Here is a 121,896-nt window from a genome sequence, read left to right as displayed (position 1 = left end):
ACACATATTTTAATTTTCAAAATGATTATTGGTCAATCTCAGGTAACTAGTTTATTTATTTTTTAACATGGTTTCTTAGGCCTAGTCCATACGGACATGGGTATTTTATAACCGGAGTTTTTTCTCCAAAAAATCCCGTCCACACATGCTCGGATTAAAAGAAATCTCTGTTCTCATAAAAAACCAAAAACACGCCATCAAGCGCTGTCAAGAGCATGCCACACCAGCAGGCGGTGATATAACCCAAATTGAGTCTACACGACAACACTGCATCCGGCGTTTCTTAAAATCCTCACATAGACCTGGCTAATACATGAAATACAGCTGCATTAAATGTGTGCTAATTGCATGAAGACACCGAGCAAATTCTAGTGAAATAAACCGATAACATCAAAGAAATAATATAGGTAACAGAACTGAACATTAAGATTGACATTCAATCATAGCACCAATATCATAAAATATAAAGAAAAGAAAAGAAAAGAAAAGAAGAAAAGTGACTTTTGATCTTCACATGGCCTTCAGAAGATCCAGATGATGTCACTTTCTGTCTATGTGATTTGTGAAATATTCTCATAGATTTTCAGAGGGAGAACGTGTTGGGTAACAGGACTGAGTGAAATCCTAGGGACATGACTAAAATGTGCATTTTATCTAAAATATTATTACTTTTTCCAATGGGAAAAAATATAAAAAAGCAAAGATGAGATATGGACCCGCAAAAAAATTGATATTTGAAGAATTCTATGCTTCATATTAAAGTATAGAGATAGAGATGGCAGGGACGGATAACTTTTTTTTTTTCTTTGTAGTTTTTATTAATGTTTTAAATTATATAGTTTAAATTTGGTGTTAGATTAACATGCAGGACACTTTGCTTAATAATAAAATCTATTTTAGAGTTGCATTTTCTATACACAATGTCCTGGGGACAGAAATGGCACCGATATGGAGGAATGGCCCAAATATCATTTGCTAGACGCTATTAGAAAAAATGGTCCTAATATGTACCATTAGGTACAGATATGTATACAATTTGTACAAATTTACCTTTAAAGTTCCTAATATGTAACTCTGATGTACTAATATGGATTATTTGGGTGCAAAGCTATACTTTTTGAAAGGATATCGCCACAGTGACAGCTGGGGTTATATATTTTAACCATGTCTTTTTGACAGTGAAGCAAAAAATCCTTACTAGTATCCATGTAACACATTTCCTCTGTAACCCAATGAAACCACTCACATCAGGGTTCGAATCCCTTGTATAGACGGTTTCAGCAGTAACAACATAAAGAAACGGCTTTCGTGGAACAAATGTAACTTCCGTTAATAATCAATAACAACAAAGTCCTTTTAGAGTAGTTTATTCCTGATAACAAGCAAAATAAACAAACACGTAGATTACCTTAGTTCAAAAAAAGCATATTAAAAACTACACTTAAGCCCTATTCGGACGGGATTAGTTTTACAGGGGGACCTCTGAGAAAATCGTGCTTCTCAGAGGTCCTCTGTGTTTTTAATCCCGTCGGAATCAGTCATGTCTGTGTTTTTCTCTGATGACCTCCGTAAAAATTCAAGAGCAATTTTTTATTCGTCGAACTTATGGCGCTTTTCCATTGCATAGTACCCCACGGTTTAGTTAAGTTAGGGTCGGGTCAGCTCACCTCACTTTGGCGTGGTTAGCTTTTCGATCGAGTTTAGTATCACTTCGGAGTGGGAGGGATTATAGGCGTGTCGTTATATCTGCGCTGCCTACTGCTGTGACATTATACAAGTGAGAGTTCGTTGTACATTTCCATACATTTATTTATTTAAATAAAATTTAAATTGGCCACCACATATGTTTGCACATCACGTTTATCAAGAAAAAGTATTGGGTACTACGTACTGGACCCAGTGGAAAAGCTCCCAAAAGTAAGCTGACCCGACCCAAACTAAACCAAACCGTGGAGTACTATGCAATGGAAAAGCGCCATTAGAGGTCCTCTGAGAAATTCAATCCCATCCGGATGCAAATGTCTTTGTTTGCCCGCAATATCTTTTGAAAACACAATTTTTGTTGTGTTTTGGCTTAGTAAGGTCTTACTAATGTGCGTATATTTTCACATTTATTCAGGATTTTTTTTTACATTCGGCGAAATAAAATAATTACATCAAGACGAGCTGAATACCAAACACTGTTAAGACTGGCCACTGTAATATCAGTATAAGGCAAACTCAACCATATTTTGTTTAATTCCGGAATGGTAATGTTAATTAATAAAGATAATAAATTGCAATAAATTGTTATTAATCATTATTTCTTCATTTCTTTGGGTTTATTATAAGCAGCCAGTTATATAAAACACGTAGGCTACTTTAGTAGGATTTGTAGATGTTATTTTGATGTTAAATTATATATGGTGTACAATGTTAAAATTAAATGAATAAATGACATGTTCTGTAATAATTTTACATTTAAAGCAAAATATTAAACATTACAAACACGCGTATCCAGAGCATGTGATCTTCTGCAATGTCCAAACTAGGGCCGGGACTTTAACGCGTTAATTAAGATTAATTAATTACACAAAAAATAACGCATTAAAAATTTTTAACGCATTTTAATCGCACTTATTTTTGCACCGCGGAACATTTCTCATTGGATGAGTTTCGGCGGACCGATTATACTGGAACACCAACTAGCGTTCATGACTTCAGACAACAACAAACCACAGTGAACATGAACGAAGAAGCTGATGAGATCGCTTTGGTTGGCCCCGTGGATGGGAAATTTTTTTATAAAAACGAACGGATGGAAGCGTCGATAAGAGCATGGTTGTGTTTAAGCTATAATGCAACAAGGAATTCACATATCACCCGCAGCACATCGAGCCATCTCAATGCAAAACATATAGCAGCTAGCGTGGACGTTAGCCCGACTCCGGGTAAAACGACTTGGTTGAACAAAAATAAACAATATTTTGTTGCTTAAGCTTATGTATTCAGTCATTATTCATGGTATACTAAAAATCCATGTGAAAAAATAACTTCTCAGGTCAAATATTTATATGTAATTAATTTCGATTAATTAATCACAAAGCCTCTAATTAATTAGATTAATTTTTTTAATCGAGTCCCGGCCCTAGTCCAAACGCATGAAACAAACACTCCCAACTCTGGAATAGCCTGAGAATTTTAAACCCGTCCGAATCGGTACATAAAAATCACAGACGTTGTGCGGGACGTCGTTTGGAAAACTAATCCATTCCGAATAGTGCTTTAGCTAATGTTACTGTGTAAAATGTGGACTAATATATAATGTATACAATCTTAACTTTAGATCGGCTGCCAAACCTCCCATTAAAAGCGGTAATCCATGATCGCTGTCTTCCCTCGTCTTTAGGAAACCAAAACATTTGTTATTTTCAACGTGATACTTGTTAGCCACTAGTCAGACCATTAAACAAACAGAAACAGGAAGTTAAGTTCTACTCAGACGCGTAATCGTGTCACCGCACGTGTGTCCGATGAAACAGTCTATAGACCGTTTCATCGGGCGCACGTGCGGTGACGCGATAAGCGTCTGGTCCGAGCTTTACTTCCGGTTTCTGTTTGTTTAATGGTCTGATTAGTTGCTGAAACTAAACTCTTAAACAAATACCTCGTTAAAAATAACAAATGTTTTGCGTTCCTATGTAATCTACATGTTGTTTATTTTGCTTGTTATAAACTACTTTAAAAGGACTTTGTTGTTATTTATTCTTCGCAGAGTTTACCGTAAGTTACGTGATCACCACGAAAGCCGCTTGTTTATGTTGTTACTGCTGAAACAGTCTATATGCGCTGCAAGTCGCTTCGGATAAAATCTTCTTCAAAATTTAGACTGTCTGCAAAAAAAGGTGAGGAAGGCACAAAACATCTGCCTCTTCAGTCATTTGAGGTTTCATGATGTTTCTGGACAAGCCTAAAAATAGAAATTAATCATCTTGTCATTGCAGTGTCAAGACCAAACCTCTGGGAGAACAGAGAAGGTACCTCACTAATTCAATTCGTTGCCCATGTCAAAGTAGATCTCAGTCAAAACATATACATCCAGTGTTAAACAATTCCCCATCTTTCCCATGACCTTGGATAGAGGACATCCCATAAACACACACATGAACAAGGTGCACCTACAACACTTTATCAACTAAAAATACTATTAACAGCTGCTATCCCATAATGCACCGGGCTGGAATTAAACCTGCGTTATCAAGCTGATCTCTTCCTGTCCATTCATCCTTTCACCAAAGCCATTCACAGTTTCTTTCCCTAAAGCCTGAAGTGATTGCTCCGGTATTGACCATACCTGACACAGGGCGAATCATCAGGGGAAGGTTAGATGCCCATTGCTGCTTCTACATGTGTACTTTCAAGGGCAAGCAACAATAGGTGTCCATCAGCAAACCAGCAAGCTGGGACATAGTGACGTGACGTTTCCCATCAGTGTGAAGCAGGGCTGCTTACATGCAGTGGGCTAATTACAAAGCACAGACCCCTGAGACACCGACAAACACAATACATGATTTACCGCAATCTACCGCATTTCAACAAGTGCTGTGAAATTCCTATTGATGTGTTGAACATATTGGATTGCGTACTGGATGACAAACACCAACAAGCAATTTGTTAACAAACGAATCGTGTCGCATTCACGTCACGTCACCAGGCACGGCCCTATCTCTGCAGAAGATCGTAAACTCGTTCACATTCACAGATGTCACATAATGTGTTTCTTACGTGCACTGAATAGCAGGGTTTCGGTGACCCTGGTATCACATTTGTTTGACTTTGATGTGAACGACATCAGCCGTCGATGACTGTGTGTGCATTCGAAATGATGGTGGCAAGGGATGGCACTAAGGAGCACATGAAAACTGCTTAAAGTCACATGAATGAAGACAGGAGAGACATCTAAAAATACTTAGGCATAATGAGAACTCAATGTAATCATAAAACAGCTATTATTAGTTTGCATAGGAACACAAAAATAGATCAAGGCAATCATGGTAAAAGGACATCACACAACCACGCAAAAAAAGGTCATAATTTGATAGCCCTCATTTGGTTGATCTTCTCTTTTTTCGTGAAATACTAAAAGTGAGAAACGTTAGTGACTCAGTCCCCATTTACATTATTTATAAGATTAGTCTTTCATCTTTAAAATTACTTCCGGGTGGCATAGAAGAAATAAAGGTTTACCCGGCCTTTACTCTTCAATGAGGGCTTTTTTCCACAGCTAGAAACAAATAACCGGCCAGAATCTCTTTAGGCCTCTGACAGCTTATGTAAAAAGGGTGAAGGCAGATAAATGAAAATCAAAAACAATGTCAACCGAAACTGCAATGCAGTGAAGCAGTAAGTTGAGGATCAACATCTATTACAGAAAAATTTCTTTGGCTTCACACAGCATTACATAATATGACTATAACCAGTGTTCGAATTATGTCAAAGCTTATGGGGGGGTCCCCTAGCTAAGCCCCACCCCCTGGCCAAGCCCCACCCCCTTATCATAGGGTCGCTGTGATTTCACAAAGTAAGATGTGATCGTCCAGTAATCATCTGATCCCAGTTTTAATCAAAGAAACCCCAAATTACCCTTAACTCAAACTCTAAAACATTTTTTACCCTTCAAATTAGTGTGAAACACTGGCAAGGGCAGAAATTTTACACAGAATAGGGGTGAAATAGGGTGGACCTCATTTTTAAATTACATAATTTTACTATACAGTATAGTAGTGGTTAAATGGATTACATTGCGTTTTTTGAGTCATAGATCGAATACTTTTCAGATCAGCAAAACTGGGGGTGGGAAAATAACATAAGAACAAAATAAGAAATTATGAGCATAAAAAATAGAACAGAACAAAGTTACAAATAAAGTAAGATATATTTAGGTACATAAATAGAATCAAATGAATAATAACACTGTCTTCTTCATCGAATAATTAATCTGTTTTTAGATACAGAAGTGATTTTCCTTTGTTTTCTGTTGTTTAATTAATATAAATGACAGAAACACAAGCAGAAAAGAACTGCTACTTTCAGACCAACACAAACATCTGATTTCTTTCTGAACTGATTGCACTTACTTTAAAACATAACTGAATGTTTTTATGAGAATAGGTGCCACGACTGTGGTAGTTCCAAATAATTTTGTGTTTGCATGCTTTAGGAATCGCGCGTCTCCGTGCGTCCGCTTATGAGTGTAGTTTTGCGTCCATTTAAGTATGTGTGCGCGACGCGTCCTTGTCTTTGCGCACATAAAACAGCCCACTTTAACATCTTCCGCTCAAATTGTTTAAAATCGCTTGCATGTTAACATTTGCAAGGTTTAAAAAAACACATGCAAAAGATACTTTCTATAAATATAGTTATTTATTTCTGAATGATGCGTATTTGAGCGATAAACAGGGCCAGACGAAATATGCAGACTTTTTTTGCTTTATCTCTGGAAATGTTTTGGAAAAATCTGCAGAATTCTGCAAAATGATTTTAAATGTTTTAAAAATTATATTAGATCATTTAAGCTATAAATATTACAAAATTGCATCTAACATAATTACTTTTTAAAGGCTTAAAATGAAAATGAATACACCAAAGCAATGAGTCCTCTGAATTAAACCGGACCAACATGAAGCAGATAACGTGCTTGTCAAGATAGAATTATAGTTTGTATATAAAATGACATGTATTGTTTATTTTGTTATATAATATAGCAGCATAAAAAAGCTTGTATTAATACGTTCTCATTATGAATTAAGCACGTATGAAGATAATTTCATCATTTTCACAACGCAATGTAAACTTCATATTTAACATAACAAGAGAATTCATCTTGTAAACGGATTTGAAATGATGATGTGCTGCTGAGTCTGCTTAACTTAGTGATAAGTTTTATTTCATCTGAAATATCAAATGGTTCGTGTTCTCTATCATTAAAAACAATCACAGCAAACACGCACAGGGTTTATGTACTTGTAAATGCCGCTCACAAACGCGCGTATGTGTGCTTGTCGTCAATGAGGGTTGGTCACAAACACGCTCAAGTGGAATTTATGTGCCCTGGTGTTAAGTATTAAAGAGACTATCATTTATTATCATTTAAGCGTGATTTCTTCTGCTTCCCCAATAAAATATTTTGTGTGACTGGGTGGACCAGCCGTCAGACTGAGAGGATAGATTTGCCACTGTTTGTCTGTCAATTCCTCCAGAAAACAGCATGAGGCGCACTTGCGAGTTTATTTATTTCAGACAGAAGTAATTTGAAATAGTTTATTGCGAAATTGGGACATATAAAGACAGTTTCGCTTTGTGACACGCAACATGAGAATTTTAAATTCATGTAGTATTTTAATTTTAATAAAAACCAGGGGACCCCCCTAATTTATATTTTTGTGCTTTATGGGGGGTCCCTTAAGGCTTATAGGAGGTCCGGGACCCCCCCAGACCCCCTTCAATTCGAACACTGACTATAACAATACAAGAAAAAAACTATTAAAGAACACAACCACAAAATTTAATAATAGTAATCATAATTTTGCAGGTCTGAATTTATAATAAATAAACTGGAGTGGAACATTTTGAGGTTTGTGTTATGTACACCAAAATGGAGTCACTACGCCCCCTGCTGGTTGACTTAAAAAATACCACTTTGGTCATAGTTAAACTATTACACCTAACTTTTATGGGTTTATATAAATGTATAGGTTTATGAATGGCGTTGCTTTCATCAACACCTCAGTTTTAATTACGAAAAGAAATTAAAACGGTAATTGTTAACGTTTGGGATTTAGCAAATGTTTAAGAACTGTTTCAAGAAATAATATATATAATTTAAAACAAAAGTTTACGGTGAAATTTGTCTAGATATGTGAATATTATTCAAGCAATTTACATTTCAACCCGCCATCTTGGTCCTCACTTAAAATTGAAGTTTATAATCTCCTCGTCTGTTCACCCAATTTAGAAAAGCGTGATAAAGGCTGACATTATTTACTCACCCTGGTCGTTCAAACTTATGTTGCATGACTTATGTCCAATGTATAAAGTCTGCTGAAGCCATACGATGTGTTTGTTTAAGCAACAAACTCACTTATAACTTTCCCACTGTGCTGTTCTGAAAACTAATGAAAACCGAGTCAGTGAGGTGAGCGCGCGGGAATCGTATCCGTTAGAATCGTTTGTCTCTAAACGGTTCCTTTAAATGAATCGCAGCAGTTCTCGTTATTAAAGCCTACTTGATGAGATTATTAAAAGTATAAATTTATTAAAATTCGGTCTGTTATATATACATACAGATATAAACATTTAGGAGACACTTTTATACAAAGCAACTTATGGGAAAACATCATATCCAAAAATGTGAGACGTACTAAGATATAGTTTCAGCAATTGTTAAAAAAAGAACACCTAAAAAAGTAAAAATAAAAACACATTGTTTTTAAAAATTAATAGTCAGTGAGAATTCAGTTTTTGTCAAGTGTTCATTAAAATATCTGGGTTTTAGCGGTTTCTTGAATATTAAAATGGCCGACCAATTATAGCTGTTCAGTAGCCTACTCCTTCACTGGGTTGTAAAAAACATTAAATTAACCTACAGTATACAGAGAAAACTAAAACAAACAAACAAAACAAAAACAAAAAAAACATTTTAACGGTAGTCAAATTTTTTGACAAAAACTATGAAATTAAAGTGAATTTGTGCATAAAAAAGCAAAAAAATCTGCCAATGTGGTAAGATTCTTTTTTCTTTTTCTTAAACTGTTTTTTCAAGAAAAAATATCTTACCACATTAACCAATTTTTTGTTGTTGCATGTTTTAAGCACAAATTCAATAATTTTTTTGTTTAAAAACAAAATTTCTTAGGTCATTTTGCTGATCAAGACAATGCATCTTGATTTAAGAATTGTTAGGTATTTCTTACTTAAAACAAGACAAAAATACTAAAAAGGTATATATTTTTTGCAGTGTATAATGAGAATTGCATTGTTTTTATTTAGAGATGCAGTGATAGATCGGCCTATAATCGGCATTGCTGAATAAGCACCATTACCCCCACTATCGGACATCAGTCAAAATAGAGTTAAAAGCAAAACTATTAATATCAGTAAATGTCATTCTAAGTAACTGAATATTGGTATTAGCACAGAAATTTTGTATTTTATGCATCCCTAGTTTTAATATAAAATGTAAGCTTATTTTGTTGGGAGGTTATCTGGAAGATGGGAACTAGATGATCACTAAAAACAATGGAAACAATCATTGTCTGTATTGTTTTGTTCAGGAGGTTACAAAATCTTGTAAAAAAAAATTCCACCTTCCAAGAAAAAAACACCACAAACAACTTCAACGTTCAGACCCTTTATTGAAATTCAAATGTAATATTTCTTCTTTACAGAAAAAAAGAGTGCTTGTTGAAACCCTGAATTGGTTATTTCTGAAACATAGCATCTAAAACAACACTTAAGATTAAGAGACATGTGTATTGCTTAATGGCTGCTGTGAGATTTAACGAAAAGTCGATTAAAAAAAACTTCCAAAAGAAACATTTCATAATAAGAGCCCAGATCTACACGCCCATGTAACCACTTAATGCAGACTTTTAAGCAACATATAGGAAAAACAAGATTATTTGTTGAATTATTTAGTAGTTCAACTACAAAACAAATTTATAATAACATTATTCACTCATAGAAAAAGCTTTATCTTTCAGCAGATCACTAAAAATTAGCAAAAGATGTTTCCTTAAGATCTCATGCAGGCCTTATAAAATGATACAGTACTGGATTCAATGAAACCTAAACTCACGTGTGTCGCTTTCAGCAAACGGTTGAGAAAGAACGGACATGAAATCTGGACATTGAAAGGTTTGCAGAAATCGTAAAGGTTTTTTGGTAACTATATATGCGTGTACAGCAAATAAATAGAACCTAACATGCATGCTTTCTTAAGAAAATAAAAAGATTTCCATATGAATGTGGTCTATGAAGCTTTATCATGGGGAATTTTAGAAGGTCCGGCTGTCGTGTAGCAGTCTGAGTGCATCTTCTGGACTTCTTTAAGGAAATTTCTACTGTACAAAAGTAAGGCCACGTGTCTTCGCCCTTAAGAACTGTTTTCACTTTTAGCTTGTTTGGCAGCTGGCGCTTCATTGTCTTGCCCGTTAGACTCAAGCGGCCTCTTCTTTGGACTGGCTTGTTCTGTTGAAGAAAAACAATTTTCAGTTTTTTTAATCTATGAAGTAATACAACAACTGTTCATGTGAATTAAACTCCCATTCACCTTCATCTGCCTCATCATCACTCTCAAACTTGGTCTTCTTTCCCTGGAACTGTGTCTGTTCTCTTCCTCCTCGGTCTCTGCGGCCTCCTCTCCCTCTTCCACGACCCCTGTGACCTCCTACAGTCAAACAAATGAATTTAAATATCGGATTGCCCGAGTTTAAAGTCAAACCCGTGTCTTGTTTTGGGTTGGGTTTGTTACCTCTTCCTCCTTTGCGTTTGTTCATGGTATCCTGCTGATCTTCAATGATCTTCTTCAACGTCTCCATTTCTGTGTCTCCCTCAAGCACTTCCCAATGAACGACTTGATCTTTAACCTTGAGATCCTCGCCTCCCTGAGCCTCGCGGGCTTTTTCCAAAGCTTCTTTGGCGTTTGAGTGGAATAGGATTGTGCCCTGAGGAAATTATATATATATATATATATATATATATATATATATATATATATATATATATATATATATATATATATATATATATATATATATATATATATATATATATAAAAAAATGAGTTCGGCACACATGCGATCTGCGGATTAATTCGCTAATTTATATAGAGAAAGCTTATCATTTGCACGCGTTTCTAATCTTGCAAAAGTTTACATTTTAAGTGATTTTAAACAATTTAAGACTTTAAACTTTTTAACCCAATCACGCATGAAGATCTAAAAACAATGCAATATGAGCACAATTCCCAACAAACATTCATCCTCAGAGTATCAGAAAACATGTTTTTAAATGTGTTTAATTGTTTGAAAGAGCTGTCGAAAGCTTGGAGGTGATGACGATGTTGAGAGACCATGGTGTAGTTTGCTTGTAGCCTTAAGTTTAATGGGATCTGAACTAAGTTTTGTGATCCGTTAACCGCTGGATGTACTAGACAAAATATAATGGACATTTCAGAGAATTGATTATGATAAACATTAACTCTTTCTTCGCCAGCTTTTATAAAAATATAACGTTTCCAGCCAGCACCAGCATTTTTCATGATTTTCACAAAAGTTAGCGCCAACCTAGTGAATAATAGCGGAAACATGGATTGCCGTAAAAACTTGTGAATGCTTAGTCTGAAAATTATGTAATTCAAAGAGTGATAAATGGAGGCGGTCTAAGTTCTCACCTCTTTAGCTCCTCTGGTGAAATCAATCCATTTAATCTGAGCATGATCTGAGAAGACCTTGTGAAAATCTTCTCTTGATGTTTGATCCAATTCACCAGAAAACTTTAGCAGACAGCCTCTCTGGTCATTTAGGGATTTCTGAGTAAACACAAGAGCAATGTTTTACAGACACCAGCACACCGGTCTTACACGGTGCTTTAATTTTGTATAACATTTACCAGCTCTTCCTCCTCGGCTTGCTTCTGCTTGACCTCCTTATCACTGAAATGTACATTTTAAACCGTTATAACAGCTATAACATCATTCTGTGCATTTTTTTGTGGAATTAATATTTTGTGTCATCTCACGTTTTGGCTTTGGCCTTCGCCTCCACACGGTTCTGCTTCCGCTCGGCCATCTTTTTAGAAAAGTAGTCCTCTCTACAAACAGATTCATACAGTACATTCACATCCTTTCAGTTATAAAATAGAAACATAATTAATGAAAATATTATAACAAGTAACAATTTAAAAATGATACAGGAACACGCCATGCACAGAGCTAAAAGAAAAATGGTTCATTTTATTCAAGTATTATGTAATGCACCTACTTCATCATAACAATCATCTCATTTCCTTTGAATTCTTTCACATCAGCGCGCTCAACAAAAGCCTTGGCAGCATCTTCAGATTCCAGAACCGCAAAAATTGAGCCCTAGAAGCAAAAATGGCAGCTTAACTAAAAGAGCAAATCATGACACGTGTAATGGGAATACTATACATGAGTATTAAAGAAGTAACCAGTCGAACTAGCATAGTGATTTATGCTACGATTATTAAAAATAAAACATCAGCAGTACTGTTAAAAGTCAAAGCCCAACAGTGCAAAGTTTTCAAAGATTTCTATGAATTTCAGTACTGCAATGTAGTCAATGCAATGCATGTGCGACATTTTCATGCATGCAATATTTTAATATTCACTTTATTCTTTTACTTGAACAAAAATTGTAAAATCTCTTACTTTAAAAGTCTTTTGTGGTCCTTTTCTCATGTGGATGTTCTCAACTGCTCCTTTATCAGAAAGCCACTCTTTTACCTCATCCAGCGAAATGTCGAGGGGAAAACCTTTCTGTTGGATTAAAACAATATATGTGCTTAAACAACAGTAATAAAACAACGGTATCCTCAAGTACAATCTAAGGTGCAACCACAGTGTATAAAAAAAATAAAGTATGTAAAGTTTTACAAAGATAATAGTATAAAAAATTGTATGAAAGGGTCAACAACAAAACAAGCTCCTAAATCTTCTAAAAAATTCTTTTAAAAATGGATATTATGCATATTTTTGAGTCGGGATTCAATGCATTTAAAAAGTTTTGTGTGTTGAACAACATTTTGGTACATTTTCATGATTTTGTTCACAATATTTTGATAAATGTCAGGTGGTACAACCGATCATTGTGTATTTGCCAGATAAGTTTTATATATGCTCCTTGTGTCTTGCTGGTTTTGTTTGTTTATTTGATAGTTGCATTCAAAATTACAATCCTGCAAAAGTTTACATTTTAAAACAATGTTACCATAAAACTAATATATCCACAAACTTTACATTCAGCCATAAAGACCACCTGGAATTCACTTCTTAAAAAGGCCCATGATTGCGGTTGTACTACTTTGACATCCGAAAGTGTGTCTGCACTATAGATGTTTTCTTTGGACGCATGTGCGCTGACGCGATACACGTCTGAATCCGAACTTTACTTCCGGTTTCGTGTTTTAATGGTGTGACTAGTTGCTAAACTGATCTCTTGAACAAATGCCTCGTCGAAAATAACAAATGTTTTGGTTTCCTGGGTAATCTGTGTGTTGTTTTTTTGCTTGTTATATAAATAAACTACGTTTAAAGAACTTTGTTGTTATTTATTCTTAGCGGAGTTTACTGGAAGTTACGTGCGGACCACGACAGCCGCTTGTTTATGTTTTTAACTGCTGAAACCGTGTATATGTTGGAGTACCACTACACCATCAGCTCTGTTGCCAAGTTTTAGATACCAAAAGAAACATTCATATTTATCAAAAAATAATCTAAATAGGGTTTATAGAATAAAGTGACACGGCATAAATGTATTAAGTTATTCTTATAGTACACAATATCCCCAGACAAAAAAATGTGCATGTCATGTCATTGACCCATAATCTGTTTTACTTTACGTCACTGTTCTTATTCACTCACCATGTAGATGGATTTGTGTTTGAGAGCGTCTCTGTATTCCTCATTGTTCTCTGGAAGAGGTTTGTTGGGATTTCGTCTTATTTTGGTTTTGTCCTCGCTGATCTCCATAAGACCGGTTTGAGATTTCTGTAGCGACTCGACAATGACGGCCACGTCTGATGTGAGACTTTTCAGCCTGGGAAAACAAATGTAATGTCAAACAAAACCAAACGCGAATCTGGTGCTTAAAAAGATTTTTAAAAATGTAAAGATGCCAATTTATAATATAAAAATGCCATTAGCAGAGTTAAAATTCACCAAAAGTGGACATTTGGTACTTTTTATCAGAGTATGTCATCAATATTCATGTTAACCTGGGAATCGACCCACAACCGTTGCACTGCGAACACAATGTTCGACCAACTGAGCTACAGGAAGATGATTTCTCTTGTAATTACCTATTAAATTTGAGCATGGTCTCTATAGTGACCCAGCCATCGTCTACCTGTAGCTGCTCCTTTAGAAACTTGTCCCGAGGAAGATTGTGGTCACCGAAATAGTACTGAAAACACAGAAACATGTGTGTCATTTTAAGGAATGAAGTAACTGAAGGAAAAACAATGCATGGCGTTCATAGTCTCACCTCAATCTGTTCTGCCACCTTCTTCTCCAGAGGAGACGCTTCCTGAGTGTCTGCCATCTTTCTTAAAATCACAAACACCAGAAATATTAGTAAAGGGATTTTCAACACATCAGCGTGTAGTAGTTTTATTAATAAATGTAAACTGGTAGTTTAAAATAATATGACATTTCACATATGTGAAAGTCAGGGGTTAGATGTTAGATGTTTTTGTTTCAAAGTCCATTTGCTTTCTTTCTGCCCTGCCTTAAAATTATGTCCATGATCCTAACTAAAACTGATATATTATAAAATCTTCATAACATGGATTCAGTTACACTTCAATTATTTTCAAAATGCCAAAGAATGCATTGATGAAGGTATATGGTATTGATTAAGTGCAAAAAATAACCAGAAACGGTTTTACATGTCCATACAACCCTAGGATTTGTCCCAGAATAAAATGGTCTATTATTACCTTATTTAAAAGGGTCATGAATAGGGCTGTCACAATGATTAAATAATCGTCTCATTGCAATTGTTTGACCTCATCGCGATGATTTCAGATCACCGCGATGATTGCACATCTCTCTAAAAAACACAAGGGGGAGCTGCAGCGCCTGTATAAATGAGCCTGTATCAGATTACTTTTAAATATATGTTATGGGTCATTAATATTCATTGCCAGATAAACCTTGCAAAAGATTTAATTTAAATAATCACAACAATTTGCGAAAATTATTTCATAAACAAAAAAATGTACGAGAATTTAATATCAAAGCAATAAAACAGGCAAATTAATCGTCATAATCGCCACAATTTATTAATCAATTAACCATCAGCCAAATTTCATAATCGTGACAGCCCTAGTCATGAATAATAATTTTGAGCTCCGTTCTGATTGGTTGCTTCTCAGAGCAGCTCCTTCAGTAGCTCTGTGTGTATGTGTGTAAACAGACCCTATGTTTGAGCCTATATCAGACGAAGATACAGAATTTGAGGAACAATCAATTATTCAGAAATTGTTAATGGACGTTTCTGAGTGGTTTGTTTGTGTGTGCTTTTTTCAGTATGGACCTGCAAAACGTAACTGTAACGTCAATAGTAAATCTTCAGCCTAAACGCTAACATATAGCATGCATTTATATAATGGTCACACTTTCATTGTGCTCTGCAATTTAATTTAATTCATCAATTACAATTATTATGTTGGTCATAGCTGGTTTACTGTTTGAAGCTAGCATATTACAATATTTAAATCTGACAGGTCTGGATCCCAATATGACAACCAATCAAGTGTGACAACATGGCCCGTAAGTCTCAGTACTGAACGTACGTGAACTTCTGATATTTAAAATATGACATTATTGTCTTGAAACCCTACAATAAGGTTTAGCAATCTGTGGTGTTCCTATTCATGCAAAACAGGGGATGCCGAAACCACGTGCGTGTACCACAGAGCTAACGCACGCTGATTTATATTGAAATATATATAACGCTTACGTTTGAAATTACTCCAGTGTTTATAAACAATTAGTATAACTTTGTTATAGTGCATATGTTCAAATTATAAGTATTTCAGGTCTTTCTAAAGCAGATGCGCCACGCGCGCCACATGTTAGATTAAACAAACAATAAACGCGTTCACGCGCCCATCTCTGCTTTTCAGTCGGGTCTACACAGAAGCCCTATCAAAACTGTAAAAATCTGAAACAAAGCAGTTTTCAAAAACGCAATACTCACTTTGGTTTCTGGTGTGTCTAATCACAGTGAAATGCGGCTGATTCACACTGGCTGAACCTTTCCCGTGAATCAACGTGCAGCGACGCTTTGTTAGGACGTCACGCCGAGAGAATTATGGGTAGTGTAGTTTTTAAATAATCAGACGTCTGAAAATTATGGGTAGTGTAGTTTTTTAATGATCAGATATCTACACAGTCATATCCCGGTTATTTTATCTCAGTTTGTGCTACCGCAAATTACCGTGTTTAAAGTTGAACCCCACCATATAAACCAGTATTCAAAGAAATGCATCCAAAACTGTTATTTCTAGACTAAAGTCACTGTTTTCCTGTCACTTTTATCTCTCTATACATTAAACACTCACACTGTGTTGAAGGCCTCAGCATCCAGTGTTCATGCATCTAAACACCTAAGACAATACAATACACCGTCCCATGTTGTCTGATAGAGAATCTATATGAATCTACAAAAATATGTTCATCCACAGCATTAAAATCCTGGCCTGTTCTGTCTTCTGTGTTAAACTATTAAGCCAATTTTACATTTCATACTACATGGGAGGGTTTGAAACCTCTGTTACAGTCAGGTTGCAGTAATACAACATGTAAAAAAAATGACATTTATTGTTAATTAATATTTATTATTAGTATATTTGATTGAACTGCTTTACTCTTAAAATTTAAATAAAGGTGTTTCACAATGCCATTGAAGAACTATTTTTGGCTGAATGGTTCCATAAGGAACCTTTAAAATCCGAAGAACCTTTTTGGTTCAAGTTTTGGACTAAAAAGGTATGAAATAAATGGCTTTTTGAGGAACCAAAAATCAATGGCTTCGCTGTGAACCTTTTTAGCACCTCAGCAGACAAACATTTAACCAAATGTTACATTTCCATTATGTTAATTTTATTTTTAATGACAAACCTGAATGGATTACATTTTGTTGTTTCATTATTCAAAGTTCACTCAAATCCCTGAGATAACATATAATATATACATATGCAAGCAAATACGGGATTAGCTCATGCCCAGATTAAGCAATTTCATGTGTTGGACAAAGGGGCGTTTAATTGGGGCAGGTTCCCGAACAGGGTTTAGATTAATCTAGGAGTAGGCCTTAGTTATATTAGGACATTTTTTAAGTTTTTGCAAACATACCTAACAAAAAACAACAGTGGTGACAAAACAATGGCACTGATATATGTTAGGATTAGGAAATGTCAGAGCAAGATGTTTTTAAATTAAGGTAGCTCAAACATGCATTTTAGTCTGGGACTAGGATAAGGCCTGTCTGGGAAACCACCCCTTAATCTGTAAAATGAGTCAAAGGAGGTCCAATGACAGATAACTCATTTAATAACCATCCCCATATTCACTTGTTTAACAAATCCTATAATACTTTCATTATTGAATAAAGGCTCTTAATTCTTGTAGGATCTCATTGCCACTTTCCCATGGCATAATTTTGGCCCTCGGTGTTGCTGAACCCTCTGATCTTCTCTTGCATAACAGTTTTTCTAGTGTATATCCTTTCCTAGGCATTGCAATATCCCCTTCATTCAAATCATTAATCGGACAAAAGTCATTCCCTCCGTCCCCTACATAGCAAATCCTCTCGTAGTGCACACCAGCTTTCGCTTGGCTTTCTTTAAAATCGCTGAGCACTTTCCTCTTGCACAGGTTTACCGGGCACTGCTGGCAGTCGTGCGCGTGAAAGCAGCGCACGCTCATGTACCCACGCGCGTCAATGCTCGCGGGGTTGCTGAAGACGTCATCTATAGCTGACTGCACCCCTGACGCGTGCAAAATCCAGTCTATGAAAATGGTGTTAGCATCAGAGACTATGATACAGTCTATGTCTTTCTTGTTATCGGATATGAATGTCAACAGCTCGATCATGCCCTCCGTATACGGGATGCTCTCCATGACCGCGCGCATGTGGTCCGGCTGCACGGACTGGTCTCCGATGTAGGTCAGGACTCGACCCATATACTCGGTCCAACGGCCTTTTTGGTACGACTGCTTCAACCAGTCTGGTAAACGCTGGTCGGGAGTGGACCGGATCACCCATGTGTCGCTGTTCTCATCCACGATAGTGTGATCGAAGTCGAACGCGACCAAAGTCTTCATCCTGAACGGCAAATACAAGCGAGAAATGCGATCAAATGCACGATATATATGACTTCAAAATTAAAAGTTTCATTCAACCTTTCTTTCTCATTCAGCAGTGAATTACATTTTGTAGGTGTTAACATACAAACAAATAAAAAAATACAATTTTGTACTGACCTGAAGACGACAACTTGGCTTAATGATTCGGTAATATATTCCGTAATAGACACTCGCTGGCTACACAAAGCACGATTAAGTCACACCCCCAGAAATAAAGGCGTTTATTCGATAGGCTGTAGCTTACGTCAGTCATAATCCTTACGGTATTTCGAAACTCTGATTGGCTACTCAAATACGTATGTATTTCGCTTTCCTTTTCCAGTAAGTCATTCATTTTAAACTAAGAAATTCCGTTTCAGTGTCTGGTAGATGCAGATATGTTATCCATATGTTCATCTACTTGAATTTTAAGTTGACAGAACCTATTTTGCTTAGTTATATTTTCTAATAATTGAAAATATTGACTCGTTACAGTCAAAATAAGGCGCGCACTCGTCATTACTGTTTGCCAAAGCATTGAAAAACTAAGTTTTAATTCTAAAGTCTAAGAAATACCACACAAATAATGTTAAAATTATTTTTATTTTCACATTAGACATATTTTCCCCATAACAATATAAACATTTTGTATTGGATTTCTAATGTTTTGCTATTTATCCAAATTCTTAATAAATATATTATGCACGCTCAACACAACTAACGTTGGAGCATTTAAACAAGCTTCAGGATAAGGCACCCAAACTTTTGACTAGTAAAGTTAGTGCATATTTAAAGCAACACCAAAGAGTTTTTTTTACCTTAAAATAACGCTTCCAAAACAGTTTCAGTCGTTCATCCACTCTAAACAGGGTGAACAGCACTTTCACATTCGCTTTGCAGCCCTCTATCGGCCAAAACCGCACTAAAGAAGTTTCCAAACGTCGGGTAGTGGTCCTGTAGTCCGAGTGAATACTACAAAAACTTGCTTTACGGCAGACCTACAATCCAATCAGAGCCAGCTATGCCTCAGTATTTATGACAGTGGGTAATGGACAATTACGCTTCTAACCTGTAGGGGGAGCAAAGAGCCAAAACTCTTTGGTGTTGCTTTAAAAACGGTGTTTTATTTACAATTCTGCGTATACACAGCATGTTAACATATTAGGGCACATTCTGTTTACAGTCGGGTTTTTTTTCATCAGAAGGAATGCTTTTTTGACTAAAGTTGCATTATGATGTATTTTTTGCTTTAATATTTAAGAAATGAGGAACTCGAAGGCTAGTGCCATATCATGTAATAGTCACGGCTGAAGGAGTTGCATTGACCCTGCTTTGTGCTGTGACTTATTTCACGTTATACCACGGGCCTGTTGAATGCTTTATTCTGATTGGCTGAGAACTGTTCCATGGGTGTTGATTATTTTTCTATAAACCACACACCTTACCTTAAAATGTCTTAAAAATAGGCATCAGACAGAGCAATGTTTTTGGTAACCATGGAATAATTGACCCTGGTCCTTTAAAATATTATTTAAAAATAATGCACATCCTTGGTGTAATGGCGCTTTGCGTCATGCCGCATATAACCACCTTGGGTGTGCATAGTTTCTAATAATTAATCGGCGCATTGTCAATTATTCCTTACATACACCACAGCCTTTCATAGTTACCTTATTGCTTACGTATAAAAGCTAATGTTACTTTTATAATGCAGATAATAGACATTTCAATTAACACTACATTTGACAGCTGGGCTCATAGGTTCAGTATCATTTTTATTTCTCAAATTCAACAGAACCTACATTACGTTCTCTTTACAAACACAAAGCCCTTACAAAACTCCAAGGTATGCAAACACGTCCCCAACAAACCCCCTTTAAAACAAAATCAAATTTCAGAAGAAATAAAATTAATATTTAAGCAACCGTTTTCACTAATGAACCTTTAACTTGGCTAAACATTTATGCTGAGAAATTGTGAAGGAAAATAAAAGACTCCAGCTAGCAGATAAAAGCAGGACAAACAGTAAAACGAATGAGGAATTTGCAGTCTGTATCAAGGCGTTAAAAAAAATACTTCAGGCATTTAGGCCTGAGGGGGATGTCCAGTTTGCAGAATGACTAAAATTTGTCAGCTGTCTCTTTTAGTTTCGCATGCAGACTCAATCACTGTCGCTGTCACTAGAGCCAGAGTCCTTTTTCTTTGTGTCTTTCCTTGGGCTTTTAGATTTGTCCTTCACTCTCTCTTTTGATTTCGGGCTAGGTCTGTCTTTTGATTTCGGGCTCTCGCTCCGTTTTCGCTTCTTCTGTTTATCTCCGTCGCTTTCAGAATCGCTGCTTCCACTGTGGCTCTTCCTTCTCTTTCTGTTAGCGCTCTGTCGATCGTCTCGTTCCCTGCTCCGCTGTTTCTGAGAGGAACGTTCTTTGGAGCTCCTGTCTCGACCTCTGGTCTCTTTGCTCTTTGACTCATCGGCGCTCTTCCTCTTGTTTTTGTCTTCTGCATCTCTCCCTCGATCCCGAGCCCTATCTCGCTCTCTGCTCCGTGACCTGCGAGTCGATCGTCCATCTCGACTACCGCTGCGCCGTCTGTCACGCCCTCGGTCGCGAGACTGCCCGCGTTGTCCTCGTCCCCTCGATCGGGACCTCCGCGTGGCATTGCGAACCCGTTCTTTGCTTCTCGATCTATCGCGACGCTGCTCACCGTTATCCTTCTTTTCAACCTCTTTTGACTTCTCCTTTTCACTTCTTTCAGGATGTTGTTTGGATGCTTCCTTGCTTCTGTCTTCTCGTTCCCCCTCTTTCCTTCGTTCTTTCGTGTCTTTTTCTTTCTTGTCTTTGCTGCTGGAGCGTCCTCGTTTGTCATCGGCTTTATCGCGCTTGTCTTCCTTCTCTCTCTTCTTGTCTTTACTCTTGCTTCGGCTGCGAGCTTTCTTCTTCTCTGCGTCAGCGTCGCTCTTCTTCCGTGCTTCCCGGTCCCTGCTCTTTGAGCGATGTCTGTCCCGCTTTCTCTCTCTTCCTCTGGAAGCACTGCGTGATTTATCACGCTTTCCCGCTTTCTTTTCTTTTTCAGAGTTCTTTTTTGATTCTTCCTGTCCAACGATTTTATTCTCTCTAGTTGGCTCAGTGGCTTCTGTCTTTCCCTCGGACATGTCCCCTCTGTAATGGGAAACAATTCAAATTTAGTTATTACACCGGTCTGGCGAGTACATATCGAAGTTCTGCATTACATAAATCTTGGATATAACATAAAACTGGCCATACTTGTCTCCTTTGATCCATCGTTCCTGGGTGGCACCTGTGTTGGGTTTTGCTTTGTGTGTCCTTTGCATTTCTTGTCTCCAGTGTGGAGGCGTCTCGCTGCGTCGAAACCGATCCCACGAACGTGAACGAGACCGAGAAGGCGTCCGATAACGCTACAGATCAGATTGATATAAGGTCAGAAACACAACATACATGTTTAAACTGAAACGGTACAAAAGCTATGCAGCTTTTTTACTTCAAACCAAACAGCATTTGTTAATTTCTTACCCTGGGTCCTCGTCCCTTAATTCTCCGCCCTGACCTGGTCATAACCAGTCTTGTGCGATTTGGCCGCGAGTTCGTCGTGGGTCTGGAATATAATTTACAAGGTTGTGAGCTAGTAAAAAAAATAAAATGCAACCATCCATACTGCACCACCCGGGTCTTTGGGTATAACCCCACCCACCTGTCTCTCTCCCGCTCTCTCTCTCTTGGCCGCTCTCTCCCAGAGTCCTCCTTGCGCGGTTCTTTTCCCGGTTCCTCTTCTTTGGCCGGCTGGGGGCTTCGCCTTAGCAGAAAGCGGTTTTCAGGAATGGGCGGGACTTCCTCTGGGCGGACAGTTGACACAGGTTCAGCATCAGCCTGTTCCTCATCAGACCTGCACAGATTTAACTTATTTAAACAACATGTAGGGGTGGTTTCCCGGACTAGCTTACAAGCCTTAGTTTAATTATGAAATATAACTAGTTTTAACAAACATGCCTTACTAAAAACATTACTTGTGTGCATTTTGAGGCAGTCTTTTTATTTCTTTGCATGTTTCTGACAATTTCTTTATCCCTAAACGTTACCCACCCAGTACTCCTTTCTGTTGAGAAAGTGATTGAGACTCTATCAACCTTTTTATGCAAACTTTAAATATATTATCTTAGATTAACATCTTACTATAAATGTGTAAACGGAGTCTATGTGTCAAACACATACCCTTTCTTCTCTTTTTTAGGCTTCTGTTCTTTCTTTTTCTTGTGTTCTTTCTTGTGTTTCTTCCGCTTTTTCTTTTCCTCCTTTTCCGACTCCTTTGAATCTGAGGAGCTATCCGAGGAATCGTCGCTCTCGCTGGAAGACTGATGCTTCTTTTTCTCCTTCTTTGCTGGAAGACAAAAACAGTGACATAATCAATACTTTTAATCTTTAATCAATTGGCCCGAATACATGTCATTCTCTAGCTTTCTGCATTAGATAACATATAACATACAGTATCTGAAAGTTGAATAAATAAGTTTTTCAATGATGTGTTGTTTTTAGGGTAGGACAATATATTAAAGTATCAAAATATTAAGAAAATTGCCTTTAAAGTTGTCCAAATGGAGTACTTAGCAACACATTACTATGATAAATATTTTTTATATTTACAGTAGGAAATTTACAAATATCTTCATGGAACACGATCGTTACTTAATATCCTAGTGATTTTTGGCATAAAATAACAATCGATGATTTTGACCCATACAATACATTGTTGCCTTCTGCTACAAATATACGATTGCTACTTAACACTAGTTTTGGGGTGCAGGGTTTAAATTTATGCAAGCAGTAAACTTTTAAACATAAAAAAAAAATATGCATGGTCACCTTTAGTCTTTGGAACAAGCTCCCCACAATTGAGCACTTTGACCTCGGCGTAGGGTCGGCTGTTGGGATCCGTCTTTTGATTCTCGATCATCCGGATCACCTCCTGGCCGGAGATCACCTGACCAAACACCACATGAATTCTGTTGAGAAAACACAATGCATTAAATAAGAGATTAGAGGAAGAACACTTGGATAAATTAATCCAAAACGGACTTATTAAAAAAAAAAACACTTACCCGTCCAAGTGAGGAGCAGGTTTTGTAGTTCTATGGTCAGGGACACAAAACAGTGAGGCAGAATGTCAATACAAATCTAACAAACACAAAAACAGTGATTAATGCACACCACAAATTGATTTGGGCCATTGTCATCTGCAGTTGTCGAGCCAAACACCAAGGTAGAGGACATATACATCTACTGTCTACGCATATAGCTGCAAATGAGAAGAAAATTAACTGCAGATCATCTTCATGTCCTGCTATTATCCACGAAGACAGTGGGAATGGCTGCTTAGGAAGCCATTGTACCGGACTCACATGAAGAACTGTGAGCCATTTGTGTCTTTGCCTCTGTTTGCCATTGAAAGCAGGAACTCCTCTGTGTGTTTCTTTGTAAAACTTTCATCTACAAAAATAAAATGACGACAAAATTAGAATATTGTAATGTATAAATAGGGTCAATGAAAATTTTTTTTTGATTATCTGTTTTTTAAGGACTTACCTTCGAAGAAACCTCCATATATGGATTCACCGCCTCTGCCATTTCCTGTACAGCAAATGCATCATCAAACGTCACCACACACAGCCAGTACGATATTGTAAGAAATAAATCCAACGGTTGTTGTACCTTCACTGAAATCTCCTCCTTGTATCATAAAGTCCTTCACTATCCTGTGGAACAGACATCCTTTGTAGTGCAAGGGTTTCTGGGTAGTCTTCCCAATCCCCTTTTCACCTATAGACACGGGGAGATCAGTACATTGTGAAAAAATAGTGCAAACATTAATGCTTTATGTTATAGGACTGGATGCGAAGCACAATAAACACTTGGTCTTACCGGTGCACAAACAGCGGAAGTTCTCGCATGTCTTGGGACACATGTCAGTAAAAAGTTCAATGACAACTCGCCCGGCTGCAAAAAGAAGAGAGCACCGGAAAAACAGTTCATATAGGGAACTTAATGTCACATTTCTAGATGTAAAAGAGATGTAAAGTCTTACATGGAACATTACTGATGCCAATGTCAAAAAAGCAGCGAGGACGCTGCGCCTTCACCCCCATCTCACTGTAAATGCAAAACATGTGACAAACATGAGACCATCTCCATATCATCACACACACAATGTTTAGGTACTTTCATTTAAACTGAATAAAATACACTACACTACACTAACAGTTTTCTTAATAAAAGCTATAGTGAGCCTTCGGTTTATGTTGTTTTGTACGTTACATTATAAACAACTTCATACATCCCTTAAAAATCTTTCTTGGTTTTGCATCTTTTAAAGCATTCAGCTGCTCGTATGCTTACACACACCGTTAAAACTACAACAGCAGCGTGTACCTCAGAACGTTTAAGTGACATATTATTCAAACTTCAGAAAAGTAATAACTCAATGTAACTTGCTCATATCACCAGTAAAGCGCAGTATGTATCTGCTCAACGATTGAATGATTAGCATGCTAGCATGCTATATGCATTCACAAGTGTGTCCTTCAGCCGCTCGTGCGCTTTTATAAGACGCGATTAAAGCTCACGGGAATTTAATCTACAACACATAAATATAACTTACATGTCTGGTTGAAGTTAAACAAACGTAAATGATGCGAAGACAAAAATAAACACCATCAAAGCGCGTTCTCGTGTCCTCAGCGAGCGGAGCTCCAAAGATGGCGCCGTGACAATCCGCGGTGCATTGTGGGTAGAAGAAATAACCGCCTGAACTGTAGACTACGGAAGCCTGTACTCTAAAATTTCTAGTAGCGTTTCTTTTTACAGTATTTGGTTTTAACTGATATTAAATTACAATACAAAAGTAATTGTAAGTTTATTTTTAGCAAATGACAGAAGACTAGAACATACTAAAACTAATGCACCCGTGACAGAGTAACATAAATATTTAATATCATTAAATATCTGAGACAAAATTGTTTAAAGTCCCTGTAAAGTCAGATATTAAATGTGTTTGGAGTTTATCACACACACCACAGAAAAACGTGTTATTAACCACTGAAACAAATTTGAATGCTGGAAAAAACTACTAATTAAATATTATACGTTATCAAATTCTTGAAAAATAGGCAACATTCTTTATTTTATTATTATTTTAAATATATTTTTTAAGTTATTTAAAAATATATAGTCAGCATTTTTTTCCCTCTCTCTCTCTCTCTATGCACCATTTGTATTTGCAACGTCTGCCGAAACATCAGAAAGCACAAGAAAGCCACGGGTTAGTATGTATGGTTTAAAAACATTTATTTTACAAAAAAAATTGCACATACATAACATTGTTTTCTGTACTAGAGATCAATCTTAGCATTATACTAACAATGCAGAAATGCACCTGTCCTTACTTACATGCTTTAGAAATCTGCTTGGGGTTAAAGGATAAATGATTCACGCTCGCATACACACATTTTCACATTTCATAACAGCGGTATTACATTTTAAATGTCAAATAAAAGTCACTACAGGAATCCATCTTCTATTTTTACACTTTAATGACACAGTTTTAGTTCCCTTTTGCTCTTGTAATAGCTCCTCATTTTAGACTAGCGTAAAATGACACAGACAGGTGTGTGTGGAGGTCAAAGGTCAAACAGCCAAATGCGGTCACATTTGGGGAAAGAGTGGTGTTCTTTAGAGTTTGGGCATCCTGGCAGCGTTTAAGCGCATGCCAACGCAGGAGGAACCGGAGGCATAGCGCATCTCTCTCAGCATACCGCTCCACGTCTTCTTGTCCTCTTCATACCTTGTGAAAATGAGCACAGGGTCACATTTGTACATTTCAGAAGCTATAACCACTACAATACATCCACACTGGGATGCTCAATAAATTCACTGTATTTAAATGCATCATTAGTCAATGTGTGGAAAGGATTTGAATGATTCATAAGTGGGACTTACTGCCAGATGTCTGTGATCTCAGAGGGTCCGATGGTTTTGTCCTCCAGTTCCACAATAGCGAAGCCTCCAACTGCATACAGGTTTCCTCCAGTGCTTACCAGATTGACAGAGCTGCGCTCCTGGGGAAAATCTGCAAATGTATCCCACCTGACATACAAAAAGTACATGAAAAACCACGGTCTGTTAGTTAACATACCACACAGTGTTATGTTGTATCACCTAGAAACATTGGATTCCTATTGGTTTGGTGATAATGACTGGTGCACTGTACATTGTAATGTTTCACAGCACATAGATGAGTACAGGAGTAACACATATAGACATGCCACCACACAGAAGATACTGTATAATGTAAGATACTATATGGTAGTCTTTTTGCTCTGTTTGAGGCAAAATAGTATGTAGTACAGTATGGTAAAGTAATATATAGTGTAACATACTGTAGAGTAGTTAGGTGTAGTAGTGTAGTTCAGTATAGTGTACTGTAGTGTAGTTTAGTATAGTGTAAATAGCATAGTGCAGTATAGTATAGTTTAGTGTTGTGTAGTGTGATGCAGTATAGTGTAGTGTACTGCTGTGAGAGTGTAGTGTAGTATAGTATAGATTAGTACGGTACCATACAGTATAGTGTTGTGTACTTCTGTGTGAGTGTAGTATAGCATAGTATTGCTTAGCATTACACAGTGCAGTATACTATAGTGTAGTATAGTATAGTGTAAAGTAGTGTAGTGCAGTATAGTTTAGTTTAGTGTTGTATGTGGTGCAGTAAAGTATAGTATAATGTAATGCAGGATAGTGTAGTGCACTGCTGTGTGAGTGTAGTGTAGTATAGTATATAATAGTACAGTAACATAGAGTAAAGTGCAGTATAGTGTAGTGTACTGCTGTGTGAGTGTAGTATAGTACAGTATAGTTTAGTATAGTACCATACCATACAGTGTAGTGTTGTGTAAGGCGGTAGAGTATAGTGTAGTGTAATGTGAGTGTAGTATGGCAAAGTATAGTACAGTATAGTTTAGTATGGTACCATACCATACAGTGTAGTGTTGTGTAGAGCAGTATAGTATAGTGTAGTGTAGTGTAGTGTGAGTGTAGTATAGCATAGTATAGTACAGTATAGTTTAGTATAGTACCATACCATACAGTGTAGTGTTGTGTAGTGCTGTAGAGTATAGTGTAGTATGAGTGTAGTATAGCATAGTATAGTACAGTATAGTTTAGTATGGTACAGTACCATACAATGTAGTGCAGTATAGTATTGAGTAGTATAGTGCCGTAAAGTGTAGTGTTGAGTAGTATAGTGCAGAATAGTGTAGTAGAGTATAGTACAGTACCATACAGTATAGTGCAGTATAGTGTTGACTAGTATAGTGCAATATAGTGTAGTGTTGAGTAGTATAGTGCAGAATAGTGTAGTGTTGTGTAGTGCCGCATAGTGTAGTGTACTGCCATTTGAGTGTAGTATAGTGTAGTGCAGTACAGTATAGTTTAATATAGTACAGTGCCATACAGTGTAGTGCAGTAGAGTATAATACAGTATACTTTAGTATAGTACAGTACCATACAGTATAGTAGAGTATAGTGTAGTGTACTGCCGTGTGAGTGTAGTATAGTGTAGTACAGTACAGTATAGTGTAGTTTTGTGTAGTGCAGTATAGTGTAGTGTACTGCCGAGTGAGTGTAGTACAGTATAGTTTAGTATAGTACAGTACCATACAATATAGTGCAGCATAGTGTTGAGTAGTTTAGTGCAGTAGTGTTGCGTAGTGCAGCATATTGTAGTGTAGTGTACTGCACTGTGAGTGTAGTATAGCACAGTATAGTTCATCTTCATAGCTAGTTCTATTGCACTGTAATCATGTTGATACATACTTGTTTGTTCCAAAATCGTAGACCTCAGATGTAGCCGTAAGCCCTTCTTCATTCATTCCTCCAGTTACGATAATCTTTCCATTGTGAACTGCAGCTCCAAACATCGCTCTGGCCGTTTTCATAGCCGCTAGTTCCCTCCATTCTGACTGCTTGTGGTTGTACACAAACATTTTATTGATAGCTTTGCTACAAGAGAAGAAGCGAAATAAATTTGTGTTTAATTTTGGAAACTCATGTTACATTCGACTTGTTTAACCACTAGGATATATCATCATGGTGTGGTAGTGTATCAATGCAAATTTAATACAGAATTGATTACTATTGGCAGTAAAAAATCTACACTAAAGTAAAATATCAAAGCAGTCCATACGAAGCTACTGCATATGTGACAAGTACCACCCAGTAAAAAAAGATCATTGACAACACCACAAAAAGTTTGACAGAGTGCAGACAGCTGCGAACTACACCATATGTTCCCCACTGAACACACACACTTACTTATCATCTGTCTTTCCTCCAATGCAGTACACCAGTTTGTTATGCGAGACCACAGCGTGGCCGTGAATACGCAGAGGAAGTTTCTTGGTCTCACTCCATTTCATCTTTCTGTAATGACATGAAATATTAGCTACACGTCTGAGGCCATAATACCCACTTATAATAACCCACTGAATGGAGTTCTGAACAGTTCAACCGTAACAAAGACGACATTAATGAACACATTAGATGAATAGACATTATACTCAGTGTCGTAACACATGACCGAGTCCAGAGACTCGTTGGTCTGCAGGTCTTTGCCGGCGATGGCAAATAACAGGTTTTCACATTCGCCCAGATTGAACAAGCATCGGGGACTGGGCATGGGCGGCATTGCTCTCCACTCGCCGGCAATACTGTCCAGCTGTAACAATATGATAGACCATTTTATATTTAAAACATATATTAAATTATTTAATTGGCTTCAATAGATTTAGTCTACAATGTGGATTCAACATAAAAATGTGCAAACACTCTTAAAAAATGAAGGTGCTTGAAAAGATCTTCACAGTAACGCCATAGAATAACCATTTTTGGGTCTTCAAAGAACCATTCAGTCAAAGTTTCTTTCATACCTTTTTATAATCTAAAGAATATTTTTTTCACTATAAAGAACCAGAAAGGTTCTTTATGGCAGTGGTTCTCAAACTTTTTCCGCGTGCGGCCACCCAAATGTACTGTGCATTCCTTTGTGGCCCCCCCAAAGAAAATGTATGACAAAAAAACTGTTCTAAAATTTTAAATTGTAATCATACAAAACATATTAAAATAGTGCTGTGGGTTAGTAGCCTTATTATTATTATTAATAAATAAATGTTTTTTAAAAAATGTCATAAAACTGGGGCCCTCTTGGCACCATCTCCCGGCCCCCAGTTTGAGAACCACTGCTTTAGGGAACCATTCAGCCAGAAATAGTATTTCTATGACATCATGAAGCGCTTTTACTTTTAAGAGTGTGGCATAAATAATTGGCAGGGGTTACTGTTAACTACAGAAAGTCAAACTAGGCTGGGTTAACAAAGGAGTAAATGGGTATCCACACTGTGGATTTCTCAGGCTATGAAAAGGTCAAATTAAAGGTTCTTTGGCTAAAAGGTTATTTGGGGAACCAAAAATGGTTCTTCTATAGCATTGTTGTGAAAACCCACCATTATGAAGTTTGAAAAGACCACCATACACTCATAAAAAACAAAAGTCCTATAAATGGTTCTTCACTGTGATCCCAAAGAAGAACCATTTTGATTCCCCAAAGAACCATTCAGTCAAATGTTCCTTTTTGGATAACAGAAATGTTCTGGGGATGTTAAAGGTTCTTTATGGAACCACACAGCCAAACAGGTTCTTCTCTGGCACAGTTCAGAACCTTTACTTTTTAAGAGTGTAATTTTGCTGTTCACGAACACATCTCAGGTAAGACCAGGATTATCCATCTAATGAATCTGATTGTCCAAATGGAACCCAAATGAAGACACCAGCACCCAATGCTGGAGTTTCGTATCAAACTACAGCAATTGCTGGTGGATTTTGGAAAGAACACTGCTTTTAAAGGATGTACCTGGTAGAAGTAACACTGCAGTGGAGCATCCTTGTTCTCTTCATCGACAAACAGGCCTCCAACGATAAAAAGTTGGTTCTTCTTGTTGCAGAGACTCACGTGGTTCTTTGGGATCTGTTCTGACATGGCAGCCAGAAAACACTCGTTCTCAGCCACATCGTACCCCACGGCAGCCGTGTCATTGATCATGAGGATCAGGTCTCGTCCGTACATCCCCAATCGACGATTATCGTTGAGGAAACCTGGCAACATCTCCTCCTCTTCTTCCTCTCCTTCCTTTTTCTCCTTCTTCTTCACCTCTGGGAGTTTTCCTTTGTAGGCATCTTTGATGACCTGCAACTTCTTCGCGAGTTCCGGATCAGCCTTGATGATGTCGTCGGTTTCGACCTTCTCCCGAAAGTACTTCTCCGGCAGCAGACGGAAGCGGATGCACTCGAATACCTCGCCCAGACTCTTGGCTCGCTTCGCTTTGTCGCTGCGCACCCACTTCATCACTGTCTCGAACACGAGTTCCTCCTTTTCCACGTTGAGCGTGTCTCCACCGATCAGGGCCAAGAGCTCATGGGTCGCCAGTTGAAGGAACTCCTCCTCAGCAGCCACAGTTTCAAAGTGGTCCGCGATGTAATCACGCGCCGCTATGGCAAGCCTGGGAACGCCGAGGACCAGGCCGAGCCTGAAGACGGCAAGACAGTTGGCCAACGACAGCTTCTTTTGGAGATAGTTCACACATACTGTAAACACAGAGGGGATCTGGAAACGATTCGCCACGGCGAATATCTCCTGAACGTTGTCGTCCGTCAAGTCGATCTCAGCAGAGTACAGATACTGAATGATCATATCCATAATGTTGGGATCGACATCGTCAACGACCACCTCCTTGCCGATTTCCTTCTCCTTACCATCTTCGGAAAAGAACAGCTCTCGGAAGTAAGGGCTGCAGGCGGCCATGATCAGGCGGTGACAGGGAAAACTGCGATCACCGATTTTCAAAGTGCAGTCCACAAACTTGTTTTCATTAAGAAGTTCCTTCAATCCGTCCTGCAGCAAGGTGCTCTGGAAGAGCCGGAGTTCCTCCTTTAATGCATTGGGATCCATGCTCGCCTGTCTTGAAATGGGACTTGGAAGAAAAAAGGAGAGAAAGTGGCTGCAGGTCTGCTTGCCACACGGCCTGGGCTGGAAAAGGACAGAGTGGTAGAAAGATTCCCAGACTGAAGGGGCTGATATTTAATCCTGTCGTTCTAAATATAACCCTCCCTCTCTTCTGCACCCCCACTGCCTCTGTCATCTTTCAATCCTGGTTGTGAAGAGGTGGGAACTCCAAGTGTGTTGGCCAACCTAGATGGCAACTTTCGAAGGCCACATAAAGATCGCACACATAGAGATCATAATCATTTTTGATCAATTAAACAATAAAGGAAATAAAGTCATGTTTGTGTTTCTTTAAGTGTGAGTGTTTGTGACAGTGAGTAAATTTACCATATGAAGCACCACCAGCAGGGTTTGGTGACAGCTGCAACTACAACAGGTGAAGAGACAATTTTGGCTGCCTTAAGCACCCAGAGCCTTCACTGTCACAAAACTTTACAATTCAGAGAACTGATCGATTTTCGAAAGCATTCTTTAAATAAAACTATGTTTGAAATAAGTCATCCTTAATACTAGACTTGCCGTGCTAAACATTAATGGGCAGTTTCCCGTACAGGGTTTAGATTAAGCCAGGCTTTAGTTATATTAGGACATTTGAGTAGTTTTCACTAACATATCTTACAAAAAACAATACAGGTGTGCATCTTGAGACAAAACAACATCACTAATATGTTAAGATATAGTGCAAGTTGTTTTTAAATTAAGGCATCTTAAACCTGCATTTTAGCCTAGGACTACCCTTTCTTAACCAGTAAGTGTTGTTTTCCTATAAATATATTAAAACGGATATCAAAACATGCTTGACAACAAGACACATGTACTCGCAAAATAAAATTGAAGAGTTCAGATGCAAAACCCTCTAAGTGCATCTGACCTGTTTTCTTGTAAATAAGCATTTTTATCATGTTAAGGTTCAATAATTTCACTTTAATGGCAAATTAAAAGGTAATTAGTCAATAACTGAAATGCCTGATTTTCACAAATGTCACTTAGTAGTCATTATGTGACTGTCTTTTACTGCAAAACCCTCTATGTACATGCAAATATCTCTACTTCTAAAAAAAGTCTCAAGTCACTCTTTACTGTCTAAATAAAGATATAAAACTTTTTGAATTAACATATTTACTATAAATTCAGTCAATATCCTAATATAACTATGCATTTACCGTATGAGCACTGTGCTGCACTTTTAACTACAGTCACTTTTATTCCTGATTTTTTTTTTTTAAATCACATTTATTTTCTTTTAATTGTTATTTTTAATTCTCATGTATATCTCACCTATTTTTAATTGTGATTTTAGATTTATTTTCTCTATCTCTCTCTTAGATTGTTTGAAACCAAGTAAAAAACTTGCACCGTGACATGCACACGTCATGCACTTAAAGGACTATGCTAAAAAATCTTTGTAGTGTTAAACGCATTCTGCCAACAAAGCTATATTTCTGAAGTAATGCTTAAGCGAAAGTGTTTAATGAAAGCATAATATGTGCCGAGAGGCAATAGGGTAATATCATCAGGTTAATATCATTAGCTCATTTTTCACAGCGTTTAGCGGCTTTTTTGCATCTAAGCTTCTTAATTGTTGATATTAAAACTTGCATTTAGGTTTCTGATTTTGGTAAAAGACTATAACATTCAATATAATTTACTTAATAATATTTTCAGTAAGATTTAATTTTCCAGATTATACCACTTTATTATTTTTTATTTGAGTGGTTGCTTGTTTACTGTTTCGATATGACATGCTTTTTCATCTGTTTTATCATTGACTAGCTCTGCTTACTACAGACTGTTAAAGGAATAGTTCACCCAAAAATAAAAAAATCTGTCATCATTTTCTCATTCTCATGTTATGACAAACCTATATAAATTTCTTTTTATTTTTGATGAACACAAAAGAAGATATTTTGATAAATGATGGTAAGCATACAGCTGATGTAACCATTGACTTCCATAGTACAGAAAACAGATACAATGAAATTCAATGGGTACCATCAACTGTGTGCTTACCATCATTTATCAAAATATCTTCTTCATCATTTATCACAATACTTCCATAATATTTGTTTTCCTATATGGAAGTCGATGGTTTCAATCAGCTGTTTGATCTTCTTTTGTGTTCACAGAAAAAATACATTCATACAGGTTTAAAACAATATGAAGATGAGAAAAGATGACAGAATTTTCATTTTTGGGTGAACTAACTGTTATCCTTTTTAAAAGGGGCCATCATGGCATGAAAATCTGAATTTTTCCATGTTTAAGTGCTATGATTGGGTCCCCAGTGCTTCTGTCAACCTCGAAAAATGTGAAAAAGATCAACCCAGTAACTTAGTTTTGGTAAACCATTCTCTACAAGCACATGAAAAAATAGGTCGTTGAAATTTGGCTCTCCTTGTGATGTCATAAGGAGCCCTTATTATAATAATACCGCCCCTTAATCTGCACTATCCAACCACAGCACTGCCATTTAGTGCAGAGAAAAGCACAATTGAGTTTTACTTGCAACAAACCACCATCATTGTGATCAGTGTTTGAATTTCATCAACTCATTTGCAATTTAAAGGACACACCCAAAACCCACATTTTTGCACACACGTACAAAGTTGCAATTTTAACATGGTATAATAAATTATTTATATGGTATTTTGAGCTAAAACTTCGCATATGTGCTCTGGGGACACCATAGATTTATTTTACATCTTAAAAAAAGTCTTGTGCCATGTCCCCTTTAACAAACTGTCAGAATATGTGTGTTAATCTTCTCATAACCCCTTGAGTTATTGCACCTTCATTTCAGTCCAGAAGATGTCAGTGTGAAACCTCAGCAATGCAAGAAATCTACAGACAGCCCAGCATTAAATACACCAGAATAAATGTACATTCTTACAGACTATAAGAAAATATTTACAGAAGAATGTGCATATGTAAACATCAGACTTTTTGATAAATCACCAAATAAAGAAAAGTCGTTCATCATTTACTCCCCCTGAAGTTGTTGTAAACTTTATTTCTACTTGAAACTTTTGTTAGAAATGTTTTTGTTCTGCTGAACAAAAAGGAAGATATTTTGAAGAATGCTTGTAACTAAACAGATCTGGTTCACCATTGACTTCTATAGTAAGAAGAAATAATACTATGGAAGTGAATGGTGCCCCAGATATTTTTGTTTAATAACATTCTTCAAAATATCTTCATTTGTGTTCAGCAGAACAACATTTTTTATACAAGTTTGAAACAACTTTAGGGGGAGTAAATGATGACAGAATTTTCATATTTGGTAAACTATCCCTTTAAATCTAATTCGCTGAAATAGCCATGAAAACAGCCATGTTTTTAATCCACATAAAAAACATTTATTTATAAAAGTAAAAACTAGATACAAAATGACAGACATAACGTGCATTACGTAATATTACTTTTCTGAGTAACGAGTAACGAGCTCTGTCATTTTTCTTATTTTTGTAAATCACTTTGGACAAAATTGTCCTCTAAATGCCTAAATATATATAATGATCACAGTGTTGATATGATGTAATGCATGATTCATTTAACAGTATGGAAATCCGGTGTATGTGTTATTGTATGTATATTGTGTAACTTCTGAACATTCATTGCATTTTGTCCTCCAATGCATGCGTTGGATTTTTGGAAAATTCAAATCTTATTTTATGTTGTAATGTTCTGTGATGGACTGATCACCTCTCCAGAGTGTTTTCTGTCCTTCAGTCCAAGATCAAAAATCAACTAAGGGTCTTGAAAAGGTCCTGTTGTGTTGTGTGCTGCATTGGTGTATTTCAGTGCAGGTCTATCAGTTGCAGTAGCAGATTAGGAAAACTTCAGCCTCCTAAAAGCCAAAACACAAGTATGACTACATGTCAGCAATCAATCTTCATTTAACGAGTGATAACCAGGTGCACTATTTACCCGCTCTCGCATGCACACACGTCTTCATGCACTCCTCTTCTGTATCAAAGCGATTGCGGTTCCCATTGCAGCCTCCGTACCAGAACTGCGCGCAGGCGTTGGCCTGCCGATCGTAGTACCAGCGGATGTTATATTCTCGACAGGGACCCTGATCCAGGAGCAGCCCACAGCGTGGGTCCAGTAGCACAACCTCTGAACATAAAGAAGACATTTCGATATTAACAAAGGCTTTATATGTTAATCAATTTTAATATACAAATATACAATTTTAACACAAATTTCTATTGGTGACATTTCTAAGTAATATCCTATAAAGTGAATTTATACTAAAAAATGTATAATAAAAATTATATTCAATTGCAAATGTATCTAAATTTAAAATTGAATAAAAATATAGATCCTATAGAAACCAAACTGTATTTAAAAAGGCATCATCAATTCAACTTTTAATAGATGGGTTTGGTTTGTACCCTTAGGTAAAGGTGGCCGCGGTGCTGGTATGTATTGCCCAGAGGTTGACGATGTGATAACAGTTGACGATGATGATGATGACATCCCTGACGAAGGTCTGCTATGCGTGGACGTCCCAGTGAATGTTGGGGTGTCTCCTCGACCTCTGTTCTCCTCTGAACTCCGTGTGTTTGGTTTCTTGGTAAAAAGCTCCAAGTCCTAAAGGAAGGTTAAACCATTTTTAAAAATTAAACTGCTAATAATTTAAACATATAAACTATTGGTTAACTAACCTCAGTAATGTCTGGAACGACAGTGGGTGGGGCAAATGTATAACCCATCCCACTTTCATGAGTGACAGGTTTTATTTCAGAGCGTGTTGTTTCGGTGTTCTCTCTGGTGCCTTTATGTGTGTTGGTTCTGCCGTTGCCATTAATACTGTGGCCGTTTTGGTAACCATTGATGCGATTTAAGATCAGAACTCCGTTTTCATCCTCACAGAGCTGACTGACCAGCTTAGACTCCAGAGCTGAACAAGGAAAAAGTAAAGACCTTCATTTGATGGATTTTATAAGCATACATCAGAAAAATTGACTTTTTTTAAACATACTGCCACACTTACATTTACTGTGTTAGTGTCAACAAATGAATGCAATGCAGCAACAAAGCGGTTGTAGTAGTGAAAACACAGCGAGAGAGGCAGAAGACGAAATATTTTGTATTTTGAAAATGGATTGGATAATGGCAGAAAACCTTTGCCAGCACCAGCTATAACACTAAAGACTTTGACTGTTGCCATCATAAGCTTGATTTTATGTGACATTTTTCCCTCATAATTTATTTTTCTTTATTTGAAAAAGTGTATTTTTTATATTTCTAAGTTTGTTGTTGTAAATGTCCTGATTGGGACAGAGATTGTGCTTTTTTTTAAGACTTTTAACTTTAAAAAAAAGACTTTTAACTCTTAACTCTTTCCCCACCATTGGCGAGTTATCTCGTCAATTAAGAGAAAACATTTGCATAAAAATATGTGTTCCTAGTTTTATGTTAATCTGTAACACCGCGATTATCCACTAGATAATACACTTACCCAATGTATTAAAAAACTGAAGCAAAAAATGTATTTACTAATTTTAAAATCTGTGTATGTTTTTATAATCGTTCTGAATTCTTCACAAAAATTCCTTCACAAAAATGCAATTATTTCAGCTTTTTAATTTTTTTTTTTAAAGGGATAGTTCGGCCAAAAATGATATTAAACCCATGATTTACTCACCCCCAAGCTGTCCGAGTTGCATATGTCCATCGTTTTTCAGACAAACACATTTTCAGTTATTTTAGAAAATGTTTTAGATCTTTCAGTTGATTAAATGTGAAGTTACGGGCTCCACGACCTTCAAGTCCAAAAAATGGGCATCCATCCTTCACAAAATAAATCCAAACGGCTCCAGGATGATAAACAAAGGTCTTCTGAGGGTAATCCGCGCGGTGTTGTTGTAGAAATATCCATATTTAAAACTTTATTAACGTAAATAACTACCTTCCGGTAGCGCCGCCATCTTAGACTCCTCTGTATTCAGGAGAGAGTATCAGCGTAGTGTACGCACTTTTCTTAGTGACGTATGACAAATTCGGAGGGCAGGGGCACAGAGCAGCAGCAGAAAACCTCCGTACGCTGCGTAAAGCTCTGATCTTGATGGCGACATTACCGGATGCAAGTTATTTTTTGTTATTATAAGTTTTTAAATGTGGATATTTCTACAACAACACTGCACGGATTACCCTCAGAAGACCTTTGTTTATCATCGTAGAGCTGTTTGGATTTATTTTGTGAAGGATGGATGCACATTTTTTTGGACTTGAAGGTCGTGGACCCCGTAACTTCACATTTGATTAACTGAAAGATCTAAAAAATTTTCTAAAATAACTGAAAATGTCATCGTCTGAAAAATGATGGACATATGCATCTCGGACGGCTTCGGGGTGAGTAAATCATGGGTTTAATATCATTTTTGGCCGAACTATCCCTTTAAGAAAAATACCCATATTTAAGAGTTAATAAGAAGAGAAAAAATATAGAGAAATGATGAAAACAATTTTCACATTTTGTTTGTTTATTGTTTGTTTAAAAGCAGAGGTCTGTTCTTTCATTTGATATATTTGTATGTTTATATATTTTTAGAATAACATTTTCCTGGAAGGCATTTTGTGAAACTTTGGTGAAAATCATAAAAAAATGCTGGCGGGTAACTTTTCAAAAAATGGCTGGCGGGAATGAGTTAATTAAACATTCATGTTATATATTTCGGTTGCATTCGTGAGTTATTAAATATGTTACTGCTTAACTAGGCTTGAATTTTAAAGTCTCAATAAATTAATCAAATTGCACCGAAGAAACGTTTGGTGTATTGGCAAATATCAAATCTTTGGAGAAGATAAACATTTCTGGAGCACCATTGACTTCTATAGGTAAAAATAATACTATGAAAGCGAATGGTGCCAATGTTCAGCTGAACAAAGACATTTATACAAGTCTGAAACAACTTGTGGGTGAGTAAATGATGACAGAATTTTTGGGTGAACTATCCCTTTACGAAACAGAAAACGTAAGTCCTGTTCTTCTCTAAACATTTGACCAAAGAGATCGGATGGCACCTGTTAGTATTAGCGGTAAACTGCAAAAAATTACTCTCTTACTGAGTATTTTTGTCTTGTTTTTAGAAAAAAATATCAAACAATTCTTAAATCAAGATGTATTTTCCTAATGAGCAAAATGACCTAAAAAATAGGTCCAGTTTTTAGACAAAAATATACAATTTAAGTGAATTTGTGCTTAAAGCAAGCAAAAAAAAAAGTGCAATTTAAATTTTCTTGAATGTATTTTTTTCTTACCTCTGGCAGATTTGTTTTTTAGCTTGATCTAAGCACAAATTTACTTAAATTGTATATATTTTCTTAGGTCATTTTGCTCATCCAGAAAATACATCTTGATTTAAGATTTTTTTTTATATTTGTACTAAAAACAAGATAAAAATACCAATAAAAAAAAAATTTTTTTTTTGCAGTGTAGCTGAAACATGTGTATTGTCTTAACTATCTGTATCACCTGGCAAAGTGTTGAAGTCATCTATATAGTACATGTGTTCACTGTCAGGGTCCGAAGCAATCAGATTAAGCTCCTGCAGGAACTCGACATGCGTCGGATCGCTGGTGTTAACGATTCCCAAAGCATACATCTCGATGTTGGCCGCGTGCGCCTCTCTAACAGCAATGTCCAGCTTCACCGGTTCCCGCTTATCGGTTTGGCCGTCGGTGATGACAATGGCGACCTTCCTCACCCCGGTCCTGGCGCTGTAGAACGCTTCCTGAGTAGCTCTACGAATGGCAGAACCCGTGTACGTGCCCTCGCCCATGTAAGGAACCCTGTATATGGCCTGTTTAATGTCCTGTTTGGAAACGTAGCGCGCGAGGTTAAACACAAGCTGTACCTCCAGGCTGTACAGAACGAGGCCAACTCTGGTGGCGTTTCGGCCCACGGTGAGTCTGTCGACTAAAGCCGCCACAAAATCTTTTATGATCTTGAAGTTGTCAGGCCCGACGCTCTCCGAGCTGTCAATCACAAACACGAGCTCCATAGGGCTTTCTTTACATCTAACACCACAGCCTGAAAGACAAAACGTTGACACATTTTGTTAATACAATAAACATAATGGCACACTAAAATGTAATGTTTATAGATAAAAATGAAGTAAAAATGATGTATATGCTAGCTTTTGTTTATGCATTAGCTACTGTAACATGAACTACCGATGAATGATACTCTTACAGCATTTATTAATCTTTGTTTAGGTTAATTTTGGCATTTACTAATATGTTTAAAAAAATCTTAAACATTAGCTAATGCACACTGAAATAACATTACACAAATACAAAGATTAATAAATGCTGATTATATTGCTCATTGTTAGTTCATGTTAACTAATGCACTCATGCAAATATAACCTTATTGAAAGAGTTAAACATGTGTCATACCACAAATCTCCCTTATCATCTTGATTATTTCTTCCCTCTGAAAAAACCCATCAGTGTCACATAAATATAGATATAATAGTATATAATGTTTTACAATGATGTGAAAGATGTAAACAACATACCGTTAGCCCTGCCTCCCCTTTAATGCCTGGTCTACCCTGAAAAAAATGTAATGAATTATCACAAATATCTCAAACTTCACTGTATGAAACATATATGACTCTTATAGACTTTATAACGATAAATAACATTTTTAATTTTAATTAAAATTTACATTAAAGGTGCAGTGTGTAACTTTTAGAAGGATCACTTGACAAAAATGCAGTATAATATACAATAGTGCTGGGAGATAAAACGATACTGTCGATACACCTTTATCGATAACGATAGAAAAAAAATGTTCTTATGACGCCTGTTAATGCATTGCTAAAACTGCATTGGACTAGATTACATAGATGTCGCTTAAAATCTACACACTGCACCTTTAAATTTAACTTTTATTTATCAGGGTTCCCACACCTTAGTTAACTTCAAATTCAAGGACCTTTCAAGGACTTTCCAGGTCCAATACAGTCAGATTCAAGGACTAAACGTGGGGACACATTTCAAGTGAGAGCAATCGTGTTACCTTTTAAGATACATTGTTACAGTTCTCTTTCGAGGGAACTCGCGCTGCGTCACTCTGGTGACACTTTGGGGACGCCTCCAGGGGTAAGTGTGTCTGAATGTGCATATCAAATTCAACCAATGATAAGGCTTAACGACAAAGACAGGGTGACGCGGGAGCCAGGAAGTATATCGCTATCTGAAATATTGCCAAAGATGCTGTTACAGGGATGCAGGAAGTATGGCAAGGGAGACGCAGCGTCTCGTTCCCTTCTCAGGGAACAAGAGTTACATACGTAACCCGAGACGTTTTCATGTGTCAAACACAATTATGCAAAAAAGCATTTTGGTATGAATCAACATTTGCATACAGAAGATAAAAGCATTTAAAGCAAACAGTTTAGCATGTGTGATTAAAAGGCTAGATATTGTATGATATTATCCTACACTACACAGGGAATAATATGGAGTTTTTTCCAGAAAACTTCTTGATAAAATAGATTCAAGCACTTTCAATGACCTGTATGTATGTATGTATATTTTCAAAAACTTCCCAGGGCCTTGTTTTTCCCCCCAGATTCACAAACTTTCAAGGATTTCAAGGACCTGTGGGAACCCTAATTTATGTATTTTATCAAATGTTTCTTGAAAGGTGTATCTTCAGTGGAACATGATATAACTCAATGCCACAGATTAGCTTTGATTTAAAAAGTGCATGGCACTTCCTGTCCATAGAAGTTTAATAGTTTACATCACATTTGTCAGTGATATTTGACAGTGAAGGTAAAAAACTGTGACATTTCTTTTACTAACTGACTGTCCAGGAACACCAGGATCACCCATGTCACCTTTGATCCCCTTCCCTCCTCTCTCACCTGGAAATCCACGATCACCCTGAGAAACAGAAATGAATCTCATATTAACAGTGTATGAATGTTCCTTCATAACACACGGCATACATATCAAAATCACAGACCTTTGACCCTGAGAATCCTTCTCCAGGAAGTCCCCTCGGTCCTGCCACACCCTGTGACCCCTGATCTCCCTGTAAAAGTCAAATGCACCTGCCGAACTGAATGGTTTACTTGCAAGTGCAATATGGGTTGTTCTAGGGCTGCACGATTAATCGTTTTAAAACCGAAATCGCGATGTGAATGGATGCGATTTTCGAATCGCAAGAAATGCGATTATTTCGATTCAAAACTATTAAATATAACAATCATCTAGTACGCAGTTTTTGACAGTTCGCTTCATGCGCATTTTACGTTTGATGCAGTTTAGACCAATAGAGGGCATGAACACTGAGGTGCCGACTACACGTCAGATAACACCATTTGGAAAACATGAGCGCGAGCAGCAGTTCAACTCCTCAACAAAGTGTACGGCCATATGATTTCCGCGATGCGGAAAACACGGACAGAATCGCGAAATGCATACAAATGGAATTAACTGCACAACGCGGAATGTCATGAAGTTGGCAGATTTTGGATTCAGTCATTTTAAAAACGCATTATAACTCATTAACCGGCAAATGAAAGGACAGAAATGCGCGAAAACATTTCCCTTTTGTGTAATGTTGGACTTAAAGAAAGGTGTATATACGTCCGTTTCTCGTCATGCATCGCAAACAATGACAAGCGCCTCATCAGACTATAAGCAGGTTTCATTAAAGCCCGGAACACAGCAGACGAAAGAGGTACATTATACTTTCTTGCACGCGCACATCTGCGCCGCTTTGAATATTTACAGGCATGAGGGTTCATGAAGCGCGCACACACAGAGCAGTCAGCACACGCGTGATCACTAAACTTAAGTTTTCTTTCTTGTCTAAGTGAACATAAACAGCTGGATGTTTATCAGTAGGCTATATTGAAGCAGAGCAGTTTTAAAGCTGTCTTGTGTTTTAAAGTGACAGTAACCTGGTGCTTTCTGTGTCAGAAATGTTTATTACACACCAAAAATTAAAATCACTCCTTACTCTTAACTGAACAAGCTTCTTCAGCTCCACATTTAAAATCCTACAGTGAGGACTGTGCAGTCTTTTATTTGTATTTTTTGCTTATGTTAAATCATAGATTCTAATAACTAATATATTTACATTTATTACAGATGCCTGAAAAGTAAAACAAGATGAGTATAGTCTTATGATTAAAAGAAAAACTAAACATTTGCTTATCAGATGCATTGTTGTAGTGACAGCCAAAATACATTAGCCTATATGTTATTTTAAATAAAACTTTCAAAAAAAAAATTTAAATTGTATTTTTTTTAATGTTCTTAGATTAAAAAAAAAGTTTGTCTGCAGAATATCAAAGTCCTGCAGACAACTTGGTACAATGTTTAAGGGGTTTTAAATAAACAGTAGCACAGCATCTTTCTTTGTTGCTATTAAAGAGTAACTAAACCCTAAACCAACTTTTTTTAGTTAATGATCTGTAAGAATGATGCTTTATTAGTGCTGTTCATTGATTTTAGTAAGTTTTTTGACATTAGGATATAAAGTGTTTCAACACTATAAAATATGGTGTAAAAACGTCTGAGTGCTGACCTCTTCAGGTTGAACGATAGCTACTGCAGTTGAATTTTCCTATTGGATGTTGGGTCCAAAAAGTAACTCGTGACGTAAGCAGATTCAAGCTCACCACGCCCTTGTTACGATCTCATTACACACTTAAGTTCGTCCCCTCTATCTCCGTTGGGATCTGCCCACTTTTCTTGCATTTTTCAAATATTGCCAGTGGGTGGAGTCAGGCTCTGACTAGGGGTTTAGTTACGCTTTAAAACCACCACAACAAACCTGGATGTACCTCTTTTATTATATACTAATGAATCGCACTTTAAATCGCGAATCGCAATTTTGATCAGAAAAATCGCAATTAGATTTTTTCTCCGAATCGTGCAGCCCTAGGTTGTTCAATCACTCAAAACTATATAAAGAAAGCATGCAAAACAGGAAATGACTTGATTATCCACATGCTTGCGTCAGTGTCTCACCTTTGGACCCTGTAAGCCTTGTCCGGGTGGTCCAGTAGGCCCAGGAGGTCCTGGCCTTCCCATTGTACCCTGATGTGTACAGAAACACAGTATTCAAGGAAAAACACATTTAGACTCATGCATGCTGAGATACATTTATGCATTTGGCAGAAGCGTCTTGCAGGGCATATATATGCTTTTATTAACAGTATGCGTCTTTCTTGACGATCAAACCCATGCATTCCTAACACAATAGTCTAGCGATTGAGCCACAGGAACACTAAGATGAAAGCAGCGGATGGACTGATGTTGCAGGGATTACCCGATAACATTGCCAGGATTTGTTAGACAGATGTAAGAGATTTGGAGCTGGTGTGTCTGTCTAATGATGAATTATAGACTACATGCATCTATTGATACGGATAAGGTGATAAGGTGTACAATATTTTAATGTTAGGAATACTTTTTTTTTCAGTATAAAAGTTCATTTAGGGTTACAAAGACACAGACTGACGTACAGGTGGTCCTTGTAGTCCTTCTCCTGGCTGTCCTGGTGGGCCGGGCAAACCTCTGAATCCAATGTCACCCTGAGAACACAGTCATGGTTACATCTGTGGTTACACACACATTTTCAAAATGGTTTTGGCAAGAGATTAAAACATATTTGGAAGCTGTTTTTGAGATGATCTTAATATTTATATCCGGCTATTATTTATGTTGATGGATGGAATAACAAATTATGCTAACTCTTCTAGGAGGCAGTAAAAAGCAATCACATAGAATATGGATAAAACCTTAGCCACCTACGTTAAACAATATATGTATGTAATGAAGGAACCTAGATATAAACCATTGTTTTCAATATGGAGAAAATGAAATGATAATAAAAAACAACTAGATTTTTTGTGAAACATGGTCTGTAAAGTAATGCTTTTGAGACGTATAAATAAAACAGAGTTGCTGTTAAAATGAGGAAAATATGAAAAGGTCTGTATAAACTTGATCAATAAATGCATTTTTATGAACTAGTATAGGTGGTCATGACAATCCGCCTACCTTTGGTCCTGGTGAGCCAATCCCCTCTGGACCAGATTCTCCCTGAAGGCCAGGTGGACCCCGAGCACCCTGCGGATATCAAAAGACTTGGAATACAACTACACTCTTTCTACATTCTCAACGACACTTAAGGGCCATTCACATTTTAACAATAACTATACCTATTAAAAATATAATTTTAAAAACTATTTTTAAGGGAATAGCGGAGTTCACACCACAACTATAACAATAATGATACAAGGAGGGATATGTTTGGGATCACTTGGTGAGCGATTTTTCCCAAATAAAGAACGATAAACCAATGTCAGCCAATCAAATCTATTTGAATTTAAAGTGCGCGCACATTTGAAATAGCAGATGGCACTGTAGAGAAGCTTATTGCTTAGGGCCATTACATAAAATTACCTCAGGTGTCCAGCGCTGTTGCAGTGAAGTTGACTTCATAATGCTTTTATTCTACTACACTGACGTCACCAAATGGTAAGATATTAGAGTATACAAAATAGATTCAGTGTTAAAAGATACGCATAACACAGTGCATTGAGGACATCTGCTGGTTATAGTCGCTCTAAATGCAACAAGAACATCACATTTATACATTTAATGGCATGTGAACAATTACAAATGTTTTTTTAAAGGAAATATGCAATATTATCGAAAGCAAGATTTGTGTGAGTATTGCGCATCACAAGCTTATTTGAATAAAGTTATTGTTATCGTCCAGTGGTGTGCACACACTAATATCGTTATCGTTAAAGTGTGTCCCCCCAGAGGGGTATCACACTAGCAGTTCTGGCGCACACCCAGATCCGTTTGACGCCAGAATTCGGTTCGTTTGTATGATGTGAAAGCTGTTTTTCGAACTCAAGTGCGCACCCCATAACTGCATTCAAAATGATGGTCTTGGGTGTGGATTGCAGTAGGGTTTGCTGCTGATATGAATGCAATCAAACTAAATCGTGACACAAAGTTTTTTGAAGTGGAGGAAGGTTCCACAGACTACGAAAGGTAAGAACGAAATGATTCTTTCAAGAACCTTTGACGTGAGTTTTAAAAGTATACAAGGAAAATGTCTCCGAAACAAACGGGTAAAATGTCTTGTTTAGGGGAACAATGGTGTTAGTTAATGGTTAATGGGATCAAACTTATAATCTTTGATACAAAATACAATCCCTCAGCTTTGAGAAACAAAGCTAAACCAAAATTATCAAGCAGAGTATAATCAAATATTTGCTTAGGAGAAACACTCACCTCTGGACCAGGATAGCCTTCACCTTTTGGACCGCTCAGACCAGGAGGACCCGGCTCACCACGATCACCCTTACAAACAATCAGATGAGTGGCTTAATCAAAAATAAATTTCAAATAAGTTACTCAAGTTTATTGGAAAGCAATGGATGACCTTTGGCCCTGGAAATCCATATCCAGTCTCTCCTACTGGACCGGTCGGACCTGGTGGACCTACATCACCCTGCAATTGACAAACTGTGTGTTTTAATAGGCATATTGGGGATACGGTCCAGTTAATAAAAACTTTACCTTTGGTCCTGGTATTGCACGTCCCGGAAGTCCAGGTAAACCCTGTCGGCCAAGAGTGCCGGGTTCACCCTATAAAGACAAAAAGCTAAATATCAAAATTACCCCATGATTTACTCACCCTTGAGCAAACTCGAGCACATGTGAATCATCTTTCAGACGAGCACATTTTGAGTTATTTTAGTAAATGTCCTTGCTTTCCAAGTTTTATTATGGGAGAAAACAAGTATTCGGGAACAACTGACTTTGAAACCCAAAAAAGTGCATCCATCCTTTACAGAAGTAATCCACACGGCTTAAGCGATTAATAAAGGTCTTTTGCGTGTAATTAATGCAATTTTGTACGAAAACGTATCCATATTTCGAACTTTATAAACTGTAATAACTAGATTCCAGTAACAACGGCATCTTAGAATCAATTCACAGGAGATTTTGAGCGTAGTGAGCGCTCGTTGTCATGGGTACATTGCGCAGTAGCTGTTGTGAATCGCGTGAATCCAAGATGCCATCGTTACCAGAAGCTAGTTATTATAGTTTATAAAGTTGGATATGGATATTTTTTTACAAAATGTATTGATTACCCACAAACCCCCTTGGAGACGTGTGGATTACATCTGTGATGGATTTTTTGGGTTTCAAAGTCAGAAGTTGTTCCCTGATTCTTGTTTTCTACCGTTATAAACTTGGAAAAACAAGGACATTTACTAAAATAACTCCAAATGTGTTTGTCTGAAAGATGATGGAAATGTATCTCGGATTGCTTGAGGGTAAGTAAATCCTGGGGTAATTTTGATATATGGCTTGAGTATCGCTTTCAAAATGACAAAATATTTAATAATGCAAATATTGGTTTCACCTTTGGCCCAGAGGGTCCAGGTATTCCCGGCGGTCCTGCTAACCCACGGATTCCCCGTTGACCCTGATCACCCTGAACAACATTACATCAACCAGATGTTACACTGCCAGGGATCAAGTTGGACTTCATGGTTAAAGACCCTTGGCATGACTTGATGAGAGCAAGGTTTTCTTTCCAAGGGGTTCAACTGCAGCGGGAAAAATCTGAACTTTGGCGGAAAAACGCGCCGCAGAAACCAATCAGGAGCTTGCTCTAGTGGTGACGAGATTACTGAAAGCGAGCGGAGTCGCAGAAGCCCCTCCCATGACGCAAATTTCCACATGAATGTCTTGATGACTAAAATTTCACAAGCGTCTTTCACACACGAAAGAAGTGAGTATATTCAAAATGTTCAAGCGTCCAACTACGCACGTGGACGCGAATTTGAAGCCTCAAACGTGTCTGGTATGAACCAACAGTCAAAATGTTCAAGCGTCCAACTACGCGCAGTAGACACCAAATTTGCGTCTACTGCACATAGTTGGCGGCTTGAACATTTAGAGTGTACTCGCTTCATACGTGCATAAAAGCAGCGTGTAAATTCTAGTCATCGAGACATGAAATTCGCATCATGGGAGGGGCTCCTGCGACTCCGATCGCTTCCTGTAATCACGTCACTACTAGAGCAAGCTCCTAAATGGGTTAACGCGAGACCTAGATGCACTTAAACGCGTCTTTACATCGACTTAACATTGAAATCACTCACGCTTGATGCCTCTACCGCGGCTGGTGTGAATGCAACATTAGGAGTGCACATATCATATAGATGATGGTCTCAACGCTAATAGACTGGGACTAAAACCCACCAAATCCACAGGGTCATGCCAAGGTTAAATATGTAAATAAAGGAGAAAATTAAAAAGGAGATACTTTTTCACCCTGGATGCCCACTCCTCCTGCTCCCTCAGGGCCTCTCAACCCAGGCGCCCCCGGTTCTCCCTGCAATACACACAGAAATGTGTGTTTATTTGGGCAAAATGGTTGGAGACAAGGTTTACAAATTAACGTAGGACTAGTACCTTCTGTCCTGGAGCGCCATCCTCCCCAGGCAAACCCGGTAATCCTGACAACCCAGAAGCCCCAGGTTCTCCCTGTGTATGCAGAGAACAATTCAGAACTTCATTTGTGGTCACCAAATACCCTAAACCATCAGATTGATAATATACAATAGATCACGCCCACTTTTAAAAAGACCTTAATGGAAAATGCCTTACTTTTGGACCCTGGTCACCTGCTCCTCTTTCTCCTGGTGTGCCAGTCTCACCTGGTAAACCTTGATCGCCCTTAAGCAGCACATTTACAAACATACAGATGTTTTGAGTCCATAAATCAACACACAATGAGAATCTCTATTACAGTCTGATACTGTTACAGTGTGCACTGGATGATGGGAAACCCTTACCTTCGGTCCGGGGTAACCCTCACCCTGTGGTCCTCTGCTTCCAGGGGGTCCACGTGGTCCTTCCACCCCCTAAAACAAAACAAATCTATCAACAAACCCAACAATGCATTGATCATTTCCAACACTGATGTACAGTACATTACCATAGATTTTAAATTATCATCGGCACATGCTGTAAAGTAAGGCGCTATTCTATTCCTAATTCAAGTTTATCAGTACCTTCTCTCCTTGGATTCCTGTGCCAGGAAGCCCCACTTGTCCTGGAGGGCCAGGAGGACCACAATCACCCTACACAAAAATTACATTACCAGTTATGTTTAAACACACCAACAGTTTAGTGTTTTTCCATATTTTAAATTAGAATTTAAAAACGTTTCCTATGCATTATGGCTACTTGAGGATTTTTTTAAAACAAGAAAAAGTATTCATTTATTTTTTTATTACACTTATAGCAAATAAACAGATAACACTTTACAAGAAGTTTGTATTTGCTAAGTACAGACTCAGATGAACACAAAAAACAGGTATACTTGACAAACTGAGAAAACAAAAACCCAAGAGGGGGCAAACATAAGACTAGCTCTGCACAGTGTAGTGTTTTTCCGAGTGTCAGTTTTGCGCAGGTCGGTTCTATGTGTCAGATATGCGCATGTCGACACTGCGCGTGTCAGTTCTGCGCATGTTAGTTCTCTGTGTGTCTGTTTTCCACATGTCGGTTCTGCACGTGTCGGATCTGCACATGTCAGTTCTCTGTGTCTATTCTCTGCATGTCGGTTCCCCACTTATTGGTTCTGCATGTGTCGGTTCTCCGGGTGTTGGTTCTCCACGTGTCGGTTCTATACATGTCAGATATGCGCATGTTGGTTCTTCATATGTCGGTTCTCGGTGTGTCGGTTCTATACATGTCAGAAATGCACATGTCGGATATCCGCTTGTTGGTTCTGCACGTGTCAGAAATCCATGTGTCGGTTCTGCAAGTGCTGGTTCGATGCCTGTCGGTTTTCAGGTTGTCAGTTCTCAGGGTGTCACACAGAGTGTGTCTCAGTGTGTGGTTCTGCTCATGTCGGTTCTCCGAGTGTCGGTACGCCGCGCATTGGTGTTATACTTATCAGATATGTGCATGTAGATTCTACATCTGAGTGTCGGTTCTATACATGTCAGAAATGAGCGTGTTGGTGAGACACATGCATGTCGGTTCTGAACATGTCAGTTTTCAGGTTGCCAGTTCTCTGCGTGTTGGTTCTCAGCGTGTTGATTCTCAGCGTGTTGGTCCTCTGGCCGTTCTCAGCATGTTGGTTCTGCACGTGTGGGTTCTCTGTGTCTGTTCTCCGCGTGCCGGTTCTGTGCGTGTCGGTTCCCAGGGTTTCAGTTCCCTGCGTGTCGGTTCTCGGCATGTTGATTCTAGACATGTCAGAAATGTGCATCAGTTCTGCATGTGTCAGTTCTTTGCTTGTTTGTTCTGCATGGGCTGGTTCTCAGGGTGCAAGTTTTCCGAGTGTCAGTTTTCTGAGTGTCGGTTCTGCACATGTCGGTTCTGCGCGTGCCGGTTCTGGGTGTGAACTAAAATATGCAGGACAGGTGCCCTCTATCACTACGTCACCAGTACGGTCTCCTAACGTCACGATATAACCAAGTACGTTCCAGTTACGTAATACATTTATACTATTTTGGTAATTTCATAACTTACTGGCAACGTAACTGTTACGTCCCAGGGAGGTAATTTCATCACCATTACAATTATATAAACATTAATTTCATTTTCTATTTAGGTTAGCTTGTTAAAACTTTTCAGTCTCAAAGTTTCCCTTAAATAAGTTAAAATAGAATAAATATTTAACCACCACACGAGCAGCTCTTTACATGGGAAACAAAACACAGCACGCGCCTCCCACCTTGAGCGTGCTGCAAACGCACCTAAATTACTGGTAATATTAATGGTAATACAGATAAAAGTAAAACAACATTCGAAACTGTAAATTCTGCACATTATTTAAGTAAAACATATTTTGTGTAAGCTTACTTATTTTATAATTTTTTCTCCAAACAGAGACATGATCATGTTTTGCAGAATTAATGCTATTTGTGAATGAAAGTAAACCCCAAGGGAAAATGATGATATTTTAGAAGATTTATTTATAAACGAGAGAACAACGCGAATCCATGAATGACTTTATTTCTTTATTTAAGACGGAGTAGGTAGAGTGGCTGCAGCTGTGGGTTTTGTCTAGAAGGGATACAGCGAACTCAGAAAAGTTTAGGATTAGATTTGGTGTTAGGATTAGGATGAAACAGCGGTCTTGGCTGGATGGGATACAGCTACAACCTAAATCCCGTGAAATTTTGTGTTTAGGACGGGAATGTTTTGGCGTGGGGGCCCGCCACAGCAGAATGCATGTAGCAGAAACACTGATATAATTTATTTTTCAAGAAAACGAAACTTTCATTAATGCAACATTGTAATTATTGCTATCAAATGGAAATCAGCATGTGTGCTCTGAAGAAGCTCACAATGTGCTGTATGTTTTACCTTATCTCCTTTAATACCTGGACCTATTGGCCCTCTTGGTCCCTTCGAGCCCTCCAGGCCCCTCTCACCCTGTCAAACACAAAGAATACATTAAACCACTGGGTATTTTAGGCTGAAATAAAGCCTGTTTACATTTAAATTTCAATGCCGAGTATGTCTTTTTATTGGTCACGGGGTGGGTTGTAAAAATAGATACAGTGGTGCATGTTATGTTGTTGTTATGACATTGTTTTTTTTTTTTATTAAAGTGTTCTGGCTTGTTGTCAAAAGTTTCACCCTAAAATCTTTATGATATTCCAGTCCCTTGATATAAATCACCTTTAATGTAAATCTACAGGATATTTTTCTTTCCAAGATAGACATACCTATGATATTAATGCAGCAAACATAATTTAGATGTAAGCGTCTTCCAAATACATACAAGTAAATGACATGCTGTGCACTTCTTAGTTATAGAGACAAAAACAGTAAGATTTGTTCAAGGTCCAACAACTGTTTTGTAGCCCAGGCATATGCAAAATATCAGATGATTTATTCAGACTTCAAAGACTTTTAATATAAACCATGAATGCCAGACAACACATCTCACACACTGAATGTTAACACAGCTTTAAAATGACTCATATACTCTGCATTTTAAAACACACCCGCACTGAGTGATGAAAACAATAACATTTGTGATGTGTGTACCTTTGGCCCTGGAAAACCTTCTCCTGGATGTCCTTTCTCTCCTGGCAAACCCTGAGGCCCCTGTATACCCTTTAAAAGACGAATGCAGGCTTAGTAACACACCAGGTAATGTTTGACCAACTACTCGGCTAAGTCATGCAGCCCTTATTCTGAGCATGATCGCATGGACATTTGGTACCGGTAGGCCTGGCTCGCCAATCCCAGGAGAACCAGGTGGACCCATTCTGCCTTGCAACCCCACATCACCCTACAAATTAAAAACACAAAGGAAAGCATTTATAAACAGTTATACGTACAAAAGGTACCTGATTTCACTGAAAATTAAAGTCTACCTTTGGTCCAGGAAGGCCAATTCCAGTATCACCCTGAATTCCCGGTGGTCCAGGAAAGCCTCTCTCCCCCTTCACAACCATAAACATAATCATAACAGGTCTAATATTTATGTGTGAATTGTGCTTAAGATGTCTTTTTCACAGCATGAAATCCTGTAGGTGGTTTAATACTCATAAAGTGCAGGTTCAGATGGGTGAGCGCCGGCTTGATGCCAGTGTTTCCCATACATAGGCTCTACTTGGGCGCTGCGCCCAGGTAAATTGCGACCCGCCCAGGTAAAAAAAATCACTTTACGAATTTCCGTATTTTCTGAACTCGACTGGATGACCCGAGAGAGAGAGAGAGAGAGAGAGAGAGAGAGAGAGAGAGAGAGAGAGAGAGAGAGAGAGAGAGAGAGAGAGAGAGAGAGAGAGAGAGAGAGAGAGAGAGAGAGAGAGAGAGAGAGAGAGAGAGAGCGAAAGATAGAGCGCGAGAGAGAGAGCGCGAGAGAGAGGTGGGGGTCGGGTGACCGTGAAGATGATGCACGCGTCATAAACTCATCATCCAGCGCGGCAAACTGGATCAACTGCAGCAGCACATACGGAGCAGCCAGGGAACACACTGCGACCAAAATGGTCGCATATGCTTATGTGCATATGTGTTTATAGCATCTAAGTTGGCTTCATTTTGCGTGCAAGCACGTTGTGTCTCTCCGGTTGAGTGTCCGTTCACGTGCTCTCTGTTTCTCAATGAATTGGGCGCGACGCGAAGCAACCTCAGTGTCACATTGTATCCTTTCATGTTTCTGAACTTGAGCAGAGTTTTACCATTAGAGGTCTTTCTTCACTGAGGACGCGGGACCCGTACGGTTCCGGGTTTATATTTTAAATGGTCAGATGGGTCCGGGTCGGTCCTAGTTCATTACTTCGGGTCCCAAGTCTGATTAATATTGTGTGTAAAACCCGAGTCGATCGGAGAACGGCCATGAGCGCTACCGCGCTAAAGCTCGAGTGCTGTTTTAGCGTGCCTCCGGTTTCTATGGCGATAGCAACTGGCTCTTGTCACGACCACGCGCCGCTTCATTTTCTTTATCCCATTTTTTAATCTTACTATTAATAGACAATATCTTTACTAAAATCTAAACAGTTAGCACAGAGATTGTAGCAAAAAGCAGTGCTAATACTGAATGAGCAAAGCTCTAGCTGACTCAGGATATAAAAAACGCAAAGCTGTAATATAAAGTCTGTCATCGGGACAGCAAGTAGACTTTTAAATCTGAAATAATTAGTGGAATAAGCTTTTTTTAATTGGCAAAAGAGAAATAGAAAGCAGAAGCAGTAAAAGTGCCTATATAGAAGTTATTAACATTATAACATCAGTCACATTTATAATCTATAGACCTGCACTGTCTATTAATATACTGTACATAGTATTGTATATAATTGAGTTTGATAAAAGGGGTCATCAAATTGCTTCATATATCAGTGCAAAAACATAAAGTGTTTTCGTGGTGCTTTGACAAACAGTGTCAGCTTTGTTTATGGCAAAAAAAGTTTGGGGTGGTTAGATTAATGAACTATAATGTGAAATTAATATGAATGTTTTATAAATCAAAGTATTGTGTTGTGTCACACATTATTAGTTCTTTGTTACATGTATAGTAGACCATTTTTTGTCGGTGGATAATAATGATCGCCCTTTTCACCAGCTACCACCACAAGTAAATTTCAGATCTGTGGGAGGATGCTCACAAAAAGAGTTTGATTAAAGGGACACTCCACTTTTTTTGAAAATATGCTCATTTTCCAGCTCCCCTAGAGTTAAACATTTGATTCTTACCGTTTTGGAATCCATTCAGGCGATCTCCATGTCTGGCGATACAACTTTTATAATAGCTAAGCATAATCTATTGAATCTGATTGGACCATTAGCATCGCACCTTAAAAAATAACCAAAGAGTTTTGATATTTTTTTCTATTTAAAACTGATATTATGCAATGATATTACGCAGCAGCTGAAAATAGTCCCCTTAGTACAGTGGTCTCAAACTCCCGGCCCGCGGGCCATTGGCGGCCCGCCCTCCCCCTCTCTGTGGCCTGCGGCACCTTTCAACAATATAACATAATCTGGCCCGCAGAAAGTTTTTTATTCCCTTTGTTTTATATTCATTTAATTTTTTATTTAAAAGTTTAAGGGCTCGTTCACATGTCGCGTCTAACAACGCGTGTTAAACCGAGTCAAGGCGTTTCTTACTTTCTAAAGTGCTCGAGAGCGGAAGTTGCGCTTCGTGGCGTGGGTCACCCGTTGCTACGCAGCCATGAGCGCGCACTCCGTGATTGCGAGGATAACGGAATGCGTGATCGGATTTTAATTCCTCATCTGAATCTCGGGTCAATCATATCATTGTCACCATGTGATCAGTTAATCTGGTCGGGACTTTGTTGTGTTTGTCCAGAGAAGATTTGTTACTTTCGGGTAGATACTCGGCTCAGAGAAGAGCTTCGGTGGGGTTTACATCAACAAGTCACAGCTTCTAATGGAGACACCGCATATGAAGCAGAGCCATAGATGTAATGCAACACATAAGCTACAGATAAAAAAGAGCCATCAAAGTGCCCAGGTTAAAAAAAGAGGAAAGATGAGGAGAAGCGTACAGAGGATAAAAGTATGTATACTGCTATATATTATTGAAGTATAATATATTATTATGCAATTACAAATAGAGCAGTATTATATTTTTTTCTGTTTAACTAGCTTATGTAACATTGACAACGTATTCAAAACTTTAAGAATCACTTTCACTTATTAATATTTTTCCACATATAATAGCAAATTCATTAAAACATTAAAACAAAGATGGAACATAATAAAGTCAATATGATGACTGAAATAAATCAAAACACAAACACTTACTGATGGTAATTTTTTTATAATAGTTTATACATTTATACAGAAATTTTATTTGTTAGTTTAGTGCAAGGTTTTAATAAGCCTTAGTTATTAAAGATAAGGTTAAGAAATGATTTACCTGCTTTTATAAAATAATTTATATTAAAAGATAAAAACCCTGTTATTATTATACATTAAATAATAGAATTTAAACAGTACATTTACAGAAATATTGTACTTTTTTGAACCTTAAAATAGCTCTGCGGCCCTCCAATGAAATGTCAATCTCAGAAATGGCCCCAAGCCAGTTTGAGTTTGAGACCCCTGCCTTAGTATCTTTCAATAGCAGGGGACTATTCTTAAGCGCTTTGGTTATTTTTGAGCGCAATGCTAATGGTCTAATCAGATTAGTGGGTTGGGTACAAAATATTGTTAAAATAGTTAATTGGCATTTTATTTCAAACGACCTGACTGACCGTGACCCGAACATCATTAAAAATATTTTTGGATGACTTGTAACGCGCTCATTTTCAACCCACGCATCACTGACTCCCTTTTGGAGCCAGCCTCTAGCGGCCAGTCAATGAATTGCAGTTTAAGTCACTTCCGTATTGGCTTCATCAGACAGGGCTGCCCCTCGGTTTTTCTAAAAAAAAAAAAATTATTTATGCAAGGCAGGTTCGGGTAAGAAGCAATTCAGGCCAGATTAGGCCGGGTACAGATCTTTGGACTCGAAAAGACCTCCAGAAGCACCTAAATAATGAAAGCATTTACACATAAAATAATTTCATGATAATAGATAACTGTACTGTATATCAAGCCTTAGGCGCAGGTCTGTCTGCATTCCTTCATTGGGCACATGCACACAGGGTCTTACAAAATGCATGGCTCATGTCAGTCATAATGAATTAAAGACTGCTATTACTGTATTCAAACCCATAGGTGAAACTCCGTACGCGTCACATGCATGTGCAAGAGCAAGTTCAGACATCTGTTGTTCACCTTAAACACGATAAAGAGAACATTCCAGAATAATAATTAAGCTCGGTGTAGAAGTACATTAATGCCTTTCTTCACTGATAAAGAAGATCTAGAGCAGTGGTCTTAAACATGATGCCCGTGGGCACCAGGTTGCCCACACAGTCTGTGAGTTGCCCGCCAAAGCACATTCTATTAGAAGCCTCAGTTTTATTTATTACATATTTTTTATTAGCTCAGCTTTTTTATGTATGTAAACATTTTAAACAATGATAAAACAATAAACATTTTAACAACAGATTTTGAGTGTACTATATGAAAAAGTAACCCTCCAGATTGTTTTATCTATTGTGTTGTTTTTGTTACTCATAAATGCATTTAAATGCACTAACAATAGAAAGATTTATTTAGACTTTATAAGAATAGGAAGCAAAGTTTACCGTTATGAATCGGTCCCATTTATTTTATACTCTTCCACATGCTATCTGCTATTTTCCCCCCAAAATAAATTGCCAAATTTTACTCACTTTATTGCCAGGAGGACCCTCAGGACCGGTGTCCCCATTAGGTCCAGGCGAACCCTGCAAGGAAATTAGCATTTAACCAGGGTAACGGGTAAAATGCATATTTTGTCACAAATGCACTGTAAGTATTATCAAGACATCCCTGCAGTCCTCGACTTCCTCTGTTGCCAACGGGACCCTCAGGACCCTGTAAAGAATCAGACATTATCAGACAGCGTGTAGCAGGTTATTATCTATGACGATACAGTAGATAAAGTCTCACTAACTCTGTCTCCTTTAATTCCTGGTGGTCCACATTCTCCTCTCTCACCCTTTAAAGCAAAACCACATGCACATCACATAGTTCAGAGACACAGATAGCAATGTATATGAAGTCAGCACAACATTAAAGGGTACATATTATGCAAAATTCACGTTTGGACATGAAAAACAATAATTTTTTAATCCCCATTAAACCAAAGCAGTCTCACTAGACATACCGTTTTGAATATCTTGTTAATGTGATGTCACACTGATGAAGCCCCACCCACGGCCACTGACTTACTGGTTAATTTTACTCTAAAGCTTTTCTAAATGTGTTTGTTAGAATATTGTAAATCTAAATATACTATTGTCCCATATTGTATGCACAGAAATCAGATCTTTTTTTACTGAAAGGGCTCATTATGTGTTGGTAAGGGAGCGAGCAGCTGTAGCTCATTTGCATTTAAAGGTACAGACATGAAAATAGCGCTGATTGCAAATAGGGGCATTTTAGACATGCTAATAAATGATCTGTGGGATATTTTGAGCTTAAACTTCAAAGACAAATTCTGGGCACACCTGAGACTTATATTACATCTTGTATAAATGGTTATAATATGTGCTCTTTAAAATACAAATAAAGATCATTTGAACATAATAAGAATGCAATCATAAAGTGCATCATAGGGTTAAATACCTTCTCTCCTTTGTAACCAGGTTTCCCCTGATGATCGACACAGAACATATAATGAGATAAACACATTGCACAAGCGAATAAAAATCAGTCATGTTTAGGACTGAGATGATCACCTCGGTACCGTCTCGTCCAGGAAAACCACTAGACCCGCTCTCCCCCTGCAAGAAGCACATCATGTTTTTAGGCAATGTGAAGAAATACTTGATTCACATACAGTAAGAGGTCATTCAAGATAACTTTGACCTTTTGTCCTTTGGCTCCTGGACTTCCATCTTCACCAGGCCGACCCTTCTTACCCTGCAGTCCAATGGTGGAAAAGAAACTATGACATACAGCCCTTATACTTTCATAATGATTATTATAAACATCATTACAACCATTAAAACACATTTGCTGAAGTGACGTTTCCATTAGGAATGCACAGATGTAATCGGTCTATAATCTACCGTGCCCCTAAGGAGTAAAACAATCTAAAGTTTAGTTTCATGTGCTCACGCGAAACCTTCATGTTCAGAATTTTTAAAAAATGTTTAGTTTTGTGTGCAAACGTGAAACTATCGCACGCGAAACTAAACGCAATAGTTTCACGTGCGCACGCGATAGTTTCACGTGCGCATGCAAAACTAAACTTTATTTAATTTTTTCTACATGTCCCCTTAGGGGCTCCGTAATAATCAGTATCGGCAGATAAAAGCATTTTTATATTATTATTTAAAAACAGCCGATGATCAGGGCAGATTTTCAAAAGTAATCGAATATCGATATCGGCACAGATGTTTTTTGTATCGGTGCATAGTTTTCATCTCTCTCTTATACATCCAGCTTTGAGATTATTTTCTACAGCCTGCAGTTGTTTCGTTTCAATCACAGGTAAAAAATCCATGACATATGAGTGACATATCATGTCATTAAGGATCAATTTGTTTGTAAGCTAAATAAAAAAGCTATCCATTGATGTATGGTTTGTTAGAATTTGTCAATTGGTGTAACTAGTATTTATTTATTAAAATATAAATATATTCATAAAAATTGTGGAATAAAATATAATCATCTAGTTTAGTGTTATATGATTTTTTTTACCTAAATTTTTACATCATTTGTCAAAAATTATTTAGAAAACAGAGCTGTTTTCAGCATATGTCAGGAAAAATATTACAAAAACACATTGAACTTTACATGTAGAAATCAAATAACTAATAAATTATATTTTAAAATTATTATTTTGTTTTGTTTGTTTGATAATTATGCTTATATGCCATCATGGTGGATAAAATATTTAATATTTCTCATTCTGTGGCACAATTGGCGGTTACACCATTTGACATTTTCAGGTCTGTTCAGTCTTAACTTTCATAAAAATGGTGCAAATGTATTTTTTATTGCGTAAAATTAACATAAATACACTGTGCATTGAAATAAACCTGATGCATGCTTTTAAAACTAGTTAAAAAAATAATTTTTCATCTTGCCATTACAATTTTAATATATTTACGGTAGGAAATTTACTAAATATCTTCATGTAACATGATCTTTACTTAATATGATTTTTGACCCATGCAATATATTGTTGGCTATTGCTACAACATATATACCCTGGCGACTTATGACTGGTTTTGTGGTCCAGGGTCACATTTATTATTGATAGCACAAGTATAAATCTACCGCATGTGATTGAAGAGTTTTGATAAATGTGAAGCACTTACAGGGGATCCACTGGTTCCTTTCTCTCCTTTCTCACATGTGCAGTTTTTGGAAATTGAACACTGTTTGAACACACAAAAACACATATGAGATTTAGACAATAGATATGGTCCCTGTTAAATGATATCACCTAATAATCTCACCTTAAAGTTGCTTAATAAAAACTTACCACTTCATTCGCCACCTCGGTCTAGAAAGAAACGGGAAAGGGGAGATTTACTGTACAATAAAAATGTAGAAGAACAAAGAAAATTCACACAAATCTTAAATAAGCATAAATAAACAATTGATATTTCAAATCATCACAAATGAAGCCACTGTTACATGCAAACAAGACAAAAGGATAGTGTACTAATTGACATGAGTGGGAAAGCAAGCTCTCTATTTGTCTTCATTCGTGCCTAAAAAAACAAATACTTTGTTGTGCAAACATTTGCTTCTTTCTATGAGAAGCTGCGTGTCAAAAATATTGATGAAAAAGTCTACATATTTGTTAACCACATCCAATGATGGATCTTGAAGTTTCAAAGAAACAACCATACAACATTCCCAACAACATTTCACTAATGTGATGACAGATGCAGCCCCTAGAGATCACAGGAAACCATAACAAAGGAAATTTCACTACAAGCTTGACTTTAAATCACACACACACACACAGATGTGACATGATGGCACTGGATTTTTTTATTTCAATTTTAACTAGCAGTATGATAATGTAAGGGATAATGTATGGTTATCTCAGAAATAAGCCCCGACAGTGTGATCAGGACCTGTCGAAAAGCGGATGTAAACAGTTCATCCATCAATCAAGTAGCCACGCCCTTAATTATGCAGAACTTTAAGGATTAATATAATTTAAACAGATTAGTTACACAAAACTCCCCCTCACAGTTGTCATGAATGGCAAAATTAGCTATGTAGACCAAAATAACTTTTTGTACCAGGCTGTAAACATATTATTTTCTACTGTAAAGTTGGGCATTTTAACATGGAGGTCTATGGGAATTGACTCCCTTTTGGAACCAGCGTCTAGTGGCCAGTCGATGAATTGCAGTTTAAATCACTTCCATATCAGAAAGATCAGAAGGTTGCCCCTTGAGTAATACGTGTAAATGATAAACAGATGTAGACAGAGATGGTCAATGAGAAGAGATGATTATAGCATTACATAAGATTTATTCCTGGCCTTCGATTTAACGACTTGATTGTGCTTTTCTTGTCTCTGTGTCAAGCACCTGCATCCACAGTCAAATCACCTTAAAGCTCCGATCTAACACACCGCCAATGAACAACATCTGTTCCCAAAAACAGATTCAGGAAAACCTCCTAAAAAAAGTAAAAAAAAAAACAATTGGGCCAGCACAAAGTATATATATGTCATATATGTGTCTTTACTGTGAATAATAATTATGAAATATATTATATATAAATACTTTTATATTTAAAGGTGCAGTGTGTAAATTTTAGCTGCATCTAGTGGTGAGGTTCCAAATTGCAACCAACAGCTCAGTTCACAGCTCACCCATTGCTTTTAAAATGCATAGAGAAGCTACGGTAGCCACCACAGGACAAACATGTCATGATTGGAGACAACTTAATAAAAAAGTTTGTCCATTAAGAGCTTCTGTAGAAACATGGTGGCACAAAATGGCGACTTCCATGTAAGGGGACCCTTGGTGTATGTAGATAAAAACGTCTCCTTCTAAAGTAATAAAAACATAACGGTTCATTATGAAAGGTCTTTATACACCCCTGATAATATAGTTTTGTATATTATTTTGCATTTCTGTCAAGAGATCCTTCTAAAAATTACACACTGCACCTTTAATTTAAATTTTTTCTTAAAATTTACATGTATGTGTATGTATTTATTTATACATAATTATTATATACAGTACATACAAATATGATGATAAAAAATTATTCTGCAAACGATTAGTTGAGATTAATCGTTATGTGTAAGCCCTACTTAGGTTTGCAGGTTTACCAACAACACCAACACTACCACAACTACAACTAACATAAACCAGTCTGAACCAGCACAGTAATTCCTGTTGGTCTAAATTTGGCTTTTCACCAGTGTTCTTTAAAGCAGTGGTTCCCAAACTTTTTCAGCGTGTGGCCCCCCTTGTGTACGGTGCATTCCTTCGCGGCCCCCCAAAGAAAATTTGTGACAAAAAACTGTTCTAAAACTCAACATTTTAATAAAAAAACTAAATTAAATTATACAAAAAAGTAGTGCTTTTGGTTAGTAGCCTTAATTTTTTAGGTTTAATTACACAGAATTCATGATAAATTTATGTATTTTATAAAATGTCATAAAACTGGGGCCCCCCTGGCACCATCTCGCGGCCCCCAGTTTGAAAAGCACTGCTTTAAAGCATTTAAATGGCCACTTTTACTAGAAAGCAGAAAGAAGAAGACTTGAACTTGCTTAACCCACATTAGCAATAGTACACAATGTTGGCATATGGGTCTTTTTGCAATTAACTTCAAACACTTACAAGTCTCTTTAGAGTTAACATTTATACCCTAACATCATCAGTTTAAGCATAAGTTCATTGAGTTTTTTCATTACCTCAGGACAGATAAAAAGATAAGAAGATTTCCATAGATACTAGATGCATAAACTCCTTCAACCCTTAATTCTGCACAACTCTCTGACCTTAACTTCAAATGAAGCAATCACACACGCACACTTCAAAGTTTTTTTCCCCAAAAAATGAAAGGTTTTCACAGCTTGCAAACATTTCTATTGAGTTACACCAGCTGCATGTCGTTTTTCTTGACGACTTATTGTTGGAATGTAGAAAACAAGCTATTAAAATCATTACCACAACTGCATCCAGAAAAAAAATGCAAAGTTAAAGAGATCTCGTATGGTAAAATACAAAGAATAAAAACTCACAATCTCTTTGACAATTTTGTCCACGACACCACGGTCCTGTAGGTTGTGAACGTAGCGGGTGGCCGGAGGACTGGCCAGTCGTCGCAGCTCTTCCATTTTGGCCGCAGCTGTAAAACCTATTGTGAAGAATTGAATCCCTTGGTTTTTGGCATCAGTTAAAGCGGAAAATATGTCAGGGTTTTTGGGATGCCACAAGCCATCGAACAGCAGGATGGCTATCTTCATTGTGTCAGGGCCAGATTCCTCCAGGAACATACGGGTAAGGTTGGTGATGGCATAGGTGGTGTAGGTACCGTGCCCGATGTAGGGAATGGGTGCGATGTGATCGTGAAAGGTGGCCACACCCTTCCATTGTCTGAAGGATTGCTCAGTGATCACATGACTGCTGTACTGCAGGACGGCACTTCTGAAGTTCAGACTTTGTCCAGTTTGAAGACGGACGTTCTGAATCCGGTCGACGAGGTCAGTAACGAAACGTTTTTCTTGAGTGTGGCTGTCTTTAGCGCTCTCTGAGCTGTCCACTAAAAACGCAAGCTCCAAATTACACTCCACATCTGAAACAATAAAAAGATGATATTGTCAGTTTTTTATCACCCTGAGGCCCTATGTTTAACTGGAGTTGATTTTTTTCCCGGTCTTATCAAATTTGCTGCCATGAGACACATCAGGTTTGACACAAAGCATCAAAAATATTGTAAGACTTGTATGTACAGGAGTTGCATTAAGATACTACACCAATACTCCTTTCCCCAGTTCCACAGACAAGGTCTAAGCCCAGACTAAAATATACAATCAGAAACGCATTGTCTTCCATAGTAGGGAAAAAAATTCTATCTTCCTTGCTCTACATCAGAACAAAGACATTTATACAGGTTTGTAACAACATGTGAGTGAATGACAAAATGTTCATTTTTGGGTGAAACCTTTAAGCTAAGCTTTGCGTACCACTGAAAAATACAATATGATTTTAGAAAAATTTGGGGTGAGACTCAGGACGCCAGAGTAGCCCTATCAGATGTAAGTGCTGAATAAACAGATGAATTCTTTGGATTAATGTGTGGTGCTCGTTGCTTAATATTCAAACATGTAAGGACAGCTAGTGAATGCTACTTTATATGTATTTTTTTCATTATTATTTAAGAGATACATAAATGCCATGCAATGTCTGCCAAACAGAAGTGAAAAGTTAAAAGATCCATCTATAAGGAAGCTTAATCTCCAATAAATCACATTTATGAAAGAGAAGAAAGAGACGAAACTTGCCCCAGGACAATAAGCAGCATTAATTTTCAAATTAAGGTATGGGGTTGGGCACATTTACTGTAAGCTTCTCTCACTTTTAGAAGAACGTTGTATTCTACTTTCCTCAATGGTTTAAAAATAACAGAATATATATTTTACCCAAAAATGAAAGTTTAATGCAGGTCACATGGCTGTAATGTGTAAATAATACACTCTGTCAAAAATAAATATGTTTTTGATATTCATAAAATATGACCATGAAATAATTGCCATTGTTCATTACAATCTGGACCAAAACATTTTCCAGACTAGGCAGCTGGTTACTGTGACTACATACCGTTGTTTTTTGGGATGATATTAGAGGTGATAGGCTTGTTTTTGCTTCTTTTGTTTCCCTTTTCTTCTTCCTCTTCATCAAGATCATTCAGTTGCGCCAAAACAAACTGCACCCCAAACAGCAGAACCAGGCAACGCACACACAACTGCAACATCACTACTAACAAATACACCATTACTACAGAGCAATAAACACAAAGACATTTGCACAATCAATACAGAACAACAAACACAGACAGATAAATACACCATCACTACAGATAAAAAACAGACAACTGGACCATCACTACAGACAAACACAGGCAAATGCACCATCACTACAGACAAACACAGACATAAAAATACACCATCACTACAGACAAACACAGACAGATAAATACACTATCACTACAGACAAACACAGACAGATAAATACACCATCACTACTACAGACAAACACAGGCAAATGCACCATCACTACAGACAAACACAGACAGATAAATACACCATCACTACAGACAAACACAGGCAAATGCACCATCACTACAGACAAACACAGACAGATAAATACACCATGACCACAGACAAACACCGACAGATAAATGCACCATCACTACAGACAAACACAGACAGATAAATACACCATCACTACTACAGACAAACACAGGCAAATGCACCATCACTACAGACAAATACAGACATAAAAATACACCATCACTACAGACAAACACAGACAGATAAATACACCATCACTACTACAGACAAACACAGGCAAATGCACCATCACTACAGACAAACACAGACAGATAAATACACCATCACTACAGACAAACAAAGGCAAATGCACCATCACTACAGACAAACACAGACAGATAAATGCACCATCACTACAGACAAACACAGACAGATAAATGCACCATCACTACAGACAAACACAGACAGATAAATACACCATCACTACTACAGACAAACACAGATATATAAATACACCATCACTACAGACAAACACAGGCAAATGCACCATCACTACAGACAAACACAGACAGATAAATACACCATCACTACAGACAAAAAACAAACAACTCGACCATCACTAGAAACACAGGCAAATGCATCATCACTACAGACAAACACAGACAGATAAATGCACCATCACTACAGACAAACACAGACAGATAAATACACCATCACTACTACAGACAAACACAGGCAAATGCACCATCACTACAGACAAACACAGACAGATAAATACACCATCACTAAAGACAAAAAACAGACAACTCGACCATCACTACAAACACAGGCAAATGCACCATCACTACAGAGAAACACAGACAGACAGACAGACAGACAGACAGACAGACAAATACACCATCACTACAAACACAGGCAAATGCACCATCACTACAGACAAACACAGAGAGTTAAATACACCATCACCACAGACAACTGGACCATCACTACAGACAAACACAGCCAACTTGATCATCACTACAGACAAACACAAACAGATAAATACACCATCACTACAGACAAACAGACAACTGGATCATCACTACAGATAAACACAGGCAAATGCACCATCACTACAGACAAACACAGACAGATAAATACACCATCACTACATACAAAAAACAGACAGATAAATACACCATCACTACAGACAAACACAGACATATAAATACACCATCACTACAGACAAAAAAGACAACTGAACAATCACTACAAACACAGGCAAATGCACCATCACTACAGACAAACACAGACAGATAAATACACCATCACTACAGATAAACACAGGCAAATGCACCATCACTACAGACAAACACAGAAAGATAAATGCACCATCACCACAGACAAACACAGACAGATAAATACACCATCACCACAGACAAACACAGACAGATAAATGCACCATCACTACAGACAAACACAGAAAGATAAATGCACCATCACCAGACAAACACAGACAGATAAATACACCATCACCACAGACAAACACAGACAGATAAATACACCATCACTACGGACAAACAAACAACTGGATCATCACTACAGACAAACACAAGCAAATGCACCCTCATTAAAGACAAAAAACAGACAACTGGACCATCACTAAAGACAAACAATGAGAGAAAAATAAACCATCACTACAGACAACTGGATCATCACTACAGACAAACAGACAACTGAATCATCATCACTACAGACAAACAGACAACTGGATCATCACTACAGACAAACCCAGGCAAATGCACCAGCACTACAGATAAACACAGACAGAGAGAGACAGACAAATACACAATCACTCCAGAGCAATGAACACACAGACAAATGCACAATCATTGCACTCCCTACATAAAAAACAGCACTTTAAACTGTACTTACTGTGTGGATCAGCACTGATAGCAACAGCCAAACGAGGTGATGGAGATCAAATTCTCATGACAGACATCGCAGCCTCTTCTCCTGCTCTTTATTTTGTAAACAATATAAAGATATATGTAAAATAGGTGATCATGAAAAGTTCACGTACTGTAGGCTGTGTGTCTGCATTTACTCGGCACGAGTAGGAAATGTGAGTGAGGCACATCTGCTGCCATCAAGAGGAGAATAAAACTTCCAAATATTCAGAACTCCTCCCATTGCAATTACATTAACATGCACCCACCAAAAATTATGATAAATATGAAAATTATAGCTAACTTATTTTTTTTAACATAACAATATTCTAAATAGCTTAATAATTTTGTTCAACAATGATAATTAATAATTTAATAATAAATAATAAACTGTGTGATTTGGCGCTGTTGTGATGACACGGACAACCGACTCCCTTGCTGTCTTCACACGTCAAACGCAAACTTTTGGCCCAGTTCATGTGGTTTTAAGAAATAATTACCTCAGAAATCCACAAACGAATGAAATAACACTACAAGACATCACTTGAGAGATCGAGTGTTGCATACGACGCGTAAAGGTAGGCTTATTACCTAAATGCCAACCAAATTTGACTAGACAATGAATGAATTCATGGAAGGGTTTTTAATGTATCTCGAAAGTTTTGGAGATAAACAGGAAGTTATACTCAAATATAAATTTTCTTTCACGCGCATATGTGAGTTGAGACTAAAATCAGCACTTTATGCTAAGGAAAATTAAATTAAATTATTTTTAAATATATTTTACAGTGTATGTATACTAAAAGACCCATGCCTAGTGTAAAGAATAAATTAATTTCAAATACACACAGTTTCCTCAAATGCCCCCCTGTTAGTGATGGTCGTTTTCGAAGCACTGCTTCATGAGGCTTCGAAACATTTACGAATCTTTTGTTTCGAATCAGTGGTTCGGAGCTTGTTTCAAACTGGCCCAAGTCACGTGATTTTAGCAAACGAGGCTTCATTACGTCATAACTTTTTCGAAACGTTTCGAAAATCCGATGGTTCACAAAAAACAAATCCGATGGTTCACCACTAGGGGGAGTTGATCACATGACCAGTGTCAAATTTTTTTTTTTTTTATTCAAAGTTTGAAAGAAGATACAAAAAGGCATTTATAACTATGAGAATTATAAAACAAGACTGAGATTTACACACAAAGACTAAATTTACATTCATCTTCAGTACATATCAAGTGAAAAAAAAGAAAAAAACATATAAAAAAAGAACAGAGAGAGAAAAAAAAACATCGGAAATAAACAGCGTAGTAGGGGGATTTCATATTTCTAATTCAAAACCATGTATTAAAGTACATAAATATCTTGCTTTAGGACTTTTCATACTTTTTAATGTCTTCAAATACATTGCAAATTCCTCTTTAAACACTACAAAACGTGGAGGAGTTTTACAAAATTTACATTTGTGAATGTAAAATTTAATCAACAACAACAAATTATTATGTAAATAATTTGTTGATGACCAGTGTCTAATATGTTTAGGTGAACTCGGGTCAGTTTTATTATGAAAGTTCATAAAACATTTATCCTTCTGAGTAATTACACTGCCATTTTGTCTACTTTTTGTGTATAGACAGATTTAATGACAAACATTTGCATAATTAAAAGGGTAGTTAGTTTTTATGATTTGTTTCCCCTAAATAAAACTAAAAACACATAATAGACTTTTAACTATGTCTTAATTAAGTTAAATAATTTTTTAAAACATATTTTAATACAAATCTTGCTATTATTTTGTTAAAAAAAGTGTACAATGTTTGGACATATCTGCTTTTACACTATTTTGACCAGCAGGGGTCGTCAGCGTGTATGGTGTTTCGAACTGCATCGAATCAATTTTCGAAGCAATTGGTTCAATTGATTCGAAGCTTCGAAAAGCTTCATTTCTCCCATCACTACCCCCTGTGCAATATCTGAGCATGCGCAGTACCCGTGAAGGCACAGAGTTACGTTAGGTACCCCACTGGTTGTGTCATCATAACTATAATAAATAAAATTTAAATAGTTTTTTTTCTTATTCAGGTACATGAAGTCATTAAACAGCATTTAAAACATTTGCTGGCTTTGGTTAAAGATTTCGTGTGCAATTTACTCAAAATAATTTGTAGATTTGTAGGTCCAATTACGTTGTAGCCATGCCATAATAAACATGCCAGGGTTCAATTAAACACATGAATCTGAGCTGAAACATTAATGCTGTGTTGTGCCAATGGTGACGACAGGGCTCAAACGTGGAAGGAATCATCTAGAAACATTTCCTAGAGATTTTTTTATTGATAAATGTGGGTCACTGACTTAACACAGAGCTATTGTGTAAATGTGTAAACTTTTAATAGATGCTGTGTATGTTATCCATGCTCATAAATGTGAAACAAATGACTATAATAGTACATCATATTTTAGTATCCTGCTTCAAAGAGGGACTGCACACCATATGACTGCCTGAAGTGTGTGAGATCACCGAATTCATGTCAAAACACTTTAGCTTTTTATGCCTCAGCATTACTAGTCATAACTAGAAGCAAAAACTCAAATTTAAGAGATCCGTTTGGCTATTTTCCCTAGTAATAATTCACATCAAAGTGAAAACATATTAATAAACTGAACAGTTCTCCCAATAATGAAAATCATCCTATCCCAAATCTATAAGATTTCCTTCCTTTTGATTTTTATAATTGAACACATACCATTAACTTGTAAAGGATTATCAAATCTCTGTTGCAGACAAAGTAATGTTAAATGTACTTTCATCTATAACTATAATTCCTATATCGAAACATGAATGTTCACTTAATACCTTAAAACTTTATTTGATGTTTTGCAGTGCTATCTTCAAAATAAATTTTGCTCCACTCTTGTGCAATGACATTTATACATTATCAATGTTGTTTCTAAAAAGTTTCTAAATAGGCTTCTTTTATTGGCCAGTAATAATGAAATGTATTGTGTGAATCACCTGTAAAGGTTTTTGTGCTTGTGTGCCATCAGATGGCAGCAAAGTCTTTTGTTTAAATTTTTACATACATTTTAGGGCGTACAGCACTGTGTGATGTGCAGATCTTTGACTGACAATAAAATAAAATGTAAATATTACTTTTAAATTGTATTTAATGTTTTCAGCTTAAAGTACAGTAGATTTCCCTATTAAAGCGGAAATGAAATGGTGAGAAAGAGTTTCAGTAAATGGACTTCTATTCTATAAAAAATATATATAATAAATGCTATAAATATAATCGTTTAATAAAAAATAATTTATTTACTGTTTTCAATGCAAGGGTGCTGCCATCTTGTAATACAACAGCGTGATGTCACAGGGTTGGTTGTTCTGAATAAGCTTTATAGATTATAAAGAGATGGATAAAAACAGACAGTAGAGGACAGATAAAGAAAGATACATCAGAATACATCAAAAAGGAGGCCATTATTGCATTAATTTTACGAATGTAGAAACAAGTTTCAAAGTGTTAAAGCAAAGGACAAAACAAAAGTCTATTTGCATAAGATTAAGATTGTGTTTATTATATACACACACACACACACACACACACACACACACACACACACACACACACACACACACACACACACATACATATGCATGTAAAATTTTAAGAAAAAAAGATTTGTATATATTAAGTATTCATATTTATGTATAATATAAATTATATATAAATATAAAAATGTATATACACATGTAAATATTTCTTAAATATATACATGCATGTGTGTATTTATATATACATAATTATGATACACAATACACACACATATATGATATAAACAAAAACTGATTTGTTGTTATGCAGCCCTACTATTATTTAAATATTATTGAAAAGAAATTAAGGAGCACAATTTTTTATTAAATTAAAGTTTGAATTTATCAGATGTTATGTTTCAGATCTTCTACAATACAAATTTGCATAAAAAATGTGACCCTGGACCACAAAACCATGTCATACGGGTCAATTATTTTCAGTAAGTAAGCTTTCCATTCATAATTATTTGATATACAACTTTTTGAAAATCTGATATCTGAGTGTGCAGAAAAATCAAAATATTGGGCAAATCACCTTTAAAGTTGTTAGCAACACACATTACTAACGATAAATACAGTTTTTATATATTTACAGGAGGCAATTGACCAAATATCTTTATGCAACAAGATCTTTAATATCCTAAGAATTTTTACCAAATAAGAAAAATATATTATATGCTAATATTGAATGTATTGTTGGCCATTGCTACAAATATACCCATGCTACTTATTATACTGGTTTTGTGGTCCAGGGTCATAGGGTTGCATAACGATTAATCGTGATTAATCTATTGCAGAATAAAGGTTTTTGTTTAAATCATATATGTGTGCGTAGTGTGTATTATAACTTTGTATAAATATATACACACATGCATGTATATATTTAATAAATGTTTACATGTGTGTGTATATATATATATATATATATATATATTTTTTTTTTTTCCTTAAAATTATGCATGTGTGCATATTTATATATACATAATTATTATTCAGTTCACACAAATATATGATGTAAACAAAAACCTTTATTCCGCAATATATTAATCGTTATGCAACCCTAGTTGACAAATGTTATATAAAGTTTTCATCTGTATATCTGTTAATTTCTTTTTCTTGCTCTCTCATTCTCAGTTTCACCTTGTATAGCTCAGTGGTAGATCACCGTAGCGCAAAAGGTCATTGGTTTAAACCCAGGAAACACATTGATTGAACAAAAATGTATACTTTGTAATGCACTGTAAGTCGCCTTGGATAAAAGCATCTGCCAAAATGCACTAATAAAACAAAAAGAACGAGGAAAATCCATTTTCTATTTTAAGGTTTTGCGAATGAGCGTAAAAATGAAGGCATTAAGAAACAATAGCAAATGACACATTTTCTCGCTTATAATAATGCAAATCTCATTTCTGAAAAGCAGAATTCTAAGGAACTGACAGTATGTGATGAATTTATTAAAACACTACAAACAAAGCATTTAACATCATATTTTTTCATCTGATTGGTCTATTAATTCCTCTTGTCAGCCAATCACCTCCTTTACATAATTAATTTATTGAGAAACAGTTATTTTTTATTTTTCTTATAGCATCTCTCTCCTCAAGCCGGGTGATGCGAGAGGGACCGCAGGCTCTTGCTGATGTGTTGTTTGACATATGCAAGCTATGAATTATCAAGGAAAAAGAGTCAATTATCCAGTTGAGAGAGAGTGACCCGGTCCACTGTGGCCCCAGGGGTTTTCTGATTTTGCTAAATCATTTCATGGGGAAGAACACAGAGGTGCCAGGGGACTCCTGACATGGGGCAGGAAAAAATTTGAACTCCCAGATAATAATCCAAATTTATAAACAGCTCCTCAAAGTGATTTCGTTCAGATGGAAAAAGCTTTTTAGTGACAGGCGACGACGTTGTGAAATATCTTGTTTCTTTCTTATTCTTTGTAATGGAATGGATAATAGCGACAATGCAGAATAGACCATTACAACCTAACAACATTCATAACCGAGTTGCGTTTCGTTCATCGTCTGTGTTGAACATTTCAATTTGAGCCGCCCTTTTATATTTGAGCTAATGGGAAAACAAAAGAGATGTGGTTTGTAAATAGAAATTAAACGTATTTCTTAAATAATTTTCTCAAGGACACAAATTGGGATATGAAGTGATGTAAAAAAAAATTAATAATTTTGGCACAAATAATAAAAAACTTAATAATACGTGGCCAAAAATTGACAGCTCATGTCAGATTCTAAGCATATTTGTTAGGATTTGGTGATTTTCATGGTTGTATATTCGACTTTTTACTTTTTGTTAAACATTGCTTGTAGAATTTGTTCATGTACACGATATGCACTGTAAAAAAATGCAACCTGAAGTTTAAGCAACTTAGTTATGCAAGTCAATCTACTAGTTTAAGTTTAACTTGTGATAAGTTGACATAACTTATAAAAACAAGTTTAAAATGGTGAACTTAATAAGTTAAGTTTTTAATAGGCAAGGCAAGGAAAGGCAAGTTTATTTGTATAGCACATTTCATACACAGAGGTCATTCAAAGTGCTTTACATTGAAATGAGAAAACAAAAAATCAAAGATACATGAATTTAAAATATCAAATTAAAATAAAATAAATGTGATTTTAATAAAAATTGTTTAAAGTGTGAAAAAGATTAAAACAGGAATAAAATTATAAAACAGTTAAAAATAAGAATAAAATCAAGAGAAATAAAAAGAGTTAAAATAGTGCATATAAAATATAGTGCAATTAGTTTCGGACCCAGCATAGTGCTCATTTAGTAAATGCATAGCTAAACATAAATAAAACATAACGACTAATAACATAAATAAACATAACAAAATATATGTTGAGATAAAATAATTTTGTTACGGCGTGCCTTGATCACAATTTCCCATTTATTTACACTATTTAGCAATTTTGGGTCCAAAGTCCCTCCTCGCAATCTTTATATGGTTACCAGTTTTACCGACCTACACTAAAAAAGTTTGTTCACCTTAAAATAAACCTGTTTGCCTTAATTTTGATTTAATTCAACATTAAAATATATTAGTTGACACAACAATTTTTACACAACGTTTTTGAGTTAACAAATATTTTCAAGTTGGAAATTTTAAAGGGACACTCCACTTTTTTTGAAAATATGCTCATTTTCCAGCTCCTAAACATTTGATTTTTACCATTTTGGAATCCATTTAGCTGATCTCTGGGTCTGGCGCTAGCACTTTTAGCATAGTTAAGCATAATCCATTGAATCTGATTAGACCATTAGCATCGCGTTAAAAAACCCCAAAGAGTTTGGATATTTTTTTCCTATTTAAAACTTGACTCTTCTGTAGTTACATCGTGTCCTAAGAGCGACAGAAAATTAAAAGTTGCGATTTTCTAGGCAGATATGGCTAGGATCTATACTCTCATTCTGGCGTAATAATCAAGGACTTTTTTCTTATTTTTTAGCACAATGCTAATGGTCTAATCAGATTCAATGGATTGTGCTAAGCTATGCTAAAAGTGGTAGCACCAGACTCGGAGATCGGCTGAATGGATTCCAAAACAGTAAAAATCAAATGTTTAACTCTAGGGGAGCTGGAAAATGAGCATATTTTCAAAAAAATGGAGTGTCCTTTAAGGCAACCAGGTAACTTACTTTTTTAAGTTGAACCAACAAAATTTACTTTCTAACCATTAGCCGTGCATTATAGATAAAGTGCATTATAAAAAGTGTACTGTTGTGTAATTCAGTGAAATATGGACCAGAACCTTTGTTGAGATGTAAGTTTGTTTCACTCGCCTCAGTAGTTTATGTTTTATTTTGCCGCCTTATTCACACTTGACTGGATTTCTAATCTCTGTGTCTCCTGTACAAAAAGCAGTTGAGACCCTTGAACTTCTCCCGAAAAGGTGAGCTTCATCTCCACCGAGGTCTTAAGTGACAGGTAAATTGCAAGTTAAGTGGGGAACACAGCCTCTTAACAACAGGCTTCAAGCTGCCGCAAATCCTCCTTAGTCTCTAATCTGAATACAAAAGCTTGAGGCGGGGTGGATTAAATTTGACCCCTGAATGAGGTGTTTGTTCCAGCCAAGGAGCCACTTTAACCGAGAGGAGAGAGCCAGGTTTACGTTTCCTTTTGTGCGTCGCGACTGCATTTAAAAACAACAGGAGTGCAATGAATTCTCCACAAAGGCTCATTTTCCACAGGACAAAAGAAAATGTCGAGCTGCCGGCTTCTACCGCAAACTTGGCTATTTACAGGAGTCTTTGCTGTATGGTTTCTAAAAGACTGTTTATTTAATTGGGGATGAAACGGGCGCTGCTGTTGGCGGCGCAGGAAAACAAATCCAGCTTTCTTTCACGACAGACTGAAAGGGGAGATGGGCCACGGCGAGGCAGGCGGAGAGGGGGAAAAGCGCTTTTGGGTTGTCAGGTTTGTCGAAGCTTAGAGTCAAACCTATCCGGGTTCAGGGAAGAGAAGTCGGGTGTTAGGGAGGCAGAATGACTTCTGATAGAAGGTGTTTGCGGCTCAAGTCGAGGGGAATCGTCTTCGCTCACGGGATGAGGGTTGGACTAATTGATTCTGTGAAGTTTCTTGTCATAGATTGCGAATGCAGGTATGACTGGTTTCTAAAGACGCACATACACGCTGTCAGGAATCTTACTAGAATCAAAGGAGAAGATGAGACCTGCCAAACATAGCGTGAACATACTCGGATAATAGGGTGTGCGTGGGAGAGAGCTGTTGTTTTACTTGAACATATAATGAGGAGTCATATTTTAATATTTTTTATGTTTTCCCTTACTGTAGGTCCACCATTTACACCCTTTATCTGACCCATTTTATTTCTTCTGTGCCTATTTGAATTCCCTCTTTATATACTGGCATTAAATTGCAGCTATTTGTAGTTTTGATCTTTTTCACCATCCATTTAGCGGCCTATTTTCAAAACCTGAATTTAACCATGACAGGATCATAAAACAATTTCATTTCAATTTAATTTAATTGTATTAATATAGCGCTTTTTACAATTGTTAATTGTTTCAAAGCAGCTTCACATTAATAGAAGCAGGGGAAACCACAGAAAAATCCACAGACAACATAAGTAGCAAAATACAGCGGCTATGAATAAACTTTACAAGCGAGCGTATTAATAATGTAACGTATAGAAGAGGGTGCTATAGTAAGCCAATGTCGGCTGACTCCCCAGGTTGAAAAACCCCCTAGGAGAAAAAAGCCTAGGAGGAAAAAAGTCCTAGCAGTGAAAAAAACCCTTGGGAGATGTACATATCGACTGTATATATATTTATATATACTAGTCAACATTTGAAGTGGATCAAAACCTTTACATAAAAGTTATCTTAATACCAATACCCAATACCAATTCTTATCTTAGGACAACTTCGATTAACTTTTTTTATCCACTTCAAATGTTGACTAGTGTGTATATATATATATATATATATATATATATATATATATATATATATATATTACAGTCTTGTTCAAAATAATAGCAGTACAATGTGACTAACCAGAATAATCAAGGTTTTTAGTATATTTTTTTATTGCTACGTGGCAAACAAGTTACCAGTAGGTTCAGTAGATTCTCAGAAAACAAATGAGACCCAGCATTCATGATATGCACGCTCTTAAGGCTGTGCAATTGGGCAAGTAGTTGAATAAGTTGAAAGGGGTGTGTTCAAAAAAATAGCAGTGTGGCATTCAATCACTGAGGTCATCAATTTTGTGAAGAAACAGGTGTGAATCAGGTGGCCCCTATTTAAGGATGAAGCCAACACTTGTTGAACATGCATTTGAAAGCTGAGGAAAATGGGTCGTTCAAGACATTGTTCAGAAGAACAGCGTACTTTGATTAAAAAGTTGATTGGAGAGGGGAAAACCTATAAAGAGGTGCACAAAATGATAGGCTGTTCAGCTAAAATGATCTCCAATGCCTTAAAATGGAGAGCAAAACCAGAGAGACGTGGAAGAAAACGGAAGACAACCATCAAAATGGATAGAAGAATAACCAGAATGGCAAAGGCTCAGCCAATGATCACCTCCAGGATGATCAAAGACAGTCTGGAGTTACCTGTAAGTACTGTGACAGTTAGAAGACGTCTGTGTGAAGCTAATCTATTTTCAAGAATCCCCGCAAAGTCCCTCTGTTAAAAAAAGTCATGTGCAGAAGAGGTTACAATTTGCCAAAGAACACATCAACTGGCCTAAAGAGAAATGGAGGAACATTTTGTGGACTGATGAGAGTAAAATTTTTCTTTTTGGGTCCAAGGGCCACAGGCAGTTTGTGAGACGACCCCCAAACTCTGAATTCAAGCCACAGTACACAGTGAAGACAGTGAAGCATGGAGCATGATATGGGCATGTTTCTCCTACTATGGTGTTGGGCCTATTATCACATACCAGGGATCATGGATCAGTTTGCATATGTTAAAATACTTGAAGAGGTCATGTTGCCCTATGCTGAAGAGGACATGTCCTTGAAATGGTTGTTTCAACAAGACAATGACCCAAAACACAATAGTAAACGGGCAAAGTCTTGGTTCCAAACCAACAAAATTAATGTTATGGAGTGGCCAGCCCAATCTCCAGACCTTAATCCAATTGAGAACTTGTGGGGTGATATCATAAATGCTGTTTCTGAAGCAAAACCAAGAAATGTGAATGAATTGTGGAATGTTGTTAAAGAATCATGGAGTGGAATAACAGCTGAGAGGTGCCACAAGTTGGTTGACTCCATGCCACACAGATGTCAAGCAGTTTTAAAAAACTGTGGTCATACAACTAAATATTAGTTTAGTGATTCAAAGGATTGCTAAATCCCAGAAAAAAAAATGTTTGTACAAAATAGTTTTGAGTTTGTACAGTCAAAGGTAGACACTGCATTTTTTTTGAACACACCCCTTTCAACTAATTGCCCAATTGCACAGCCTTAAGAGCGTGCGTATCATGAATGCTGGGTCTTGTTTGTTTTCTGAGAATCTACTGAACCTAATGGTAACTTGTTTGCCACGTAACAATAAAAAAATATACTAAAAACCTTGATTATTCTTTTTAGTCACATTGTACTGCTATTATTTTGAACAAGACTGTATATATATATATATATATATATATATATATATATATATATATATATATATATATATATATATATATATATATATATATATATATATATATATATATATATAATGTATATTTATATGGGATGTAAACGGATAAGGAGATTAAACTGGTTCCGCCAGTGGTCGTTGGTCAGGCATCGGCTGGGTATCACGTTGAAGGACGGCCTGTTGATCAGTGGTGTGTTGACCTCCACGGCAGCCAGATCTGGGTCTGTTTGTCTCAATGTCCTCGAGTTCAAGGAAGAGACAAATTTGCATGATACACATGATAAAAGTTGAGCACAAATGATGAGGGCTCTCACTATAGGAACCTCTTTAGACACATGCAGACCATTTGAACTAAAATGTGCTAAAAGTGTATTTAAAAAAAAATTATTCAGGTACCACTTGTAAACTTTAACCCGTTTTTGTATGAAATAGTGCTAACCATATTCATTTTATTAATACAGAGATTGTCTGTTAAAAGCACCTTTTAGTTTATATTCATATAAATAGCACACAGATATTCTTAAGTTTATGTTAACTCTTTCCCCGCCAATGTTTTTAAGTTGCCAGCATTTTTTATGATTTTTATGAGTTTAATGCCTTCCAGAAAAGGAAAAATGTCTTCTTTAACCCATTTGTGCCTGATGCTGCGTGCCGAAACATTCCATCTACCGCCGGGTACTTTTATTTCATGTTTCTAAGTGCTACAAAGGCTTAGATATTAAGTTTTTGGTAGACGTTGACAATTTTTTCTGAAAACCCTCAGGAGATAAGGGTATTTATCCTAGAATAACATAGTTTTTAAGCGTTTTAGGAGTAAGTGGGTTAAATATATAAACATACAATATATCAAATAAAAAAAAACAGACCCTCTGCTTTAAAACAAAACAAAACAAAAAAAATTTCATCATATATTACCTCTCAAATATGGGTAGATTTCTTAAAAAATACCAAATGAGCAAAAAGCTGAGATAATTGCATTTCGTTCTTTTGATAAAGATTAGATTCAGAGCGATGATCAAAACATACACCAAGTTTTTACTGTTTTTGGATCAGTGGATGCTTTATTGTTTTATAAGTTGGGTAAGAGTGACACCTAGTGAATTATAGCGGAAATATGGATTGCCGATTTTGGGTAAAAATGTGTTAAGAAAGTGAAAAAATGAAAACCACTATTTTCTGTTACAAACTTTCACATAGCATCTTTAGGTTATAATAACATTAAAAATTCAAATTTGATTTTCAAAGACTTATTATAAAAACTGATTATTTATACCAAAAAATTTAATAAAACCATAAGGTTTTTTTTCAAAATACTATAAATCTATTGAATCAATATATAAATGTGCATTAACTTTGCCATGTTATAATCATTTAGTTGACTAGTGGTATACACTGATTTAAAAAATAGACATTAATGTCATTTATCAAAACACTATGTCATATTAAGAACACTGTCATTGCTGCTGTCATCCTTGAGATGTCGTCGTCGCTGAACTTTTTCGACACGATCAGCTGTAAAATGTTTTGGTCCAGCACGATTTTCGTTGACTTCACGTAAAATAATGTAAAGTTTTTTATAAGTTCCCATGGAGTCAATGAGTTAGCACGACAGAAGCTTGATGCTGTCGTGTGAGAATAAGCAACAACCGGCATTTTTCCTTCGCCCGAGTGCCTCTCACGTAAATTATTAGATTTTGATGGCTTACATTTCTTCCCCGCCACAGAAAACCACCACAGGTTTATTAATGCCATCAAAATTACTTTTTTGTTTTTGTTTGTTTGTTGATCACGAAGTAGATGAAGAAAACTAGGATTCTGTGTCTATTCAAAGCGCGGCCATTGTTGTTTACAATGCGTGGAATGGTGCACTGTGAATGGTTAAGCAGATTTATTGCATTCTGCAGAGGAGGACTGGCGTTTGTTGCGGTTTGGAAAAAAGGGAGAGAAGATGACAGAATAACACGGTGGATATCGGATTGTGCGTAAAATTAAGAATTGACTTTTTAATACTGACCAGATACAATACTGATTTTGCCGGTAACACGTTTTTTTAAACTCTTCAATTTCTCTTAAATTGGCAACAGTGGCGTGTTTACCCACCACGCAAACCACGCAATTGCGTAGGGCCTCGCGGGCTTGGGGGGCCCCCTACTGGCCACAAGGTGTGCGAAAGTATGTTACGTTTATTCAGACCCAAATCTAAGGCACGGATAAAGCACGCGCAAACGAGAGATCTGCAAGTATGCACGCAGAATAATATATGCGCGCATCCTCGCGAGGGCACATATAGTATGGGAAGCCGAACTCATCAAAAGAAGGACGAAACTGCGCCACTCGAGTGATCTGCGCTGCGCGAACCAATTATATGCGCGGATATGGCGTTTAATCAGACCCAAAAGTCGCGCGCACAATAACCACGCGCGAGCGAGAGATACGAGCGCGCAGAACACTATTCGCGCGTGGACAAGCGTCCTCGCGAGCGCGCAGATGAGCGAACTCTACGGGACAGCGCACCTCTGCACAGCGCGCACAAAAGCAGCCACACAAGTGCTGGAATGAGCGCTCGCTCGACTGTCTCTGTGCTCTCGTAACTGCACAACATTGACTTTGGGCTTCACACTGGTGATTGGTGGTTTGGTTTGATCGGTGACACGCATCTTTTGTTCCACACTCGTACAGGTATAAACATGATAAAGACACCATGCAGGGGTTTAAATAATGTCTAAAATACATAAATCATATTCTGTATCTCATCATTGTCATTAAAATCTCGTCTTTAGTGTATTTCTAGTCTATATGCTTGTTGTATCTCACAGTAAGTTTGTTTTTACAATATGAACATGAGAGTTATGTGATTCCCATCCATAAATTCAAGCAATAACCAACCTACAATGTTCTTTGCTGGTGTTTGTTAGTTCAGTTTGTTAGATCAGTCTGAAAATAATAATGCTTCCTCTTTTTCCTCATTTGGTTTTTTTAGTAAGATGTCAGACACTGAAGTTGCAGTATTAATTACATTGTTTTAAATACATCCTTTAAGACATTTGCAAGCAAAATAAATATCTGAGAGGGGCGCGAAACATTTTTTTTAAACCAAGAATTTTTGTCATGCCAAACTGTAACAATTTAGTGTTATTTTAAGCAGTGTAAAACAAAATAAAACCGGTTTGTATATATCTTACTTAATTCTATATACTGAATATTATTGTTGTGCAATTCAATTGAAAAACCTTGGGCAATGCTGGGGGATGGGGGGCCTTGGTTCTTGGACTTTGCAAAGGGCCCCCAAAATGGTAAACACGCCACTGATTGGCAATATAACTCATCAATGGTGGGGAAAGAGTTAAGAGGTACTAAAGAATAAAAATGTGTATATAAAGTACAAAATTAGTGCGCAAACTCTCCAGTTTCTCATTATATGACCCATTCAGTGACAGAATAGGCAGAAGTTGAAACAGGCCCTGCTTTCTTGGCTTTCGAGTGTTAGGCCTATATCCAGCTGTAAGCTGTCACATAACCGCGTGTAATGGCTTATTTAGTGACCAAGGCCCGTGTGGGCCCTAAGAGAGCAATAACTCAAGCTCCCAGCGAACCCCTGCAGCCTCTGATCCTGTACAGTAATAATTGTACTCATGTCACGCTGGTAATTATCATTGATCTACAGAGAGCGGGTCAACCACATTCGGGAATGATTCATGCCTGACATGAGTCGGTCTCGCTGGGTACCAACAATGATGAGGAGCTGTTATGGGAGACGTCGGTCTACCTGTAGCTCCAGCGTCGAGAAGGCAGCTCTTAGCCGACTAATAAAGCAAAGTCGCCGTTTCTCAATCTGAGAGTTTTATTCCTGTCCGAGGCACACTGTTTACCCCACAGACATTTACCGCTCACGGCCACAGGATATCATTATCAGAATCATTACCGCGAACGCTCTTTCCAACTATAAGATCATAAAAGCGCAACTTTTTTAATCACAGACATCACAGAGGTGAACAGTCATTTTCAGCGTGTGGTTATTGTGCTCCAAAGACTGGGAGACAAAAGCGCTTGCCAAGCCTTAACTTCACCATCACTAGATTCATGAAAAAAGTTAGTGAAACACATCAAGAGTAGCATTGTAAACCACTTGAAATAAATATTCTTATGTATTGTACATTCTGTTTTGTACCAATATTAGTGAAAGCTCAAATTTTTGTATAGTAAGTTACAATTTCATTTATTTAATAATCATTTTGTCGATGATGGCAAATACAAAATTACAACAGATGTACTGCTATGCTTTTAACATTTATTTTATTTTTTTTATCAGGAATGGTTAGATAAAGTTGAAATGAAATGAAATATGTTTTTTATTTCGGTCCTTGCAATCGATCTTTCATTCATAAGAAAATTATACATATAACCGAAAAAGGTGTAGGCTGAAGCCAATGCTTAGTTAATAATAAATGAGACATAAAAGAGACATTTACATCTTTAAAGAAACTTTTAAACTTTTTAGTATCGTGAACATTCTCCTTTATAGCTCAATGGTAAAGCATTGCGTCAGTGAAAAACATTAGCGTTATTTTCTAAATTTCGACAAAAACTATTGGCGCCGTTTCCATTAACCGATGTTATGTGACTAAAACGTAATTTTGTTGTCTCGCGTTAAGTTATTATAAAAACCACAGTGACGGGTGTGTTCGACTTCACACGACGCCATGCAGACCGACATGCGGATAAAAAAAAAAACGCGACTAGAAAGCATACAGAGCAGTCGACTCCTGAATCACTCTCGCTGTATTTTGATGTCATGCTCTTGACTGTTCTTGTGATGCCACATGAAGTAGACCACACCTCTTCTGTCTTGTCCTCCAATCAAACATATCGCACAATATTTAAAGAATGATCATGTAGTCTACTCACATCAGGTGACCTGTAAATACGAAAAAAAGCAATTTTGCAATATAAAATTTTTTTTTGGACTCCTGAAAAACACCTCAACCGAGCGTAAAAACTTTCTTGTGATATATGGGAGTTTATGCAAAATAGGGCAAATTTTCAATTCGCTATCTCAATTTGCGCAATTTGAAAGGTAATGGAAACGTAGCTAATGTCTTTGTAATGCACTGTAACTGTGCTTTCACCCCAGACACAGAAGAAGCGGCAAAAACAGGCTATTCGCATGAAGTTGGACACTTGAACATTTTGAGTTTACTGGCTTCATTCGCGAGTGAAATTCTAGTCATTCGAGACATTCACGCAGATCATTCGGCAACGATCAATCCGTGCGGAACACACCATCCGCGGCCGCAGGATGCCTATTTGCGTCTTTACATTGACTTAACATTTAAATCACTTGCGCTTGCCACCTCTTCCATGTTTGGTGTGAAGGCACCATAAGTTGCTTTGTGTAATTGTATAATTCCTGTAATAGTATGAAGATGTCTTGTGTAGCGATGATGATTGTCCTCCATTGTTGTTTTGTTTTTCTGCCTCCGCTCGCTTCCTGTAATCACGTCACTGCTAGAACAAGCTCCTGATTGGTTAACGCGGCGGAAAAATCCGGCAAAGTTTAGATTTTTTACAACTCAAACAAACAAAAACGCTCAATTCGCGCGGAACAAGCCATCCGCACAGCACCACTCGCGCTTAACGTGTCGCAGGATGCCTATTCGCGTCTTTCCATTGACTTAACATGTTAATCACTCGCGCTTGCCGCTACTTCCGCGTCTGGTGTGAACGCACCATAAGTTGCTTTGTGTAATTGTATAATGTAAAATGCGTAAATGTTTCTGTTGTTCAGAATGGGTTTAGAAATGCCAAGGTCATGGTTTTATGTTTCCAAGAAATACTTTTAGGTCAACAAACATACAAAATGTATCTTGAATGTGCACTTTAAGTTGCTTTGCCTAAGAGTGTCTGCCGAATGCAAACGTATAATGAGCGTCTCAATTTCTGTGTAATGAATCAGATAAATATCTTTCCATTTCAGCCTCCTCCTGTTGATAGCAAGGGAAAAACCAACTGGGTGTGTGTGTGTTTGGGAAAGCACAAGGTTGCGAGGTTGAAAGAGGTGAGATTGAGTGAGCGAGGCAGACAATCAGTTTTCTTTCTGTGGCCGTTGAAGCGATGGGGTGGGGGCCGCATGTCACCTTCAGATAGAAGCCCATTTCCTGCGATTAAGCCCTCCAAAAATATTCCATTTGTCAGTGTCACGGCCCCGACATACTGCAGCCACTCAGGCATGTCTGTTGACGATGTCGCCCCGCAATTTACATCAGACACTGACAATATTATCTTCCTGATAATGTCCTACGGCCTTCTGCCTCCATCAGATGTATGTTTCAGCGCTCTCGGCCCGTTCGCACGCTTGCTCGCTTCACAAAGTCTGCCTGCGAGGTTGATGTTAGTGTGCTGTCCAAATTTGCATGGTAAAGAGCATGGCTTCATATAAAAATTTGATAAGATTTTTAGAAATTGTTTTTCTGGAGCATGTAGATGTTGATGACTTTCATAGCAGTGCGTTCTTCTGCATTTTAACTGTTTCAGAAGTAAAATCTTTTCCTGACTATTATGATGTTAGTAAACACTATTCTCTATATTATATGCGACCCTGGACATGAGCAATATTTGGCCGAGACACAACTACTTGAAAATCTGGAATCTGAGGGTACAAAATCTAAGTATATTGGGAAAACAAATAAAAGTTATACGTTTTTAAAAAGTTATAAAGTTTTGTAGGAAATTGTAGGAAATTTACAAAATAAATTCATTAAATATAATCTTTATTTAATATCCTAAAGATTTTTGGCACAAAAGAAAACATTTTGTATTTTTGACTATTGCTACTAATATACCCGTGCTACTTAAGATTGGTTTTCAGGGTCACATATATTTCTGTCTTTATCACTAGAAAATGTTTCTGAAGAAAAAGTGATTCTGTATTAATAGGAGTCTATTGCAATCTGAGATGGCAAACCCTCGCGGTCTCCTCTCTTGTGTTTTCTCTCCTGTCTGGTAGCGTCGTTCGCCCTGACTTGATGACTGGACTCAATCACCTGTGACAGGGTTGATTTGATGTCACTTGCCTGGTCTCCCTATTTGTTTGAGCACTTAAGAGGCAATTGTGTGACATCGTCGAAATGACGGCTTGTTCCGGAAGAGCACAGCCGAGCTGATGAACCACACACGAGGTGCAAGAGTGAAGCTGTTATTAATGACACCTATTTTCTCTCATATCCACTGGGAGAGGGAGGGGAGATATTGGAGAAGAGCTATTGGAAGACGAAATTGGTGGCGTCTTCGGTTCTGCGGACACATCATTGCTCATCGCAACTATCGAGATACATTAAAAGAGTAGTTTAAAAACAAATTCTGTCATTTACTTATCTTTATGTTATCCCAACATGTATGCTGTTATTTAGTATAAGTCAAGAATGATTAAATTAGTATATGTGACTTTTGCGAGTATGAAGCCATTCAATTTTGGTTTGGTAACTTTTAAATCGTAATTTAAATTTGTTCCAAAGAGAAATAACTGCATTCAGACCAATATGTGGCTCTGGACCACAAAACCATAAGACCATAAGTCATAAGAGTCTTTTTTTACTGAGATTTATACATCTCAAAACAGAAGGATAGGACAATATTTAGCCGAGATACAACTATTTGAAAATCTGAGGGTGCAAAAACTTTATATATTGATAAAATTGCCTTTAAAGGGATAGTTCACCCAAAAATAAAAATCATGTCATTAATGAATCACTCTCATGTCGTTCCAAACTCGTAAGACCTCTGTTCATCTTCAGAACACAGTTTAAGATGTTTTATATTTAGTCCGAGAGCTTGTTGACCCTTCATTGAAAATCTACTTACGGTATACTGTCCGTGTCCAGAAAGATAATAAAGACATAATCAAAGTAGTCCATATGACATCAGGGGGTCAGTTAGAATGTGTTCGAAAATCGAAAATACATTTTAGTCCAAAAATAACAAAAATTATGACTTTATTCAGCATTGTCTTCTCTTCCACGTCTGTTGTGAAGCGCAAGACTAAAGTCACATGACTGCAGTGATGCGGATGACGTACGACGCGGCTGACGTGTTATCTGGTGCGCCCCAGCTGTTTTTTTTTGTTTTCTGAGGATAACGCATCATCCGCGTCACTGCAGTCACGTGACTTTAGTCTCATGCATGCGCTTCACAACAGATGCGGAAGAGAAGACAATGCTGAATAAAGTTGTAAATTTTGTTATTTTTGGACCAAAATGTATTTTCGATGCTTCAACAAATTCTAACTGACCCACTGATGTCATATGTACTACTTTGATGATGTTTTTATTACCTTTCTGGACATGGACAGTATACCGTACATAGATTTTCAATGAAGGGTCAACAAGCTCTCAGACTAAATCTAAAACATCTTAAAATGTGTTACGAAGATGAATGGAGGTCTTACGAGTTTGGAATGACAATTTAATTTTTTGGGTGAACTATCCCTTTAAAGTTGTCCAAATGAAGTCCTTAGCAACACACATTACTCATGATAGATACATTTTTGATATATTTACAAAAAATATCTTCATGGAACACTTACTTAATATCCTAAAGATTTTTGGCATAAAAATGGATGATTTTTTGACCCATACAATGGATTGTTTGTTATTGCTACAAATATACCCGTGCAACTTATTACAGGTTTTGTGGTCCAGGGTCACACATGAGGTTGAGAAAATAATGACATCATTTTTATTTTTTGGGTAACCGTACCTCCTAACCGAATTCCTAACCTTTATATTGTTTTACCTTAACCTCATAAGACCTAGATGTTCACATACATGGACATCCCATATTTTGTTGTTTGCACTATAATACTTTAATCTGTGTAACTGGAACCTGTTGTACACACGTGGACAATTATATTGCTTCATTTAAAAAAAAATAGTTTATTATATTTATTGTCTAAAATTATTTTAGATTTATAAATGCAAGCCAAACCAAAGCTTGGGTCTTAGGAGGTTTATAAGGGTAGAGTTTTAATTAACTTCATCCTTAAACATTTTTTTTTCATTAAATGCCTCTTGGTTTACAGACATATGATATTTTAAGATGAAACGCGTTTATAAACCCGCTCTTCACCCGTCACCTCATTGTTCTGCAGTTTTGCTTCAGGCTGCGCACAAACAAAACCGACAAAACGGTCTCTCAATTAAATCTTTTAAGAATGTCCACCATTGTTTCACTGGCTTGCGGTTGAAATGTGAATCTTTAATCCGCCTTCTTAACTTTTGTACTTAAAAATAAATTCATCCACAATAGAGCTAATCAGTGACCAGAGTTTAACCCCTTCACCCGTGTGGACCATCCTACCACATTGAAATCAATAGCTTAGGTTCCTGCCTTTTCCTCTTCTGGGTTCACCAATGAAGGTTGTAAAATTGGCTGACATGCTAACTAGACCCTGCTAACCGAACTTAGACCTACAGTAGTTGTTCAAAATATGAAGTACGGTATGCAATATATAAATCCATTATTCAAACAAGTTGTATGTAAAGACATACCTCCATATTAACTGTAAAAATTAAAAGTTGGATCAACTTAAAAAATTACTTAAATTGGTAACACATAAAAAACAGTATATGTTTAAGTGAAAAACACTTTAAGTGAAAATGAAAACATTTTTTAGGTGTTACCAATTGAAGTAACTTTTTTTAAGTTGATCCAGCTTTTCACATTTTACAGTGCACTGTTTAACCCTCCTTTTATGTTCAAATTTTAACAACACTTTTAATTTAAAAAAATGACCCCAAATTGACCCCAAATAGTTTACTATATGCTAAATAACTTCAAATTTAAAATAAAATTGCAACTTTTTTTCATAAATTGTATATTTAATAGACATGAATCTATGAAAACGTATCTTTTGTAGCACACAAATTCAGTGTATATTTAATATGAAAATAAAAGTAGTAATGAAAAGAATATATAACATTTATTTTATTTGACAACAGTTTTTCCAGTTTTCCACACATTAATAGTAAAAAAACATTAGATAATTTTTACAGGAACACTGTGTAAATATATATACTTGGCAGACACTTTTATCCAAAGTGACTTCAAGTCAAAAAGTTTCTAAGAAAAGTCAAAAAGTATTTTTAAAGGTTTAAAAAGACAATTAGCATATTTTTCAGAGATGTCAAAGTAGCTTTGGGGTCAATTTGCCCCCAAGCATAATAGGAGTGTTAAAGGTACACTGTAAAAAAATTCCTTAGAAATTGCAGCTGGGTTGCCGGTAATTTACCGTAGTTTTAAATTTATGTTTTTAACTGGCAAAATTTTGTTCAAAGTTAAATGAACATTAAACATTTACAAGTCTTTGTCTTTATAGAGTAAAACTAAAAAAACAGCATCAAGCAAAACCTTCTGGGAAACAAAATCTGAAGCAAAAAACAGAAAAAGGTTGATGATGACTTCTGGTTCCCAGAATGCTTTGCGTGAGGCTGTTATTGTATAGTTTTATTCTGTAAAGACAAATACTTGTAAATATTTAAAATTGACTGAACTTTGAACAAATTCTTCCCAGTAAATTACATAAATGTAAATCTACGGTAAATTACCGGCAACCCAGCTGCAATAACATTGTAATTTCTACTGATTTTTTTTACAGTGTAGTCTGGCTCCGCCCTCTTACGTGCTTCCGCTTAATTTTCATTTTGCTTCAGTACTACGTCTGGGACTGCTGTGTAGAGTTTCGTTTTCTCCTGCAAAAATCTGCAGGTCCAATCAGCAAACAGATGGGGGTGGCTAAGAACGATGACGTTGAGGTCGTGCGTCAGTTTAAGTTGTAGTTTAGTAATGGCAGCGGAGAAAGACGTGAGAAAAGCTATTCGGTCCGTTGTTGCAAACTGCTGAATATACAGAAGTTAAAGCCGGAGCAAGAATCAGGTTTGCTAAGTTTTGTTAGTCTGATTATTCGGACTTGTTGTTTCCGGCCGGTCTCGGCGCATGATATACGTCACGACCACACGTTAGCGATCGCCTATGGCAGATGCTGAGTGACTCTGGGCAGATCCAATAGTTTTAAACTTCAACAGAGGACCCTCCTTAACGGAAGTAACGCTTTGCAATGGAGCGTGGCCAGACTCTCTGTACAAATGAAATGAATGTACGAGAGTCTGGTTGGACCAGGCTAGGTTAAAGGTGGTGTGTGTAAATTTTGTGTTTTATGTAAATTCTAAAACGCATATGGTGGCTGCCACAGGACAAACATGTAGTCGTCTAAAACAACAAAGTGACGAAACGCGCTCTGTGGATCAGTTTGTCCGTTCAGGGCTACTGTAGAAATATGACGGCGACATCCGTGTTTGGGGACCCACGGTGTATGTAGATAAAAACGGCTCATTCTAAGGTAATAAAAACAATACAGTTCATTATAAGGTCTTTATACACCACTGATAAAATAGTTATGTATAGTATAGGGGGCGGCAGTGGCCTAGTGGTTCATGTAGGTTGTCTACAAACCGGAAGGTTGGTGGTTCATTCCCCGGCTCCACCAGACCAAGTGTCGAGGTGTCCTTGAGCAAGACACTTAACCCCAACTGCTCCCGACGAGCTGGCTGACGCCTTGCATGGCTGACACCGCCCGTCGGTGTATGAATGTGTGAGTGAATGGGTGAATGTGAGGCTAATTGTAAAGCGCTTTGGATGGCCATAGGTCTGTTAAAAGCGCTTTATAAATGCAGTCCATTTACCATTTACCATAGTATGTCAAAAGATCCTTCTAAAAGTTTCCCAATGAACGTTTAAACGGTTGATGAGTACTTCATCTAAGTATGTACACTTTTGTATGTACAAAAGATTTATTGGTTCAACTTAAAAGAGTAAGTGTTTGTGCTGGCTTAAAATGTTTAGGTAATTCAACTTAAAAATATTAGTTAACTTTTTTTTATTTTTTTCAAAATGTTAAGGCAGCACAAATACTTAAGTTTTAAGTTGAACCAACAAATCTTTTTTATATTGTACCGTCACAATATGCGATTTCGGACGCAAGCTGAAATACCTGATGTAGTAAAATGATATGCTTTCCCACAGATGGAACGTTCCATCGGAGCCGGCACTGTTTATTTTCCCATGCCAGCGGCTTTTCTCCCAACGCACTGCCTGATACATTTGTTTGTTATCTCAGGGAGGGATTTCGAGATCCAAAGCTGATCAAGACACAAAAGCATCTAGTGGATAAAAGACACTTAGGTAATTGGTTTAGAGCGGCGCTAAAACTCATCCTCTTTCACCTCGTTTAGTTTTCTTTTCATCTCTAGGACTCTGGAAAAGAGAGAAGTGGGTGAGAAAGCAAAAGAGAAGACAAAACATGAAGGGAAGAGGCTTTTAGACAGAGCGAATGGTGAGATTGAGAGGATGCAAACTGCTTCCGGAGATGCTGGGCAGGTGGGCAGGTGTCGTAACATTAGATTAATAATATCCACTGTTATAATCATCAAAATCGTAGAAGAAAAAAATCATACAACTGTACAAAAGAAATTTGAAGTTTTTTTGTGGTCATCAAGAACTTGTGTCCTGCAGTGTGATACATTATTCACTGGGGTGTACCCTTTCAAAAAGTATATCTTTGCACCTAAAGAGTTAATTTTACTACCTCAGAAGCACTGTAAAAATGTTGGTTCTACTTAGCAAAGTAAGTTACCTGGTTGCCTTAAAATTGAGTTAATTCAACTTAAAATATTAGTTGATACATTATTTTTACATAGTTGAACTAACAAATCGATTAGTTCAACTATGGTGTAAGCAAAAAAATCTTGAACGTTTTTCTTAAACACTAAATTCAAGAAAAATTTGCTTACCCAATTGGCAGATTTTTTTGCTTGTTTTATGCACAAAATCATTTAAATTTAATATTTTTTGTCTAAAAACTAGACTTATTTTCTTGGGTCGTTTGGCTCATCAAGAAAAAGCATCTTAATTTAAGAATTTTTTGAATTTGTGTACAATGCATTCCTTTGCGCTCCCCAAAAGAAATTTTTTGACAAATTGTTCTAAAACGTAACATTTTAATTACACAAAACATATTACATTATACAAAAGTAGTGCTGTTGATTAGTAGCCTTATTTTTTTTTACATAAATGTATGTATTTTATAAAATTTCATAGAACTGGGGCCCCTTTGGCACCATCTTGCGGTTTGAGAACCATTTTAAAAATAGTACTAGAAAATAAGTAGGTATGGCTGAACCTTTCACTGGTAGTCTATATATAAATTGGACAAATCCAAAATGTGATCTGTCCTGAATTTGTATGCATTTCTTTTAAAATATAGAATGTAAACACTTTCAGATGTTAACCACAAAATAAAATGTTATTGAAATCCTTCATCCTCCATCAATAAGAAATCGTGTATGGGGTCAATGCGTGAAACAACAAATGCTGTACCAGCATTTCCATATGGAAATCACCAGTCAGAAGGTGCTTACTGGGGACAGATAACGAAAAAGATGAGCAGCCATGGATTAGAGACTGGAGACGATTATGGCCAAAAAAGAGGTGTGTGTGTAGGTTGCGTTTCAGGGGGACTGATTCCACCCTAAGTGTGTAAGTGTGCATCTGGGATATAAAGGAATATTAATCTGGGTTTAGTATGAGCAGGACCTCACAAACAGCTCCTGCAAACAGAGCTTAAAGGAGGCCAAACCTCACAGAAAGTCCTAAATCTTCACATTAGCTCCCCACGTTTCTTCTCCTGAACCCATAAGCTCTTTTTCTAAAGGACATCACAAACAACTCTCAACCCCCCCTCGGCACCGCCCCTGTGCCACCCCGCACCCTCACGGACCCACAGAATCCAAACGGATTTCCGAATGGGAATTTAAAAACTGAAGACCCAACTGTATCTGTTAAGATTAGACGCACTCCTAGTTTGGAGGCAGGACGACTCCAAACTGTGTTTTTCTCCCACTGGTATATCCCATTTCTGCATCTGTGAGTCACCAGGGAGGCAGGAACCACTTTAAGAGGTGAAAATGAAAGGCAGGTACATTTAGACTAACCTACATTCCCTTCGATATTCATGTGTCCTGTGTAGCTCCGGTCTGCTGGACAGAAGTGCTGGAAGTTATTATGGTGCTTATAAAGGGACATCATATCATTCATGAAGTTTTACATTTAATGCATTTGGAAGATACTTTCATCCAAAGTGCACTCAATCTATACATTGTGTTTGACTAGCATTTTCTAGTCATTCTTATATTTTCTACAATCTGAAAGATGTTGGGTAGTTACAACGCATGGTTGGGTTGAATACAGTATAAAACCCAGCCGTTTGGTTTAAACAACACACCTAACATTATTATTATTATTATTTGGCACGTGTTCATAAAGATTGCACTGTAGCAAAGAGTTTTAAGTAAACCGTATAAGATGCAGGGGTTGTGTCCCAGCAGGTAGACTGAGGTGAGGGGGGCGGCAGGGAGCCATCCAAGGATTTAACCAGATATGCTGAACCTTATTCTGTCACCTGCAGGGTGTAAACCAGGAGAAGCTTCTGTCCTGCAGAGTTTCATTAACCTACCTGCGTGTTGCTAAATCCCTGCTTTACGCTTAATCAAACAGCAGCCACTGCAATATAAAGTCATGCTACAGTAACCCGAGAAGGCTGAAGGTGAGACTGACCCAACATACAGTAGTTTCATTCTAATAAGTGCCACAAGATGAGATAAGTCTGCAATGTAAGGTCAGATAAAAAATGTATTTTTAATGCAAATCTGCTAGCAGAGGAACACTGGTGAAACTTAGTGAGACGATAATACGAGTGAATAGTTTGAGGGTCTTCACAGGTCCACTTAAATCCGAAAACCCGAGGTCAGACCTGAGGCCTGAACGGGCTCGGGTCTAAAAGTTTCACGTGTGCCTCGGACAAGGGTTGAGTATAATAATAGCGCCATCAGGTCTCGGGTCATTTAAAATTAATGTGTTTATGCCAAACGGACCCGAGACGACCCAAACTATCTCGCGTGTGTGCATCGAGTGTGCGCCACATCGTGTGACTGGCGGTAGGTTAATTTTTGTTAAGACAAACCTGTCAGTCAATTTTAAATGCACATTTTAGCGGTTACCTTGGTGTCGTTGTCCTATAAAAAAGGAAAATAAATGGAACAGTGGGGCAAATTTTTTGCGAGCCCTCCGGGGTTTCTTTCTGTCTGACTGGTGCGTGCGGGGCTGCAGACTGCACACAAGTCAGTGAACGTTTACGTTCCACTGGTTCCGGTCAGACTCGGGTATAATTTCCTCTGGTTTGTCTCGGGTCGGGTCTTTCTTTAAAAATAAGAGTTTGGTTTGGGTAAAAAGTGATTCAGGTCATTTCGGGTAGGGTACATTTCTTTGGACCTGAGAAGATCTCTAGTTTAAGGAGAACATCATTCATACACTGTAAAAAAAATTACTCAAAAAAGTATAAAATTAGTTGTTTCAATTAACATTTTTAACTTGAATTAACTCAAATTTTTAAGGCCACCAGGTTGAACCAACTTTTCTTTAAGTGTTATGCAAGCTTTCTGGTGTGGAAGTTAAAATATCACCAGTGGCTGGTGGCATATAGTGCTTAAACTAGATTAACAAGTTAAAGAGCTGTACACTGCAGGGCTCCAGACTGCCCCCAATTGGTCTCATTTTGCCACCAAAATTTGAGAGTGTGCCACTGAATTTTACATCCAGTCGCACATGTGTGACCAGTAAATTTGACCTTTTTTTGTGATGTGACACTGAATTTGAAACAGCAAATTGTACTTTCTGAATCTTTCATTAAAGTATTTATTAGTAATACAGTATTTGGTAAGCATGTTGATTTTTGGTGTGTGCCCCTAAATTTTCTGGTTGCGCTCCTAAAATGTTCAGTTGGGGGCCACTGTGCTCCTAGTGAAAAAAGTTAGTCTGGAGCCCTGCGTAAAAATTCCTTGTTGCACTTAAATGTTTAAGTTTAAACATCTTAAATGTATAAATCATGTCAACATTTTGACTATTTAGAAGTTGCTATAAATTATAAAAAAGCACATTTAACTTATTGGTTTTATTTATACAAACTTCTCACAAGTCAAGAAAGTTAAAATGACTTGTTATTTCAAGTTGTTTAAACTTAAACATATAAGTGCAACAAGGATTTTTTAACAGTTTATGAAGGTGTTTGACTGTACTTAATAAAAAAATACTATAATATATTTGTAGATATTTAGGAAAAAATTAGGCTGACCATGTGTGCCATTTTTCCTGGCCAGGATTTCAGGTGCGTCATCCAGTAGTCGCATTTGTCGACTTTATGTCATCGAGGTTCTCACATTTAAGTTAAAAACATTATAAAAATAACATTTATTTCTCATATGACATACAAATTTCATTCTTACCATGAAATGTAACGGCTGATTTTCTGAAATTAAACCTGTAATAATTAGGGATGCACCGAATCCAGGATTCGGATTCGGCCGAATACTGGGCTTTTTGACGGGGTTCGGATTCGGCAGAATCCTAGATTTTTTTTCCACCGAACCGAACCCTAGGCTTGCGCTACGCAGGTCGACGTCACGCGGCCGTTGATTACACACATCGGGTGCTGACGTGGAGATGAGCTTTTTCTTTCGGTGAGCCTTAGGGGCTGGACACACCAAAACTTTTAAACACGGCTGAAAACGCCTTGAGGACGCCAAATTCCAGCTGTTTTTCAGCCGAGCGCTTGGTAGCTGTGATGCTTCAGCTGTGAACCGGTTGGTTGCTGTGGTAATCTCCCGCCCCTTCTCCACTGTAATTGGACGGCCGTGTGAAACCTGACATTGACGAGCAGAGCTTCTCACTCAAAGTTAAATATTGTTTTCAGCGCGGAGCTGCTTGCTTATTGTAAAAACGAGCGTGTCGCAACGCATCGCTTTCATTATGCATAGGCTTATGGTAATTGTCAAAATAGTTTTTCCAACTTGTCATCCTGGCATAATGTACAGTTAAAATTAAATAAAATGAAAAATACACTGCTGTGGACGTTGTTTACTTCATTAATGTGTTTTACTGTGTTAATGGAATAAGGATGCGAGTAGGATTCGGTATTCGGTTTCGGATTCGGCCGAATCTTAAACGGTGGATTCGGGATTCGGTTGAACCTAAAAAATCTGGATTCGGTGCATCCCTAGTAATAATAAACCTTGATGACACATGCGGTCGAAAACTGGGACTTCCGGAGGACGCATCTAAAATCATGGCCAGGACGGGTCCAGGAAAACTGGCACATTGGTCAGCTTAATGTTTTCTAAATATCTACAAATATAATATCTACAAATAATATATTATATAATTTTTTATTTAGTACAGTCAAAAACCTTCATACTGCCCCTTTAACTTGTGGGCGGTCAGAAAATGTTCAACACTGTCACTTTGGGTATAAGCATCTGATCAACCAATAAAAATGTGAGTATTTTTATGTGAGTATTTAGACTGTTATATTGAAAGTAGTTTAGTGTGGCAGATTGAAAACACAAGCTTGTGCGAAGATATTTTACATCAAGTCTGGTGAACTCTGACCTACTACTGTAATTCACGAAATCATGTGGAGATATGTGAAAACCAGTATGTCCTGGCGTGACCTTTCTCTCCACTGAAAAGCAAAGATGGACGAAGCCAAAGAACTTATATTAAAGAAGCGCTCCCTGACAATATTCGCAGTAACATCCAAAAAATATTTGCATCCTTAAAGTCTATTGTGACCGATACAGTATTAACTTGCCAGCTATGTATATGCACCTGGCCACAGAAAACATGATGTATGTGTCAAAAAATCTAAAAGTACACTGCAAAATGTGCTGGGTTTTATTCAGCCCAGTGGTTGGTCAAAAAGGGATGAACTCACCCCATTCGATTGTGATTTAACCTTTGCTGGGTTGTTTCAACCCAAAATGCTAGGTTGTTTTAACCCACTGCTGAGTCAAATATAAACATTTTCTAACTTAATTTATCCCAACCACTGGGTTTCTCTCTTTTTGACCCAAACATTGGGAATTATGTTTTAAAATAATTTTAATAATGTGTTTGTGAGGTTTTTTAGACAAATCAAAAGCTTAAAAACATCCAAAACCATTTCCATTAAAAAATATGAGTGTATGTGTCCAAAATTATGTTTTTGAAACTTCTAAGTCAAAAATCAAAAGCTTAAAAACATCCAAAACCATATTCATTAAAAAAAAAACATAATGCAGTTGTTTTATATAACCTTATAAGATTGCATGGTAATAAATAATTTCATGTTCTCTTCAAAAGTCGGTCACTGTGTACCTCATATTATCACATTAACTATATCATCCTTTCCCATGTTCCAACCAAACCTGTGTCCTTGTTAACAAACTAACAAGTCTAGCCGTGTTTTCCCACAACCCCCATGACTTTAATATTCATGATTGCCCTGTGGCCGCCGCACTCAGCTGTGTGATACATACATTTAGCAGGCCTTCATTCCCTCAGTGATGCTGGTCAGGCAGTTGATGGTCTGGACCCTAAGGCATTGCCGCCCGGGGGCATCTGCTCAGACAGCGACTTCTACAAATCAATCTTCTTTGACACTTCATTTAGACTGCATTAATGTGGAATTAGAAGCCATTATGTCCATTGGCAGGGCCCGACAGTCCTGAAATGTGAGCAGTTATCCAGTCTCCTGAGGTTTTGAATGGGGGCAGATAAAGCTTATCCAGCCCCTGCTACATAGCTGAATAAGTGATTTGATTTCTTTTGCATTCAACACAGTCATCACTATTTCAGTCAGCTGAAGGAATGTGTGAGGAGTTTTTTCAGCTTCATTTCTCTCTCGGTTTTTAAGAAAAATGGGAAGTTGTTATCAACCTATAATAATAAACTATCCACTACATTATTTAATAAATTATACTATCCAATGCTGGTGTTGAAACAAGATTATTTTTAAAACAAGATTAAATTTAATGCATTTGTTCAGTTAAATTACACAATAACGGCATTTTAGGTTTTGAAAATGCAAACTTTTGAAAAAAGATTTTGTGTTCATTTTGTAAATGATAAAAGCATGAATTTGTAAAAAAGGCGATGTTGTATGTTTTTTTTTTTTGACATATTCAGAAATTGTGCGACATCACCAACTACAGGCCTGGTATGCATAATACAGCAGTGGTTTTGTGGATCTGTGTAAGGGGATATTGTTTTGAAAACATTTCCACCTGTATGTGAAACTTTTTTAAAAAAATTAAAGGAAACCTGTTTCATTTTTAGTACAATGTTGTCATGTAAACATGGTTATCTGACAAAAGAAATACGTAAATTTGAGAACAAGATATTTTTTGGAGCTTAGTTTTAATTAGGACTGGGCAAAAAAAACGATTTTTCAATTAATCCTTGTTGGTTTTTACGTGGTCGATTCAAAATCGATTCTCAAAGGCCACAAATCAATCCCCCCCATATTTATTTCCGCAAACATTGAACGTAAGATTAACGTTAATCTAATTACTAGTCTTCTCCACTAGACTGTTCTGACTTTTTTCAGCATACATTTTTCATCTTGCATCAAAATTGTATTGTATTTAACATAATTGTATGCATTTGAAAATTAGAGATGGGTTCTGTTTTAATGTACCCAAGTGTACCTAAAATAAAAGAGTTTAATATACAGGTTTGTGGCTCTTAATTTCTTTTTATTAATTACCCTTGTAAATTTATTCGGGGTTATTCACTGTTCACTTTTTTATAAATGTACTATTTGTATTAAATCTATAATCATTGAGTTGAATCGAGAACCGAGTCTAATGCTGCGTTTACACCAGCCGCGGTAGAGGCGGCAAAAACATGCTATTCGCGCGTAGTTGGACGCTTGAACATTTGAGTTTACTCGCTTCATTCGCTTGAAAGCCGCGCATGAATTTCTGGTGATTCGAGACATTCACACGGAAATACGAATCATGGGGGAGGGGCTTCTGCGACTCTGCTCAGACTCCGCTCGCTTCCTGTAATCACGTCACTACTACAGCAAGGTCCTGATTGGTTAACGCGGCGCGGAAATCCGCTGAAGTTCAGATTTTTCAACTCGCTTGTTTCCAGCGGCAACGCTTAACTTGCGCGGAACGCTAATCGTGTCTTTGCATTGACTTAACATGTAAATCACCCGTGCTTGCCGCCTCTACCGCGGCTGGTGTAAACGCAGCATAAAAATTGTTCAGAGAATCGTTATCAAATCGAGAATCGAAACCGAATCGATTTGATAGCTTGTGAATCAAAATCGAATCAATCTGAAACATCTGAATTGATACCCAGCCCTAGATTTAATTTAGTTTTTAATATAGTTTTTTTGGTTCTTTAGTTTTTAAGTTACACTATTTTCAGCGACGCGTAAGGCAAAACAAACTACCATTTGGAAAGACACTTATCGCCCTTCCAACAGTAACCCAATACTTGCTGACATAATGTTTGCATTTATTCACATACTTTTATGTCTTACGCACTCATGCAAACTTTTACGATCTTATGAAGGTCATGGACACAGTCAGACCCTAGACATCTTTCATTCAGTTTTGCATCACATCCCAGCATGACCACTTTTGATTCGTCTGCTAGTGTGGCATCTTCAATCACACAGTAATTAGGATTAAATAAGCAAAACCTACACAGCAGAGCACACACACAGTTTGTATCTGTGCTATGAAGTGGCCCATGTTTAATTATACATGACTCGAAAATCAAATCACGCATAGCTTTTCAAACGTAAATGGTTACCTTTGCATCGGGCGTTCTGGTGTGTTTGAGAGTGCATATAATAAATAGAGTCTAGTAAACCCCCCATCACCCCACTTCTCACAGTTAGTGACCAGGACACTGAGAGGCACTCTGATACTGCTTAAGGAGCTTTACTCTTAGGAGGAAACCTAATCTTCTTTTTTAACGCTAGCCCAAAGCTCCTCGCAGGCTCTGAAAAGAATGGGGCGCAGTTCTGTGCTGAGTATCTCTGTCCCCACAAGACAGCGTCGTCCTGGCAATCATACTCTGGGGAATTAAGCACTCAATAGGCTGGGGTAAATCCCTTCACCCCTGTCCCATGCAGCGCCCCCTACAGTATGGGTTATTTATCCAGCTCTACCATTTGCTCTATAAACAGCTGGAGTTGAGAAAGCAGATACATTCTGCAGCCTCATTTGCATACAGAGATTTAGATAAATATATCACATATTGTAGTGTGTATCATGTTTTTATATTTAAAGGGGACATATTATGCAAAATCTAATAAATTCCCTTTAAACCAAAGCAGTCTCATTAGACATGCCGTTTTGATTCTCTTGTTAATGTGATGTCACACTGATAAATCCCTATCCATAGCTACTCACTGACTGGTTAATTTTACCCAAAAGCTTTTTAAATGTGTTTGAAAGCACATTGTAGCGCTAACTATTATATTTAGTTATATAACTAAAACAATGCATTCTTATTTAGAGAATCTTTAACTTTATGCAGCACTGCTATTATTTGGGATACGGAATATCATAAATTTTGTTTTGCTGATATTTAGGGACAATCTATTGGAATTGAACCACTTCATAATCTTCTAAAAATTCATTTTCTACCATTTGTAGGACATCTTTTATATTTTTTCCTGAATAAAACAAAGTGGTGTCATCGGCAAAATATGCACCTAAGTAACTGTGACACCGACACAATGTCATTTACAAATAGTAGAAAAAGTATAGGTCCTAGGACCGATCCTTGATGTACCCCACAAGTTATATTACAATTTTTGGATTTTGTATTGTTAATTTCGACAAACTGACTTCTGTTTTTTAAGTAACTGGTAACCCATTGGTGTGCCACACCTCTGATACCATATTTATATAATTTATGCAACAATATCTTGTAGTCCTGCATATTAAACACTTTTTGAAGATCTACAAAGATGTTTAATAAATAGTGCTTTTTATCTGTAGCATTGGCAATTTCTACAGTTAGTTCCATGATTGCTGTAGCAGTTGAGTGATTTGGGCGAAACCCATTTTGGCTGTTAGTTAAAATTTTTAATTCATTTAGAAATTTATTCAGTCTAATCGCAAATAACTTCTCCAAAATTTTCATAATCAATGATCTGTGGGAAATTTTCATAATAAATGATATTTGGGATATTTTGACTGAAACTTTACAGACACATTCTGGGCACACATGAGACGTATATTACATCTTGAATGGGCATAATACTGTATGTGCCCTTTAAATAACTTATTGCAAAGTGTCTTGTCCAATTGGACAAGCAGAAGTTGTGATGCTACTTATTTGACAAGACTAGAGATAAATGTGAAACCAAAGCAATGTATGTTGTTCAAAAACAAACAGCTTTTGGAGGATGGTGCTGAGAGATACAGAGTCTCTCTCTCTCTCTCTCTCTCTCTCTCTCTCTCTCTCTCTCTCTCTCTGTACCAGAGGTCAGGGTAAATATTAACTCTCACAGACCAGTGTGAAAATCTCTGGCGCTTTTATGGGACGAAGGTGCGAGAGATTACATATCCTAAGATTCCAGTGAGGGGAAAGAATTGACAGAACGATTATCTCACAACCTCCCGAAGTGACTTTGTGACCTTCTCTATGAGATTCACACCAGTGTTTCAAAAACAAACACGTGTACAGCTTTGCCCTCCTCACAAACTCCAGTGTACTCTTTACAGCCGTTCAACATCAGGCTCGTCGGGCGTCTGTAAAACCTGCTGTGGTCAGTCCCAACACAGAGCCATGAGGTCAAGTGGATCAGGTGAAATTCTTCAAGCGTACGTGTTTGAGAAAAGGGAGCATGATGCCACAGCAGGTCAAAGTGAAGGAAAACGGCCGGTATTTTTGGTGAGGGTGTAAAATTCTTGTAGTACCCTGATAATACAGTCCTCATACTAGCTTAGGGCTGACAGAAAGTATATAAGGAATTTTAAACCCAAGGAAAGATCCCTAAGAGCAACAGCCCTGACAGCTCACTCAATTAATTTTCTTTCTTGATTTCCAGCATATCTAAACATTTTAAATTGATATGCATTTACTTGATAGTCTTATTTCGTGGAAAAAAAAGATGAAAATCAAGTAAGTTATGCTTAGAATAAGTAACAGTGTCTTGAAATAAGTTTATTGAATTTCAAAGTTATTTTTAGCAGTTTTAGGGGCGGTTCACATTTCGCGTTTAAAGGCCTGTTTACACGAGAAGCTCAAGGGGAAAAACGTAAAAATATTTTATCGGATGTACCTTTTGTTTACACGGCGACAGCGTTTTTGGGGCTTAAAACGCAAAAAAAGTGAAACCACCCTCCAGAGTGGAAATCTTAAAAACGTTCTACCATCACGTTCCCGACTAAAGGGTAAAAACGCAAAAGTCTGCTCACGTTGGTTCTTGTTGTGTACGCGTTTACGTCAGTTCAGGAAAATAGGAAAAATAGCAACATTATTATGGATTTTTCCATACGTCAGACCTTCATATTGCTATAGCAGCTATAGTCTTTCCATCAGTTGTACGAAATATTTACAGCTAGAATTTTCTGATCAGAGAAGGTGCATTAATAACCTCCATCAAATTGTTGATGCGCCAATTCGTCGGAGGCAAACCATATGGCTTTGGACGAGACCTGGGAGAACGAGGAAGAAGGTTGTACACAGGCGTGCGGACTTGGTGTTGTTATGTGCCAGTGCTTCACATTGCCACCTAGCCGCTTGGAGTGCATACTACATCGAATATCACACACTTTTGCATCACCATATGCACGCAGATTTCCCCCTCAAACGCTCGTAAAAAGTGATAACTTTTCAGATCGTTTCAGTGTAAACGTAGCCTAAAAACGCACCACTTTGCTCCTTCTTTTCAGTGCACTTTCGACGGTGCATTCTGAAAAGTTGAAGTATTTTTAACTTGCTGTAGCACTGCCACGCCTGGAAAAAAAAAGCGTCGCGACTGCGTCGAACTTGATTTGAGCGCACTTGCTAGGCATTTAAATTTAAAGTAATCTATTTGTGCATGCAAAAGACGCGAAATGTGAACCGCCCTTTAGGTGTAAACTCACTTGATTTTCATAATTTAATTTTAGAATATAAACCTTAATAATTTTTTTCTCAAATATCTCAAAGAATTATAGAAATTATTCATTTTTTTTTTGTGCAGCTAAGAAACCAGTGTTTACACCAAGAATGAAAATGTAATGAAAACTACATTAACATCAACAATAAAAGACAATTGCATCATGTTTACAGTCAAGAAAATGAATGTAAATTATCTGCCCTCTTTGTTTCTACATTAAATCGATTATGTGCTATTTCTTTAAATGTATGGTTCACCAAAAAATGAAAATTCTGTCATCCTTTACACATCTTAATGTTACAACTCCAAAACTGTATAAATTTCTTTGTTCTGCTGAACACAAACGAAGATATTTTGAAAAATGTTTGTTACCAAGCAGATCTACAATGGGAGTCAATGGTGCCCCAGATCTCTTTGGTACAAACATTCTTCAAAATATCTTAATTTGTGTTCAGCAGAATAAATACATTTATATAGGTCTGGAACAACATGAGGGGTAAATAAAATAATTTTTTAAATTTTTCAGTGAACTATCCCTTTACAGCCTAATAATAAAAAATCTCTTAAAATCCATTTAAAATATGTCTTCTTTTATATAACTTAATAAATCATTTTGTACGTGTTTTTCTTTTGCTTACTCTTCTTAGGTCTTAGGTTTGGTTCGGTCTTGAACTGTCACCATTAAGTTGGTTACCAGCTGAGACTGAAGCAGAATGGGACAAAAGATCACAATGGTTTTTTATTAACACATTCAGGTTTAAGCAGTGATGTAAATTAATTAGTTCATGCTAAGTATTTAAAGGATCTGAATTTTAGAGACAGGCCGGGTGCAAGTTCATCAAGCATGCAATAATATCTTTCTTAGCATTAGCATGCCATCAATCATTCCCATTATAACTTGTTTTACCCTTTTGCCCGGCATGTGTATATCAGAGGAGATGTGGTGTGGTTTGGAGAGGCTCTCATATACATAATTCCTGAGAAGTCTTAGACACACTTGTCATGAAACTAACCGTATATACAGTACTGTACTGTAAAGGCCCAGACTTCTATTTTGGGGGAATAATGGTGTTTTTTTTTAACTGCTGAAGTCTTTCTTGTCATTTAGGGAGGTGTTTAATAAGGATGGGCACTAAGAAGATTATGATCCTATTTGGCCATGGCCCCGCTGAGATAGGGGTGGTGGGGGGCATCCGACTCACTGTCAAAACTCATTTCCCTCAAATGATCGGGACGTTAACAATCCCTTATTCACCCAGCCTTCGGTTTCCTCTCCAAACTGGGTTAATGAAGACCCAGGTTGAACTATCCTTATCAGACAAATATGATCTTATATAAAGTTTTGTTTTGCTTATATTTTGTGAAGTTTTGTTTGACCACTTTAGGTAACTCTTGATTAGATCAGTGCTGTGAAATATGCATTGCATAATCTGGATTACATCATTCTGAATTCTGCTGGGTTATTTTTAACCCAATGCTGGGTAAATATTGGACAGGACACGTCTTGGGTTAATAAATATACCTAGGTTGTTTCAATGCAATACTGGGTTGTTTCAACTCATGGTTGGGTTAACAACAACCGAGCATAGGTTTATTTATAACCCAACATGTGTTCTGTCCAATATTTACCCAGCATTGGGTTGCATTCCTAAAATAAGAAATTTAAAAAAGGGTCCCAAAAAAGTGGTATATTTTGCTATTTTTGTACCACTGACAATGGAAACGGACGTTTAATCAACTTAAAAATACAAATAATTGAAATTTTCTTGGCTACTGACGAGTTATAAAAATAAAATTGAATTAGCTCAAGTTTTTATACATTTTTATTATATTTTTAAAAAAAATTATAATTTAATTTTTATAATTAATAGCCACTCCTCACTAGTTAAGAAAGTTGAAATTAATTGTAATTTCGAATTGATTAAACTTAAAAATGTAAGTGCAACAAGGAATTTTTACAGTGTACCCTGCAGGTTGGTGGAAACGAGGCAAATGAGTTTCACTTTTAAAGGGGTCATAGCGTGACTTTTTCCATGTTAAAGTGTTATAATTGGGTCCCCAGTGCTTTTATCAACCTAGAAAATATTTTGTGACATAGGTAGCGAGTCTTATTACAATAATACCGTCCCTTATTCTGCACTATCCAGCCACGGCACTGCCATTTAGTGTAGAGAGAAAGGGAGAAAAAAATTGTTTTTGCATTTCATCAGTTCATTTGCATTTTAAAGGACATACAAAAAAACTGCACTTTTTTGCTCACATCTACAAAGTGTCAATTTTAACATGCTATAATAAATGATCTGTGGGATATTTTATGCTAAAACTTCACATATGCACTTTGGGGACACCAAAGACTTGTTTTTACATATTAAAAAAATCTCATCATCTGACCCCTTTAACAGCATGGGAGTGGAGATCTTGACTGCAGTCTCTTTCTCTCTCTCTCTCTCTCTCTCTCTCTCTCTCTCTCTCTCTCTCTCTCTCTCTCTCTCTCTCTCTCTCTCTCTCTCTTCTCTGTATTTTATTTTCTGCACGCCTTGGCTATTAAATGCATCTTCAATTCAGCAACTTTGAAGTGGCACTCCAGGAAATGCACTCAATCAATTATAAATGAAATAATCTTCTTATAATATTAGAGATTTTTTTAAAGTGTAAGAAATGCCGCCAGATTAAGGAACCCAAATCAGTTTTAACAGTATCTAAAGTGACAGCAGGAGAATCACGGGAAGGAATAGGGAGAAAGTTAAAATGATTATGTAGATCTGTGTCATGGGCGAATGTTTCTGCAAATCCCTGCAGGATCTTGGAGCACAGTGGAAACAGATTATTCCCAGTTGTATTTAAAAAGCTCTGGCTTGTTCAAATGGGAAGAATTTATATAAATTTACACAAACATTTGCTGTTCTAGGTGCACATTTTCTTTCTCTCCTTTTTGGAGTAATGTCCCATCTCTTGTTTAATGTGAACATCTGTTGTTAAATGCATTTGTAAAAACACAGTCAAATGTTTGTATTTAGGAAAATAATTTTTTTGTAGCCTGAAATGTAAACACAAACAAACTTACTCAAATGCAAACATATTTACACTCTTAAAAAAAAGAGAAAAAGGGATGATGTAATTGAACCTATGCTTGGTTGTTTTAACCCATTGTTGGTTCAAATATAAACTTTTTCTGGGTTCATTTAACCCAAATGGTTGGTTAGGTTAGTCCCTTTTTGACCCCACGCTGGGTTGAAAACAACCCAGCATTTTTTACGGTTCATAGTGTATATAAGTAGTGATCGGTTTTTCATTTTTGCTGTTCTTGGTTGTTTCTGTGCTTGCTGCAGTTATTCCTTCATCTTTAATTTGACATTTTATAAGAAATAAATAGGCTATGTGTGCATATATAAATGATAAAGTGCAATAAAAACACACTGACCCCTTATGTAATTCAATACTGCCCCAAACCCATCATGCATTCTGACAGCTTTTGTGAGTATACTACTTTATAAATAAAGTTAACTTTATTACATACAGACAGACATTGACATTTGTCTTTTAGTTGCCTTTTCGATTATTTAAAAGTGTGCTTTTATTGCTTTATGTACAATAATTATACAAAAGTCATGTCCAGATATGTTTCTAAGTGCTCTTAAAAAGTTCAACTTTCTTGCGAATGATGAATGCTGGTATGTATTTCGTGGAATGGTTTCTAACTGTCATGCTGTGCTTGTCTGAACAACCGTTTCCATCAGAAATGATTTTGAAACTTTTGGATGGTTGAAAAATAACAGGCCTTGAGAAAGTGCCACATGTGGAAATCATTCGGACTGACCTCAGCTGGGTTTCATTCATTAGTAAAAACAATGTTACTACCGCGGCATCGGTCAAAAGCAGCAAATCAATTGATCATTAGGGGAAGATAAGTGGACAAACACATCCATCACTGCTCTGTGCTGTAGCACCCTGCTGTTACAGTGAGCAGTGGGGATTATCTCTGTTTAGGCAAGAGTCTGAACTCTGTGTGTGCGTATGTTTGTTCTCCGGCGGTCTAACAGGTTGCTCTCGGTCTTTACATGGTTAGTTAAACTCAACGAGGACTCTTTTGACAAAGTAGGAGGCAGCCTTGTTGTTTGTATCTGTGAAGGAGTTAGACAGACTCGGTCAGACGTTTGACAGCCTAGACTCCTGAGGGTCCTAACACACAGTGTAAGTCAAAGTCCTTGTGTTTAAATATTTCTAGTAGACTGTCAGAAAAAATGGTCCCAAGCTGTCACTTGGGTGGTACCCTTTAAAAAATTCCTAGGTACAGATGTGTATACATCTGATGTATTAATATGCACTCTTTGGTACCAATATGTACCTTTGAGGTACATGATATGAACACTTTATCAAAAACTCTCTTTCCAAAATGTGAGTATTTTCACGCGCATGCGCTGTTGTACGCGGACTGTACGCGGACTGTCCGCGTACAACAGCGCATGCGCGAGAAAATACTCTTAAAAAAAGTACTCTTGCTTCATTGTTCAGTTTATTTGAAGTTTTTGCATTTTGGTTCATAATAAATGTTGTTCATAATTCTGATTTTTTACAGATTTTTTCACATTCATGCGCGCGCACACACATTCTCTCTCTCTCTCTCTCTCTCCATCTAATATGCTGTTATGCTCCATATAACTCTATGTACAAGCCAAAATTTAAGCTCGTTTTTTTTGCACAGGCCTACTAAAGGGTTAATGGTGCCACATGGTAATCAACAGTAAAAATGACAAATTTTACCTCTTTGCAAAAGGAAAAACCACAAAGAATAAAAAATGCATGATAATAAGGTTGGCTCTGCAATCAAAAAATGTTGTTATAATGGAAGTCAATGGGGCAAAAATGGGCACAAACAATAAATGAGGGAGAAAAAAATTTAATCTGATGCTGCACCAAAACTAAAAATGCATCAAAGCCAATGTTTTACTAATCTTTTACATGCCCAAGACTGTGAAAAGAGAAAAAGAAAATCCAGTCCACAGTCACTTTTTATATTGAAAATTGGTATTTTTGTGTTTTTTCCAAAATCAGTGACACCACTTAAAAACTTGGCAATTAAAGAGTTAAAATCATGGAATTTTTGTACTGAGGTTGATTAACAGATTTATGCAAAAACATGTGGGAAAAAATTATCTGATACACTTTTACAGCAGTTTAATTTAGTGGCTATTTTTGGCCACTGACAACATGTAAGGGTAGTAAATTTGCCCACGGTATATTGTTGAGTTTTTGAAAAGTTTCAAAGCATTTTCTTAAAATATGTGTAAATATAAGATTTGTCACCAAAAATCATTCAATTTGCTAAAACACAGAAAAAGTTGTGGCCAAATTAAGACTGAAAAATAACAAAAATGGCCCCAACAACAGATAAGGGTTAAAATACTACTAATCACCTACAAAGCCTTAAATGGATAGTTCACCCAAAAATGAAAATTCTGTCATTTACTCATGTTGTTACAAACCCGCATAAATTTCTTTGTTCTGATGGACACAAAGGAAGATATTTTGAGGAATGTTTGTACCTGAACCATTCGTGGACCCCATTCACTTCCATAGTAGGAAAAAATAATACTATGGATGTAAATGGGGTTCACAAACGGTTTGGTTACAAACATTTCTCAAAATATCTTCCTTTGTGTTCATCAGAACAAAGAAATTTATACGGGTTTGTAACAACATGACAGTGAGTAAAAGATGACAGAATTTTCATTTTTGGGTGAACTATCCCTTTAAATGCCCCAGCGCCCTCGTATCATAGAGAATTACTATCACAATACAATCCATCAAAATTTTGGTCTCTTAACTATCCCTAGAGTATCAAAAGTGTCTAAAGGTGGTAGATCCTTTTCCTACTTAGCCCCTAAGCTCTGGAATGATTTGCCAACTGATGTCTGAGAATCAGACACAGTCGATTACATTAAGTCTAAACTTAAGACTTTTCTTTTTATCAAAGCATTCACATAATTTGTCTAGTAAATGTACTTATCTCGCAATAGTTAGCCTGTACGGAACAAAGCATTCACATAACTCGTCTGGGTAATATACTAGTGCCCCAATAGCTAGCCTGTCTGGCTATTCTGTATAAAAAGGGTTTATAGGGTTATGGTGGTCGGTAAATGGATAAGGGAAGATTATACAGCAATCTTTATAGTATGAAAGATTTCCCAATGATGGACCAAGTTGAGGAGCGATATTTAACAACTCAAACTACCACAAAAGTCTATTGCCCTCCATCAATGATTGATTGATAAAGATGATCACTTCATCTATATTTTGCATATTTCCATCTTAATATTTTCTTCTGTCTGTTTCTTAGATCACACAGGCCTACTGATGATCAGTCAGTGATAAACCTGTGTAATAAATCTCGAATCCGATCATGAAGAACAGCCTCTTAGACCCATAATCCCTTAAATACTGCAAAGAATTACAAAAATTGAAGAATTAAATTCTCACCCGGCCTGATCTCATAACAACTATTTTGCAATGTACAAATGAGATTTGTAATTAGCCACTTAAAATAGTAACAAATTGCCATGAGATTATGTTGTCAAACTGTTGAAGTTTACACATTACGATCAAGTGTTCTGCAACTTATTTGAATTAGCTCTCAGGGAAAATGTACCTTATAAGTAATGTAGAGTTTGTAAGATGATAAGGTTTTCAATGTATGCGACTTGTCTGTGTTAAGATACAGAAAACAAAAAGGGTAAAAAGAAGCTGTTTGCTCGAGGCATTGGTGTGTATATGTAGTCTCCAGAGAGTCATCTTATGGGTCGAGTCCGACTCCATCAACTCATTCTTTACCTCAATATCCTTCTGAAAGAAAGAATCAGGAGGATAACGGCTCTCTCGTGGAATATGTAGCGTGAGGGAGAAAATGAAAGCCTTCACCGTTAGATTCATAAAGTGGTCACTGAGGGTGAGATTTAGGAGGAAATCGTATTTAAGATTTATACCAGTCACAGAAATCAGTTACCGAAATGAAACAGGGGCCAAACTCAAAAGCCTTAACTGGACGTTGAATGCAGGATACATCACTGATCAAATGATTAACACAATACCAAACCCATTACTGTATTTAATATTAGATTACTATTAATTTTTAAGTTGACCCCATGGGTAATAATTTGGTGCAGCATGTTTATGTAGTTTACAAATCATTTTTACATATCCATCTGTGCAACAATTAAGTACTAGTGCTTGCAAAACTATATTTAAAGATGTGAAGATGCTTTCCGAAGGCAAACATTAACATATTTCTTGATCATACTGAAAATCAAATCCTGTGAATGTTGCATGCTTTGTCATTTAACTACTCAAATATCTGATGTCTAGAACTTTGTCTGACTCCTTTGGTACTTGGTGTCATTTGTGGCCCTGTCAGAAATGCTTAGTTTCTCCAGAAAAATGATTTGTATGGATCTGTGCTCCGGGTCATGCCCTGTTTCTGCTCAATTTCCCTCCGCCCTCTTGTTTTTTTCCTTCTTTTGTTTAGGTAAAGCTGGGATTAGGGAAGATTTTCCCCCTAAAGTACTGGTTTGACGGTGCTTTTATCCCCCAGAGTTGCGAAGACTGTGGAGCCCCAGGATTAAACCAGCACAAAAGGTGTTGTTGTGTCCGGCCACAGGCTAGAGGGAAGAAACTCAACTGCCAGTTTCAATATGTCAATGTTCTCAGGATGGGAAGTTAGCCAAGCCAATTGAAGAGAGCTCTGGTGTCTAAATACACCCATGCTACAAGGGTGTGGGGTCCAACAATGTAGAGTTTAGTTCTGGTTTTGGGGATACCTGCCTGGCACACAGCTATTTCAGAAATAAATTATTTTCAATAATATTGTGTCAAGTAGTTAAAATAACTTAAAAATTACTTAAAATCAACGAATTTGTAACCCATCTTGTAATAAAAAATAAAATTTAAGAAAGACTTGATTTTATTCACCTGGAATGGACTGGATTGTACAAACTTCTCTCTATATTAACTTAAAACTTAAAATGGACTTCAAATCAACCTATTTTAAACATATCTTGCAATGTGAAATAACATTTATGCAAGACTTGATTTTATTCTCTTGGAAATGACTGGATTGTGAAAACATCTCCCTAAAAAACTTAAAATAGACTTAAAATCAACCTATTTTCAACACATCTTGTAATACAAAATAAAATTTAGGCAAGACTTGATTGTATTCACCTGGAAATGACTGGATTGTGAAAACTTCTCCCTATATGAACTTAAAACTTATAATAGACTTAAAATCAACCTATTTTCAACACATCTTGTAATACAAAATTAAATTAATGCAAGACTTAATTTTATTCACCTGGAAATGACTGGATTGTGAAAACTTCTCCCTATATGAACTTAAAACTTATAATAGACTTAAAATCAACCTATTTTCAACACATCTTGTAATACAAAATTAAATTAATGCAATGCTTGATTTTATTCACCTGGAAATGACTGGATTGTGAAAACTTCTCCCTATATGAACTTAAAACTTAAAATAGACTTAAAATCAACCTATTTTCAACACATCTTGTAATACAAAATAAAATTTCAGCAAGACTTGATTTTATTCACCTGAAATGACTGGATTGTGAAAACTTCTGCCTAAAAAACTTAAAATAGACTTAAAATCAACCTATTTTTAACACATCTTGTAATGCAAAATAAAATTTGGGCAATACTTGATTTTATTCACCTGGAAATGAATGGATTGTGAAAACTTCTCTCTATATGAGAGGGAGTTTGTTGACAACAGCAAGAAAGTTGTTTCATAGACAATTTCTTATAATTTAATGATAGGCTATAAAGAGAAAACGTTTTTGTTTGGAGTAATGTATACAATCACAATTTTAATGCTTATATTTTGTGTTATATGATGCTAGATGGCAAATTTCTGGCACACACCAATGTTTCTTCTACAGCAGATGTATTCACCAGGCCCTTTTTCAGAGGCGAGAGAACATTGCAAGGTAATCCCTGCTTCAGCAGTAACTTCATGCTGTGTGTTAACCATCCCAAAAAAACATCACACTTGAGCTATCAAACCCCAAGTGCTGACCAACCACATTGTAACTCAGTGTATATACATACTGTATATGTTATATATAAAAAATCCTGTGCTGCTTAACATTAGTGGGGGAAAAGAAAGTGTTATTTTGGCCCCTTGAAATCACATTCAGGAGACGTGGAAAAAGAATTGCTTCAAATAATTGCTTCTGGCAAATTGTTTTGTTATTCCTGTCACAAAAGTCCCCAGGCAACATTCATCTTAAAACCATTCATCAAAATTATTAACATTCCCGATATCAGCACATACTGGAATACCCTTGACCAGAAAAGAGTGGTTTAAACTTCTATGAATGGCAGAGTAGGTTGTTTAGATTCATAATATTGTAAGAGATAATTTTGCGAGAGTTCCCTTAAGTATGTCTCTCGGAGGAAGACTTGATCGTATTCAGACCAAAAAATCTTGGATGTATTTATATAAAAAACATAAAATTGATTACAACTTACCATATTTCGTTTGGCTCATTGGTTTAAAGTTGGTTTTACACCTCATTGAGTAAGCTTGCACATTTTGGCTGGTTGACTTTCTAGGCAGAGAGGATAATGTTTTGTTCTGAAGATCCGGCAAGCAAGAGCATCATCTCCACAAGTAAAGACGTTAAATTATCTAAAGAGGCTTTCTGTGATTTCTGAGGCCATTCAGATTAAAATACTATGATTGATGGTATAAATGGAAACTAAATTTGTGCACATAGATGTGTGTTCAATGAATAGCCATGAAGCGAACAGGTTTAAAAATGGTGACCAAACAGTGGTACTCAATCAAAACCACTTTAGTAGCCAAGAAGCCATGTTTTAAAAATTCTGCCTCCCTCAAACCTTTGTACATGTTGGGATACTGTATGTCTACATGTATTATGCTATGACATATATGACCTTTACGCATCAACTTTATCTAGTAAGTTAAGCATCAGCATTACTATTGCTCATATACAGCATCAATCGTTTAACTAAACCTTTAGTTGTGTAGTGTTGTACACGTGATCATATTATACATTATTGCTTTAACTGCTTTAAAAACTTTCCCCACATAGAGACGTATTGACAGTTTTATCTACTTATTATTAACTTTAAAGTTTTTTGTTTGCCTCGGGAATTAAATGCTTAATTGTCAGATAAACATCTAATCAAAACTTTTAAGTTTCAATGGATCCGTTATGCACTTTTTAAAAATAATACAACAACTATCATTATTCAAAAAACGTAGGTGAAGTAGGCCTATATTTTAGTAATAATTACATTAAAACAGCAAGTACAGAAAGAATATTTGATATGAATTCGATGTAAAACATTTGTCCCGCAGCTGTTCAAAAGGATTTAGGGATGTTCAAAAAGTTTCAAAAAAGGAGCTAAAAATGTTGCCATTTCACATTTTTTAAAGACTAAAATATATTATACGCACTTTTTCAAAGCATTTAAATATGCATGGTTTGCCTTAAAAGGCCACTTCTTAAAATCAGCCTAAACGTTTTTCTTTTGGGTGACGAAATCTTTAAAAAAAACTTGGATAAGAGAAGGGCATTATTGTTTTAATCCTCTTAGCATCCGTCATTTTAAGACTTTGTAAAAGGCTGAGATGGCGTCTTGTCTGTGTAAATCCTTCAGGCCGGGTGAGATTCCTCCATCTATTAGAGATCTCTTTCTCTCTCCACCTTCTCTGCTTTCGTCCCTCTTGAAAACAGCTTGTCGCAAATAATTCACTGAATTCAAAAGATTTTTTCTCTCTACAGCTTTAAACTTTTTAAAAATAAATAAATGAAAACCAAGGCATTTAATTTTTATGCATACATTTTAAGTAGTTTAACTCTGTCACTATTGGTAAATTATTTCTTGCACTATTTAAAAAATAAAACTAAACAGACAAGATGTAGTTAATACTATCACATTTTTACCATTAAATTTACCATAAAACCTTTATATATAGCTTAAAAATTACATTGCAATTACTACCCACATAAAATACTGTATTGTAGTAAATTGTATGCTGTATTATACTAATTTACTATACTATTATAGTAATTACTACTTTTTTGCCACAACAGTATTAACTTCTGTATAGTGAATTGATCTACTGTAGTAAACACTATACTGTAATTTTTTACTTCAGTTCACAGAAGTAAATTCTAAAGTATTCTGCAGTATTTTTTAGGTAGAGTTGCTAAAAATCTTTTTTATTTGTCTTAAAATATCAAGGCTAGATTCTTTCTTCCATTCTTTAATGATTTTATCGCATATATCAGATATTTATGAAGATATATTTTATTTTTACTACAAACATGTCATTGCACAGGTTATCACTGACTCCATGTGAAGTGGATTGGTGAAGGGAAATTTTGACAGACAGTGAATTTGTCCTCTGATATTCAGCTGTGATCTTATAGTCTCACTTCATTGGCCGAGTGGGCGGGTGCTCGTGGCGCTATGATCCGAGGGGCTCTGGTATTTTTTGGGCACTAGCATAAAAAAATTCTTCAGATCAGATCAGCTGTAAATGGGCTCCGATACTTTTGTCAACAGGATTCAAAAACAAAGACTAGAAAAATCACTTCAGCTGACGGAACAATCACTTGCATTGCTGTCGTAACTGGAAAAACAGACTTCTCACAGAGGTGAGTAACTCCACTGCAAGATCATATCAGAAACAAACTTTAACTGAAAACTTTATTATTTTGGTAAAATAGATCACACGTTTAAACTACTAATTTAAATATTAACACGTCTAAGCAAAGAGTTTCATTGGTTTAGAATGACTTTTCTGGATTTAAAAATAGACTAAAATTACTTTCCTTGATTTATTTATTTTTTACCTCTGACAGAAATGTTGAAAAAGTTTATTATTATTTCATTTTGTCCTACAGTTTATAATCTGATTTAGTTTTTACTAAATGTAAACGCTGTAATCGTGTGTTATAAAGTCTTGGTGACTGTAAAGGTTTATCACAAATTGTAAATGAAAATATTAACGCTTTAGAAACCTTTTTGACATAGCCTATTAGGCTGTGCTAAAAGTAAAAAATTACAACTGCATTTTCTTGATATCTTGTAATGTAGCAAATGTTTGTTAGTTGTATAAAATAGTATTAGACTCGATTAAGTCCAAGTTTCCACATTAACTATATTGTCGGCTAACTGACAAACATGTTTACAGTGAAGACAAATCAGTTATTTGTTAATAAATAATTACTTATTTCTCTCAATATGTGTAATCGTCTATTTATATACATTTTATTATTGGTATATTTTAATTATTTATTATTATTAATTGTGTGAATATTCTATTAGGCCTATAATTGCTTAAAACGGAACGTTTTTAAAAAGCATTACTCTATAAATTAATTAATTAATTTAATTTCTATAAATTAACAAATAAATGTTGAACATATACAAACATGTTGTTGTAATCTGTATGTGTGTCATAATAGTTATTTAAAATAATTTAGCTGTCTCTTACACTTAAAAAATGTTGATGGCCTAATGCTAAAAAAGATGGGCAAAAATTGTAATGCTTTGTCGCTAATGATATAAACCAAGTGTCGCTAAAACCAAAAAAGCGTCAAACTCGTTTCATATGGCCATGAACACAAACAACCCATGTCAAACTGGTAATAAAAGCTATTTGCACCAATTTTAAACGCGTGCCAACTGGGACCATGCCGCATGAATATGTGAATGTATTCATCTCTCATCCGCAGCCTGAGGCGATGGAGAAAACGCCACCGGGAAGACGGAGTAAAATGTTTAGCAAAGCACTTCTTGTTCAGCTGAATTAAAGTATTCCCATGTGACTGGAATATGATTACATTAGGGAATTTTCGTGTCAGTGACACAAACGGGCTCTTTAGCGAAGACTAAATCCTAAACCCACAGGCTACTTAGAGTTAGTCTTGCTTCAAATAATAGTAATGGCTAATAAAGAGATTAATCTAACTGTAACCAATTATCACTCATTAAATGGGGATCAATCTGCAGCCTAACAATGAGTCATTTCTTGTTGCACATTTGGCCTTGTGTCAATTGAAAACACATACAAATTCACCAGAAATCGATTGAGTCATTTATCATAAAGCCGTTTTATATAACAAGCATGCACTTTTAGCCTGTAGGGAGCCATCAATCATATTTTATTTAAATGAATTTTATCGTCTAAATTGTTGTTTATCATTGAATTTCATTATAAGAGAGTCGTTTCTCTTCATCTGACAGATGCACATTAGTTTGCGCAAAATGCCCTCGAGCTCAGTTCTTGTTCATGCGCAAAAATGAACAGCATTTGTTTAGTACCCATGTCTGTATGTCCTCAAACGAATCATCCCTATTTTTTAATTTGATTGACGACTATGCAGTCTACTCTCAAATCTGGCAAACTGAAATTATAATTATATTATAATAAAATTATAATTATATTATAATAAAATTATAATTATATTAAAATAACTAGATAATATTGTATGTTTTGCTCAGACTGACATAATTTTCTAAAAACGCGCAAATTCACAATTATTATTATTATTATTACTTATTGTTGCTATTATTATTATTACTATTAGTATTATGGTTGTTCATGCATATTCGTCAATTAAATGGGCGTAAACTTTGTATAATTAATAAATGATTACGTCCAAAGATCATTGCATTATTTACTTTTAAAGGACACATTAAAAAAGTTAAAGAGCTTTTTGTATCATTTTAGAACAGGTTAAAAATTAAATCAATTGTCATTCAAATAAAATTAAATAAATGCTCATTTGCATCTGTTAATAAATAGTGTTGTCGCCGACATGCAGGCACAATAATATTGGCTACAAGATCAGTCTTAAGTGAAAGGTTATTTTTAAACACATAATGATGCAAATATGTTGTTTATATATATATATATATATATATATATATACATATTATAATATATATTTATATATCTTAATAATCATGTTAAATAATTTTTTGATCATCAGCTATGCAGCATTACGGAGTGAACGGCTACTCCCTGCACGCAATGAATTCTCTGAGCGCAATGTACAACCTGCATCAACAGGCCGCCCAGCACGCGCAGCACGCGCCGGACTACCGACCCTCAGTGCACGCGCTCACGCTGGCTGAGAGACTTGCAGGTAAGGTTTAAATCCAATCACCACCTTAAAAACAATAATTGAGTCTACTTTGGTATTAACTACAGTAAACTAGTAAAATTATTAGATACTTGTGTTTTTGAACCTTAGCATAGTAAATATTCAAGTAGGTACAGTGTTTACAACATTTGATGATTATCCACTAGTTAAAACTACAGAATATTATCTTATTTTACAAAGTACACATATTATAGTATACATGTATACAGAATAATAACTGAAAGTACAGTATACTATAATTTACTACAGTTATTTTAGTAAATACTAAATTATATGGCAGTGTTTTTTTCATATCAACCTTTCGTATATCGTTTGAGGACAGTTTGTTATATGTCTGCCTGTCAGAATAACTTTATTTTACAGTGTTCATGTTACTATTTAAGTACAAATAAAGTATGCTTATGCCTTTTGATTATATTTAAAAATAAAATACATTTTTAGATACTGGAATTAAAATAATTAACTGTGTATAAGTTGTCTTCTAATTATTATTATTATTTAATGTTGTTTACCAGTGTTGGGTGTAACTAGTTACTAAGTAATTACTGTAATTTAATTTAATTACTTCCTTAGAAAAAGTTAAGTAAGGGATTTCTCTTATTTTTCCAGTAATCTAATTACAGTTATTTCTGATGTAACTAAATACTGTTGTATTAGTATACATAATTGTTCTACAGTCTGTACATAGTATATTTAACATCACAATTTAAAATCTAAGGTTAAAATGCATTAAAAAATGTTTTTTATGTATCATTTTCACTTACTTTGGTGCATTAATAATCATACAACTCTAGCTTATTTTCCAATTCTCACTATTAACTGGTTGTTTATCAGCATTGATATTACTGAGATGTTGGCTGTTTATTAGTACTTTACTAGCACTTATTAATCCCTGATTCTGCAAAACCTTATTCTACATCCTTAACCCTCCCTATATTTCTACCAATACTTAACATTAACAACTACTTTATTTAGTATTATTAAGCAGTATTTGGAGTATATTGAGGCAAAAGTAATTAATAGTTAGTTACAGTAATAGTGAAAATTGGACCCTAAAGTGGGAGCAGAATAATTTATGTACTTTTATGTGATTTATTTGAGCCACGTCAAGCCTATCCTTGTATCATTTACTAAATAGGATTTAGCAGTAATTAAAAATAAGTATTTCAATATTGGAGAGAGTAATTTGTACAGCAATTTAATTACATGATTGGAGATCATGTGTACTTTTTTTGAGTAACTTACCCAACACTATTGTCTACACTTTACAATGGATAATTCTCATGTCATTAAACTCATCATCTCCAATGGCTGCGTCTTTGTAGACATAATCCTGGAGGCGAGGTACGGCTCTCAGCACAGGAAACAGCGTCGCAGTCGCACCGCCTTCACCGCCCAGCAGCTTGAAGCGTTGGAGAAAACCTTCCAGAAAACTCACTACCCTGATGTCGTCATGCGTGAACGCCTGGCCATGTGCACCAACTTACCTGAAGCCCGGGTCCAGGTGAGGTTACAGTAAGAAGAAGTTTAAACCTGACTGTAGTTATTTGGAATTTACTAGGTGATTAAAACATGTAAGTGCATGTGTATAACAGCACAAAGCTATGAGAACTGTCTTCTCGATGTTCAGTGATGTCTTTTTGACAGGTGTGGTTTAAAAACCGACGTGCAAAGTTTCGCAAGAAGCAACGTAGCTTGCAAAAAGAGCAACTTCAACGGTTGAAGGATGCTGGGGAGGAAGATGCTCTTGAGGAAGAAAAAGAAGAAACTCCACCCACTGAATCTCAAGCCCCGCCCTCCCCTCCAGATGGAGGCGTTCCCACACATCCTCCTCCATGTGAGCTGAATGAAGAAGTGAATGTCACTTCACCAGAACAGTCGGGGGCAGAGTCAGGAGCTGAGGACTTGACTGACAGAGAGGATGAATCTTTGTCCTTTCACAATGAAATAAAAGAGGAGGGGCCACCTGTGATGACAGACAGCTCACCCTCCTGCAAACCAGTTAGCCCTAAATCAGGTACATATACTTTAATAGTCTTTCACAACACAGATTTTTTTACTTAATATTAATCATCGTGTCGTCTTTTCTCCCCAGACACTTCCCTCTGCTCTTCAGCTCTCCCGTCATCCAGTGGTGTCGGGACGGCTCAATCCAATTCATACGCGTCATCTCCTCTCAGCCTGTTTCGTCTGCAAGAACAGTTTCGCCAACACATGGCCGCCACCAACAATCTCATGCACTATCCCGCCTTCGACATATCCACGCCCTCCACCCTACCCTACCTGAACATGGCATCTCCGTTGGGATCGCTCCCCTGTCAGTCCTACTATCAGTCCCTGTCTCAAGCCCAGCAGATGTGGAGCAGCCCACTGCTGCCTGCCCTCAACAGCAAAACCACAAGCATTGAAAATCTGCGGCTGAGAGCCAAGCAGCACGCTGCATCACTTGGGTTGGACACGCTACCGAACTGACCACAGACCTGTGCAGATTCTGATTGAACCAGAGGTCTTGTGTCCGGGATATACACCACATGGATATCAGAGCTGGATTTCATTATTAAATACTAAAGCATGACCATAAGTTTGGGTTCTGACTTAAAACATTAGAGGACAATGCTGGTCTGACTGCATGGCAGACCTTGTAAAAAAACCTGGCTTTGCACTTTGAAACTTGAAAAAAAGAGCACGATAGTGTCTGCAGTTCATTTCTCTGTAAATAATCTCATTCAGATCCACAGCTTCATTACGTAGGCTAAAGCCATCAGTTTGTCTATTGAAAAGATGTTGAAATGGGAAGAGAAGCACATTGATGCCGAAGACTACAGATTACAGAAAGGCTTTATCTGGACCGATTCCTTTTTGAATCATGCCATGTGTTTTGTTGTTTAAGTCTATGGGATATCTCAGAATTGTTTGAAAAAGAAAATGTGAATAATTTATCTGTTAAGTAAAAGGGAATAAACCACACATATAAAGTGTAAGAGTATCAGTAGAAGTCTTTAAAGCTTTCTTATCAATCCTTAAGTTTTAATTATCGTTGTTATGATGAACACAAAAGAAGATACTTTAATGCTACGTTCACACCAGCCCCGGTAGAGGTGTCAAGCGTGATTTCAATGTTAAGTCAATGTAAAGACGCATTGACACGCGTCTGGAATTGGCGCGAATTGAGTGTTGCCGCGGGAAACGTGTGGAAATTGAAAATGTTTAACTTTGGCGGAAAAGTGCGCTGCGTAACCAATCAGGAGCTTGCTCTAGTAGTGGGGCAGAAGCCCCTCCCATGACGCGAATTTTCACGTGAATGTCTCGATGACTAGAATTTCACATGCGGCTTTCATGCACGAATGAAGCGAGTACACTCAAAATGTTCAAGCGGTAGACGCGAATTTGACGCCTCAAAATTGGCTGGTGTGAACCAACAGTAAGGAATGTTTGTTACAAACATTTCTCAAAATATCTTCCTTTGTGTTCACCAGAACCAAGAAATTTATACAGGTTTGTAACAACATGAGGGTGAGTAAATGATGACAGAATTTCCATTTTTGGGTGAACTGTCCCTTTAACAAATTTTCGCTGCAAACCTCTCTTAGTGCAGTGGTTCTTAACGTTATTCCTGGAGGCCCACTGCCCTGCATATTTTGTATGTCTCTTTTATCTGACAGACTCAGTTCAGTTCATGGAGATCCCTTCTAATGAGCTGATGATTTGAATCAGGTGTGTTAAATAAGGGAGACATACAAAATGTGCAGGGCAGTGGGCCTCCAGGAATAACGTTAAAGGAATATTCCATTTTCTTAAAAGAAAAATCCAGATAATTTACTCACCACCATGTCATCCAAAATGTTGATGTCTTTCTTTGATCAGTCGAGAAGAAATAATGTTTTTTGAGGAAAACATTGCAGGATTTTTCTCATTTTAATGGACTTTAATGGACACCACCACTTAACACTTAACTCAACACTTAACTTTTTTTTTCAACGGAGTTTCAAAGGACTCTAAACGATCCCAAACGAGGCATAAGGGTCTTATCTAGCAAAACGATTTTCATTTTTGACAATAAAAATAACAAATATCCACTTTTAAAGCACAACTTCTCGTTTAAATCCGGTCGTCATGCGCAAGCGTGACCCGACGCAATACGTCATCACGTCAAGAGGTCACAGAGGACGACCGCGAAACTCCGCCCCAGTGTTTACAAATGTGGTGAAAGAGGACCGTTCCTACGTTGTTGTATGTCAACTGATACTAATTAATGTCTTTGTGTCAGTTTATTGTTTAAAATAGTCAGCAAACGTGAGTTTTATATTTGTAACACGTGACCTCCCTACGTCACTACGCATTTACGTTAGGTCGCGCTGGACCGGACCTAAACGAAAAGTTGTGCTTTAAAAGTGTATATTTGTTATTTTTCTTGTCAAAAATGACAATCGTTTTGCTAGATAAGACCCTTTTGCCTCGTTTGGGATCGTTTTTAGTCCTTTGAAACTCCGTTGAAAAAAAATGTTAAGTGTTGAATTAAGTGTTAATTGTTGGTGTCTATTAAAGTCCATTAAAATGAGAAAAATCCTGCAATGTTTTCCTCAAAAAACATAATTTCATCTCGACTGAACAAAGAAAGACATCAACATTTTGGATGACATTGTGGTGAGTAAATTATCTGGATTTTTCTTTTAAGAAAATGGAATATTCCTTTAAGAACCACTGTCTTAGTGCATACATTTTTGGCAAAAAAAAAAAAACTTAATTTCTTTGGACAACACATCAATAATGATGTAACTATAAACAATGAAAGTCAGAATACAAAATGTAAAAATTGAGAAACTAAAGCACACAATAGGGGGCGCTGTGGTTGCCATATTCGGGTAGTATTTAGGTCCAAGTACTCACAAGGGACCCAAGTTTGAATGCGATCCACTGTTGTTTCCCAAATCCCATCATATTTCTCTCCACACTGTAAAAAATAAAAAGTTGGTTTAACTTTAAAAAGTTTTGCCTTCAAATTTTTAGTTAAATCAACTTAAAAATATTAGTTGACACCAGGGGCTGGTTTCTTTTCTTCCGAGGGGCGCGAATTCAAAATATGTGTTCTGACGTACCCAGTCTCACGAGGTTTCGTGAAATAGTCACGTTAATTTTTTATTCTTTTTTGTGATGTTATCACGAATTTCCGCGTTTTTTTGTGATCGTATAACGTATTCCTGTTTTCGTGTGATTATCACGTATTGGTTACTCAACTGCTTTTTCCTATTTTCAAACCATTGTCGCTTCAGTTTAGAATTAGATTTGGTGCTTGCATTAGAATGTCACTTTATGTATTGATTTATACAATTTTTTCTGATTTTTTTTTATATATGTCGCCTGAAGTTAGGGTTAGAATTGGGTTTGGGTAGGGATAAACCGAAGGGACAATGATAAGAAAATAGGACAAAACAGTTGAGTAACCAATACGTGATAATCACACGAAAACAGAAATATGTTATACGATCACGAAAAAACGCGGAAATTCATGATAACATCACAAAAAAGAATCAAAAATTTACGTGACTATATAACGAAATTTCGTGAGACTGGGCTGGTTTTGACTGAGTGTCATGTGTGTTGTTTGTCATTTCAAAATATGCGTTCGTTGCGTCATGTGAACCATGTGCATCATGTGTCTTGTCAAAATATGTGCGTCGAAAAGGTATACTATAAAAGAGAGTTGTCACGTTCACAAAATACTTGCAAGACACTCACTAAACACTAAACTCTGATTATGCATATAAGCGATTATCTGGCAATTGAGCGTCTCATTTATCACAAACCTCACACATGTTGTGACAAGCTTCGCATCTTGTGCCCTCGAAAATAAAGTCACCGGCTGCCACTGCTTGATACAATTTTACACAATTTATTTGTTAACTAATATTTTTAAGTTGAATAAACTCCAACTTACCAGTTAACCAGTTAACTTACTTTTGGAACCAACTATTTTTTTTATAGTGCAGTCACTCTTCATTGACTCAAAAATGTGGTCAATATCTTAATACATTTGGTAAACCTACTTTAACGGGGTACCAAACTCTTAAAAAAATCTCACATAAAAACTACTTTGTATGCAACAGAAATGGATGTTAAAGATTCCCTGCAGCTTGATAAAGATGACTTTTGGAGCTTTGGTTTTTAAGCGTGCTCTGTGAATTTTCATTTTCCTCTCTGTCTCTTTAAAATGTTACAAAAGCACCTCTACCAAACGATTTTCTGGATACCTAAAGCGATGAGGAGCGGTCCATCATCCGTGACACTCACAGTGAGACGGTCACCACCCACCTGTCAGATGTTTGGCAGCTCTAAGACGCGACTGTAAGGAGATTATTGCAGGTCAGGATTCTAGCGGATTAAGTTGACGAAGAACAGAGGAATGAAGTGAGAACACATCATATTCAGACTTGTGTTAATAACCCATATTTTATATACTGTCACTCTTTAAAAAGATGGATTTCATTCAACATTATAGATAGAAATGATTGCTAAATGTGCTCCTGTATTGCTCAGTGGTAGAGGTCATGGGTTCGAACCCAGGGTTGATAAAAAATCTATACTTTCAAATATAACTATATTATATCCAAGCTCCTTAGGGTAGCGTCTGCCAAATGATCATCTTTATGTAATTGTTCATCTTCATGGCTCTCATCTTGACCCAAAAACTGGTTGCAGGTCTAATCTGAAAGGTTACAAACAGCAGGAAATTCATTCTTGGAGATTTGGCAATAATAAAATGCAGCTTGCTTTATAATTGTGAATAGTAGAGACAGCTAAATAATTATGTTTGTCAACTTTTGAAAAAGGTGTCAAAGACTGTGGATCTGGCACAAAAATGAAGAGGTTTTTTGGCATTATTTCATTTGGCACTAAGAGGAAGTTAACCAAAATTAGGCAGATATCATCATGACATGTTTTCATGGCATCCTTAAATGTCATGCCCATATAACAGCATTAGTTCACTGGTGCACTGCTTCAGTATATGAAACAAGGATAAATATGATTTGTGCCGACTACAGTGTGTGCTGAAATACTGGCAGCATGAAAGACTTTAAAATCTATATAGATAATGTAAAAACAAATTCCCTACACTTTTAGATAAAATGGTCCCTGGGGCAGTGCCCTTTGAGAAGAACTTAAAGGGACACTCCACTTTTTTGAAAATATACACATTTTCCAGCTCCCCTAGAGTTAAACATTTGATTTTTACCATTTTGGAATCCATTTAGCCAATCTCCGGGTCTGGCGGTAGCACTTTTAGCATAGCTTAGCATAATCCATTGAATCTGATTAGACCATTAGCATCACGC

At 36.8% G+C, this 121,896-nt stretch overlaps 6 protein-coding genes across 8 annotated transcripts; 1 reads left to right on the top strand and 5 right to left on the bottom strand.

Moving 5' to 3' along the window:
* Positions 1-9,372: 9,372 nt before the first annotated feature.
* ssb (small RNA binding exonuclease protection factor La) lies at positions 9,373-16,103 on the bottom strand. 2 transcript variants are annotated; one of them, XM_065293820.1, is made up of 12 exons: positions 15,984-16,103; positions 14,265-14,325; positions 14,080-14,183; positions 13,643-13,817; positions 12,431-12,538; positions 12,021-12,124; positions 11,779-11,850; positions 11,650-11,692; positions 11,432-11,569; positions 10,511-10,703; positions 10,310-10,426; positions 9,373-10,227 (listed from the first exon to the last, which is right to left on the bottom strand). In XM_065293820.1, exons 2-12 carry the CDS (start codon positions 14,319-14,321, stop codon positions 10,133-10,135), a joined length of 1,206 nt encoding a protein of 401 aa, XP_065149892.1. In that variant the 5' UTR covers positions 14,322-14,325; positions 15,984-16,103; the 3' UTR covers positions 9,373-10,132. The 2 variants fall into 2 exon arrangements, with proteins under 2 accessions (XP_065149892.1, XP_065149893.1); XM_065293821.1 differs by having other exon boundaries at positions 14,265-14,321; positions 15,984-16,073.
* Positions 16,104-17,320: 1,217 nt separating this feature from the next.
* On the bottom strand, positions 17,321-18,369 carry phospho2 (phosphatase, orphan 2). Its single transcript, XM_065293822.1, has 2 exons — positions 18,272-18,369; positions 17,321-18,113 (listed from the first exon to the last, which is right to left on the bottom strand). Exon 2 carries the CDS (start codon positions 18,110-18,112, stop codon positions 17,387-17,389), a length of 726 nt encoding a protein of 241 aa, XP_065149894.1. The 5' UTR covers position 18,113; positions 18,272-18,369; the 3' UTR covers positions 17,321-17,386.
* Positions 18,370-19,888: 1,519 nt separating this feature from the next.
* Positions 19,889-24,925, bottom strand: ppig (peptidylprolyl isomerase G (cyclophilin G)). Its single transcript, XM_065293823.1, has 13 exons — positions 24,797-24,925; positions 24,224-24,288; positions 24,061-24,135; positions 23,851-23,958; positions 23,725-23,769; positions 23,541-23,628; positions 23,241-23,270; positions 23,005-23,144; positions 22,357-22,522; positions 21,839-22,030; positions 21,661-21,742; positions 21,394-21,545; positions 19,889-21,288 (listed from the first exon to the last, which is right to left on the bottom strand). The coding sequence occupies exons 2-13, from the start codon at positions 24,282-24,284 to the stop codon at positions 20,295-20,297; spliced, it is 2,133 nt and encodes a 710-aa protein (XP_065149895.1). The 5' UTR covers positions 24,285-24,288; positions 24,797-24,925; the 3' UTR covers positions 19,889-20,294.
* Positions 24,926-25,465: 540 nt separating this feature from the next.
* klhl41b (kelch-like family member 41b) lies at positions 25,466-31,292 on the bottom strand. Its single transcript, XM_065293824.2, has 6 exons — positions 30,098-31,292; positions 28,749-28,906; positions 28,504-28,611; positions 28,006-28,191; positions 26,134-26,280; positions 25,466-25,978 (listed from the first exon to the last, which is right to left on the bottom strand). Exons 1-6 carry the CDS (start codon positions 31,190-31,192, stop codon positions 25,867-25,869), a joined length of 1,806 nt encoding a protein of 601 aa, XP_065149896.1. The 5' UTR covers positions 31,193-31,292; the 3' UTR covers positions 25,466-25,866.
* Positions 31,293-34,570: 3,278 nt separating this feature from the next.
* On the bottom strand, positions 34,571-65,731 carry col28a2b (collagen, type XXVIII, alpha 2b). 2 transcript variants are annotated; one of them, XM_073815327.1, is made up of 36 exons: positions 65,541-65,731; positions 63,175-63,333; positions 61,596-62,149; positions 58,854-58,874; positions 58,687-58,746; positions 57,227-57,280; positions 57,097-57,141; positions 56,984-57,010; positions 56,310-56,354; positions 56,191-56,230; positions 56,047-56,105; positions 51,673-51,741; positions 51,519-51,587; positions 51,341-51,409; positions 50,651-50,719; positions 48,343-48,411; positions 48,124-48,192; positions 47,936-48,004; positions 47,741-47,812; positions 47,592-47,660; positions 46,683-46,754; positions 45,830-45,898; positions 45,693-45,761; positions 45,542-45,610; positions 44,291-44,359; positions 43,753-43,821; positions 43,256-43,324; positions 41,238-41,306; positions 41,075-41,155; positions 39,778-39,813; positions 39,656-39,692; positions 38,730-39,287; positions 35,917-36,152; positions 35,644-35,842; positions 35,174-35,365; positions 34,571-35,093 (listed from the first exon to the last, which is right to left on the bottom strand). In XM_073815327.1, exons 2-36 carry the CDS (start codon positions 63,326-63,328, stop codon positions 35,086-35,088), a joined length of 3,585 nt encoding a protein of 1,194 aa, XP_073671428.1. In that variant the 5' UTR covers positions 63,329-63,333; positions 65,541-65,731; the 3' UTR covers positions 34,571-35,085. The 2 variants fall into 2 exon arrangements, with proteins under 2 accessions (XP_073671428.1, XP_073671427.1); XM_073815326.1 differs by having other exon boundaries at positions 63,175-63,330.
* Positions 65,732-111,907: 46,176 nt separating this feature from the next.
* Positions 111,908-117,517, top strand: dmbx1b (diencephalon/mesencephalon homeobox 1b). The gene is made up of 5 exons (XM_065294026.1): positions 111,908-112,048; positions 114,392-114,547; positions 115,891-116,069; positions 116,213-116,582; positions 116,661-117,517. The coding sequence occupies exons 2-5, from the start codon at positions 114,394-114,396 to the stop codon at positions 117,035-117,037; spliced, it is 1,080 nt and encodes a 359-aa protein (XP_065150098.1). The 5' UTR covers positions 111,908-112,048; positions 114,392-114,393; the 3' UTR covers positions 117,038-117,517.
* Positions 117,518-121,896: the final 4,379 nt, after the last annotated feature.

Source organism: Paramisgurnus dabryanus, chromosome 7, assembly GCF_030506205.2.
Source record: "Paramisgurnus dabryanus chromosome 7, PD_genome_1.1, whole genome shotgun sequence".
NCBI classification, from domain to species: Eukaryota; Metazoa; Chordata; class Actinopteri; order Cypriniformes; family Cobitidae; genus Paramisgurnus; species Paramisgurnus dabryanus.
This window is presented reverse-complemented; position numbering and strand designations above follow the sequence as displayed.

Bases quoted from the DNA above. Each gene is read 5' to 3' on its own strand.
- phospho2 (XM_065293822.1), bottom strand. From the start codon at position 18,112: ATGAAGACTTTGGTCGCGTTCGACTTCGATCACACTATCGTGGATGAG.
- ssb (XM_065293820.1), bottom strand. From the start codon at position 14,321: ATGGCAGACACTCAGGAAGCGTCTCCTCTGGAGAAGAAGGTGGCAGAA. The intron at 14,184-14,264 runs GTGAGACTATGA...CTGTGTTTTCAG, and splicing joins AGGTGGCAGAACAGATTGAG to TACTATTTCGGTGACCACAA. The intron at 13,818-14,079 runs GTAATTACAAGA...TTGTTTTCCCAG, and splicing joins ACCATGCTCAAATTTAATAG to GCTGAAAAGTCTCACATCAG.
- ppig (XM_065293823.1), bottom strand. From the start codon at position 24,284: ATGGGGGTGAAGGCGCAGCGTCCTCGCTGCTTTTTTGACATTGGCATC. The intron at 23,145-23,240 runs GTAAGTGTTTTT...TTTTCTCAACAG, and splicing joins CCTGCTCCTCACTTGGACGG to AATTCATGTGGTGTTTGGTC. The intron at 21,546-21,660 runs GTAAGAAATTAA...TCTGATCTGTAG, and splicing joins TTAAGGGACGAGGACCCAGG to CGTTATCGGACGCCTTCTCG.
- dmbx1b (XM_065294026.1), top strand. From the start codon at position 114,394: ATGCAGCATTACGGAGTGAACGGCTACTCCCTGCACGCAATGAATTCT. The intron at 114,548-115,890 runs GTAAGGTTTAAA...GCGTCTTTGTAG, and splicing joins GCTGGCTGAGAGACTTGCAG to ACATAATCCTGGAGGCGAGG. The intron at 116,070-116,212 runs GTGAGGTTACAG...TCTTTTTGACAG, and splicing joins TACCTGAAGCCCGGGTCCAG to GTGTGGTTTAAAAACCGACG.
- col28a2b (XM_073815326.1), bottom strand. The intron at 45,762-45,829 runs GTAAAGTTTTTA...TGTCAATTGCAG, and splicing joins GTGCAATACCAGGACCAAAG to GGTGATGTAGGTCCACCAGG. The intron at 44,360-45,541 runs GTGAGTGTTTCT...TGATATCCGCAG, and splicing joins AAGGCTATCCTGGTCCAGAG to GGTGCTCGGGGTCCACCTGG.
- klhl41b (XM_065293824.2), bottom strand. From the start codon at position 31,192: ATGGATCCCAATGCATTAAAGGAGGAACTCCGGCTCTTCCAGAGCACC. The intron at 26,281-28,005 runs GTATGTATCAAC...TTTGTATGTCAG, and splicing joins TACGATTTTGGAACAAACAA to GTGGGATACATTTGCAGATT. The intron at 25,979-26,133 runs GTAAGTCCCACT...CATTTTCACAAG, and splicing joins GAGATCACAGACATCTGGCA to GTATGAAGAGGACAAGAAGA.